The sequence below is a fragment of the Leucoraja erinacea genome, unplaced genomic scaffold, assembly GCF_028641065.1.
Source record: "Leucoraja erinacea ecotype New England unplaced genomic scaffold, Leri_hhj_1 Leri_254S, whole genome shotgun sequence".
Taxonomy (NCBI): domain Eukaryota; kingdom Metazoa; phylum Chordata; class Chondrichthyes; order Rajiformes; family Rajidae; genus Leucoraja; species Leucoraja erinaceus.
Window position 1 is genome coordinate 70,578 of NW_026576155.1, and position 103,542 is coordinate 174,119.

The 103,542-nt window shown below is 49.7% G+C and overlaps 2 protein-coding genes across 3 annotated transcripts; one reads left to right on the forward strand and one right to left on the reverse strand.

Annotated features, from left to right (window-relative positions):
* The first annotated feature begins 17,020 nt into the window (after positions 1 to 17,020).
* Positions 17,021 to 47,039, forward strand: uba5 (ubiquitin-like modifier activating enzyme 5). 2 transcript variants are annotated; one of them, XM_055630157.1, is made up of 12 exons: positions 17,021 to 17,175; positions 24,245 to 24,290; positions 24,788 to 24,877; positions 26,758 to 26,867; positions 29,836 to 29,922; positions 31,289 to 31,373; positions 33,148 to 33,252; positions 35,254 to 35,381; positions 38,972 to 39,107; positions 42,102 to 42,183; positions 44,201 to 44,307; positions 46,270 to 47,039. In XM_055630157.1, the coding sequence occupies exons 1-12, from the start codon at positions 17,030 to 17,032 to the stop codon at positions 46,351 to 46,353; spliced, it is 1,206 nt and encodes a 401-aa protein (XP_055486132.1). In that variant the 5' UTR covers positions 17,021 to 17,029; the 3' UTR covers positions 46,354 to 47,039. The 2 variants fall into 2 exon arrangements, with proteins under 2 accessions (XP_055486132.1, XP_055486133.1); XM_055630158.1 differs by having other exon boundaries at positions 46,273 to 47,039.
* Positions 47,040 to 52,099: 5,060 nt separating this feature from the next.
* LOC129693308 (nephrocystin-3-like) lies at positions 52,100 to 100,911 on the reverse strand (the record flags this gene model as incomplete). The annotated part of the gene is made up of 20 exons (XM_055630156.1): positions 52,100 to 53,370; positions 53,562 to 54,601; positions 58,115 to 58,230; positions 59,199 to 59,324; positions 60,370 to 60,610; positions 61,133 to 61,260; positions 62,887 to 62,962; positions 65,745 to 65,986; positions 68,319 to 68,508; positions 69,670 to 69,792; positions 70,788 to 70,888; positions 73,086 to 73,250; positions 74,258 to 74,396; positions 75,610 to 75,692; positions 78,347 to 78,449; positions 80,784 to 80,881; positions 83,173 to 83,316; positions 91,330 to 91,444; positions 95,487 to 95,590; positions 100,732 to 100,911. Coding segments are annotated over 19 exons (2,655 nt in total), but the record flags the coding sequence as incomplete, so codon positions are not given.
* Between the last annotated feature and the right edge of the window lie 2,631 nt (positions 100,912 to 103,542).

The following is a 103,542-nucleotide window of genomic DNA, read 5'->3' on the forward strand; positions in this document are numbered from 1 at the left end:
CCTTCGGCCCACACTGGCCAACACTTGCCCACACTGGCCAACATGCCTCAGTTACACTAGTCCCACTTGCCTGCGCTTGGTCCATATCCCTCCAAACCTGTCCTATCCATGTACCTGTCTAACTGTTTCTCAAACGTTGGGATAGTCCCAGCCTCAACTACCTCCTCTGGCAGCTTGTTCCAACATGTCCCATCTACACTAGTCCCACCTTCCAGCATTTGGTCCATATCCCTCCAAACCATTCCTATCCACCTGCTCCTGAAATGTTGGGATAGTCCCGGCCTTAACTACCTCATCTGGCAGCTCGTTCCATACACTCACCACCCTGTGTGTGAAAAAGTTACCCCTCAGATTCCTATTAAATATTTTCCCCTTCACCTTGAGCCGGAGTATGTCCTCTAGTCCTCGATTCCCCTACTCTGGGCAAGAGACTCTGTGCATCTACCCGATCAGTTCCTCTCGTGATTTTGTATACCTCTATAAGATCACTCCTCATCGTCCTGCGCTCCATGGAATAGAGACCCAGCCTACTCAACCTCTCCCTATAGCTCACACCCTCTAGTCCTGGCAACATCCTCGTAAATCTTTTCTGAACCCTTTCAAGCTTGACAATATCTTTCCTATTACATGGTGCCCAGAACTGAACGCAATATTCTAAATGCAGTCTCACCACCGTCTTATACCATATAACCATATAAACCATATAACAATTACAGCACGGGAACAGGCCATCTCGACCCTTCTAGTCCGTGCCGAACACACAATCTCCCCTAGTCCCATATACCTGTGCTCAGACCATAATCCTCCATTCCCTTCCCATCCATATAACTATCCAATTTATTTTTAAATAATAAAAACGAACCTGCCTCCACCACCTTCACTGGAAGCTCATTCCACACAGCTACCACTCTCTGAGTAAAGAAGTTCCCCCTCATGTTACCCCTAAACTTCAGTCCCTTAATTCTCAAGTCATGTCCCCTTGTTTGAATCTTCCCTACTCTCAGTGGGAAAAGCTTTTCCACGTCAACTCTGTCTATCCCTCTCATCATTTTAAAAACCTCTATCGTCCCCCCTTAACCTTCTGCACTCCAAAGAATAAAGCCCTAATTGCCAGGGGCAATTATACAACTGCAACATGACCTCCCAACTTCTATACTCAATACTCTGACTGACGAAGGCCAAAGTGCCAAAAGCCCCGTTGACCACCTTATCTACCTGCGACTCGACCTTCAAGGAACCATGCACCTGTACTCCTAGATCCCTCTGCTCTACAACACTACCCAGAGGTCTACCATTCACTGTGTAAGTCCTGCCCTTGTTCGACGTCCCAAAATGCAACACCTCACAGTTCTCTGTATTAAATTCCATCAACCATTTCTCCGCCCACATAGCCAATCGATCCAGATCCTGCTGCAATCGTTCACAACCATCTTCACTATCTGCAAAACCACTCACTTTTGTATCATCAGCAAACTTGCTAAACTTGCCCTGTATGTTCTCATCCAAATCATTGATGTAGATGACAAACAGTAACGGGCCCAGCACCAAACCCTGAGGCACACCACTAGTCACAGGCCTCCAGTCCGAGAAGCAACCTTCCACCATCGCCCTCTGCTTCCTTCCATGGAGCCAAGTTGCTATCCATTCAGCTATCTCTCCTTGGATCCCATGCGATCTAACCTTCCAGAGCAGCCCACCATGTCTTCTGAAGTCCATGTACACAACGTCTACAGCTCTGCCCTCATCTATCTTTTTGGTCACGTCTTCAAAAAAATCAATCAGATTTGTGAGACACGACCTCCCGTGTACAAAACCATGCTGACTATCCCTAATCAGCCCTTGCCCATCCAAATGCCTGTATATCCTATCCCTCAGAATACCCTCCAATAACTTACCAACTACAGATGTTAAGCTCACCGGCCTATAGTTCCCAGCATTTTCCCTGCAGCCCTTCTTGAAAAGAGGTACAACATTTGCCAACCTCCAGTCTTCCGGCACCTCTCCTATATTTAAGGACGACTCGTAAATTTCAACCAGTGCTCCTGCAAATTTCCTCTCTAGTTTCCCGCAATGTCCTTGGATATATCTGAATACCTGAATCTGAATGTTATCCCATTATCTCATCCACTCCCTACACAGCAAGGGCAATTTACAGAGGGGCCAAATAATCTATCAACCGTACCTCTTTGGGATCTGGGAGAAAACCCACAGCATGCTAACTCCACATAGAAAGCACCCAAGGTCAGCTTCAAACCCAGGTCCAGGGTTTATATAAAATCACCCCTTCATCTCCTGCATCCCAAGGAATAAATGCAGAAAACATATTGATCTAAATCTAGGAGTCCACAATCAGTATCCCGTTCCTGCCTTCTCCCCATATCCCTTGACTACGCTATCTTTAAGAGCCCTATCTAGCTCTCTCTTGAAAGTATCCAGAGAACCGGCCTCCACCTCTGAGGCAGAGAATTCCACAGACTCACAACTCCCTGTGTGAAAAAGTGTTTCCTCAGTTCCGTTCTAAATGACGTACCCCTTATTCGTAAACTGTGACCCCTGGTTCTGGACTCCCCAACATCGGGAACATGTTTCCTGCCTCTAGCGTGTCCAAACCCTTAATAATCAGATTCAGATTCAGATTCAATTTTAATTGTCATTGTCAGTGTACAGTACAGAGACAACGAAATGCATTAATCTTATATGTATGTTTCAATAAGATATCTTCTCATCCTTCTAAATACAAGCCCAGCCCCTCCATTCACTCAACATAGAAACATAGAAAATAGGTGCAGGAGTAGGCCATTCGGCCCTTCGAGCCTGCACCTGAATATGATCATGGCTGATCATCCAACTCAGTATCCGGTACCTGCCTTCTCTCCATACCCCCTGATCCCTTTAGCCACAAGGGCCACAAGGGCCACATCTAACTCCCTCTTAAATATAGCCAATGAACTGGCCTCAACTACCTTCTGTGGCAGAGAGTTCCAGAGATTCACCACAGTCCCGCTATCTCGGGAATTAATCTTGTAAACCTACGCTGCACTCCCTCAATAGCAAGATTGTCCTTCCTCAAATTAGGAGACTAAAGCTGCACACAATACTCCAAGTGTGGTCTCACTAGGGCCATATACAACTGCAGAAAGACCTCTTTGCTCCTTTACTCAAATCCTATTGTTATGAAGGCCAACATGCAATTTGCTTTCTTCACTGCCTGCTGTACCTGCATGCTTACTTTCATTGACTGATGGTCAAGGACCCCCCAGATCCCGTCGTACTTCCCCCTTTCCCAGCTCGACACCATTTAGATAATAGTAGGTAGTCAAAAATGCTGGAGAAACTCAGCGGGTGAGGCAGCATCTATGGAGCGAAGGAATGGGTGACGTTTCGGGTCGAGTCCCCTTTTTCAGACTGATGTGGGGGTGGCTGGGGGGGGGGGGGGGGGGGGGGCGGGAAGTGGAGACAGTGGGCGGTGGGAGAGCTGGGAAGGAGGGAGAAAGCAAGGACTACCATTTAGATAATAATCTGCCTTCCTGTTTTTGCCACCAAAGTGGATAACCTCACATTTATCCACATTAAACTGCATCTGCCATGCGTCTGCCCACTCACGCAACCTGTCCAAGTCACCCTGCATTCTCAAAGCATCCTCCTGACAGTTCACACGGCCACCCAACTTTGTGTCATCTGCAAATTTGCTAATGTTACTTTGCATACCTTCATACAAATCAACATATGTTGGTCATATCAACAAACTATAGGCAACAGAAGGTGCAGGAGTAGGTCATTCGACCCTTCGAGCCAGCACCGCCATTCAATGTGATCATGGCTGATCATCCCCAATCAGTAGCCCGTTCCTGCCTTCTCCCCATATCCCATGGCTCCGCTATCTTTAAGAGCCCTATCTAGCTCTCTCTTGAAAGTATGGAGAGACTAGAAGGGGTACAGAGGAAAGCAGCACACTTTTGCATCGGGAACTACAATAGAGGTAGCAGTGTCACCCAGATGCTGTCCGACTTGTAGTGGGAAACGCTGGAAACACGAAGGACAAGGAACAGACTAGCCATGTTGTACAAAATTCAAAAGGGGATCGTGGGCATAACTGCAGATAGATACATAACATGCTCAAGAGAAAGGAGAACAGGAAAGAGAAATGATATGCAAATAGAAACCCCATTTGCCAGGACAGATATTTATAAGAACTCATTCTTTGTAAGAACCTCAAGGGAATGGAATAAACCAGACAACGATATAGTCAAATCACCTTCACTGGACAGTTCTAGTGGGGCACTAACATCACGTCAGTATGCACAACACATCCAAGTTGGCGATATGCAGAGTACTGCCCAGCCGACTACAATTCAGAAGGTTCAGAAGAAATCATTGATGTATATTGTAAATAGCAGCGGTCCCAGCACCGAGCCTTGCGGGAAGTTGCGGTACCTCACTAGTCACCGCCTGCCATTCTGAGTTGTGGAACATTGAAGAGTGCAGGGCAGGGACTGATCCGGCCCACAAAATCTGTGTCGATTACCGCTTGTATTAACGATTAGGCTCACAAGATTGATTCCTGGAGGTTCACAAGATTGATCCCTGGGATGGCGGGACTGTCATATGAGGAAAGATTGAAAAGACTAGGCTGTATTCACTGGAGTTTAGAAGGATGAGGGGAGGGTCTTATAGAAACATATACAATTATAAAAGAACAGGACAAGCTAGATGCTGGAAAAATGTTCCCAATGTTGGGCGAGTCCAGAACCAGGGGCCATGCAGTCTTAGAATAAAGGGGAGGTCATTTAAGACTGAGGTGAGAAAAAACGTTTTCACCCAGAGAGTTGTGAATTTGTGGAATTCCCTGCCACAGAGGGCAGTGGAGGCCAAGTCACTGGATGGATTTAAGGGAGAGTTAGATAGAGCTCTAGGGGCTAGTAGATATGGGGAGAAGGCAGGCACGGGTTACTGATTGGGGAAGATTAGCCATGATCACAATGAATGGCGGTGCTGGCTCGGGGTCGAATGGCCTCCTCCTGCACCTATTTTCTATGTTTCTATGTTTCTATGATTCAGTCTGAAGCAGGGCCCCGACATGAAACGCCGTCTACCTGTTGCTTAAATGCTGCTTGATCCGTTGAGTTCAGAACCTTTTACAGAATGTCAAAGAGAGAGAAATGTGTGAGCAGAGATTAAACGGGGGGGTGGGGAGGGGTGGGGGGGGGTGGAAGATTTACTGGCAACCTGAGAGGCAACCTCTGTACACAAAAGGTGGTGGTGTGGCGCCACCTGGTGGTCAAGCCACTCATTGAGCGAACCCTCGTCACCAGAACTGGAACGGTCACGTGACTGATATGGTGGGAAGAGAACGACATCAGTCAAGGCAGGGGTCGGCAACCTTTGGCCCTCGGGCCGAATGCGGCCCGTAACCCGAAATCATCCAGCCAGCAGGCGTGTTTTGGTTTTTTCCCTAATCATCCGGCCCGCAGACTTCCTTCATCTCCGGTACCTCCCGAGGCCGAGGCGCCCAGGCGCGGTGACGCAAGGACACAGGGAGGCCAGCGCTGTCGGGATCAGGGTTGTCAATGGGCCGCGGGCAGGTGAGTGTGGGTATTTGAGCCTCCGTCTTCAGGACAGAGCCAAGGCAATGGTCCATAGGTACGCCATGTTGGTGAGCGCCCGTAACTAGGGCCCGGTGCTCCGGGTGGCATCCTCGAAGGGGCGGGATCCATGTAAACACGTGATTTGATGCCTGCCATCCAGGACGGTATCCATGTGTACACGTGATAGATGTGGCACGCCATCCGCTCACAGACATGTGTCCCGGCCCCTGTGCAGAACAAGGTTGCCCATCCCCGAGTTGTGGTCCTACAACAGAAACGTTTAGCTCGAGATCGGGAGTCAGCAACCTCACTCAGCAGCAACAATGACTTTATGTTAGAGTGCACCAAACTCGCACCTGTAGTGTCTTAATAAAAACAACGTTGGGACTCTATACAGTGGGTGTGTGGAACGAGCTGTTGGAGGAGGTAGTTGAGGTAAGTACTATCTTCTTCTTCCTGCGTATAAAAGGACTGGACAAGCTAGATGCAGGAATCCAATCCAATCCAACTTTATTTGTTAAGCACTTTAAAAAACAACCAAAGTTGACCAAAGTGCTGTACAGAAAAAAAAAAAGCAAGACATCATAAAACAGGCAGAATAACAGAACATACAGCTAACATGAGGCGCATAAATTACATACGAAATTCAACAATAAATTGTTCTAAGTCTGTGGCCCCATGTTCCCAATGTTGGGCGAGTCCAGAACATGGGGCCACAGACCTAGAATAAAGGGGAGGCCATTTAAGACTGAGGTGAGAAAAACTATTTCACCCAGAGAGTGTAAGAGTAGGCCATTCGGCCCTTCGAGCCAGCACCGCCAATTACTGTGATCATGGCAGATCATCCACAATCAGTACCCTGTTCCTGCCTTCTCCCCATATCCCCTGACTCCACTATTTTTACGAGCCCTATCTAGCTCTCTCTTGAAAGTTTCCAGAGAACCTGCTTTCACTGCCCTCTGCAGCAGAGAATTCCACAGACTCACCACTCTCTGTGAGAAAAAGTGTTTCCTTGTCACCGTTCTAAATGTCTTACCCCTTATTCTTAAACTGTGGCCCCTGGTTCTGGACTCTCCCAAACATCGGGAACATGTTTCCTGCCTCTAGCTTCGCCTGTTCCTTCTCTCCAGAGATGCTGCCTCACCCGCTGAGTTATTCCAGTATTTTGTGTCTATTTTTGACCTGTTTCCATGCCGTAGGACTCGGCAACTTCCTCAGTGATGGGAAGAGGAATGTGGAGGCTGGTGATGATTAGGAATGTTGTTTCAGTAACACCATTTTACACAGAGTCTCCAGAATTCAAGAACAACAAGGAACCACAAGTACTGAATGCCACCTGCTGCCCATTTGTGTTGTATGCAGCTTTGCATCAGACTCGGCGAGCATTTATTTTTTCTGTAATATAACGCAGGTCAACCAGAGAATTTCTGGCACCATTGGTTCCAGAGCCATGTATGATAAATGTCGCTGGACCAACGCAGATCACGGCTTCAGGGGGCCGAGATCACGGCCCGCAATGTCGGCTGCGGAAGTCGGCTGTGGGAACGGATCTGCCGGCTCCGGCCAGGCCGGAGTTCCAGAGCCCTGGCCGCAGGGGGCCAAATTCCGCCTGCCGATCGGCCGCGGAAGTCCTGATGAGGTCGAGATCAGCCGCCTCACCCAGCCTACGTGCTACATTTTCGAGGGGACTTCCAGGGAAATTTCAAGTGCGCTCTTGTCATTTTATTTTACAAAGCAGCAGTGAGACCACACCTGGAGTATTGTGTGCAGTTTTGGTCTCCAAATTTGGGGAAGTACATTCCTGCTATTGAGGGAGTGCAGCTTAGGTTTACAAGGTTAATTCCCGGGTTGGCGCGACTGTCATGTGCTGAGAGAATGTAGTGGCTGGGCTTGTACACACAAGTTTAGAACGATGAGAGGGGATCTTATAGAAACATATAAGATTATTAAGGGTTTGGAATAAGAATAAGGGGTAAGCCATTTAGAACGGAGACGAGGAAACACTTTTTCACACAGTGAGTTGTAAGTCTGTGGAATTCTCTGCCTCAGAGGGCGGTGGAGGCCGGTTCTCCGGATACTTTCAAGAGAGAGCTAGTTAGTAGGTATGTTGCAAAACTTACCTTCAGCGTCGCTGCAGGTCTGTCGCTGCCCGTGTGCGCGATTTTGGCGCCTTTGAGAGCTAGATAGGGCTCTTAAAAATAGCGGAGTCACGGGATATGGGTAGAAGGCAGGAACGGGGTACTTATTGGGGATGATCAGCCATGATCACATTGAATGGCGGTGCTGGCTCGAAGGGCCGAAAGGCCTACTCCTGCACCTATTATCTTTCATCTTTGACACCAACGCCTCTACTTCTTTAGAAGTCATAAGGGCCTGTCCCACTTAGGCGACCTTATTTGTGAGTTCACGAGACTCTATGCTCACCACATGTTCGTAGGTGGTCTCTGGTGAGTCCCCTTCATGGTCGAGAGGAGTTTCCGCAGGGTGGTAACTATTTGCCGATTCAGTATGGTCATGCAAAATTTTTCAACGTGTTGTAAAAATATTTGCGACAAAAAATTGGTGTGTGTGTGTGTGTTATTTCGACTATTTTTGTTTTTTTAAGTATGTCAAAAATGTTTGTTTTAGTGTCTGGGTGTGTCGTATGTGGGGTGTGGTGGTGGAGAAAAGGGGGAAACCGTTTTTCGGTCACTTCCTCAACGGAGAGGCGACTTTTTCCATGTCGCTTCCCTGCCTCCCCTCTAACAGGCCTTTCCAGGAGTCGGGCCCAGATCTTCAGCAGCGGGCGCAGCATGGACTTTTCCATCGCGGTGCAGGGGCAAACCCTTGCCAGGGATCGCTAGAGAGGAGTCCTCCAATCGCTGGCCTGGTGATGTTGGCATAGTGGGGCTGTGGTCTGCGCAGCCTCTAGCCACGGGCGTGGCGTGGACTTATCACCCGGAGCCTGGGGATTGAGGGGATCTATCGTAGTCGCTGACTCAAAAAGGCTGCCAGCTTCTTCAAGGACCCACACCATCTTGGCCCTTCACTCATCTCCCCGCTGCCTACAGGTAGAAGGTACAGGTGCCTGAAATCTGCAACATCCAGATTCAGGAATAGCTACTTCCCCACAGCTATCAGGCCATTCAACTCGACTCAAACACAACTCTGAATATTAATATTTAAAAAGGAACTGCAGATGCTGGAGAATCAAAGGTACACAAAAAAGCTGGAGAAACTCAGCGGGTGCAGCAGCATCTATGGAGCGAAGGAAATAGGCAACGTTTCGTCTGAAGAAGGGTTTCGGCACCGAAACGTTGCCTATTTCCTTCGCTCCATAGATGCTGCTGCACCCGCTGAGTTTCTCCAGCTTTTTTGTGTACCTTCTGAATATTAATAGTAAGATTAAACGAGAACTTACCAGTTTGAAGTTTGATCTTTATATTATGAGGAGTTACGATGAGGGATTACGTGAAGACCCCGCCAGCACACATGTGCGACATACTTCAAAGCAGCGGTGTGGAATCACAGAAACAACACAATAATTGAAATAAACATAGTACAGATAAGGAGAACTAAGATACAGATTGAGGGTGGGAGCGGAGGGCACATAATCCCTCATCGTAACCTCTTAAAATAAAGATCAAATTTCAAACTGGTAAGTTCTCGTTTAATCTTACTATTTTACTTCGGAGTCACATGAGTGACTACGTGAAGATTTAAAAGCTCTGTGATTTCAAACCATGTAACAGTCCATGTTTCACTCACTGCCGAAGTCATCCAAGGGAGGAAGTGTGTTATCGTAATCAACCATGAATCTGTTTATAAAACAATAATGGTGTTTATTTGAAACAATAACAAAGAAAATAGTGCTCCCCCGGGCTTAAATTATATATTTGCAGAGTCTAAAATTCACTCTGCAAATGAAACAGGTTGTGCTAATGGCTTGTTGTAGAATGTTTGAAAAGTTCTTTCCATGGACCACTCCGCTGTTGCCAGGATGTGGTCCAATGGCACATCCATTCTGTTAGCCGCCGACGTGGATGCTGCCCTGGTGGAGTGAGATGTGTAAATATCAGTATCCCAATACCTGTTTGAGCCATCTAGAGATGGTTTGACTCGGCACCCGACCATGAGGTTTTTTTATGGCTGACCCATAGTGCATTTTCTCTCCCTCGGGAATCTTTGGTTGTGTTGATATATAGTAGTAGGTGAGTCATGACACATAAAAGGGGGTCAGGTGGGTACGCCAGGAATTCCATAATGGGTCCTGAAATTCCTGGTCTGCCCTGTTTTACCAGCTCCTGAATGGTGAATGTTATTTGGTCTGATATTTTGACCATATTGTCCAGTCTGAGTAGATAAACGGACTGGACCCTTTGTGAATGGCCGTTTTCAGGGTTAGTTGTTCCAGCGTGAGGGATCTAGCTGGTGGCCATCCCCTTAGGCATGTCAGGACAACGCTGACATCCCAGATCTTGGTATACCTAGGTCTAGAGGGGTTTGAATTGAAGATCCCTCTCATTAATTTGGCCACCAGCGAATGAGACCCTATGGCCTGTTGTCCTGGTGCCTGCGTTAGATAGGCCGACAGTGTAATTTTAGCACAATTGATAGTGCTATAGCTCAGACCTTCATCGTGGTGAAGGCTGGCCAGGAACTCCAGTACATTTGTTATGGTGGTTGATCTGTAGGCTGTCCCTGTTCTCGAGCAGTATGTTTCCCATTTCCTGATACTGGAGAGATATTGTTTCTTGGTGGAAAGATGGTGAGATGCTGTCATCGTGTCCATGGTCCTATTTGACAACCCCAGGTGCAGCAAAGGTCTTTTTGGAATCTGCAACCCAGTAGGTTAATTCTGTCATGGCATGGGTGACTTTCGCCTGAGACATGGTGGATCAGTAGATCTGGTCCGCTGGAAATGGCCATGGGTGGTTCTATGACCCTGTCAAGGACCACTGGGAACCATGGCTGTGTAGGCCAGTCGGGTACTACCAAAATGCCTGAAGCAGAATCCATCTGTATTTTGCGTAGCACCCGACTGATGAGGCAGAAGGAGGGAAAGGCATAGAAAAGATAGTTACCCCAGTTCAGCAAGAATGCATCCATCGCCGCTGCCTCAGGGTCTGGTTCCAAAGCGACATACATCGGTACCTGGTGACTCAGTCGGGATGCAAAGAGATCGATATCTGATGATCCATATTGCTTTGTAATTTCAGCAAATACTTTAGGGTTTAAAATCCATTCGGTGTTATCATTGAACTTGCGTGACCTGGTGTCTGCCACTGTATTTAGCTTACCTGGTAGTTAAGTTGTTGATAGCCAAATATGTTTGGTGATACACCATTGCCAGATTGTGTTGACCAAATTATCACATGATATCGATTTTATTCCGCCCATATGGTTAATATAGGCCACCACTGTGGTAGTGTCAATTTGTAAACGAACATGCAAATGGTGCATATTTAAACAATATGCTTTTAAACCATAAAACACACCCAACATTTCCAAATAGTTTATGCCCAGTGACTGTAGTAGTGATGATTCTAGATTTGTCCATCTACCACCTGTACTGGATATGGTATTAGTTGCTCCCCAGCCTTGAGCACTGGCATCTGTTTGTATAGTTAACGTTGGGTTATTGATTATGATGGGACTGGAACTATGCCAAATGTTCTCTATCCACCATTGTAACTCTGATATTGCTTCGATAGGCAATTTCATGGTTCGGTCAAAGTGACCTGCATGTTGTTTTAACGCTTGCACCTTTGCTCTTTGTAAGTTTTGATAATGCAAAGGTCCAAATTGGGTAGCTGGAAATGCTGCTACTATTTTCCCAATTACTCTTGCCACTTGCCGAATGGTTGGTTGATTGTTAACCATTAATTTGTTACAGGTTTGTGCCAATTCTGCTGATTTTTCTTTTGGCAACGTTACAGACATGTGGACTGAGTTAATTGTGAATCCCAGATAGTCCATAGTTGTGGATGGTGTCAACTTAGATTTATCTGGATGTATGACAAAGCCCAAAGCTTCAAATAAATGTTTAGTGGCTAATACTGCTGAATTAGCTAATTCCAGGGTTTTGCCGTTTATCAAAATATCATCAAGATATGCCATGACAATATGTTTTTGTTTTCTTAATATTGCCAGGGCTGGTTTTAATATCTTGGTAAACACTCAGGGCTGATGTTAGGCCATTAGGCAACGATTTGTACTGCCATTTTGTCCCATCCAGGTAAATTTTAGGTATCTATGATGATCCTTATGAATGGGTATTGAATAGTATGCATCTTTTAAGTCGATGCTTACCATCAAGTATCCTTTGGAAATCAATTGTTTGGCAGTCGCAAATGTTTCCATTTTAAAGTGTATATACCTAACGAAAGTATTCAATGTGGTTAAGTCAATGATGATGCGACATCCACCATCTTTTTTGGTTGTAGTAAATATATTTGATACGAATTAGATTTCTCTATGACTCCCTTTGTATGTAACCTCACCAGTTCTGCTTGTCCCTCACGTTTTTCTTTTAGTGAGAGGGTAAAGCCCCTTTGGGGTGCATGCTGAACTGGTGGCATGTTTTTTTGAATAGATTCAATTTTATATCCTTGAATACTTTTTAGTATATAATTATCAAGTGAGATAGACTTCCATGCTTCCAAAAACAGGTGTAGTCTCCCCCCTGTTAGCACAATCCCTCCACCTTTTATGTACTGGTAGGAACCAGACCCACCTACCTCCATTGTTATTGGTGGGATGTTTACTTCTTTGGTTTCTGGTTCCTTGTTTGTTGGGGTGGTGCTGTTGGGGGGTGGCGCATTTTCCATGGGGCCCGCTCTGGGCCCTTTCCTAAAAAATACTTCAGGGGATGATATGCGGGCCCCGAGCTTTCACCAGTACCATGAAGTAGACGCCTACTGGTGGATGCGTGGGGGTACTGCCATCTGGGTTGCATGGTTTTGCTCGTTCCGGGCCCTGCCCTAATGATACCAAATGCCTTGGATTCATCATCCAGATCTTTGACTTCCTTTGGTAAGTCTTTGCCAAATAGCACGATCTGTGGTTCTGAGGTCGGCGTTCTACACAGTCCTGCGAATTTTGGGTTGAGGGCAGGTCTTATGGCCTCCTTCCGGAGTTTGTTGATCTCGTACTGTGTGTTGCACAGTAGAGCCAGGGTGTCCTGTTGGTTTGTTGTCATGTCAACCTCGTCCACGGAACGAGCATAGGGAGTGATAGCCGACGTCAGGATCTTCAATATTTTTTGCAATTTAAGTTCTTGGGTTCTAATACCCTGCCCAATGTAACCCCAGATTTGACTGTTAACGGCAGGCACATTGAGCGAAATGCAATTTTCGGGAGGCGTGTAAAGGCCCAACGCCTCATTGATTACCTGCTCTTGGAGTGGTTTAAAGGACAGGTAGTCAATGCTGGGCCGCCAGTTTAGACTGTAACGGCTGCCCCGCTCACGGTGTTGCCGCGTAGCGGTTCACCATTCCCAGCAGCTCTTCCTGATCCTGTACCCCCTACATACTCCAGGTTTCTTCAGCCAGTGACCCCTGTTCTTAACCAGCCCAGTCCTGGTCGCCAACGCTCCCATCTGCTGAGGGTGATGCAATGGCCAGTGCGTGATAGTGCACTGGAGCGGGAGTGCTTGCGCTCCCTTGGCGAGCTTGCCCCATCTCCTGGAGCAAGTCCTGCTGTAGCATTTGCTCCATGAGCCTTTCCATATGGCTCAAATGGCTACCTCTGCCGCTCTCGGGCGGTGAGTCTTCCGCGTCGGACTTGTCCGTTAAAAAAGGCGAGGCAAACAATTGGGCTGCAGACACCCGACAACCAAAATTCATTTTGTAAACACAAACTTTTTAAAAAGGGCGGCAGCCACTTTAAAGCCGCATTGAGGGGACTCACCGTGGAATAAACGTGCGTTCAGTTATTCGCAGCTCAGAGAGCCGTGACCTTCTCGCTTCCTGGTCTGGTAGAGACTGAGTGAGGCACGACACTTCCTGGTTTTATAGTCCCTCCCCCTGCCGCCAGTGGGGGCAGCAGAGAGAATGGGGAATTTTGTAAAAACATTAATTTCTCCCTCATTTTTCATCAACGGAAAAAATCCTCCGAACTCATACGGCGGAGGGGGGCTCTGAGCGAGGTGGCCAAAAATAACGGCCATAGGTGGCGGCGTTCTCTCAGAAATCACAACACTGTTGGCCAAAAGCGGTCAAGATCAGAGATTTAGTAACATAGATTGTGTGTTCTTTTTTCAATTGCATCGCTGCTGGCAAATTCATTTCGCTGCACCTTAGTTGGTGCATAATAATAATAATAATAATAATAATAATAATAATAATAATAATAATAATAATAATAATAATAATAATAATAATAATAATCTTATTTATATAGCACATTTTTAGTCAACTTGCATTGACCCCAAAGTGTTTCACATAATTACGTTACATTTACACACAGGCAAAGGTGGGTGAAGTGTCTTGCCCCAAGGGCACAACGACAGTATGCACTCCAAGCGGGATTCGAACCGGCTACCTTCCGGTCGCCAGCCAAACACTTAGCCCATTGTGCCATCTGCATGTGACGAATAAAATTGTATCGTGTATCTCCATCCAAGAACCTAAGAAACTGTGGAGAATTGTGAAAAAAAACCCAGTTAAGTCTGATCACAGATAGTCCAAGGGTCTCCAGTGAGATAGATAGTAGTTCAGGACCGCTCTCTGGTTGTGGTAGGATGATTCAGTTGCCTGATAACAGCTGGGAAGAAACTGTCCCTGAATCTGGAGCTGTGCGTTTTCACACTTCTGTACCTCTTGCCCGATGGGAGAGGAGAGAAGAGGGAGTGGCCAGGGTGCAACTGGTCCTTGATTATGCTACTGGCCTTGCTGAGGCAGCGTGAGGTGTCGATGGAAGGGAGGGAGATTGGTTTGTGCGATGGTCTGGGTTGCGTTCACAATTCCCATCAATTCCTCGCACTCTTGGATGGAGCTGTTCCCAAGCCAAAGCTGTGATGCATCCCGATAAAATGCTTTTCACGGCGCATCTGTAGAAGTTGGTGAGAGATGTTGGGGACATGCCGAACCTACTGAGCCTTCTAAGGAAGTTCCACAAGCTAAGCTACTCTGGAAGTTCACCATTAACTCCTTAGTCTTGTCGGTGTTGAGCTGCAGGTAATTCAGCCCACACCACTCAACAAAGTCGTTGGCTCCTCTGTGTTCAGCTCCCCTCCCCTCACCGATGCAGCCCACAATTGCAGAGTCATCTGAAAACTCCTGCAGGTGGCAGGAGACGGAGTCATATCTGAAGTCCGAGGTGCGGATGAGTTTGGATGGGATATAATGGTGTTAAAAGCAGAGCTGTAGTCTATGAAGAGGAGTCTGACGTAGGTGTCTCTGTTATCCTGGTGTTCCAGGATGAGTGCAGGCAGGCGAGGGCAATCTCATCTTCCGTGGACCTGTTGTTGTGGTTGGTGAACTGTAGTGGGTCAAGGCGGCTGGGTAGGCTCCATGGGCGGAAATCCTGCGGGGGGGGGGGGGGACAGGGGGACACGTTTCCACCCCCCCTGCTTTGAGATTTGGGGGACAATCCCCACCACCATGTTTTGTAATCCGGACTTCATCAGACGCTTTCTAAGGGCTGAATCAGCCCATTCGCGGGGCCTTTCAGCGCCCGCCGCAGCTTAAAATCAAACTGCTGCATCGAGGCGATCAAGGCTCCCGATGTTGAAGCCCCCGCCGGCCGATGAAAGGCCCCGAGAACGGGTCGATTCAAGCACCATGAAGCTGCTGTTGCTGGAGTTCGGAGTCGGCCACCAACCAGGCCAGCTTCCGATGTTACCGTCCACAGGGCCCACGGCATGTGCGCTTGTGTGTGTGCTCGTGCGCATGCGTGTCCGCCAAAACATTGTGGTCCCCCCCCCATGTTTTGCTAGCGATTTTCGTGCCTGGTAGGCAGGAGTTAATGTGTGTCAGACTCGGCCTCTAGAGGTATGATTGGGGAATCATGCCACAGGACAGATCAGATCACAGCCTCAGTGTGATCAACTCTCGGCTGTGTCACAGGTTCATGGCATCAAGCCCCACAGTGACAGGGGAAATAATTAACAGTAACCCGAGGGGAAGCTTTTCAACACAGAGGGTGGTGGGTATACGAAATGAGATGCCGAAGGGGGTATAGTTGCTGAGTTGAGATATAGTTATTGTACCTATTCAACAATCATTGGCATCATTAATATAAAGCCCATCGCAGACTCACTAGTGCACCAACTGTGTGTCTCAATAGACAATAGGTGCAGGAGTAGGCCATTTGGCACCACGCCAGCACCGCCATTCCATGTGATCATGGCTGATCATCCACAATCAGTACCCTGTTCCTGCCTTCTCCCCATAACCCCTGACTCCGCTATCTTTAAGAGCTCTTTCTAACTCTCTCTTTTTGTCTACCTAACCCCATTCTCCTGCCTTCTCCCCATAACCCCCTGACACCCGTACTAATCAAGAATCTATCCATCTCTGCCTTAAAAATATCCACTGACGGCCTCCACAGACATCTGTGGCAAATAATTCCACAGATTCACCACCTTCTGACTAAATAAATTCCTCCTCATCTCCTTCCTAAAGGCACGTTCATTAATTCTGAGGCTGTGACCTCTGGTCCTAGACTCTCCCACTAGTGGAGACATCCTCTCCACATCCACTCTCTCTAGGCCGTTCACACCCACAGGTCGGTCTCTCCCTCGCGGCGGGCGGATAGACAACGCGGGGCAGCCGAGTGGGCGGGAAAGCGGAAGCCAATGCCAGAGCTCAGGGTCGTCACTAGGGGCCGTCGCCAGGGAGTGTTGCTGGGGGTGTTGCCAGGGAGGCTGTTACTAGGGGCCATCGCTAGGGGGTGTTGGGTGTTGCTAGGGGGGCTGGTGCTAGGGGGCTGTTGCCAGGGGGGCTGTTGCCGGGGGGGCTGTTGCCGGGTAGGCTGTTGCTAGGGGGGCTGTTGCTAGGGGGGCTGTTGCTAGGGGGGCTGTTGCTGGGGGTGCTGTGGCCGGGGATGCTGTGGCCGGGGGGGCTGTTGCCAGGGGGGGGGCTGTTGCTAGGGGGGCCGTTGCTAGGGGGGGACCATTGCTAGCGGGAGTCGTCGCAAGGGAGCGTGTTGCCGTTAGCGTGTCTTTGGGAACGTTGCTAGGAGGGCCGTCGCTAGGGGCCGTTGTCAGGGACGTTGCTATGGGAGGGCGTTGCCGGGGGCGTCGACATTGACGCGGTTACGTCACGCGCGTAGCAATGAAGGGGCAGGGCTGCGGCTGACCGCTGACGTCACCCTGTCCTGGAAGGGGAGTGGCCGCAACTTGGGCCAATCAGATTCTGACTCGTCCCGTCCCTTCGGCCGCTGACGTCACCCGGCCCCCGCCACGTGGCGCTGCTGTAGCCCCGCCCTCTGGTGACGTGAGCGGTGTCCGCCGGCCGCCGATGCGCTGTGACAGCGGCACCGGGACGCCAGGGGGAGCGGCGGCGGCGGCACTGTGGCACCGGGACCGGGACGCGGTGATGGCGGCGGGCGGGGAGCGGCCCGCGGGCCGAATGAGCGCCGAGGTGACCGACTCCAACCCGTACAGGTGAGGGGAGCGGCCCGGTGGACAGACAGGGAGAGAGAGAGAGGTGCAGCTGGGACAATGTTGGCCGGTGCGGGCAAGTTGGGCCGAAGGGCCTGTTTCCACAATGTATATAAAATAGACAATAGGTGCAGGAGTAGGCCATTTGGCCCTTCGAGCCAGTGCCGCTATTCAATGTGATCATGGCTGATCATCCCCAATCAGTACCCTGTTCCTGCCTTCTCCCCATATCCCCTGACTCCGCTATTTTTAAGAGCCCTATCTCGCTGTCTCCTGAAAGTATCCAGAGAACCAGCCTCCACCGCCCTCTGAGGCAGAGAATTCCACAGACTCACAACTCTCTGTGAGAAAAATTGTTTCCTCATCTCCGTTCCAAATGGCTTACTCCTTATTCTTAAACTGTGGCCCCTGGTTCTGGACTCCCCCAACATCAGGAACATGTTTCCTGCCTCTAGCGTGTCTAAACCCTTAATAATCTTATATGTTTCAATAAGATCCCATCTCATCCTTTTAAACACCAGAGTGTACAAGCCCAGCCTCTCCATTCTCTCATCATATGACAGTCCCGCCATCCCGGGAATTAACCTTGTAAACCTACGCTGCACTCCCTCAATAGCAAGAATGTCCTTCCTCAAATTAGGGGACCAAAACTGCACACAATACTCCAGGTGTGGTCTCACTAGGGCCCTGTACAACTGCAGAAGGACCTCCTTGCTCCTATACGCAACTCCTCTTGTTATGAAGGCCAACAGGCCATTCGCTTTCTTCACTGCCTGCTGTACCTGCATCCTTACTTTCATTGCCTAATGAACAAGGACACCCAGATCCCGTTGTACTTCCCCTTTTCCCAACTTGACACCATTTAGATAATAATCTGCCTTGCTGTTTTTGTCACCAAAGTGGATAACCTAACATCATCCACATTAAACTGCATCTGCCATGCATCTGCCGACTCCCCCAACCTGTCCAAGCCACCCTGCATTCTCATAGCATCCTCCTCACAGTTCACACAGCCACCCAGCTTTGTGTCATCTGCAAATTTGCTAATGTTGCTTTGAATCCCTTCATCTAAATCATTAATGTATATTTTAATTAGCTGCAGTCCCAGCATCGAACCTTGCGGTACCCCACTAGTCACTGCCTGCCATTCTGAAAGGGACCCGTTAATACCTACTCTTTGTTTGCTGTCTGCCAACCAATTTTCTATCCATGTCAGCACTCTACCCCCAATACCATGTGCCCTCATTTTGCCCACTAAACTATGTGGGACCTTATCAAATGCTTTCTGAAAGTCCAGGTACACTACATCCACTGGATCTCCCTTGTCCATTTTCCTAGTTACATCCTCAAAAAACTCCAGAAGATTAGTCAAGCAGAATTTGCCCTTCGTAAATCCATGATGACTCGGGCCGATCCTGTTATTGCTATCCAAATGTGCCGCTATTTCATCTTTTATAATTGACTCCAGCATCTTCCTCACCACCGATGTCAGGCTAACTGGTCTATAATTTCCTGTTTTCTCTCTCCTAAAAAGTGGGGTAACATCAGCTATCCTCCAATCCCCAGGAACTGATCCAGAATCTATAGAACATTGGAAAATGATCACCAATGTGTCCACGATTTCTAGAGCCACTTCCTTAAGTACCCTGGGATGCAGACCATCAGGCCCTGGGGATTTATCAGCCTTCAGTCCCATCAGTCTACTCAACACCATTTCCTGCCTAATGTGAATTTCCTTCAGTACCTCCTTCACCCCAGAACCTTTGGCCACTAGTATATCAGGGACATTGTTTGTGTCTTCCTTCGTGAAGATGGATCCAAAGTACCTGTTCAACTCATCTGCCATTTCCTTGTTCCCCATAATAAATTTACCTTTTTCAGTCTTCAAGGGTCCAACTTTGGTCTTAACTATTTTTTTTCTTCTTCACATACCTAAAGAAGCTTTTACTATCCTCCTTTATATTCTTGGCTAGCTTACCTTCGTACCTCATCTTTTCTCCCCGTATTGCCTTTTTAGTTATCTTCTGTTGCTCTTTAAAAGTTGCCCAATCCTCTTGCTTCACGCTCATCTTTGCTACGTTGTACTTCTCTTTTATTTTTATACTGTCCCTGACGTCCCTTGTCAGCCACGGTCGCCCCTTACTCCCCTTAGAATCTTTCTTCCTCTTTGGAATGAACTGATCCTGCACCTTCTGTATTATTCCCAGAAATACCTGCCATTGTTGTTCTACCGTCATCCCTGCTAGTGTATCTTTCCAGTCAACTTTGGCCAGCTCCTCCCTCATGGCTCCAGAGTCCCCTTTATTCAACTGTAACACCGACACCTCTGATTTACTCTTCTCCCTCTCAAATTGTAAATTGAAACATATTATGGTCACTACCTTCTAATGGCTCCTTTACCTTGAGTTCCCTTATCAAATCTGGTTCATTACACAACACTACATCCAGAATTGCCTTCTCTCTGGTAGGCTCCAGCACAAGCTGCTCTAAGAATCCATCACGGAGGCACTCCACAAACGCCCTCAATGGCAACAATAAATTGCACACCATGCTCCAGGTGCGGTCTCACCAGGGCCCTGTACAACTGCAGTAGGACTTCCTTGCTTCTAAACTCAAAGCCTTTCGCAATGAAGGCCAACATGCCATTAGCTTTCTTCACTGCCTGCTGTACCTGCATGCTTACTTTCAGTGACTGATGTACAAGCGCACCCAGGTCTCGTTGCACCTAGGTAGGCGGCGCGACTCTGGTCAGCAGCGGCCTCTGCAGCACGTCCGCGTTTTTATTATTTTTTGTCTATGTTTATATGTAGTTTTTGTTATTTTTTGTTGGGGTGTGTGTGTGTGGGGGGGGGTGGGGGTGGGGTGGGAGGGGGGGGGGGGAAACTTTTCAATCTCTCCCTGCACTGGAGACCCGACCTTTTCTCGTCGGGTCTCAGTTGTCGTTGGGGCCGCAACGAGGAGCGGCCTCCAACAGAAGAAGCCGGGGACTCTGGTGCCGACTCACCTCACCGTCGCGGAGCTGGCCGAGACCGGAGCGGGAGCGGTGGAGGAGCGCTGCCGCTACCGCTGCTGCTGCTGCTGCTGCCGCTGCCGCTGCTGCTGCTGATGCAGAGGCTGCTACTGCGGGTCTGCGGACGGCGGCACCGGGAGCCCGCGGATCCCTGGAGGGAGACCGCTTTTCGGGGCTCCTGCAACGGTGACTTCACCCGCCCGAATTGCGGGGTCGAAGAGCTCCTGGAGCGGGGCCTAACACCACTGCCCCGCGCGGCTTGGAATGGCCGCGGGACTCTGCGAGCGCACGCCGGGGTCTCTAACACCAAGACCCGGTGTGTGACCTCGCACCACCCGGCGTGGCTTTAATGGCCGCGGGACAATCGCCATCGCCAGCCGGGGCTTTGACTTTGACTCTAACATCGGGGGGGTGGGGGGGGAGAGTGCAGTGGAGAGATAAGTTTTTTTGGCCTTCCATCACAGCTATGTGATGGATGTTTATGTAAAATGTAAATTATGTTGTGTCTGGGGTCTATTTATGTGTAATGTATGACTGCAGAAACGGCATTTCATTTGGACCTCCAGGGGTCCAAATGACAAATAAATAGACTATTGACTATTGACCTCCCCTTATCCTAATCTGACACCATTCAGATAATAATCTGCCTTCCTGTTCTTGCCACCAAAGTGAATAACCTCACATTTATCCACATTATGCTGCAACTGCCATGCATCTGCCCATTCGCCCAATTTATCCAAGTCTCCCTGCAGACTCATAGCATCCTCCTCGCAGCTCACACTGCCACTCAGCTTTGTGTCATCCGCAAACTTGGAGATGTTACATTTAATTCCTTTGTTAAAGTAATTGTGTTGGGTTATGGGGAGAAGGCAGGAGAATGGGGTTAGGAGGGAGAGATAGATCAGTCATGATTGAATGGCAGAGTAGACTCGATGGGCCGACTGGCTTAATTCTGCTCCTATCACTTATATCAGTTTAGTTTATTGTCACGTGTACCGAGGTACAGTGAAAAGCTTTTTTGTTGCGTGCTATCCAGTCAGCTGAAAGACAATACATGATTACAATCGAGCCGTCCACAGTGTACAGATACAGGATAAGGGATTAACGGACGTGTGAACCTATAGCTGGGCTGTGGAATAATAGGAGGGAGACACAAAATGCTGGAGTAACTCAGCGGGTGGGGCAGCATCTCTGGAGAGAAGGAATGTGCGACGTTTCGGGTCCAGAATAATGGGACTGTACTCTGGGTTGACTCAATGGCCCAAATGGTTTCCCTTTGATCCTGCCATTCTGTATCGCTGATCACAGCTGGCGTTAGGTGAAACAAAACCCTGGTTTCATTCACGACTGAGGAGAGAGAGCGGGGTCAACTCGTTGCGACTATGTTGGTGTTGTCAGTGTGCGCCCATGCATCCAAGGCTCTCTGTCTTGCACGGTTAACCGAGCTGCCAGCACTGGGTTGTTCAACTGATGTCATGGCCAGCACGATAACCTGGTTCTCAACACCAGCAAAACCAAGGAACTGATTGTGGACTTTGGAAGAGGTAGGATGGGAAACCACAATCCTGTTTATATCAACGGGACGATGGTGGAAAGGGTCAAGAACTTCAAATTCCTGGGCGTGCATATTTCCGACGATCTTTCCTGGTCCCAGCACACTGATGCAATTATAAAGAAAGCACATCAGCGCCTCTACTTCCCGAGAAGATTACGGAGAGTCGGTATATCAAGGAGGACTCTCTCTAACCTCTTACAGGTGCACAGTAGAGAGCATGCTGACCGACTGCATCGTGGCTTGGTTCGGCAACTTGAGCGTCCAGGAAAAGAATGCAGAAAGTTGTGACCACTGCCCAGTCCATCACCGGCTCTGACCTCCCCACCATCGAAGGGATCTATTGCAGTTGCTGCCTCAAAAAGGTAGCCAACATCATCAAGGACCCACAACATCCTGGCCACTCACTCATCTCTCTGCTGCCATCAGGTAGAAGGTACAGGAGCATGAAACCAGGTTCAGGAACAGCTACTTCCCCACAGCCATCAGGCTATTAAACACGACATCAAACAAACTCTGAACTATAACAGCCTATTGCACTTTATCTTTTTATTTATGTGTGTGTATATATGGTTTATGCTATATAGACACACTTAACTGTATTTTTGTTTACAATATTCTGTTGTGCTGCAGCAAGCAAGAATTTCATTGTCCATCTGGGGCACATGACAATAAACTCTCTTGACTTGACTTGCCTTGACAACACTGAGGTTTACCGTTATTTATTGTTACCTGTTATGGTGAACAACTTTATATTGCTTTGTTTTCGAACAAATCAGATAATACCTCGTCAAGTTCAAAAATAGGTACAGCAAAGAGGTCCCGCTGAGTTACTCCAGCATTTTGTGTCTATTTTCAGATCAAAGAGGAGTCTGAAGAAGGTGTCTGACCTCACATGTCACCTAATCTTTTTCTCCAGAGATGCAGTCTGAGCCGCTGAGTTACTCCAGCACTCTGTGAAACGCCACCTATCCATGTTCTCCATAGATGCTGCCTGAGCCACTGAGTTACTCCAGCACTCTGTGGCTATCTATACATTGTGCAGAGTATTGTTCTCAGCATTGTAGCACATCATGAGACTTTAACATTACTATTTTCCATAATGTAGTCATTTGGAATCAATAATTCCGATTGAAGGGGGACCTGATCGATGTGTATAACATTACGAGAAGCGTAGATAGGGTAGACAGTCCGAATCTTTTCCCTTGAGTGGAATTATCAAAATCTAAAGGACCTAGCATTAAGGTGAGAGGGGCAAAGTTTAAAGGAGATGTGCGGGGCAGGTTTTTTTACACAGAGGGAGGTGGGTGCCTGGAACGCGCTGCCAGGGATGATGGTGGAGGCAGATAGTGGTGTTTAAGAGGCTTTTGGATCGGCACATGGATATGCAGGGACATGGATCACATGCAGGCGGAGGAGATTACTTTAACGGCATCATGTTTGGCACAGACATTGTGGGCCGAAGGGCCTGTCCATGTGCTGCACTGTTCTATGTTTGTAGCGGGTTCTTCACTGTCTTTTGACAATACTTTGACAATACTGTACAAAATTACAGTGGTTGATAATCTTTGAGTTCTGGCCCGTCATTTGAGTGGGGAGGTCCTACTGCAGTTGCACAGGGCCCTGGTGGAATCACACCTGGAGTATTGGGTACATTTTTGGTCTCCTAATTGGAGGACATTCTTGCTATGGAGGGAGTGCAGCATAGGTTCACCAGGTTAATTCCCGGGATGGTGGGACTGGCATATGATGAAAGAATGGGTCGACTGGTCTTGTATTCACTGGAATTGAGAAGGATGAGAGGGGATCTTGTAGGAACATATAAAATTATTAAGAGATTTGACAGGCTAGATGCAATTCCCGATGTTGGGGGAGTCCAGAACCAGGGGTCACAGTTTAAGAATAAGGGGTAAGCCATTTAGGACTGAGATGAGGAAAAACATTTTCACCCAGAGAGTTGTGAATCTGTGGGACTCTGTGGGATTCTCTGGCACAGAAGGCCCACTGCCATGTGGATGATCAGCCATGATCATATTGAATGGCGGTGCTGGCTCGAAGGGCTGAATGGCATGCTCCTGCACCTATTTTCTTTGTTTCCATGTCAGTTATACGAGGAAACCTCGTAATAATATTATATTATACTTGGAACAGTGCCAGAGACCCGGGTTCGATCCTGACCACAGGTGCTTTCTATAGGGAGTTTGCACGTTCTCCCTGGGACCATGTAGGTTTTCTCCGGATGCTCTGGTTTCCTACCACACTCCAAAGACGTCGGTTAATTGGCTTTGGTGAAAAATATTGTAAATTGTTCATATTGTGTAGGATAGTGTTAGTGTACGGGGGGTGATCGCTGGTCGGTGCGGACTGGGTGGGTTGAAAGGCCTGTTTCCGCTCTGTATCTCGTCTCGGGTCTAAAATTTGTAAGTGTCCCTTTCAGAGTATTGTGAATGAATGTAGTTCGGTCTCTATCTCTATCTCACCCGGTTGCTTATTTTTTCTGTTTGGTTTAGCCGGCTGATGGCGCTGAAGCGGATGGGCATTGTGGAGGATTATGAGGTGAGCGGGGTTTGTGAGTCTCTCTGTGCTGTCTCTCTAAAGGACCTGCCCCACTTTCCTGAGTTATTCACAAATTCTCCCGAGTTATTCACGTACTCTCCTGAGTTTTCAAACTCGCAGAATGTTCGTAACGAGTCCGTAGGAGTCCATAGATATGTCGTAGCGGCTCGTAATGCCAGCCGTAGGTACGTGGGGCATCAGGTAAGTCGGGAGGTATTTTCAGCATGATGAAAAATGTCCACGAGTAAACAATTAGCCCCTTGTACCTACGGCTGGCATAACGAGCCTCCACGATATATACCCACAGACTCCTACGGACTTGTTACGAACATTCTGCGAGTTTGAAAACTGAGAAGAATTGGTGAATAACTCATGAGGATTCGTGAATAACTCGTGAAAGTGGGACAGACCCTGTAGAGAGGATGGTGTGATGTCTGACTGTCCTTCTGATGTTCTATGTGTGATGTCTGACTGTTCTTCTCCTGATTTGAACACAGAGGATCCGGCAGTTTGCCGTGGCCGTGGTGGGCGTTGGCGGAGTGGGCAGCGTGGCGGCGGAAATGCTGACAAGGTGCGGCATCGGTAAGGTAATGCAAGCTGCCTCCTTTCCCTCCTCACCTTCCTCCAGCAGAGACCATTCACGAGGGAGTTGAGAGTGTTTTATTGTCTTAGTTTAGTATAGAGATACAGCGCGGAAACAGGCCCTTCAGCCCACCAAGTCCACGTCCACCAGCGATCCCCCACGCTTAACACTATCCTTCACATTTACCAAGCCAATTAACCTACAAACCTGTGTGTCTTCGGAGTGTGGGAGGGAACGGAGGATCTCGGAGAAAACCCACACGGGTCACGGGGAGAACGTACAAACTCCGTACACACACACACACACACACACACACACACACACACACACACACACACACACACACACACACTACTACTCTCTCTCCTCTCTTTCTCCTCTCTCTCTTTCTCTTTATCTTTCTCTTTATCTTTCTCTCTCTCTTCTCTCACTCTCTTTCTCTCACTGTCTCTTTCGCTCTCTTTCTCCCTCTCTATCTCTCTCTCTCTTTCTCTCCCTTTCACTCTCTCACACACACACACTCTCTCTCACACACACTCTCTCACACGCACTCTCTCACACGCACTCTCTCACACGCACTCTCTCACACGCACTCTCTCACACACTCTCACACACACATTCTCTCACACTCACACTCTCACACACTCACCCATGCTCTCTCACACTCACTCAATCTCTCACACTTTCCTACACACACACACACACTCTGTCACACTCAAACTCTCACTCACACTCTCACACTCTCTTACATTCTCTCACTCTCCCACACACTCTCTCTCACTCTGACTCCGTCACCCTCCACTCCCTCTACATACTTCTATCACGTTTGCCTCAACCTCCGACATCTAGACCAAACCAAGTTGGCTTCTCTCCTCTCCGAACCCCCTGTGTAAAGTACCACAAATGCTCTGCCTCCACCCCCACCCCAGGCAGCTCAGTTCAGGCACTCACCACCTCCAATAAAACCCATACAAATCCCATTTGGGATTTAACCAGCTGCTTGAAGATTTAGACTCCATGGGCCAAATGGCCTAATTCTGCTCCTATTATTTAAGTTTGGAGATACAGCGAGGAAACAGGCCCTTCGGCCCACTGAGTCCATGGCAACCAGCGATCCCCGCACATTAACACCACCCTACACACACTTGGGATAATTTACATTTATACTGAAGCCAATTAACCTACAAACCTGTGCGTCTTTGGTGTGTGGGAGGAAACCGGAGCACCCGGAGAAAGCCCACATGGTCACGGGTGGAACGTACAAACTCCATACAGACAGCGCCCGATGTCAGGATGGAACCCGTGTCTCTGGCGCTGTGAGGCAGCAACTCTACCGCTGCGCCACCGTGCCGCCCTTATGACATGAACACTCACCATCCTCGATGTAAGATAAGCTCACCCCGCTCATCCCCACGATGTAGGCACGATGCGCCCAATGGCCTAATTCTGTTCCTTATGACCTTTTAGAAACATTTAAAATGCTTAACGGATTGGACAGGGTGGATGCAGGAAACATGTTCCCGATGTTGGGGGGAGTCCAGAATCAGGGGCCACAGTTTAAAAATAAGGGGTAGGCCATTTAGAACGGAGATGAGGAAACACTTTTACACCCAGAGAGTTGTGAATCTGTGGTATTCTCTGCTGCAGAAGGCAGTGGAGGCCAATTCACTGGATGTTTTCGAGAGAGAGTTAGATAGAGCTCTTCGGGCTAACGGAATCAAGGGATATGGGAGAAAAAGCCGGAACGGGATACCGATTGTGGATGATCAGCCGTGATCACATTGAATGGCGGTGCTGGCTATAAGGGCCGAATGGCTTACTCCGGCACCTAATGTCTATTGTTTCTATGACCTGACAAGGCTGTTTCCCCATTGTAACTTGCAGCTGCTGCTGTTTGATTACGACAGAGTGGAGCTGGCCAACATGAACCGCCTCTTCTTCCAGCCGCACCAGGCCGGGCTCAGCAAGGTGGAGGCAGCCAAGGGCACGCTGAGGTAAAACGCCCGGACGGTTAACGCAAGCGCTCCGCAGCTCAGCGCATCTCAGCAGAGCCACCTACCCACCCAGAGCAGAGCAGTGTCTCGTCGTACAGGGCACTGATGCTAGAACCCGCTGTCGCGTGCTATCCCTTCAGCGGCAAGACTACATGAGTACAATCGAAGGTAGATAAAGGTAGATGCGTTTAGAAGGATGAGGGGGATCTCATTGAAACATATAAGATTATTAAGGGCTTGGACACACTAGAGGCAGGAAACGTGTTCCCGATGTTGGGGGGAGTCCAGAACCAGGGGCCACAGTTTAAGAATAAGGGGTAGGCCATTTAGAACGGAGATGAGGAAACACTTTTTCACACAGAGAGTTGTGAGCCTGTGGAATTCTCTGCCTCAGAGGGTGGTGGAGGCCAGTTCTCTGGATACTTTCATGAGAGAGCTAGATAGGGCCCTTAAAGATAGCAGAGTCAGGGGATAAGGGGAGAAGGCAGGAACGGGGTACTGATTGGGGATGATCAGCCATGATCACATTGAATGGCGGTGCTGGCTCGAAGGGCCAAAAAGCCTCCTCCTGCGTCTATTGTCTATTGTCTATTCTATTGTAAAATGCTGGAGAAACTCAGGCCGAAACGTTGCCTATTTCCTTCGCTCCATAGATGCTGCCGCACCCGCTGAGTTTCTCCGGCATTTTTATCTACTTTCGATTTTCCAGCATCTGCAGTTCCTTCTTAAACATGAGTACAATCGAGCTGCCCACAGTGTGTACAGACGCAGTTTAGTTTAGAGATACGGCACGGAAACAGGCCCTTACGGCCCACCGAGCTCGCACTGACCAGTAATCCCTGCACACTAACACTATCCTACACACACCGGGGACATTTCACATTTATACCAAGCCAATTAACCTGCAATCCTGCACGTCTTTGGAGTGTGGGAACAAACCGGAGCACCCGGAGAAAACCCACGCAGGTCACGGGGAAAACGTGCAAGCACCGTACAGACAGCACCCGTAGTCAGGATGGAACCCGGGTCTCTGGAGCTGTGAGGCAGCAGCTCTACTGCTGCCACACCGTGCTATCCAGCCAGCAAAAAGACTATACATGATTACAATCGAGCCGTCCGCAGAGTACAGATACAGGATAAAGGGGATAACGTGAATGACCTTTAGTGCAACGTAAAGCCAGTAAAGTCCAATTAAAGATAGTCCGAGGGTCTCCAATGAGGAAAGTAGGAGGCCAGGACCGCCCTCTAGTTGGTGAGAGGACGTTTCAGTTGCCTGTTTACAGCCGGGAAGAAACTGCCCCTGAATGTGGAGGTGTGTGTTGTCACACTTCTGTACCTCTTGCCTGTTGGGGGAGGGGTGATGAGGGAGAGGACGGGGGTGAGACTGGTCCTTGATTATGCTGCTTAGTTTCAGTCAGTCTGACGCGTCCTGAAACCTCACTGATCCATGTTCTCCAGGACCTGAGGGCCTGAGCTAAAGGGAGATCCCTCGTCCTCCTGCGCTCCATGGACTAGTCCCAGCTTACTCAACCTCTCCCTGTGGCTCACACCCTCTTGTCCCGGACAACATACTCGTAAATCTTCTCGGCACACTTTCTAGCTTAACGACATCTTTCCTGTTACCTATGATGCCCAAAGCTGTAAATTCCATCAACCATTCCTCAGCCCACCTGGCCAACCGATCGAAATCTTGCTGCAATATTTGAGATCTTATAGAGGTGTATAAAATCATGAGAGGAATAGATCAGGTAGATGCACAGAGTCTCTCGCCCAGAGTTGGGGAATCGAGCACCAGAGGACATAGGTTCAAGGTGAAGGGGAAAATAGGATAGGAATCCAAGGGGTAACTTTTTCACACAAGGGGTGGTGGGTGTATGGAACGAGCTGCCAGAGGAGGTAGTTGAGGCTGGGACTACCCCATCGTACAAGAAACAGTTGGACAGGTACATGGATAGGACAGGTTTGGAGGGATATGGACCAAGCGTAGGCAGGTGGGACTAGTGCAGCTAGGACATTGTTGGCTGGTGTGGGCGAGTTGGGCCGAAGGGCCTGTTTCCACACCGTATCACTCTATGACTAACCATCTTCATGATCCACAATACCACCCACTTTTACATTTAAGAAAGAACTGCAGATGCTGTAAAAATTTGGTAGACAAAAATGCTGGAGAAACTCAGCGGGTGAGGCAGTGACCTGAAACGTCACCTATTCCTTCGCTCCATAGATGCTGCCTCACCCGCTGAGTTTCTCCAGCATTTTTGTCTACCCACTTTTATATCATCTGCAAACCTGATAATCATGCCATGTGCATTCTCATCCACATCATCTCTATCCATTGTGCTTGCAACAAGGTGGCTAATGTATTTTTGCAACACTCGCAACGGGCATATTATGTGCAGTTTTGGTCCCCTAATATGATGAAGGACATTCTTGCTATTGAGGGAGTGCAGCATAGGTTCACAAAGTAAATTCCCGGGATGGCGGGACTGTTATATGCTGAGAGAATGGAGCAGCTGGGCTTGGACACTCTGTAGTTTAGAAGGATGAGAGGGAATGTCATTGAAACACGTAAGATTGTTAAGGGCTTGGACACGCTAGAGGCAGGAAACATGTTGCCAATGTTGGGGGAGTCCAGAACCAGGGGCCACAGTTTAAGAATAAGGAGTAAGCCATTCAGAACGGAGATGAGGAAACATTTTTTCTCACAGAGAGTGGTGAGTCTGTGGAATTCTCTGCCTCAGAGGGCAGTGGAGGCAGGTTCTCTGGATGCTTTCAAGAGAGAGCTAGATAGGGCTCTTAAAGATAGCGGAGGCAGGGGATATGGGGAGAAGGCAGGAACGGGGTACTGATTGGGGATGATCAGCCATGATCACATTGAATGGCGGTGCTGGCTCGAAGGGCCAAATGGCCTACTCCTGCACCTATTGTCTATTGGCTGATGAAAGATTTACTGTCATTGGATCTGCAGGAACATTAACCCTGATGTGGAGTTTGAAGTTCACAACTACAATATCACGACACTGGACAACTTCCAGCACTTCATGGACCGAATCAGGTCAGATACGTGGCTCATATCACCCATTGTGTTTCTCTCTCTCTGTAGATGCTGCTTGACCTGTCCACCTTCCTTAAGGGCCTGTCCCACTTGGGGGTCATTTACGCGACATCCTAAAAATTGGTTGGCGCGTTGTGACGCGCGCATGGCACGTGGTGAGGTGCAGTGGCGTATGGGATAACGCGCGGTGCCCCAGGATTTTGGAATGTTCAAATCCTCGCGCGCCACCTGCGTGACGTATCCCTTGCGCACGCCGAAGTACTGACGGCGACCGTGTAGTGCGTGGTTACGCACTGTGACGCACGAACGTTGCCAATGCTAATTTATTATTCGTCACTGTGCGTCAACGTCTGGAACCTTGCGCCACTGGCGCGCCATTTGAGCGCCGCACCATGTGACCACCCGGGTATAAAATGCGCATAGTTTTAAAAATTTTCACTGGGAAAATCCATGCCACGGAGATCGGACTAAGTACAAACGATATCGCAAATGGCTCCCAAGAAGCAGGGCCCTCTAGAGCACTTGGCGAGCGGCTGTCATACTGCTAGAGGATTTTCACGCGACAGTAAGTACTGGCCTGTCGCGTAAATTACGCCCAAGTGGGACAGGCCCTTAAATCCTCTGTCCTTATAGAGTGGATCCCGCCTCCTTCGAGGACTCCGCTCATACTCACTCGTCCCCGGCCTATTGACAACCCCGATCCCGACCAAAGATCATCGAGCGGATCTTTGATCCCGACAGTGAAGCCCAGACACAGAAGGTGCACGGCCGTGCCGGCGGCTTTGCGCAGGATGCGGTACGGCCAGAGCTCGGCACTCGTCCGCGCTCAGCGGCTCTGCCATTGCGGCCGCCAGCGCAGGCATCCTTGCATCGCCGTAGTCTCGGGCCCGGGAGGCACCAAAGATGACGGAATTCTGCGGGCTGGATAATTTCGGGTTACAGGTCGCATTCAGCCTGGGGGCCGTAGCGTGCCGACCCCTGCTTTATACTTTAGAGATACAGCGCATAAACAGGCCCTTCGGCCCACCGAGTCCGCATGGACTAGCGATCCCCCCCCCCCCGTACACTAGCACTATCCTACACACACAATTTACACAAGCCAATTAACCTACAAACCTGCACGTCTTTGGAGTGCGGGAGGAAACCGGAGAACCCAGAGAAAACCCACGCAGGTCACGTGGAGAACGTGCAAACTCCGTACAGACAGCACCCGCAGTCGGGATTGAATCCGGGTCTCTGGCGCTGTGAGGCAGCAACCGTGCTGGCGCGTGATGCCGCGGCAAAGAGTTTGCCATCGTGCCTGTACATCGCCGCGCCGGCTCTGACAAGGGGCACTAACTCCGTACTGTGTCTGTATTCCAACTAGGGGCGGTGGGTTAATCGAGGGGAAGGCCGTGGACCTCGTGCTCAGCTGCGTGGACAACTTCGAAGCACGGATGGCCATTAACGTGGTGAGTGGCCGTTATATGGAACTGGTGTGGCACGGTGGCGTAGTGGGTAGAGCTGCTGCCTCACTGTAGAGTCGGCATGGTGGCCTCTTTGTTCTCAGCGGTTACACCAATATTCAATGCCGATTGATGGATCATTTGCCGCAAGGTTATAGAATCATAGCGTGATACATTTGAAACAGGCCCACGCCGGCCAACATGTCCCATCTACACTAGTCCCACCTTGCTCACACCGACCAACATGCCCCATCTACACTAGTCCCACCTTGCCCACACCGACCAACATGCCCCATCTACACTAGTCCCATCCCACACACCGACCAACATGCCCCATCTACACTAGTCCCACCTTCCCACACCGACCAACATGCCCCATCTACACTAGTCCCACCTTGCCCACACCGACCAACATGCCCCATCTACACTAGCCCCACCACTCTAGTCCCACCCCGACCAACATGTCCCATCTACACTAGTCCCACTAGTCCCACATGCCCGACCAACATGTCCCATCTACACCAGCCACCCCTAGCCCCATCTACACTAGTCCCCCGACCAACATGCCCCATCTACACTAGTCCCATCTGCCCCACCGACCAACATGCCCCATCTACACTAGTCCCACCCCGACCAACATGTCCCATCTACACTAGTCCCACACCGACCAACATGCCCCATCTACACTAGCCCCACCCCGACCAACCCCCACTACGACCAACATGCCCCATCTACACTAGCCCCATCACCTTAGTCCCACACCGACCAACATGCCCCATCTACACTAGCCCCACCTTGCCCAAACCGACCAACATGCCCCATCTACACTAGCCCCACCTTGCCCACACAGACCAACATGCCCCATCTACAGTAGCCCCACCTGCCAGCATTTGGTCCATGTCCCTCTAAACCTGTCCTATCCACCTGTTCCTTAAACGTTGGGATAGTCGCAGCCTCAACTACCTCCTCTGGCAGCTCGTTCCATACACCCACCACCCTTTCTGTGAAAACATTACACCTCAGATTCCTATTAAATCTTTTCCCCTTCACCTTGAACCTATGCCCTCTGGTCCTCGATTCCCTTACTCTGGGCAAGAGACTCTGTGCATCTACCTGATCTATTCCTCTAATGATTTTGTATCTCTACAAGATCTCCCCTCATCCTCCTACTCTCTATGGAATAGAGACCCAGCCTACTCAACCTCTCCCTATAGCTCACACCCTCTAGTCCTGGCAACATCTTCTCTGAGCCCTTTCAAGCTTGACAACATCTTTCCTATAACATGGTGCCCAGAACTGAACACAATACTCTAAATGCGGCCTCACCAACGATGTCTTATACAACTGCAACATGACCTCCCAATTTCTTTGTTAGACAAAAGTGCTGGAGAAACTCAGCGGGTGCAGCAGCATCTATGGAGCGAAGGAAATAGTCTGAAGAAGGGTTTCGGCCCGAAACGTTGATTATTTCCTTCGCTCCATAGATGCTGCTGCACCCGCTGAGTTTCTCCAGCACTTTTGTCCACCTTCGATTTTCCAGCATCTGCAGTTCCTTCTTAAACTCCCAATTTCTATACTCAATATTCTGACTGATGAAGGCCAAAGTGCCAAAAGCCTTTTTGACCACCTTATCTACCTGCAATTCGACCTTCAGGGATCCTCCTGTGCTCCTGGGAATAGAGTCCCAGCCTGCCCCCAACCTTTCTCCCCGTATCCCAGTCCCTCTAGTCCTGGCGGCATGGTGGTAAATGTTGTGTTTGAAGTTCTCTCTGTTCTCCAGGCCTGCAATGAGCTTCCCCAGGTGTGGATGGAGTCCGGAGTGAGTGAGAACGCCGTCTCAGGACATATCCAGCTCATTATTCCCGGAGAAACTGCCTGCTTCGCGGTACGTGCCTGCATTTTCCATCACTTCATCATCGCTCTTCCACAGGCTAAACTGGATTGATGGATCCATAATAATCACATGTACTTCGAAACATAGAGAATAGGTGCAGGAGCTGGCCATTTAGCCCTTCAATATAATCATGGCTGATCATCCACAATCAGTACCCCGTTCCTGCCTTCTCTCCATATCCCCTGACTCCGCTATCTTTAAGAGCATTATTTAGCTCTCTCTTGAAAGTATCCAGAGAACCGGCCTCCACCGCCCTCTGAGGCAGAGAATTCCACAGACTCACAACACTCTGTGTGAAAAAGTGTTTCCTCGTCTCCGTTCTAAATGGCTTCCCACTTAACGGCCTGTCCCACTGTAGGAGCTAATTCAAGAGTTCTCACGAGTTTCCCCTGATTCGAACTCGGAGAATTACGGTAATAGCCGCTTGTAGGTACTCGGGGCTCTCGTGGACATTTTTCATCATGTTGAAAAAAACTTCACGAGCTTACTGCGTTTCCCGAGTACCTGCCGTTAGCGTTACGAGCCACTAAGAGTCGTCCCGAGCTCCGACGTACCCGCTACGTACATTCTACGTGCTTACCACTAGTAACTCGGGAGAGCTCTTGGGTAAACTCGTATAGTGGGACAGGCCCTTTATTCTTAAACTGTGGCCCCTGGCTCTGGACTCCCCCAACATCGGGAACATGTTTCCTGCCTCCAGCGTGTCCAAACTCTTAATAATCTTATATGTTTCAATAAAATCCCTCCAAACTCCAGAGTATACAAGCCCAGCCGCTCCCATTCTCTCAGCATATGACAGTCCCGCTATCCCGGGAATTAACCTGGGGAACTAATTGCAACATTTTCCAGGAGTGTATATGAAAAACAAAGATTTTTACAAATGATCCCAGGAATGAGTGGGATAACATACGATGAGTGTTTGTCGGCACTGGGCCTGTACCCGCTGCAGTTTGGAAGGATGAGGGGGTAACCTCATTGAAACTTCCAGAACAGTGAGAGGCCTGGATAGAGTGGATGTGGAGAGGATGTTTCTACTAGTGGGAGAGTCTAGGACTAGAGGTCACAGCCTCAGAATTAAAAGATGTTCTTTTAGGAAGGGATGAGGAGACATTTTTTAGGCAAGAGGGCGGTGAATCTGTTTAACTCTTTGACAATAGACAATAGGTGCAGGAGTAGGCCATTCGGCCCTTCGAGCCAGCACCGCCATTCAATGTGATCATGGTTGATCATCCCCAATCAGTATCCCGTTCCTGCCTTCTCCCCATATCCCCTGACTCCTCTATCTTTAAGAACGCTATCTAGCTCTCTCTTGAAAGTATCCAGAGAACCGGCCTCCACCGCCCTCTGAGGCAGAGAATTCCACAGACTCACCACTCTCTGTGAGTAAAAGTGTTTCCTCGTCTCCGTTCTAAATGGCTTACCCCTTATTCTTAAACTGTATGGCCCCTGTTTCTGCACTCCCCCAATTTCGGGAACATGTTTCCTGCGTCTAGCGTGTCCAAACCTTTAATAATCTTATATGTTTCAATAAGATCTCCTCTCATCCTTCTAAACTCCAGAGTGTACAAGCCCAGCTGCTCCATTCTCTCAGCATATGACAGTCCCGCCATCCCGGGAATTAACCTTGGTTGCCTGATAACAGCTGGGCACACACTGTCCATGAATCTGGAGGTGTGCAGATACAGGATAAAGGGAATAACGTAAGGTCAAGATACAGTCTGATTAAAGATGGTACAGGAATGAACTGCAGATACTGGTTTAAACCGAAGATAGACACAAAAAACTGGAGTAACTCAACGGGACAGGCAGCATCTCTGGAGAGAAGGAATGGGTGACGTTTCGGGTCCGAAGAAGGTTGTCGATCTGAAACTTCTTCCATTCCTTCTCTCCAGAGACACTGCCAGTCCCGTTGAGTTACTCCAGCACTCTGTGTGTATGTTTAATGTAACAACTGTTGCAAGGTTTGTTCAATGGCCTTTGTTGCCGTTGCAGTGTGCACCCCCCCTGGTGGTGGCGGCCAACATTGATGAGAGGACCTTGAAGCGAGAGGGGGTGTGCGCTGCCAGCCTGCCCACGACCATGGCCATCGTGGCCGGCCTCCTGGTACAGAACGTCCTCAAGTAAGTGCAAACCAGAACACTGCCCTTTCCGTTCGTTCGTTCTGGGCCTCGTCCGCTGTCAGATAGTGAGGCCCAGTGCAAATTGCAGGAGCAGCACCGCATATTTCGCTTGTGGGCAGCTTACACCCCCAGCGGTATGAACACTGACTTTCAAGATGCTTTCACCCAGAGAGTTGTGAATTTGTGGAATTCCCTGCCACAGAGGTCAGTGGAGGCCAAATCACTGGACGGATTTAAGAGAGAGTTAGATAGAGCTCTAGGGGCTAGTGGAATCAAGGGATATGGGGAGAAGGCAGGCACGGGTTATTGATTGTGGACAATCAGCTATGATCCCAATGAATGGCGGTGCTGGCTCGAAGAGCCGAATGGCCTCCTCCTGCACCTATTTTCTTTGCTTCTATGTACGAGAGAGCTAGATAGGGCTCTTAAAAATAGCGGAGTCGGGGGATATGGGGAGAAGGCAGGAACGGGGTTGTGATTGGGGATGATCAGCCATGATCACATTGAATGGCGGTGCTGGCTCAAAGGGCAGAATGGCCTACTCCTGCACCTATTGTCTATTGACCTCTCATTTCAAACATTCCCATCTTTAAACCAGCGCCGCTTCAAACCAAGTCTGGTGTCGTTAAGAGTCACGGGTTCACACCGCTCGGAAACAGGCCCTTCGGCCCAACTTGCCCACGCCGACCAACACGTCCCGTCTACACTAGTCCAAACTGCCTGCGTTTGGCCCATATCCCTTCAAACCTGCCCTATCCATGAGTATGAAGAAGGGTCTCGATCCCGAAACATCAGTCTGAAGAAGGGTCTCGACCCGAAACGTCACCCATTCCTTCTCATCAGTGATGCTGCCTGTCCCACTGAGTTACTCCAGCAGTTTGTGTCTACTATCCATGTACCTGTCTAATTGTCTCTGAAACATCGTTATAATACTAACTCCAACTACCTCAATGGTCCAGTGGCACTTTAGTGTCACCAGTGACTCGTATGTGGAAAAACATACTTTGCTAATAAAGTATGATTATGATTACAGTGAAATTCATTTTTTTGCAGACAGTCCAGTAAAGGTCTTAAGGCCCTGTCCCACTTTCCCGAGTTACTCACGAACTCTTCCGAGTTTTCCCCTTGATTCGAACTCGGGGAATGTCGGTAACGAGCTCGTAGGAGTCCGTAGATGTTTGGTAGCGGCTTGTAATTCCAGCCGTGGGAACTCGGGGCATCAGGTAAGTAGGGACGTTGAAAAATGTCCACGAGTTAAAAAAAAATAGCCCGAGTACCTTCTAAACTCCAGAGTGTACAAGCCCAGCCACTCCATTCTCTCAGCATATGACAGTCCCGCCATCCCGGGAATTAACCTGGTGAACCTACGCTGCACTCCCTCAATAGCAAGAATGCTGGGATCTTGCGTAAAACACAAAGTGCTTGAGGAACTCAGAGGTCACAGGCGCACAGCCGTACAGCAGGGAATCGGGCCCTTCGACCCAGCTTGCCCATGCCGACCCAGGACCCATCCGTTAGTCTCAAGAACTGCCCATGTTTTCATGCTTGTTTAATCCAATTAATTGGCGATAATCTATGTGGTGCAGTAGTGCAGGTGTTCAAACACACAGATGCTGCCTGACCCGCTGAGTTACTCCAGCACTCTGTGAAACGTCACCTATCCATGTTCTCCACAGATGCTGCCTGACCCGCTGAGTTACTCCAGCATTTTGTATCTTCACAAGAAACTTCCATATGGGTGTGTACTATTTCTCAGCATTAGTTGAAAATCTAAATAGTGTAGAGTGGCTTAGAGATGCAATGATGCAGAGGAGCAGCTTTTGTAGAACGGTCGGAGGGGAGGAGATGGTCTGGGGGTGTAAGCTGCCCAAGCGAAATATGAGGTGCTGTTCCTCCAATTGGCGCTGGCTCTCACTCTGACAATGGAGGAGGCCCAGGACAGAAAGGTCAGATTGGGAATGGGAGGGGGAGTTAAATTGCTGAGCCACCGATAGATCAGGTAGGTTAAGGCGGACTGAGCGGAGGTGTTCAGCGAAATGATCGCCGAGCCTGCGCTTTGTCTCGCTGTTGTACAGAAGTTGACACCTGGAACAGCGGATGCAGTAGATGAGGTTGGAGGAGGTGCAGGTGAACCTCTGCCTCACCTGGAAAGGACTGGGTGGAGGCAAAGGTGGGGAAGTAAAGGAACAGGTGTTGCATCTCCTGCAGTTGCAGGGGAGGGGGTGGTTTGGATGGGAGATGGTCTGACAGCTTGTCCCACGGTGGCGCAGCGGTAGAGTCGCTGCCTTAAGGGCCTGTCCCACTGTACGAGCTAATTCAAGAGTTCTACCGCGTTTCCCCTGATTCGAACTCGGGAGAATTACGGTAATGGCCGCTCGTAGGTACTCTGGGCTCTCATGGACATTTTTCAACGTTTCAAATCTTCACAAGTTTTACCGCTTACCGCTTTTACCGAGTACCTGCTGTTAGCGTTATGAGCCGCTAAGAGACGACCCCGAGCTCCGACGTACCCGCTACGTACATTCTACGTGCTTACCGCGAGTTTGATTTTTTTTTTAACTTGGGAGAGCTCTTGAATTCCCTTGTACAGTTGGACAGACCTATTACAGCGCTTGCAGCACCGCAGACCCGGGTTCGATCCCGACTGCGGGTGCTGTCTGTACGGAGTTTGTACGTTCTCCCCGTGATGGGAGAGTCCAGAACCAGGGGCCACAGTTTAAGAATAAGGAGTAAGCCATTTAGAACGGAGACAAGGAAACACTTTTTCTCACAGAGAGTGGCGAGTCTGTGGAATTCTCTGCCTGCGAGGGCGGTGGAGGCCGGTTCTCTGGATGTTTTCAAGACGGAGCTAGATAGGGCTTTAAAAATAGCGGAGTCAGTGGATATGGGGAGAAGGCAGGAGCGGGGTACTGATTGTGGATGATCAGCCACGATCACATTGAATGGCGGTGCTGGCTCGAATGGCCGACTCCTGCACCTATTGTCTATTATGACCTGCGCGGGTTTGCTCCGAGATCTTTGGTTTTCTTCCCATGCTACAGGTTTGTAGGTTAATTGGCTTTGTGTATGTGTAAAGGGTGCAGGATTGTGTTAAAGGGCTGTCGCACTAAACGCGAGTTTAGGAGAGTTTGAAAAAAATGTCATGTTGAAGACCTCCTTCTACTATGTTGAAGACTATCTACGACTACCTTCGACTACCCTCGATTACCTACGACTAACACGCCAAACTACTTCGACTAAACCTACGAGTAAAAAAATATCGATTTTTTTCCATGGTGATCTTTTTTACTCGTGGAATTTTTCAACATGTTGAAGAAAAACGCCGCGACCTAGCTGAGGCCTCGAGTACGCGGGGACTACTCTCGAGCATAAAGGAAAGTTACAAAGACCTCGTGTCGACCATTCTGCGAGTACGAGTCGAGGGCAAACTCGCCAAAACTCGCGGATTAGGTCGCCCAAGTGGGACAGCCCTTTTAGTGTGCGGGAATAGCTGGTCAGCACGGACTGGATGGGACGAAGGGCCTGTTTCCGTTTGTGTGTGTGTGTGTCAGTGAGTAACTCGGCCCTTTGTTTCCTTTCTGCTCTGCAAGGTATCTGTTGGGCTTTGGCTCGGTGAGTTACTACCTGGGGTACAACGCCATGCAGGACTTCTTCCCCACCATGAGGCTGAAGCCAAACCCGCAATGTGATGACAGGAGCTGCTGTCTCCAGCAAGAGCAGTACAAGGTGGGACGGGCCGAGCGGCCAGACACACCACCCCATTACTATCCAATGTTCATAAGTGATAGGAGCAGAATAAGGCCATCTGGTCCACTCCGCCATTCGATCATGGCTGATCTATCTTCCCCCTCTCAATCCCTGGCGGTTCTGCTGCCCTGTCCAACTGCAGTAGGACCTCCTTGCTCCTAAACCCAAATCCTCTTGCAATCAAAGCCAACATGCCATTAGCTTTCTTCACTGCCTGCGGTACCTGCATGCCTACTTTCAGTGACTGATGTACAAGCACACCCAGGTCTCGTTCCACCTTCTCTTCTAACCTGACACCATTCAGATAATAATCTGTCATCCTGTTCTTGCCACCAAAGTGGATAACCTCACATCTATCCACATTATACTGCATCTGCCATGCATCTGCCCACTCACCCAACCTGTCCAAGTCACCCTGCAGCCTCATAGCATCCTCATCGCAGCTCACACTGCTACCCAGCTTTGTGTCATCCACAAACTTAGAGAAGTCGCATTTAATTCCTTTGTCGAAATCGTTAATATATATTGTAAACAACTGGGGTCCCAGCACTGAGCCTTACGGCATCCCACTAGTCACTGCCTGCCATTCTGAAAAGGACCCGTTAATTCCTACTCTTTGCTTCCTGTCTGCCAACCAGTAGACTGCAGACCATCAGGACTTGGAGATGTACCTGCCTTCAGTCCCAACAGTTTACCTAACACCATGGACCCCCAGGACCAGAGGGTACAGCCTCAGAATTAGAATTAGGGGCAGCACAGTGGTACAGTGCCAGAGACCCGGGTTTGATCCTGACTACGGGTACTGTCTGCACGGAGTTTGTACCTTCTCCCCCTGACCTGCGTGGGTTTTCTCTGGGTGCTCCTGTTCCATAGGTGATAGGAGCAGAAATTGGCCATTCGGCCCATCAAGTCTCCTCCGCCATTCAATCGTGTCTGATCTATCTCCCCCTCCTAACCCCATTCTCCTGCCTTTTCCCCATAAACCCCGACACCACCACTCATCAAGAATCCATCAATCTCCGCCTTAAAAATACCCATTGACATGGCCTCCACACCCGTCTGTGGCAATGAATTCCACAGATTCACCGCCCTCTGACTAAAGAAATTCCTCCTCTTATTCCTATAGGAACATCCTTTTATTCTGAGGCTGTGACCTCAAGTCCTACACTCTCTTACTAGTGGAAACATCCTCTCCACATCCACTCTATCCAGGCCTTTCACTATTCGGTAAGTTTCAATGAGGTCCCCCTCCCCTCATCCTTCTAAACTCCAGCGAGTACAGGCCCAGTGTCGTCAAACGCTCATCGTACGTTATTCTCACAAGGGTGCCACTGATTCCTGGGATCACATTGGTTTGCATTCCCTGTGATATCCTCTGGTACCATAGATACATAGAAAATAGGTGCAGGAGTAGGTCATTTGGCGCTTCGAGTCTGCACCGCCATTCAATATGATCATGGCTGATCATCCAACTCAATATCCCGTACCTGCCTTCTCTCCATACCCCCTGATCCCTTTAGCCACAAGGGCCACATCTATCTCCCTCTTAAATATAGCCAATGAACTGGCCTCAACTACCTTCTGTGGCAGAGAGTTCCAGAGATTCACCACTCTCTGTGTGAAAAATGTTTTTCTCATCTCGGTCTTAAAGAATTTCCCCTCTATCCTTAAGCTGTGACCCCTTGTCCTGGACTTCCCCAACATCGGGAACAATCTTCCTGCATCTAGCCTGTCCAACCCCTTAAGAATTTTGTAAGTTTCTATAAGATCCCCCCTCAATCTCCTAAATTCTAGTGAGTACAAGCCGAGTCTATCCAGCCTTTCTTCATATGACAGTCCTGACATCCCAGGAATCAGTCTGGTGAACCTTCTTTGTACTCCCTCTATGGCAATAATGTCCTTCCTCAGATTTGGAGACCAAAACTGTACGCAATACTCCAGGTGTGGTCTCACCAAGATCCTGCAGCAGAACCTCCCTGCTCCTATACTCGAATCCTTTTGCTGTGAGTGCTAACATACCATTCGCTTTCTTCACTGCCTGCTGCACCTGCATGCCTGAGGACCTTGGGAAACCCATGATGAACGTTAGGTTTCTCCGAAAAGGAGCTGTGGCTTTGTACAGTGGGACGCATTTGGATGGGAGGCGAGGAGGAATTTCTTTAGAGGGTGGTGAATCTGTGGCTGTGGAGGCCTCGTCAGTGGGTATTTTTAAGGCGCGTTCCTCTGGATGCTCTGGTTTTCCTTCCACATCCGTGGAAATAAGACGTGCAGGTTTGAAGGTTAATTGGCTTCTGTAAATCACCCCTGGTTTGTAGGTAATGGGTGGGAAATTGGGATAACATGGAACTAGTGAGAACCGATGGTCGGCAGGGACTCGGTGGGCCGAAGGGCCTGTCTCCACACTGTCTCTGAACTAAACTAAAGGTGGAGGGTTTACAAGGACGTGGCCGGAGAGGTTTAGTTTGGAGATACAGCGCAGAAACTGGCCCTTCGGCCCACCGGGTCCATGCCGACCAGCATCCCCCGCACACTAACACTATCCTACACACACACTAGGGACAAGTTTTACATTTATACCAAGCCAAATAGCCTACAAACCCGTACGTCTTTGGAGTGTGGGAGGAAAGTGGAGATCTCGGAGAAAACCCACACAGGTCATGGGGAGAACGTGCAGACTCTGTACAGACAGCGCCCATAGTCGGGATCGAACCCGGGTCTCCAGCGCTGCATTCACTGTACAGGCAGCAACTCTACCGCTGCGCCACCGTGACCACTTGGACAGGCGAAGACTTTATTCCTTGGAGCGCAGGAGGACGAGGGGTGATTGTGTAGAGGCGTACAGGGTGAGGTTGTCAGAGCTGTAAAAGAACACTGGCTCCCCAGTTCACAACGTCATGTTCGGAGCCGAGCGCCAGAGGGGAATGGGCACGCTAACTGTGATTTCTTGCAATTTCTCATCCCCATCTCTTACAGAAAAGAGAAGCGGAACGACCAAAGACAGAAACAGTGGAGGATAAGGAGGAGGAAGACATGAAACATGAAGACAATGACTGGGGTGAGTGCAGATTGTGCTGTGGCCGATGCCAGGCCCAGTGGAGTTTAACCTCACCTGTCAGATACAGGTGTACACGGGTACACTGACAGACCACAGTTTAAGAATAAGGAGTAAGCCATTTAGAACGGAGACGAAGAAACACTTTTTCTCAGAGTGGTGAGTCTGTGGAATTCTCTGCCTCAGAGAGGAGGCAGGTTCTCTGGATGCTTTCAAGAGAGAGCTAGATAGGGCTCTTATAAATAGTGGAGTCAAGGGATATGGGGAGAAGGCAGGAACGGGGTACTGATTGGGGATGATCAGCCATGATCACATTGAATGGCGGTGCTGGCTCGAAGGGGCCGAATGACCTACTCCTGTTGCCTATTTCCTTCGCTCCATAGGCGCTCCATAGTTTCTCCAGCACTTTTGTCTACCTTCGAAGAGATATCTTAAGTGCTTGTGTATGCAAAAATTGAATTTCACTACAGGTGCACAACCTTTTATCCGAAAGCCTTGGGACCAGACACTTGTCGGATTTCGGACATTTTCGGATTTCAGAATGGAAGATTTTTAGCGTAGATTAGGTAGGTAGCGCGGGCGGCTTGAAAAGTCTGGAGCAGCTGCCTCCTCCCCGGAGACCGGGGAATCATTGCATAAATGTTAGTCAGTTAGTTTGGAGGGATTTTATGTGGTGGTGGTGGTGGTGGAGTAGGGGTGAAGGGGGAAACTTTAATTCTTAGTCCCCTACCTGGTCGGCGACTCCCAACCTCGCGGAGCTGGGGGCTCCGTCCGGCCGCGGGCGGCGCCGGTTGTAGCTCCGACCCCGGCAACTCTACCCCTGGCTGCGAGGCGCTCCAAATCCAGCGCGGCCCGCGGCCGGACATCCCAGCTCCGGGAATGTCGGGAGTCGGCGGCGTCGCAGCGCTGGGATACCAGCGGGGAGCGGGCAATGCCTTACCGGGTCGCCGTGCGGCAAGCTCCGGAGCGCTGTGGCCGCCGACACACAACATCGCGGAGCGTCGCTGGATTTGGAGCCGCGGAGCTGGGGGCTCCGTCCGGCCGCGGGCGGCGCCGGTTGGAGCTCCGACCCCGGCAACTCTACCCCTGGCTGCGCGGCTCCAAATCTAGCGACGCTCCGCGATGTTGTGTGTCGGCGGCCACAGCGCTCCGGAGCTTGCCGCACGGCGACCCGGTAAGGCATTGCCCGCTCCCTGCTGGTATCCCAGCACTGCGACGCCGCCGACTCCCGACATTCGCGGAGCTGGGCGTCCGGCCGCGGGCCGCGCTGGATTTGGAGCGGCTCGCAGCCAGGGGTAGAGTTGCCGGGGTCGGAGCTACAACCGGCGCTTCCCGCAGCCCCACCGGCCACAGCGCTGCGGAGCTTACTACACGGCGACCCGGTAAGGCATTGACCGCTCCCCGCCTCTCCGACCAGGTAGGGGACTAAGAATTAAAGTTTACCCCTTCACCCCCCTTCACATAAAAGCCCTCCAAACTAACTGACTAACATTTAAGCAATGATTTACAGATGTTTAAGCGTCTCCCGGTCTCCAGGGAGGAGGCAGCCGCTACAGTAGTACAGACCTGGGTTGACCGTGGGTCGTTTTGGGTCAAGTTTGGCGCCAAACGCGAGCTTTGGTGCGCAGACGACATCTGGAAAAAATGGCCGGTTTTCGGAGCTTTTCGGTTTCTGGAACACCAGATAAAAGGTTGTGCACCTAAGCTGTGGTGTGCAGGCGTGGGCTAATGGGCCAGGAATGAAGGGTTTAGTTTATTGTACCGGCGTATTATTTAGTTTATTATACCGAGGTACAGTGAAAAGCTTTTTGGTGCGTGCTAACCAGTCAGCGGAAAAACAATACGTAATTACAATCGAGCCATTTACAGTGTACAGATACAGGATAAGTGAATAATGTGAACAACGTTTAGTGCCAGATAAAGCTAGTAAAGTCCGATCAAAGATATTCCGAGGCTCATCGATGCCAGGGATGATGCGTCAAAGTTGCTATACAAATGCACAACCTGTCTTTCTTTCCAGGTATTGAGCTGGTCTCGGAGATCTCTGAAGAGGAATTGAAGGCGGCTTCGGGAAGTGTCCCGGATTTACCGCAGGGAATTACCGTGGCTTACACCGTGCCCGATCAAGTACGTTCAGTTATCAATACTAGACAACACTGGGCCTGTACTCGCTGGAGTTTAGAAGAGTGAGGGGGGGCGGGAGCCACATTGACACATACAGAATAGTGAAAGACCCGGATAGAGTGGATGTGGAGAGGATGTTTCCAGTAGTGGGAGAGTCTATGACGGGTCAGGCAACCTTGTTCTGCATAGGGGCCGGGACGCATGTCTGTGAGCGGATGGCGGGCCACAACTATCATGTGTTCACGTAGATCCCGCCCCTTTCGAGGACGCCACCCGGAGCACTGGCCCCTAGTTACTGGGCGCTCACCAACATGGCGCATCTACGGACCATCGCCTTGGTTCTGTCCTGAAGGCGGAGGCTCAAATACTCACGCTCACCCGCCCCCGGCTGATTGACAACCCTGATCCCGACAGTGAAGCCCAGACACAGAAGGTGCGCGGCCGTGCCGGCGGCTTTGCGCAGGATGCGGTACAGCCAGAACTCGCCGCTGCTCGCCAGCTCCACCATTGCGGCCGCCAGCGCAGGCCTCCTTGCGTCACCACGCCTGGTCGCCGCGGCCTCGGGCCCGGGAGGTACCGGAGATGACGGAAGTCTGGGGGCCGGATAAGTACGTGGAAAACAAAACCGCCTGCGGGCCGTAGGTTGCCGACCCCTGGTCTAGGACTAGAGGTCACAGCCTCAGAATTAAAGGACATTCTTTTAGGAAGGAGATTTAGGAAGGAGGAATTTATTTAGTCAGAGGGTGGTGATCCTGTGGAATTCATTCCCACAGACGGCTGACGGAGGCCAAGTCAGGGGATATCTTTAACATTCTTGATTAGTGCGGGTGTCAGGGGAGATGGGGGAGAAGGCAGGAGAATGGGGCTAGGAGGGAGAGATAGATCAGCCGTGATTGAATGGCAGAGTAGACGATGGGCCGAATGGTCTAATTCTATTATCAATTATGACCGTATGAACTCTTCTTGCACTCTCAGTGGGTGACTGCAGGAATTACTTTCAAAAGAATTAAAAAAATGGGTTTATGAGAATAATCCCAGGAATGATTGTTCAGTTCAGTTCAGCGCGGAAACAGGCCCTTCAGCCCACCAAGTCCACACCGACCAGCGATCCCCGCACATTAACACTATCCTCCACACACACACACCAAGGACAATTTTACATTTATATACCAAGCCAATTAACCTACACACCAGTATGTCATTGCAGTGTGGGGTGGGGGGGGGGGGGGGGGGGGGGGAAACCGAAGATTTTGGAGAAAACCCACGCAGATCACGAGTTCAGACTCGGTACAGACAGCACCCGTCGTCAGGATCGAACCCGCTGCAACTCTGGATGGAAGGATGATGGGTGACGTTTCGTGTCGAGGCCCTTCTTCAGACTGAGAGTCGGAGGGAGAAGGTGGCACACAGATATGGAAGGGGGAGGTGTGAAAAGGAGAGATCAAAGAAGACAAAGTTCAAGGAAAATATAGAACGGATCAATGTTAGCGAGGGGAAGGTGACAGTGAGGCGTACAATGCAATTAATCAGACTGGTGGGAGAACTGTGGGATTATTAAGGGTTTGGACACGCTAGAGGTAGGAAACATGTTCTTGATGTTGGGGGAGTCCAGAACCAGGGGCCCCAGTTTAAAAATAAGGAGTAAGCCATTTAGAACGGAGACGAGGAAAAATCTTTTCACACAGAGTTGTGAATCAGTGGAATTCTCTACCTCAGAGGGCGGTGGAGGCCGGTTCTCTGGATACTTTCAAGAGAGAGTTGGATAGAGCTGTTGGGGATAGTGGAGTTAAGGAATATGGAGAGAAGGCAGGAATGAGGTACTGATAGGGGATGATCAGCCATGATCACATTGAATGGCGGTGCTGGCTCGAAGGGCCGAATGGCCTCCTTCTGCACCTATTGTCTATTGTCTATTGACTGTGGGGCGTGCCTGCCACTAACTGCCCGTCCTGCCTGTGTTCTCAGCAGACCGCGCCGGACAATGCCGAAGTTGTTGGAGACACGGGGCAGAGTCTGGAGGAGCTCATGGCCGCCATGAAGAGTCTATGACCATCGACCGCCCACCACAGCCGCCACCCTGGGTTAGATGCGGTGACCCCCCCAGACCCTGGAGTGGTGCCTCTGGGCTCTGGCATGGACAGCCAGCCACGCGGGGCAGTGGCATCTAAACCCTGCTAACTCTCTCTCTCCTCCCCCCCCCCCCCCCCCCCCCCGCTCTGTGTCCATCCCCTTTATGGTCAGAGTTGCCTGAACATCTTCTTTGCATTCCCCGAGCGGCCGCTACGATTGTAAACGCCACCGCTCTGCGCAATTAAACCGTGCTAACTTAAATCCAGCCACTTCTCTTCTCACCCCATCATTGAGAAACTTGGTATTAATGTTTAGTTTTTTTAGTTTAGAGATACAGCAAGGAAACATGCCTCTTCGGACCACCGGGTCCAACACTGTCCAGCACACACTCGGGACAATCTTACATATTTACCAAGCCAATTAACCTACAAACCTGCACGTCTTTTGTGGTGTGGGAGGAAACCGAAGATCTCGGAGAAAAGCCACGCAGGTGGGAACATGCAAACTCAGAATCAGTATCAGACTTTATTCGCCAAGTATGTTTTGCAACATACGAGGAATTTCACTGGCCAGGTCAGTTATACAATTAAAAGCAACAGATCACTCAAAAACACATTTTAACATGAACATCCACAGTGACTCCTACCCATTCCTCACTGTGGTGGAAGGTGAAATAAAATTCAAGTCCTTTCCATTAGTTCTTCCTCGGTCGTGGACCTCGAGCCCCTGTTGACGGGATGATCTTGACTCCCGTAGCCGGTGGCGTTCAGACCCTCCGTGTCGAGGCGATCCGCTCCCGCATCGGGGGGATGTCTGCTCCACCGCGCCGGGCGATCGAACCTCGTGTCGGGGCTGGTCGAACCTTCAGCGACGTTGGGGCTCCCGACTCGCCTCTCCCTAGACTGCGAGCCCTTGTTGGTAAGTCAGCAGGCCGCGGTGGGAGCGATCCCAGGCAAGGGATCCGCTCCGATGTTAAGTCCATGCCCCGCGGTGGGGCTGACAACAGTCCGAGGAGGCCTCCAGCTCCAGCGATGTTAGGCTGCAGAGCCCGGAGAATGTGATCCGAAAATTGATCACACCTCCAGGAAGGTAAGAACTTGAAAAAAAAATTCCCTTAACCTCCCCCCACATAAAACAAACTGAAGAACATTATAACAAACGTTTAACGAACTAAAACATAACAAAAAGAAAGAAAAAACGAGCAGACTGCCGGCAGAGCGGCCATCTCTCCAACGCCCCTGTATAATCTTAAATTGTGGAGTACAGAGGCAAATATATAAATGATGGGTCTTTGTCCCAAACATTATGGAGGGCACTAAATTAGATTAAATTAAAATTAACCTTTATAAAAAAGAATAGTTTAGTGGTACATTATTGACATTCATCAGGTACAGTGAATGTATTTTGCATACAATACAGTAAAATCATTGCACACATAATATGGAATGAGCTGCTGGAGGAGGTAGTCACTGAGTGATACAGCGTGGAAACAGGCCCTTCGGCCCAACCTGCCTGCACTGGCCAACATGCCCCAGCTACACTAGTCCCACCTTCTTGCGTTTGGCCCATATCACTCCAAACCTGTCCGATCCATGTACCTGTCTAAATAATGTTTCTCAAACATTGTGATGGTCCCCGCCTCATCTACCTCCTCCAGCAGCTCTTTCCATCCACCCACCACCCTCTGTGTGGAAAAAGTTGCCCCTCAGGTTCCTATTTAATCCAGCGAGTTCTGGTATCGTGCAGTAATTATGTTCTTGAGAAACATAGAAATTAGGTGCACTTAGAAACCTTGCAACATATTATTGAAATTAACCTTTACAAAAGGAATAGTTCAGTGGGGTGCCATTGACATTCATCTAGGTACAGTGAAATTATTTTGCATACAATACAGAAAAATCATTCTGTACATAATATGGAACGAGCTGCCAGAGGAGGTCGTTGAGGCTGGGACTATCTCAACGTTTAAGCACCAATTAGACAGGTACATGGATAGGACAGGTTTGGAGGGATATGGGCCAAGCGCAGGCAGGTGGGACTAGTGTAGCTGGGACATTGTTGGGCAGTGTGGGTGTCGGGCCTAAGGGCCTGTTTCTAACCTGTATCGCTCTATGACTCTAAACACAATCATAAGTACAAGCATGTAATGATTGTCGGGTGAGGATAAAGAAGATGGCATACACAGAGTAAATGCACACTCTTCCCCTACTTGCCCAGAGTAGGGGAATCGAGGACCAGAGGACATAGGTTTAAGGTGAGAGGGGAAAAGATTTAATAGGAACCAAAGGGGCAACCTTTTAACATAAAGAGTGGTGGGTGTATGGAACGAGCTGGCTGAGGCTGGGACTATCACAGTGTTTAAAACATATCTGGACAGGTACCGTGATAGGACAGGTTTGGAGGGATATGGGGCAAAGGGGGGGCATGTGGGACATTTTGGTTGACATGGATAAGTTGGGCTGAAGGGCCTGTTTCCCCATTGTGAGGCAGTACACGTTTCACCACAGTTCTGACCCTGACTTGTTTGCAAAATTCTTAAAACTTTAGTCTTAACTTGGCCATAAGGCCCGTTGTCATGGAGACGGCGATTTCCTCCGTCAGTTTCGCCACCTCCAACGTGACCCCACCACTCTCCACATCTTTCCATCTCCCCCCGTCTGCTTTCCGCCGAGACCGCTCCCTCTGTAACTCTCTGGTCAATTCTTCCCTTCCCAACCGCACCACCTCCTCCCCGGGCACTTTCCCTTGCAACCGCAAGAGATGCGACACGTGTTTACCTCCCCCCACGACTCCATTCAAGGACCCAAGCAGTCGTTCCAGGTGCAACAGAGATTTACCTGCATCTCCAACCTCATCTATTGCATCCGCTGCTCTAGATGTCAGCAGATCTACATCGGTGAGACTAAGCGTAGGTTTGGCGATCGTTTCGCCGAACACCGCCGCTTGGTCCGCATTAACCAACCTGATCTCCCAGTGGCTCAGCACTTCAACTCCCCCTCCCATTCCGAATCCGACCTTTCTGTCCTGGGCCTCCACCATGGCCAGAGTGAGGACCACCGTAAATTGGAGGAGCAGCACCTCGTATTCCGCTTGGGCAGTCTGCACCCTAGCGGCATAAACATTGACCTCCAATTTCCGGTAGCCCTTGCTGTCTCCTCTCCTTCTCAACTCTCCCTCAGCCCTCGGGCTTCTCCTCTTCCTTTTTCTCTTCTCCCTGCCCCCCATCCCTCCTCCCCACCATCCCACATCAGTCTGAAGAAGGGTTTCGGCCCGAAACGTTGCCTATTTCCTTCGCTCCATAGATGCTGCTGCACCCGCTGAGTTTCTCCAGCACGTTTGTCAACCCTATATGGAGACGGCACTGGGTGGGAGTTGCAGGGGTCAGCCTGGCCAGGCGATGTTGTCCGAGTCTCCACTGCTCCGTGTTGCCGCATCCGTGTCCCATCCACACGCCCAGCCTCATGGAATACTGCCGGTCTAATGGAGCCACAGGCTGCTGCAGGGCCACCAGCAGTCCTCTCCCCTCCACCCACACCTTGACCTGTGGACGGCCAGCGGAATAGCCGGGACATCCCGTATATTGGGCTAAATTGGTTTGTCCCGTATGGGACCGCCCTTGTCCCATATTTGACCGCTACTACTCGGGTCGAGGGGACTGTCGGGTCGGAGCACCGCGTCCAGCCCCGCCTCACCCGTCCCGATGTAGTGCAGCCCATGGAGTGCAGCAGCAGCAGCAGCGCCTCGCCCGTGGCACCGTCGGTCGGCAGCCTGGCCAGCTGTCCGACCTTTGGACATTCACTTACCGCCGACACCACCACCACCCCTCCTTCTCATGGCCGATCATTAGTTCATGAGTTGGATGGGGCTCTGGACTTTGCAAATGACTTCGCGCGGCCCCCGGGCCAAAACTCCTCAGCTGGCCCCGCCGGCTGGGCTTTGTGTGCAGTCCAGCACCCGGGGCCAACTTGCCATTCACCCAGACACGGCCGAGTCGGTCGACGAATTGCTGTCGGGAATTTGTCCCGTATTTTGACCTTTTGTCCCTTATTTGAGAAAGTCGGCGACCCTACTCACAGCTGGCCGCTGAACCCCCAGACATCACTGTGGGCGCGGGACATGAGACCAGCACCCACCCTCTCCTCCATCCACCACCATCTTGCAACTCCACCACTGCGGGCTCTCTCCGGGTTTCCTCCCACGAACATTTCATGAGGAGAGGCGGGAGATTGGAAAGTTGGCAGGAGAGTGGAGAGAAAGCAGTGTTTCAAGTTTGATTGCCTGAGGAACAGCCACAGCAGCCAATATACAGCATGGAAGGATTAGCAGAGATGTCTATTAGACTTCAGAGATACTGCGCAGAAACAGGCCCTTCGGCTCACTGAGTCCGCACCAATCAGCGATCACCCAGCGCACTAACACTATCCTGCACACACTGGGGACAATTTAACCAAAGCCAATTAACCTGCAAACTTGGGTTGTAGTAGAACGTGGAATTCTTTGCCACAGACGGCTGTGGAGGCCAAGTCAGTGGATATTTTTACGGCAGAGATGGGTAAATTCTTGATTAGTACGGGTGTCAGGGGTTACGGAGAGAAGGCAGGATAATGGGGTTAGGAGGGAGAGATAGATCAGCCATGATTAAATTGTGGAGTAGACTTGATGGGCAGAATGGCCTATTCCTACTCCTTTCACTTATGAACTCATGACAAACCTGCACGTCTTTGGAGTGTGGGACGAAATCGGAGCACCTGGAGAAAACCCACGCAGGTCACGGGGAGAACGTGCAAACTCCATACAGACAGCACACCAAGTCAGGATGGAACCCGGGTCCCTGGCGCTGTGAGGCAGCAACTCTACCGCTGCGCAACCGTGCCACTACATTGGAAAAACTGAACCTTGAATTGAGACTAATGAGGAAAGAGGGTGGTACAGATAACACCAGAGAGGTCACAAAGATATATTTAATGTTCTGACATACAGATTATACTGCTCAAAGTAACAGGACTTTCTCTTCCAGTTGATACATAACATTGATTATCAACAATAAAGAACTCTTTCCTAAGGCAGTCATGGAACACAGCACAGGAGCAGGCCCTTCGGCCCACAATGTCCATGCTGACCATCATTCAAGACCAACTCCCCTCTGCCTGCACGTGATCCATGTCCCTCCATTCCCTGCATATCCATGTGCCGATCCAAAAGCCTCTTCAACACCACTATCGTATCTGCCTCCACCACCACCCCTGGCAGCGCGTTCCAGGCACCCACCACCCTCTGTGTAAAAAAAGAACCTGCCCCGCACATCTCCTTTAAACTTTGCCCCTCTCACCTTAAACCTGCGCCCTCTACTCTTTGACATTCCCTTCCTGAGAAAAAGTTTGTGAATAAACCCATGAGCCATCCTATCCCAATCCTCCCAGTCATGGGAACATCCCAGGAACAGGTCTTCAGACATTGCATTGTTGGATTCACGGGAGGTTGGTTTTGGAGGGGGGGGATGCTCCTCAAACTGCAGAGCATCCTGGACAATACTAGCTCACCCTCCCCCTCCGTGACACACTGGTCAACCTGAGGAGCACCTTCAGCAACAGACTGGTCCCACCAAGATGCAGCACAGAACGCCACAGGAGATCCTTCTTCCCTGTAGCTATCAAACTGTACAACACCTTCCCCTCCTTCTGTCTTGGGATAGACTGAGACTGACTCCCCTCTCCCCTCACCCCCCTCCCCCAATCTTTGCACATCCCCGATCCTTTCCACTCGTCACTTTAACTTCATGTTTCACGTATCTTCTTGTGTTTTTAAGATCAATTTCCTTCCTGGGATAAAGTTCTAACGTATCGTATCATTGGATGTAGGTGCCAATCGTAGCTCTACACATGAGGAACACATTTATACTCAATGTAATGTCAGTACAGGTTTGGGCATCAGAAGCTATGTGTAAACACACCTTTCTCATGGGAAGTGGCGGTGCCTTGTGGCAACGGCTACCGGCAGTCCGTCTGTCTTTTTTCTTTCTTTTTGTCTTGTTTTTGTTTTATCATTAGTTGTGTATATGCAGGGGGTGTGGGGAAAACTTTTTAATCTCTTCCCTGAACGGGGAACGGGACTTGTCCCTTGTCGTGTCTCCGTTGTCGTTGGGGCCTAACATTGTGGAGCTGGCGTCCTCCAACCGGAATCGACCTGAGGGCTCCAGTAGTAGAGCCTGCGAACTCACCATCGTGGAGCTGGCCGACTTCGGAGCTGTGGTGGCGCTGTGGCTGCGGCTATGACCCGACCGCGGGCCCTGTGGACGGTGGAGTCGGGAGCTTGCAGGTCCCTGGTGGGAGACCGATTTTCGGGGAGATCCCGCAACGGCAAACTTCGCCCGCCCGAATCGAGGGGTTTGAATCGGCAGGGGCTTAAATCGACCGGCGCAGCTTAAATGGCTGCGGGACTTACCATCGCCCGCTGGGGGCTTTAACATCGGGAACCCTGGTCGCCTCGACGTTGTAGTTTGGCTGCCTGACCGCGGGAGAAGAACAAAGGACAGGGAATCTCCTAACACCTCTTTCCATCACAGTGAGGGGGTGTTTGGAGATTCACTGTGATAGATGTTTGTGTGAAACTGTTAATTGTGTGTTTTGGTTTATTTTTTTGCTGTTATGACTGCAGGAACGACATTTTGTCCAAAACTTGCATGTTTGAATGACAATAAAGGGCAATTAAATTGAATTGAAGTAGAAGTCTGATGCAGCAAGGAACTGCTCATTTGCAAGTGTAAGCTACTCATTCCAAACCAGCTCATCCAACTGAGGGACCCTTTCTGTCCCGACCCCTGCCAGGTACATTAGTGTTTGATCGCTGTTCATCCCCACCCCCACCCCTAAAACATTTCTTGACAGTTTAGTTTATTGTGTATATATAGTGGAAAAACTAAATGCTGAACAGTACAAAAAATTACCGGAAATCTTCACTGGAACCTTTCAATTAAATCCGTTCCGTTTAAGAAAGGAACTGCAGATGCTGGAAAAATCGATGGTGGACAAAAATGCTGGAGAAACTCAGCGGATGAGGCAGCATCGATGGAGCGAAGGAATAGGTGACTTTTCGGGTCCATAGATGCTGCCCCATCCGCTGAGTTTCTTCAGCATTTTTTGTCTACCTTCGATTTTTCCAGCATCTGCAGTTCCTTCTTAAACATGAACATGTCTTAAATGTTTCTTAAACATTGCGAGAGTCCCTGCCTCGAGTGTCTCCTCTGGCAGCTTGTTCCATACACCCACCACTCTCTGTGTCGAAAAAGGTACCCCTCAGGTTCCTATTAAATCTTTGCCCCCTTCACCTTAGAGGCTTTGTTGGATGTTTCAACTGTGAAAAGGCACCTGTGACAGTGCAGGTCTTGCATGGCCCGAGTGCTGTTGCTGGCTCTCCACACACAAAATACCATCGAGACCCTTCTTCGGACTGATGTGCGTGTGGGGGAAGAAGAGATCCGTTCTGGTTCGGACGCTCTTCAAAGCAGCTTTGAAAATACCAAGTGGAGAAACAATGTGTATCGGGCAGCGCCCGCGGAGGGGGATGGGTTGACGGTGTTTTGTGTCGGGACCTTTCCCCCTGAACATCGCTCCAGAAACATATAAGATTATTCAGGGTCTGGACACTCTAGGGGCAGGAAACATGTTTCCGATGTTGGGGGAGTCCAGAACCAGGTGCCTCAGTTTAAGAATAAAGAGTAAGCCATTTAGAATGGAGATGAGGAAACACTTTTTCTCACAGATCATGGTGAGTCTTTGGAATTCTCTGCCTCAGAGGGCTGTGGAGGCCGGTTCTCTGGATGCTTTCAAGAGAGAGAGCTAAATAGGGCTCTTAAAGATAGCGGAGTCAGGGGATAAGGGGAGAAGGCAGGAACGGGGTACTGATTGGGGATGAGCAGCCATGATCACATTGAATGGCGGTGCTGGCTCGAAGGGCCGAATGGCCTACTCCTGCACCTATTGTCTATTGTCTATAGCAGGTCGGCAGCCTCCAAGCAGAGGGATGATGCCATGGGCGTGTGGGTTGCAGTCACCTGAAGGCCAGCTCCAGACTGGGATTGACGGCCGCCGTGTTCTTCAAACTCAGCGCATCCCCGCTGGACGAGTGGCGCGAGAGAGCTTTGCCGCCAGTCCCCGACACCTCCGCCTCCTTGATGTCCATCGCCCTTTTGTACAATTCTGCTGCCTTCTCAAAATTGGCCTCTTCGTAGCTATAGTCAATCAACAAAGACGTCAATACTTTAGACCAGGGGTCGGGCAACCTTGTTGTGCATAGGGGGCGGGACGCACATCTGTGAGCGGATGGTGGGGGCCACGTCTATCACGTGTACACATGGATCCCACCCCCATCCCGCCCCGGATGGCAGGCATCAAATCACGTGTTCACAGAAGGTGGGACAAAAATGCTGGAGAAACTCAGCGGGTGAGGCAGCCTCACGCAACCCTCGCATGTCTCCACCCGCTGAGTTTCTCCGGCATTTTCTGTCCACCTTCGATTTTTCCAGCATCCACAGTTCTTTCTTAAACGTGTTCACAGAAGGTGCGCGGCCGTGCTGGCGGCTTTGCGCAGGATGCCGTACAGACAGAGCTCAGCGCTCGGCGGGCCGGATGATTTCGGGTTGAGGGCCGCATTCGGCCCCGGGGGCCGTGGGTTGCCGACCCCTGGTTTAGAGATACACAGAGTGCTGGAGTAGCTCAGCGGGTCAGGCAGCATCTGTGGAGAACATGGATAGGTGATGTTTCGGGTCAGACTGAAAGGAGAGGATGTGGGGGTGAAGAAGTGGAGGGAAAAGAAGACCACGACCAATCAGTGCCACAACAGGTGAGCTCAGGCAGTGGTGCTTCATTGACTGGTCCAAGCAGAATATCAGGTGCTGTTACTCCAGTTTGCGTGTGGCCTCATTATAACCATATAACAATTACAGCACGGAAACAGGCCATCTCGACCCTTCTAGTCCGTGCCGAACACGTATTCTCCCCTAGTCCCATATACCTGCGCTCAGACCATAACCCTCCATTCCTTTCCCGTCCATATAACTATCCAATTTATTTTTAAATGATAAAAACGAACCTGCCTCCACCACCTTCACTGGAAGCTCATTCCACACAGCCACCACTCTCTGAGTAAAGAAGTTCCCCCTCATGTTACCCCTAAACTTCAGTCCCTTAATTCTCATGTCATGTCCCCTTGTTTGAATCTTCCCTACTCTCAGTGGGAAAAGCTTTTCCACGTCAACTCTGTCTATCCCTCTCATCATTTTAAAAACCTCTATCAAGTCCCCCCTTAACCTTCTGCGCTCCAAAGAATAAAGCCCTAACTTGTTCAACCTTTCTCTGTAACTTAGTTGCTGAAACCCAGGCAACATTCTAGTAAATCTCCTCTGTACTCTCTCTATTTTGTTGACGTACTTCCTATAATTAGGCGACCAAAATTGTACACCATACTCCAGAATTGGCCTCACCAATGCCTTGTACAATTTTAACATTACATCCTAACTTCTATACTCAATGCTCTGATTTATATAGGCCAGCACACCAAAAGCTTTCTTTACCACCCTATCTACATGAGATTCCACTTTCAGGGAACTGTGCACAGTTATTCCCAGATCCCTCTGTTCACCTGCATTCTTCAATTCCCTACCATTTACCATGTACGTCCTATTTTGATTTGTCCTGCCAAGATGTAGCACCTCACACTTATCAGCATTAAACTCCACCTGCCATCTTTCAGCCCACTCTTCCAACTGGCATAAATCTCTCTGTAGACTTTGAAAATCTATTTCATTATCCACAACCCCACCTATCTTAGTATCATCTGCATACGTACTAATCCAATTTACCACACCATCATCCAGATCATTGATGTACATGACAAACAACAGTGGACCCAACACAGATCCCTGTGGCACCCCACTAGTCACTGGCCTCCAACCTGACAAACAACCATCCACCATTACTCTCTGGCATCTCCCATTCAGCCACTGTTGAATCCATCTTGCTACTCCACCATTAATACCCAACAATTGATCCTTCTTAACCAACCTTCCATGAAGAACCTTGTCAAAGGCCATACTGAAGTCCATATATACAACATCCACTGCTTTACCCTCATCAATTTCCCGAATAACCTCTTCAAAAAATTCAAGAAGATTAGTCAAGCACGACCTTCCAGGCACAAATCCATGTTGACTGTTCCTAATCAGACCCTGTTTATCCAGATTCTGACAGTGGAGGAGGCCCAGGACAGAAAGGTCAGAGTGGGAACAGGCCCTTCAGCCCACAATGTCCGTGCTGTACACAATGCCAAGACCAACTCCCCTCTGCCTGCATGTGATCCATGTCCCTCCATCTCCTGCATATCCATGTGCCGATCCAAAAGCCTCTTCAACACCACTATCGTATCTGCCTCCACCACCACCCCTGGCAGCGCGTTCCAGGCACCCACCCCCCTCTGTGTAAAAAAAACCTGCCCCGCACATCTCCTTTAAACTTTGCCCCTCTCACCTTAAAGCTGCGCCCTCCAGTATTTGATATTTACGCAGAGGGTGGTGGGTGCCTGGAACGCGCTGCCAAGGGTGGTGGTGGAGGCAGATACGAGGAATTGAACGGGTAGATGGGCAGAGTCTCTTGCCCAGAGTAGGGGAATCAAGAACCAGAGGGCATAGGTTTAGGGTGAGGGGGGAAAGATTTAATAGGAACCCGAGGGGTAACTCTTTCACACAGAGGGCGGTGGGTTATGGAACGAGCTGCCAGAGGAGGTAGTTGAGGGAGGTACTACGCAACATTTAAGAGACATTTAGACAGGGACATGGACAGGACAGGTTTAGAGGGATATGTTCCCAGGTGTAGCTGGGACATGTTGGTCGACAAGTCTGAAGAAGGATCTCGACCTGAAACGTCACCCATCCCTTCTCTCCGCAGGTGCTGCCTGCCCTGCTGAGTTACTCCAGCATTTTGTGTCTATCTTTGGTGTCTAACCAGCATCCGCAGTTCCTCCGCCACACAAATGTCTTTCGAATTCTGTCTGATTTTGAAGTCTGAAGAGGGTCTGGACCTGAAACGTCGCCCATCCTTCTCTCCAGAGATGGTGCCTGACCCACTGAGTTACTCCAGCATTTTGATGTCTATTTTTGATTGGCATTGAGTGCCCACCGAGGGACTGTGTGACTCTATGAGCAGATCACTGGGGGAAAGTAGATCACTGAGTGTGGATCTAAACTCCCAATTAATTCCCGGATGGCGGGACTGTCATATGCTGAGAGAATGGAGCGGCTGGGCTTGTACACTCTGGAGTTTAGAAGGATGAGCGGCAGGTCTTATTGATACATTAAGGGTTTGGACACGCTAGAGGCAGGAAACATGTTCCCGATGTTGGGGGAGTCCAGAACCAGGGGCCACAGTTTAAGAATAAGGGGGAAGCCATTTAGAACGGAGACGAGGAAACACTTTTTCACACAGAGAGTTGTGAGTCTGTGGAATTCTCTGCCTCAGGGCGCGGTGGAGACCAGTTTTGTGGACACTTTCAAGAGATAGTTAGATAGGGCTCTTAAAAATAGCGGAGTCAGGGGATATGGGGAGAAGCAGGAACGGGGTACTGATTTGGGATGATCAGCCATGATCACATTGAATGGCGGTGCTGGCTCAAAGGGCTGAATGGCCTACTCCTGCACCTATTGTCTATTGTCTATCACTGTGGGAGTGTGGATCACACTGGCGCTCCTTACCTGAGCAGGGCGAGGTTCTTCAGTGTCTCTCCCACCCGCGGGTGACAGCGGCCCAGGCTGTCCTCGTAGATCTTCAGTGCACGCTCATAGAGCGGCAGTGCTTTCGTGTGCTTCTTCTGCGGAAGAGAGAAGGTGGAGCTGTGAGAATTATTGCCAGAAGGTTTAAAGACAGCAATATATTTACTGTAGAGCCACACAGCGTTGAAACAGGCCCTTCGGCCCAACTTGCCCACACCGACCAACATGCCCCATCTACTCTACCAGCCCACCTGCCCGCGTTTGGTCCATATCCCTGTAAAGCCGTCCTATCCATGTACCTGTCCAAATGTCTCGTGAACGCTGCCATTGTCCCTGCCTCATCCACTTTATTATTGGAAAAGTAATTTCCATTTCCTCAATACATGCAAACCAGAAATAAAAACACTTTGCCAACCCCTGTCAGTACACGCCACACTCAAACACTCAGTCTGATGAAGGGTCCCGACCCAAACCGTCACCTCTCCATGTTCTCCACAGACGCTGCCTGACCCGCTGAGTTACTCCAGCACTCTGTGAAACGTCACCTATCCATGTTCTCCACAGATGCTGTCTGACCTGCTGAGTTACTCCAGCACTCTGTGAAACGTCACCTACCCATGTTCTCCGGAGATGCAGCACGGACACAGGCCCTTTGGCCCACCGAGTCCGTGCCAACCAGCGATCACCTCGCACACTAACACTGTCCTACACACACACACACGAGGGACAATTTTCCAATTTTTACAGAAGCCAATTGACCTACAAACCTGCACGTCTTTGGAGTGTGGGAGGAAACCGGAGCACCCGGGGAAAACCCACGGGGAGAAGGTACAAACTCCTTACGGACGGCACCAGTGGTCAGGATGGAATCCGTGTCTCTGGCGCTGTGAGGCAGCAACTCGGACCGCTCCGTCTCCGTGCCGCATTCCTATCGCGTCTCTCCCCATCCTCCGACGTTCCGGAGAAACTAATCCTCGTGTGTCCAATCTCCCCCCTCCCCCCTGTAGCGGATAACTATCCGGGAACGGTGAGCGTTTGTTTATCGAGGCGTGCGATTGGGACGTACCAGCTGGCAGTACAGCACGGCCAGGTTGACCAAGGCCGTGGCTACGCTCGGGTGCTTTGGCCCAAAGGACTTCTGTCGTATCTCCACCGCCAACTGACACAGAGCAGCCGCCTGCTCCAGCTTCCCCTAACAGCGCAAAAAAAAACAAGGATTAGTTACGGCAGGAGGAACACAGGCGTGGCCACTGTGGCAACAGGGTGGAGGGTTATATCAGTGAACTCTAAAGTAGCCGATATATTAATCTGATCAGGGGTGGAAATCGTTATCGAAACATGGGGGGGACACACTTTGTTGGTGGCGCGCACACACGCATGCGCGCGAGGCTCCGGACGTGGGCCCTGTGGACGTTAACATCAGGAGCTGACCTGGTTGGAGACAGACTCTGAACTCCAGCCACAGCAGCTTCGCCCGCCCCGAATCGTGGGGCTACAATCGGCCCGTTCGCGGGGCCTTTCATCGCCCGGCGCGGCTTCAAACCGGCCGCGGGATCTTCCATCGCCCGGCCAGGGCCTCAACATCGGGAGGCTCGATCGCCTCAACGCAGCAATTTGACCGCACCGGTTTTAAGTCGATTTTAAGCCGCGCCAGGCGATGAAAGGCCCCGCAAACGGGTCGATTCAAGCTCCACTCTATGATCTTTGCTCCACCAGGACGTCTCCCTCCTCCAATCACTGCGCTCGGTCCCACCCCTCTACGTGCGCCTCTGACTGACAACTGACTCCTCCAATCATCGCGCTGAATCATCATGTCTCCCCCCCCCCCCCCCCCTCACTGCCTGCTGACCGACGTCTCTCTCGCCCTATCGGCGACCTCGATCATCAGTCCGGCCCCCACTGTCTCGCAGAACGCGAATATTTTTAATCGTTTTTTTTCCACAAAATTTAAAAATCCAGATTACAAAACATTGGGGGCATTTTCCCCCACCTCTCAAAACATGGATGGTACGTGACCCCCCCCCCCCCCCCGTATTTCCGCCCATGATTCCGTTGACCCCTTGTTTGTAAACTGCCTTTCATCGTGTTAATATTTATCTGTTTTTGTTTTCTGAATAAAAGTCTTTGCAAAATTTAGTTCAAAGTGTCGTGTACTGAGCTGAATACCGGAGTGTGTGGCGCCGTTTTGGAGGCAGGGACGGGACAGTGCGTTCGCTGATGGCGGCGGCTCCACTCACTCGCTTCTTGTAGAGCAGGGCCAGGTGTTTGACGGTGTAGGCCACGGAGGGGTGGTCGGGTGCCAGGGCTCGGCAGCGGATCTCCAGCGCCCGCTCGTACAGCTCCTCCGCCTTCTCCTGCTCCCCCCTCTCGTTGTGCAGGGCCGCCAGGTTGTTGAGGGACTGCGCGCAGTCCGGGTGCTCACGCCCGACGGTGCGCTCCCTCATCTCCAGCGAACGCCTCAGGAACATCTCAGCGGTTCTGCGGCCACAGCGGGCAACAACATCCAGATCAATACAATAGACAATAGGTGCAGGAGTAGGCCATTCGGCCCTTCAAGCCAGCACCGCCATTCAATGTGATCATGGCTGATCATCCCCAATCAGTACCCCGTTCCTGCCTTCTCCTGCCTTCTCCCCATATCCCCGACTCCGCTATTTTCAAGAGCCCTATTTTCCCACCATCCCGGGAATTAACCTTGTAAACCTACGCTGCACTCCCTCAATAGCAAGAATGTCCTTTCTCAAATTAGGGGACCAAATCTGCACACCATACTCCAGGTGTGGTCTCGCTAGGGCTCTGTACAACTGCAGAACTTTGAGTGTACAAGCCCAGCTGCTCCATTCTCTCAGCATATGACAATTGTAAATTGTCCCCCAAGTGTGTGTAGAATAACGCTAGTGTAGGGGCAGGGGGGGGGGGGTCGCTGGTGGGCGAGGACTCGGTGGGCTGAAGGGGCCTGTTTCCGCGCTGCATCTCTAAACTAAAACAGGGTGTACTCACTCCAGGTTGTTCTGCAGGTAGTACAGCACTCCCAGCTCGTTGAGAGTGTGGGCGGTGTCTGCAGACTCGGCGCGCAGGCTCAGCTCCTCCAACTGCAGCACCCTGCGACGCAGGATGGCAAAGCCGTGCTGTAGACAGAAAGCAGCACCGTCAGTGACGTTCTCCACAGATGCAGCCTGACCCGCTGAGTTAAATGCCCCTGTCCCACTTAGGAAACCTGAACGGAAACCTCTGGAGACTTTGCGCCCCACCCAAGGTTTCCGTGCGGTTCCCGGAGGTTTTTTTGTCAGTCTCCCTACCTGCTTCCACTACCTGCAACCTCCGGCAACCACCTGCAACCTCCGGGAACCACACGAAAACCTTGGGTGGGGCGCAAAGTCTCCAGAGGTTTCCGTTCAGGTTTCCTAAGTGGAACAGGGGCATTACTCCAGCACTCTGTGAAACGTTATCTATCCATGATCTCCACAGATGCTGCCTGACCCACTGAGTTACTCCAGCACTCTGTGAAACGTCACCTATCCATGTTCTCCACAGATGCTGCCTGACCCGCTGAGTTACTCCAGCACTCTGTGAAACGTTACCTATCCATGTTCTCCACAGATGCTGCCTGACCCGCTGAGTTACTCCAGCACTCTGTGAAACGTCACCTATCCATGTTCCCCACAGATGCTGCCTGACCCGCTGAGTTACTCCAGCATTGTCAGTCACCTGTCTTTGGTAGGAGAGGGGAGTGGGGTCCTACCGTCCGCACCCTGTCGGTGGGCTGCGGGAGGTGACTCCAGGGCACAAGGTCAGACTGGGAGAGGGATGTCGGTTGTTGGAGGCCCTGCAGAAGCCTGGGGCTCGCCTGGATCGGGCCCCGCTCCAGAACAACCAGCACCTGGACAGGGCACTGCAAATGTCGCCTGATATTTGGTCTCAAACAACGATTTTCACTGTGATTTGTACACATGATATTAAATATTGACACATTTAGTGCAGGGTAAAGTACAGCAAGGTTGTATTTGAGCAGTTAATTGTATAATTGTATTAATTGTATTAACTTCAGACAGCCTTCGCTCTCCCTCTCTCTCCATCCCCTTCCCCTTCCCAGTTCTCCCACCCGTCTAAAGGCCCTGTCCCACTTATGTGTCAAATTACGCAACCTCGTCGTCGCGTTGAGGCGTACAGGCATCGTGTGGCCGCGCGGGGCCGGTTCCACTGAGAAGCACGGAGGGTTATGTAGTTGTGTGTGACATCGCGCGGCGCTCCAAAATTTTGTAGCGAACAAGATCTTCGGGCGCCACCGGCCTGTCACGTACCTGACGGCCAATGTGGGACAGGCCCAAGACCCTGGCGCGATGCAACGTCTCACCTCCAACAGCAGCAGAAGCAGGCAAACGATCACCGAGCTCGGCCTGGGGCTCACGGCCGTTGTGGATCCGGATCCGCCCCCACTTCTACTCCCAGAGCAAGGCCAAGAAAATTGTAGATAGACACAAAATGCTGGAGCAGCTCAGCGGGACCGGCAGCATCTATGGAGAGAAGGAATGGATGACGTTTCGGATCAAGACCCTTCTTTCAGACTGAAGTAGAGTCTCGACCCGAAACATCACCCATTGCATCTCTCCAGAGATGCTGCCTGTCCCGCTGAGTTACTCCAGCATTGTGTGTCCACCTTGTATTGGAGATGGTGTGTGTGGCTAACATACTTGGGGCGGAGTGAGAGTGAATCCTCACGGTGCAGTTATACCAGATACGTCTTCACCACTCACCATGCTCCCTTTTTGCTTGGACATCTTCTGCCTGATCTTCATCGATCGCTTCCTCAATGATTCCACTTGCTCGTACCTCAAAACACAAAACACAAGCTCAGCAGAGAACCAACATTAACATCTCAGTCAGAGGGTGATTAAGCGTGGAAACAGGCCAACTTGCCCACACCCTCCAACTTGCCCCGTCTACACTAGTCCCACCTGCCCGCGCTTGGTCCGTATCCCTCCAAACCTGTCCTATCCATGTACCCGTCTAATTGTTTCTTAAACGTTGGGATAGTCCCAGCCTCAACTACTCCCTCTGGAAGCTCGTTCCATACACCCACCACCCTTTGTGTGAAAAAGTTCCTATTAAATCTTTTCCCCTTCACCTTGGACCTATGTCCATTGGTCCTCGATTCCCCTACTCTGGGCAAGAGACTATGCGTCTCCCCAATCTATTCATCTCATGATTTTATCCACCTCAATAAGATCTCCCCTCATCCTCCTGCGCTCCAAGGAATAGAGTCCCAGCATGCTCAACCTCTCCTTATAGCTCACACCCTCCAGTCCTGGCAACATCTTCATAAATCTTCTCAGCACCCTCTCCAGCTTGACAACATCTTTTATAACACGGTGCCCACAACTGAACACAATGTCGGAAACTAAATATAATATAAACCATATAAACCATATAACAATTACAGCACGGAAACAGGCCATCTCGACCCTTCTAGTCCGTGCCGAACACGTATTCTCCCCTAGTCCCATACACCTGCACTCAGACCATAATCCTCCATTCCCTTCCCATCCATATAACTATCCAATTTATTTTTAAATGATAAAAACGAACCTGCCTCCACCACCTTCACTGGAAGCTCATTCCACACAGCTACCACTCTCTGAGTAAAGAAGTTCCCCCTCATGTTACCCCTAAACTTCAGTCCCTTAATTCTCAAGTCATGTCCCCTTGTTTGAATCTTCCCTACTCTCAGTGGGAAAAGCTTGTCCATGTCAACTCTGTCTATCCCTCTCATCATTTTAAAAACCTCTATCAAGTCCCCCCTTAACCTTCTGCACTCCAAAGAATAAAGCCTTAACTTGTTCAACCTTTTTCTGTAACTTAGTTGCTGAAACCCAGGCAACATTCATTAAATGTCAGCACCGTGTTTCTAATCTTGGTTCAGTTGAGTTTATTGTCACGTGTACCGAGGTACAGTGAAAAGCTTTTGTTGCGTGCTAACCAGTTAGCGGAAAGACAACACATGATTACAATCGACCCGTTCACAGTGTACAGATACAGGATAAGGGAATAACGTTTAGTGCAAGGTGAAGCCAGAAAAGTTCAATCAAGGACAGTCCGAGGGTCACCAAAGAGGTAGATAGTAGTTCTGGACCGCTGTCTGGTTGTGGTACGATGGTTCAGTTGTCTGATAACAGCTGGGAAAAAACTGTCCCCGAACCTGGAGGTGTGCGTTCGTTTTCACACTTCTGTACCTCTTGCCCGATGGGAGAGAGGAGAAGAGGGAGTGGCCTGGGGTGCGACTGGTCCTTGATGATGCTGCTGGCCTTGCCGAGGCAGCGTGAGGTGTAGATGGAGTCAATAGAAGGGAGGTTGGTTTGTGTGATGGTCTGGGTTGCGTCCATAATTCTCTGCAATTTCTTGCGGTCTTGGATAGAGCTGTTCCCAAACCGTGCTGTGATGCATCCCGATAAAATGCTTTCTACTGTAATGCTACTGAATGCTGCATCTCTAAAGTCTAACGACCCGCTGAGTTACTCCAGCACTTTGTGTCGTTTCTAGCTTTAACCTTGGTTGGCATGGATGGGTTGGGCCAAAGGGCCTGTTTCCACGCTGCATCGATAAAGTCTAATGATCTGCAAGGTTACTTCAGCATTTTGTGGATGAGTTACCGTGCTGGGTGACTCTGTGACTTACTTATTCTGTTTCTGGTACAACATGGCCAGGTCGTCGAGCAGCTTGGTTAGCATGGACAGGTTGGGCTGAAGGGCCTGTTTCCCTCTTGGGTAATTTACTTGGTCTGTTTCTGGTACAGCATGGCCAGTGTGTAGACAATAGACAATAGGTGTTGGTGTAGGCCATTCGGCCCTTCGAGCCAGCACCACCATTCAATGTGATCATGGCTGATCATCCCCAATCAGTACCCCGTTCCTGCCTTCTCCCCATATCCCCTGACTCTGCTATCTTTAAGAGCCCTATCTAGCTCTCTCATGAAAGTATCCAGAGAACTGGCCTCCACCACCCTCTGAGGCAGAGAATTCCACAGACTCACAACTCTCTGTGTGAAAAAGTGTTTCCTCATCTCCGTTCTAAATGGCTTACTCCTTATTCTTAAACTGTGGCCCCTGGTTCTGTACTCCCCCGCAACATCGGGAACATGTTTCCTGCCTCTAGCGTGTCCAAACCTTTAACAATCTTATATGTTTCAATGAGATCCCCCTCATCCTTCCAAACTCCAGAGTGTACAAGGTCAGCTGCTCCATTCTCTCAACATGTGACAGTCCCGCCATCCCGGGAATTAACCTTGTAAACCTACGCTGCACTCCCTCAATAGCAAGAATGTCCTTCCTCAAATTAGGGGACCAAAACTGCACACAATACTCCAGGTGTGGTCTCACATCGGGTACACGTTTCCTGCCTCTGGTGTGTCCAAACCCTTAATAATGTTTCAATAAGATATCCTCTCATCCTTCTAAACTACAGAGTATACAAGCCCAGCCGCTTGATCGAGCTGCTTGATTAGCATGGACGGGGTGACGGTGGGACTTACTTGTTCTGTTTCTGGTACAGCATGGGCAAGGCGTTGAGTAGCTGGGTTAGCATGGTCAGGTAGGGCTGAAGGGCCTGTGGGACTTACTTGTTCTGTTTCTGGTACAGCATGGCCAGGGCATCGAGCTGCTGAGCCACCCGTGGGTGTACGGGGCCATGGGCATTCTCGCTGATCTCCAGCGCCTGCTTGTACAGCTGCTCGGCGTTGCCGAACTTCTTCCACTGCACGTACACGCTGGCGAGCTGGTGCAAGGACTGCGCCACGTTGGGGTGGTCCGGGTCCAACGCACTCTCCCGGATCTCCAGAGAACGCTGCAGTGGGGCCACCGCCTGTGGGCACAGTCACAAACCCTGCGCTTCAGTTTATCGTCACATGTATCGAGGTACAATGAAAAGCTTCTGTTGCGTGCTAACCAGTCAGCGGACAGACAATACATGATTACAATCAAGCCGTCCACAGTGTACAGATACAGGATAAAGGGAATAACGTTTAGTCCGATCAAGTATAGTCCAAGAGTCACCAATGAGGTAGGTAGTAGTTCAGGACTGCTCTCTGGTTGTGGTAGGATGGTTCAGTTGCCTGATAACAGCTGGGAAGAAACTGTGTCTGAATCTGGAGGTGTGTGTTTTCACACTTCTGTGCCTTTTGCCCGATGGGGAGAAGAGGGAGTGACCGGGGTGCGAGTCGTCCTTGATTTGGTGGCCTTGCCGAGGCAGCGTAAGGTGTAGATGGAGTCAATGGAAGGGAGGTAGACACAAAATGCTGGAGTAACTCAGCAGGACAGGCAGCATCTCTGGAGGGAAGGAATGGGTGACGTTTCGGTTCGAGACCCTTCTTCAGATTCAACGGAAGGAAGGTTGGTTTGTGTGACGGTCTGGGCAGCGTCCACAATTCTCTGCAATTTCTTGGATGGAGCCGTTCCCCAAACTGAGCTGTGACACATCCCAATAAAATGCTTTCTACGGCGCATCTGTAGAAGTTGGTGAAAGTTGTAGGGGACGTGTTGGACTTTAGGGCCTGTCCCACAAGCATGCGACCTGCATGCAGCAAGCGCGACCAAACCGGATGCGGGGGCTGCGCGGAGGTCGAGTGTTCCCCGTACAGGGCCTGTGCCACGAGCATGCGCCCGCATGCGGTGAGTGCGACCAAACCGGAAGCGTTGGCCGCGCAGAGGTCGAGTGAGTGACGTGAAGTTCGAGCGAAGTCCGTGGGAAGTTTGCGCGTGACGTATAGCGTCAAGACGCTGCGTACTACGTCGAGACGCTGCGCACGCCTGTTGAGGCGGCTGCGGGCCGGCAAGCCGTTGCCGCACAGAATTTTTGAACACGGTCAGTTTTTCGGAGCCCCGCGCGATGTCGGGACCAACTCCGACGATCGAAGTGGGACCGGCCCAGCGAGGCCGTACGGCTCAAGCGACCACGTTAGGTCGCGCTTGCCGCATGGAGTCGCATGCTCGTGGGACAGGCCCTTTTGTCTTTGTGCGGCACAGTGGCGCAGCGGGTAGAGTTGCTGCCTCACAGCGCCAGAGACCCGGGCTCGATCCTGACTGTGGGTGCTGTCTGTACAGAGTTTGTCCGTTCTCCCTGTGATCACGGTGGTATTCTCCGGGTGCTCCGGTTTCCCCCACCCCACACTCCAAAAACGTGTAGGTTTGCAGGTTAATTGCCCTCATTAATTCATCCTCAGTGTGTAGGATAATGCTTGTGTATGGGGTGATCGCTGGTTGGCGGGGACTTGGTGGGCCGAAGGGCCTGTTTCAATTTACAGTGGCCTACCAATTGCACATCTGTGGGATGTGGGGAGGAAACCAGAGCACCTGGAGGAAACCCACGCGGTCACAGGGAGAAGAATGTGCAAACTCCACAGAGACAGCACCAAGGTCAGGATTGAACCCGGCTCTCTGGCGTTGTGTGGCAGCAGCAGCAGTATTGCCATGGGTACCAATGGTACGGAGAAGAGCGTTTTTGTTGCGTGCTATCCTGTCCATGGTCCATAGCTGGTAGCTTTACTGATGAGACCATGTTCCCCATGTTGGGGGAGTCCTGAAATGTTCCCCATGTTGGGAGTGGTCCAGAAATGGTTGCAATATTAGGGGTGTCAAGAACCAGGAGACAATAGATAATAGACAATAGGTGCAGGAGTAGACCATTCGGCCCTTCGAGCCAGCACCGCTATTCACTGTGATCATGGCTGATCATCCCCAATCAGTACCCCGTTCCTGCCTTCTCCCCATATCCCCTGACTCCGCTATCTTTAAGAGCCCTATCTAGCTCTCTCTTGAAAGCATCCAGAGAACCTGCCTCCACCGCTCTGAGGCAGAGAGGGTCACACAGTTTAAGAATAAGGGGTAGGCCATTTAGGACTGAGATGAGGCAAAACATTTTCGTCCAGAGAGTTGTGAATCTGTGGAATTCTCTGCCAACAGAAGGCAGTGGAGGCCGATTCACTGGATGTTTTCAAGAGAGATTTAGATTTAGTTCTTCGGGCTAACGGAATCAAGGGATATGGGGAGAAGGCAGGAACGGGGTACTGATTGTGAATGATCAGCCATGATCATATTGGATGGCGATGCTGGCTGGAAGGGCTAAATGGCCTACTCCTGCACCTGTTTCTATGAGACGGTGAGCTTTTCCCCGCGCTGACACCGTGGAGCACACCCACCTGGCTCAGCAGGCCCAAGTCTTTCAAAAAGCGGCCTAGCGTCTCGTAGAGATCTGCCAAGCGCACGATCATGTCCTCCCCTTCACAGCTCCTCTCATACTGCTTCAATGACTCAAAGTAAGCAGCAGCCATGGAATTCTTATCCATCCCCACGTATTGCCAATAGGATAGCAGCTCTGCAAAATGGCCTCTGTAAAAGAACGCACACACACACGCAGTGTTTAGTTTAGTAAACTATAATTGCTGTTTCTTTTTCCTTTTTCTTTCCTCCCACAATATTTAATATGTAAAAGAATATGTGATTCTGTTCCATTCTGTTTGTAGTTTGTTTGTTTTTTGTACAAAGTCCGCGAGCATTGCCACTTTTACGTTTCACTGCACATCTCGTATGTGTATGTAACGAAAAAAACTTGACTTGACTTGAGTGTAGAGATCCAGCGTGGATACAGGCCCTTCGGCCCACCGAGTCCGCGCTGACCAGCGATCACCCGCACATTAGCACAGGCCTACACACACACACTAGGGACAATTTACACTTATACCAAGTATACAAACCCAAGCCAATTAACCTACAAACCTGCACGTCTTTGGAGTGTGGGAGGAAACCCGAAGTACTCGGAGAAAACCCGCGCAGGTCACGGGGAAAGGTACAAACCCCGCACAGACAGCACCCGTAGTCGGGATCGAACCCGGGTCTCTGGCGCTGCAGACATCAACTCTGAGTTGTAAGGCAGCAACTCGACCGCTGCGCCATCGTGCCATCCCGTCTTTAGACTTGAGAGATAGTCAAGAGTCAGGAGTGTTGTATTGTCATGTGTCCCGGATAGAACAATGACATTCTTACTTGCAGCAGCACAACACAATATGGGAACATAGTACACTGTAAACAATATAATAAATAAGGGAAAAAAAGTCCACTGTGCTCAGACGCGCGCATATGATACAGGCCCTTCAGCCCAGCCCATCCATGCCAACCAAGGTCTAAGCTAGAAAGGATGTCACCAGCAGTCTGTCTGTCCTTTCTTCTTTTTTGTTATTTTAAGCACGTGTTAAAAAGTATGTTTTATTCTTCCTTGGTTTGTTTTATGTGGGGGGGGGGTGGAGTTGATGGAGACTATTTTTCAAATTCTTGCCTCGACGGAGATGCGATTTGTTTCCATATCCGCACTGTCCGACGGAATTGCGGCCTGACATTGTGGAGTTGGTCGACCGTACTATCGTCGAGTGATCTATTTTGCTCGCTATAGGATCTCTGGACTCGATAGTGCTGAGATGGCACCTGTGTGCTTCCCCCTCCCCCACCCTCGGGTACTTGTAACTTGGTTGGTTGTTGAGCAGTCCAGCGGCCTACCTCTTGTACAGGTTCTGAGACACAAAAAGGTTGAGCAGACAGCCGTGCAGCTTGGTCTTGTCCCCCTGCTGCAGGAAGAGCCAGGGCAACTCATCCACTCCCCGCCACGTCACTCTGCCCTGACTGCAGAAACACACATCGTTAATCACTCACCAACCGGAATAAACCCACCTGATAAACCAAACAAATGGCATGCAAACAAAACAAGGCTAATGTAGAACAGGCAGGAGCTATCGTAACGTTTAAGACATATTTGCAAAGATGCATGGACAGGACAGGTCTATGAAATTCTCTGCCTCAGTGGGTGGTGGAGGCAGGTTCTCTGGATGCTTTCAAGAGAGAGCTAGATTAGCCTCTTATGGGGAGAAGGCAGGAACGGGGTACTGATTGGGGATGATCAGCTATGATCACATTGAATGACGGTGCTGGCTCGAAGGGCCGAATGGCCTACTCCTGCACCTATTGTCTATTAACAGGTTTGGAGGGATATGGGCTAAAGGCAGCCATGTGGGACTAGTGCAGAAGGGGCATGTTGGTCGGTGTTGGCAGGTTGGGCCGAAGGGCCTGTTTCCACACTGTTTCACTCTATGACTAGTGGAACGAGCTGCCAGAGGAGGTCGTAGTAGGTACTGGAGCAACATTTAAAAGACAACTAAACCATCCAATCCCCAACTAGAGCGGGTCAGGCAGCATTTGTGGAGAACATGGATAGGCGACGTTTCACAGAGTGCTGGAGTAACTCAGCGGGTCAGGCAGCATCGCTGGAGAACATGGATAGGTGATGTTTCACAGAGTGCTGGAGTAACTCAGCGGGTCAGGCAGCATCGCTGGAGAACGGATAGGTAATGTTTCGGGACGGGACGGTTCTTCAGACTTGGGGGGGGGTGGGGGGGGGGGGGGGGGGGGGGGGGGGGAGGGAGAAGAAAGCTGGGACAGAACAAAGCGTGGCAGGTAATAGGTATTCACAGGTGAGAGGTTTTTTTTTTGACAGGCAGGTGTTTGGGACAAAGTGCAGAGATTAGGAGAATGAGTCTAATTTATATGGATAAGAACCAAATTTCAATGAATGACCTGAGTTAGCAGAATAAGTTTAACAAAGAAAACAGGACCATAGATACCTCATTTGATGCGAAAAATACTGCACTAGTTTTTCTCTGTAAACTGTAACAGAATCCTGTCCTTTTTTCTCCATATATTCCAATCGCACTGCGTCCAAAGCCTGCAACTCAATAAGATTGTAAATGCTCAACAACGATGATCGTGGCATTTAATATACGATAGAGGAGATAAGACAGTGGCAGATACAACAGTGGCAGATACAACAGTGGCAGATACAACAGTGGCAGATACAACAGTGGCAGATACAACAGAGGCAGATACAACAGTGGCAGATACAACAGTGGCAGATACAACAGTGGCAGATACAACAGTGGCAGATACAACAGAGGCAGATACAACAGAGGCAGATACAACAGAGGCAGATACAACAGTGGCAGATACAACAGTGGCAGATACAACAGTGGCAGATACTTCTGCTGTTCTACAGGGCCCTGGTGAGACCGCACCTGGAGTATTGTATGCAATTTTGGTCTAATTTGAGGAAGGACATTCTTGCTATTGAGGGAGTGCAGCGTAGGCTCACCAGGTTAATTCCCGGGATGGCGGGACTGTCATATGGCCTTGTATTCACTGGAATTTAGAAAGGTGAGAGGGGATCTTATAGAAACAGATACATTTCTTAGGGGATTGGACAGGCAAGAGGCTGGAAAAATGTTCCCCACGGGGGAGTTCAGAAGCAGGGCTCGAAGTTTAAGCATAAGGGGAAGGTGAGATGAAGAAAAAATGTTTTCACCCAGAGAGTTGTGAATCTGTGGAATTCCCTGCCACAGAAGGTAGTGATTTAGCTCTTGGGGCTAACAGACTCAAGGGATATGGGGAAAAAGCAGGAACAGGGTACAGATTCTGGATAATTAAGGAGAGCCAGTGGATGTAGTGTACCTGGACTTTCAGAAAGCCTTTGATAAGGTCCCACATAGGAGATTAGTGGGCAAAATTGGGGGTAGGGTATTGGGGGTAGAGTATTGACATGGATAGAAAATTGGTCGGCAGACAGGAAACAAAGAGGAGGGATTAACGGGTCCCTTTCAGAATCGCAGGCAGTGACTAGTGAGGTGCTGCAAGGCTCGGTGCTGGGACCGCAGCTATTTACAATATACATTAATGATTTAGATGAAGGAATTAAAAGTAACATTAGCAAATTTGCAGATGACACAAAGCTGGGTGGCAGTGTGAACTGTGAAGAGAATGCTAAGCTTGCAGGGTGACTTGGATAGGTTGGGGGAGTGGGCAAATGCATGGCAGATGCAGTTCAATATGGATAAATGTGAGGTTATCCACTTTGGTGGCAAGAACAGAAAGGCAGATTATTATTTAAATGGTCAGGTTAGGAAAAGGAGAGGTTAGGTACAACAAACCTGGGTGTCCTTGTACAGCAGTCACGAAAGTAAGCATGCAGGTACAGCAGGCAGTGAAGAAAGCGAATGGCATGTTGGCCTTCATAACGAGAGTAGTTGAGTATAGGAGAAAAGAGGTCCTTCTGCAGTTGTATAGGGCCCTAGTGAGGCCACACCTGGTCTAATGTGTGCAGTTTTGGTCTCCAAATTTGAGGAAGGACATTATTGCTATTGTAGCATCGTAGGTTCTCGAAGTTATTTCCCGGTATGGCGGGACTGTCATATGATGAAAGAATGGAGCGACTGGGATTGTATTCACTGGAATTTAGGATGAGAGGGGATCATATAGAAAACATAGAAAATTATTAAGGGATTGGACACACTCGATGGAGGAAACATGTTCCCGATCTTGGGGGAGTCCAGAACCAGGGGCCACAGTTTAAGAATAAGAGGTAGGCCATTTAGAACTGAGATGAAGAAAAACTTTTTCACACATAATTCTGAATTCATAATTGTGGAATTCTTTGCCACAGAAGGCAGTGGAGGCCAATTCACTGGATGCATTAAACATAGAAACATAGAAAATAGGTGCAGGAGTAGGCCATTCGGCCCTTCGAGCTTGCACCGCCATTTAATATGATCTTGGCTGATCATCCAACTCAGTATCCTGTACCTGCCTTCTCTCCATACCCCCTGATCCCTTTAGCCATAAGGGCCACATTTAACTCCCCCTTAGTTAGATAAGGCTCTGAAAGTTAGTGGAGTCAGGGGATATGGGGAGAAGGCAGGAACGGGGTACTGATTGGGGATGATCAGCCATGATCACATGGGCCGAACGGCCTACTCCTGCACCTACTGTCTATGTTTCTGTGCATGCAAAGTGCCGGAGAGACAGCAGGTCAGGCAGCATCTCTGGAAGACATGGGCATAAATTAAACGCAACTGTAAAGCAGGTGTTCTCACCTGCAGGTGCTGGAAGTTGAGGAGGCCACAGCTCTGTGCCAGCACGCACGTGCTCTGCAAGCTGCGGAGAAGCGAGGACAAGGTGGGCCAGAGAAGCTCAGGGTATATCTGCAGCAGCTCACCTTCACTCACACCGTTGTGGCTCACGTAGATCAGGCACAGCATCTGCAAACGGGAAACACATGTGGAAATACTTACTACTCCCTACTCACCATTGAAAAGCACATACCTTCCAAAGACAGACCTTAAGCCTAGGGAAGGTACAACCTCGGTTTAGAAGGATGAGAGGTAATCTCATTGAAACTTATAAGGTTGTTAAGGGTTTGGACACGCTAGACACAGGAAACATGTTCCCGATGTTGGGGGAGTCCAGAACCAGGGGCCACACACAGTTTAAGAATAAGGAGTAAGCCATTTAGAACGGAGACAAAGAAACACTTTTTCTCACAGAGAGTTGTGAGTCTGTGGAATTCTCTGCCTCAGAGGACGGTGGAGGCCGGTTCTCTGGATACTTTCACGAGAGCTAGATAGGGCTCTTAAAGATAGCGGAGTCAGGGGATTTGGGGGGAAGGCAGGAACGGGGTAGATTGTGGTTGATCAGCCATGATCACATTGAATTGTGGTGCTGGCTCGAAGAGCTGAATAGCCTACTCCTGCACCTATTGTCTATTTTTACACTCTTTATCCTGTATCTGTAAACTGAGGATGGCTCGATTGTGCTGGGCTCCCCCCCACCCCCTCCCCCCCACCCCCCCCCCCACTTGCTTGTATATGACCGATATCCCACAAAACTCTTCATGCCCAGATGCACAGAGTCTCTTGCCTAGAGTAGGAGAATTGAGGACCAGAGGACATGGGTTCAAGGCGAAGGGGAAAAGATTTAATAGGAATCTGAGGGCTAACTTTTTCACACAGGTGGGTGTATGGAACAAACTGCCAGAGACTATGCCAATGCTTAAGAAACAGGTAGACAGGTCATAGAGTCACAGTGATACAGCATGGAAACAGGCCCTTCGGCCCAACTCACCCCTTTGGTCCCTATGAATTGGGACAATGTGCAACACTGTTCTTTCTTTGTTACCATATAACTAAGGACATTAGGTCGGCACGGCGCCAGACCCGGGTTCCATCCGTACAGATATCTCCGAGTTCACAGCAACACTTGTCCTCACCTCCTGCATTAGTTGTTTGGCCCCGTCAGTGTGCAGGGCCTGCTGTACAGACTGCAGCACCAGCCTGTATAAGGAGACGGTGTCCTGACATTCAAAACACTGCTGGACAATAACGTCGACATCTCCAAGGCCTTTGACACTAAACAGAGACAACCATCATCACATTAGCATCCAGGCATTTTAATATACTAAGCTGGTGGTAACTTTTAATCAAATGAAACATGTACAACAGTGATAGGAGGAGAATTAGGCCATTCGGCTCATCGATTCAATCATGGCTGATCTATCTCTCACTCCTAACCCCATTCTCCTGCCTTCTCCCCATAACCCCTGACACCCGTACTGATCAAGAATCTATCTATCTCTGCCTTAAATATAACCACTGACTTGACCTCCACAGCCGTCTGTGGCAATGAATTCCACAGATTCACCACCCTCTGACTAAAGAAATTCCTCCTCATCTTCCTAATGGAAAATGCTTTAATTCTGAGGCTGTGCCCTTTGGTCCTAGACGCTCCCACTAGTGGAAACATCCTCTCCACATCCACCCTATCCAGGCCTTTCACTATTCTGTAAATTTCAAGGAGGTCCCCCGCCTCATCCTTCTTACACCAGCGAGTACAGGCCCAGTGCCGACAAATGCTCATCATATGGGAACCCACTCATTGCTGGGATAATTGTCGTGACCCTCCTGTACAGGAACCCTCTCAAGAGCCAGCACATCATGTGTATGTGTGTGTGAAACATAGAAACTTAGAAAATAGGTGCAGGAGGAGGCCATTCAGCCCATCGATCCAGCACTGCCATTCGTCGTGATCATGGCTGATCATCCCCAATCAATAACCCGTGCCTGCCTTCTCCCCATATCCCTTTATTCCACTAGCCCCTAGAGCTCTATCCAACACTCTCTTAAACCCATCCAGTGATTTGGCCTCCACTGCCCTCCGTGGCAGGGAATTCCACAAATTCACAACTCTCTGGATGAAAAAAAACAAACTCACCTCAGTCTTAAATGACCTCCCCTTTATTCTAAGACTGTGGCCCCTGGTTCTGGACTCGCCCAACATTGGGAACATTTTTCCTGCATCTAGCTTGTCCAGTCCTTTTATAATTTTATATGTTTCTATAAGACCCCCCCCCCCCTCATCCTTCTAAACTCCATTGAATACAAGCCCAGTCTTTTCAATCTTTCCGCATATGACAGTCCCACCATCCCAGGGATCAATCTCGTGAACCTACGCTGCACTGCCTCAATCACAAAGATGTCCTTCCTCAAATTAGGAGACCAAAACTGTACACAATACTACAGATGTGGTTTTACCAGGGCCCCGTACAAACTGCGTGGCACTCACCATGTGAGCATCTTGGCCAGGAGAGTAACGTAGAGCGCGTTGCACGTTGTTGCAGATCGGCAATGTTTCTCCAGCCGCTTCACCTGCATACAATAGACAATAGACAATAGACAATAGGTGCAGGAGTAGGCTATTCGGCCCTTCGAGCCAGCACCGCCATTCAATGTCATCATGGCTGATCATCCCCAATCAGTACCCCGTTCCTGCCTTCTCCCCATATCCCCTGACTACGCTATTTTAAGAGCCCTATCTAGCTCTCTCTTGAAAGCACCCAGAGAACCTGCCTCCACCGCCCTCTGAGGCAGAGAATTCCACAGACTCACCACTCTCTGTGAGAAAAAGTGTTTCCTCGTCTCCGTTCTAAATGGCTTACTCCTTATTCTTAAACTGTGGCCGACTGATTCTGGACTTCCCCAACATCGAGAACATGTGTCCTGCCTCTAGTGTGTCCAAGCCCTTAACAATCTTATATGTTTCAATGAGATCTCCTCTCATCCTTCTAAACTCCAGAGTGTACAAGCCCAGCCGCTCCATTCTCTCAGCACATGACAGTCCCACCATCCCGGGAATTAACCTTATACAGGCATACAAACAGCAAAGATCATTTCCATAACAATGTCGTCTCCCCCCTCAAAGATCAAGTCAGGTCAAGAGAGTTTATTGTCAGATGTTCCAGATAGCACAATGAAATTCTTGCTTGCTGCTGCAGCACGACAGAATATTTTAGGCATAAATGCAGAACAGATCACATCAGTGTGACCAAATACCATAGAATATATATATATGCATACATAGAGTTAGATAGAGCTCTAGGGGCTAGTGGAATCAAGGGATATGGGGAGAAGGCAGGCACGGGTTATTGATTGGGGACGATCAGCCATGATCACAATGAATGGCGGTGCTGGCTCTAAGGGCAGAATGGCCTCCTCCTGCACTATTTTCTATGTTTCTAATAACAGTGGCCTCACATCAGGTCAGGTTATATAGAGTTTATTAAGAACCAGCAATACAACTTCTCACTTGAGAGTTCACTTTAAGACTAACGGAATGCAGCAGACCGCGACGCTAACAGGCTCGTGGGCGTAACTACAAATGCATGACTCATACCATGAGCCACTAGTCTACAGTCATGGAGAGAACTTGCAAACCCCGTACAGACAGCACCCGGAGTCAGGATGGAACCCAGGTCTCTGGCGCCATGAGGCAGCAACTCTACCGCTGCACCTCCGTGCCGACCTCATTGACCTCAGGCCAACCTGAGGAGTACCTTTAGCAACAGACTGGTTCCCACCAAGATGCAGCATGGACCGCCACAGGAGTTCCTTCTTCCCTGTGGCTATCAAACTGTACAACTCCTCTGTTGTGGGGTAGACCGAGTCTGACCCCCCCCCACCCCCCCCCCCCCCCCCCCCCCCCCCCCCCCCCCCCCCCCCCCCCCCCCCCCCCATCCATCTCAATCTTAGCACATCCCCAAGCCTTTCCACTCGTCACTTTCATTTCATGTTCCATGTATTCTGTGTTTTTATGACTGTTGGTGGATCAATAACCCTCCTGGGATAATTATTCCATTGCATCAGATCGTATCAATGCTGTATTATCCCTCTTAATCGTTCACTTACCCACATACATAGAAACATAGAAAAATAGGTGCAGGAGTAGGCCATTCGGCCCTTCGAGCCTGCACCGCCATTCAATATGATCATGGCTGATCATCCACAATCAGTACCCCGTTCCTGCCTTCTCCCCATATCCCTTGACTCCGTTAGCTCAAAGAGCCAAATCTAACTCCCTCTTGAAAACATCCAGTGAATTGGCCTCCACTGCCTTCTGTGGCAGAGATTTCCTCAGATTCACAACTCTCCGGGTGAAAAAGTTTTTCCCACATCTCACTCCTAAATAGCCTACCCCTTAATTCTTAAACTGCGACCCCTCGTTCTGGAATCCCCCCAACATCGGGAATACGTTTCCTGCATCTAGCCTGTCCAATCCCTTAAGAGTTTTATATAGAAACATAGAAAATAGGTGCAGGAGGAGGCCATTCAGCCCTTCGATCCAGCACTGCCATTCATAGTGATCATGGCTGATCGTCCCCAATCAAGAACCCGTGCCTGCCTTCTCCCCATATCCCTTGATTCCACTAGCCCCTGGAGCTCTATCTAACTCTCTCTTGAATCCATCTAGTGATTTGGCCTCCACTGACCTCTGTGGCAGGGAATGCCACAAATTCACAACTCTCTGGGTGAAAACGTTTTTTCTCAGCTCAGTCTTAAATGACCTCCCCTTTATTCTAAGACTGTGGCCCCGGGTTCTGGACTCGCCCAACATTGGGAACAGTTTCCCTGCTTCTAGCTCGTCCAGTCCTTTTATAATTTTATATGTTTCTATGAGATCCCCCCTCATCCTTCTAAACTCAGGCGAATACAAGCCTAGTCTTTTCAATCTTTCCTCTTATGACAGTCCCAGGGATCAATCTCATGAACCTATGCTGCACTGCCTCAATCACAAGGATGTCCTTCCTCGTTTCAATTAGATCCCCCTCCTCTCATCCTTCTAAATTCCAGCGAATACAGGCCCAGTCCACCCGTTCTTTCATCGTACTGAGTTTCAGACTCGCCATCCCGGTAATTAACCTGGTGAACCTACGCTGCGCTCCTTCAATGGCAAGAATGTCCTCGCTGTTTGCATTGGGTGAAACCGTCAAATGTACAGATGGTTTTGTCGACGGCTGAGTACAAACCTGCTCTCGGGTGAGCTTGACGTCCGCGTGGTGGCACTCTGCGGTGATCAGAGCTATGACGTCCTTCGGGCTCAGCGGGTCAAGGTGAAGGGTCGGCCACAACCTGGTTGTAACATACATTTCATTTCATTTATTTATTTATTGTCATTCGATAAAAAACATGCTTCCACATGAATCATGAATGAAATTTGTACTCAGGTCCGAGCAGCGTAATAGTGCAGGAAGACATGTACCTTTCATTAACAATAAGGAGTAACCCATTTTAGAACGGAGACGAGGAAACACTTTTTCTCACAGAGGGTGGTTAGTCTGTGGAATTCTGTGGCAGTGGAGGACGGTTCTCTGGATGCTTTCAAGAGAGAGCAAGATAGGGCTCTTAAAAATAGCGGAGTCAGGGGATATGGGGAGAAGGCAGGAGCGGGGTACTGATTGTGGATGATCAGCCATGATCACATTGAATGGCGGTGCTGGCTCAAAGGGCCGAATGGCCTACTCCTGCACCTATTGTCTATTGTCAATTGACATCAATAAAGTGCAGTAAAGACATCATTAAATTCTAACATATAAAAACCTTCCACAATAAAATCTAAATAATAATGAGCCTATGGATAAATAGTAAAAAGTAAAAAAGCAGCATGGTTAAAAGACGGCAGCATAATAATGTCCATAGCAGCATCAGTAGCAGCAGACAGTTCACTGAGGTGGTGAGGGTTCAGTCAATGAGGTTAAAAGTCTCACGGCCTCGGGAAAGAAACTGGCTTTAAGCCTTGTAACTCAGCCAGTCAGAGATCTGGGTTCCATCCTGACAGCGGGGTGCTGTCTGCACGGAGTTTGCAAGTTCTCCCCGTGACCTGCGTGGGGTTTTCTCCGGGTGCTCCGGTTTCCTCCCGCACTCCAAGGACGCGCAGTGACACAAATCATAGCGGCACCAAATATCACCTTAACCACACTATTGAACTAATGATGAATGAATGAATGAACGCTTTATTGTCACAGGTGACAAGTCGCAGTGAAATCCTTTCCTTCCATACCCAAGGTGTTCAAATAGTCGGCATATAAAGGGCGCTGACAAGTGGACATCTTTGCCATAGAAGGCTGTGCAGATCAAGTCAATGGATATTTTTAAGGCAGAGATAGATAGATTCTTGATTGGTGCGGTTGTCAGTTTTGTTTGTCGGCATTGGGCCTCTATTTGCTGGAGTTTAGAAGAATGAGGGGCGACCTCATGGAAATGTACAGAATAATGAAAGGCTTGGATAGAGTGGACGTGGAGAGGATGTTTCCACTAGTGGGAGAGTCCAGGACTAGCTGACCCGCTGAATTACTCCAGCACTCTGTGACACTTCACCTATCCATGTTCTCCACAGATGCTGCCTGACCCGCTGAGTTACTCCAGCACTCTGTGAAACGTCACCTATCCATGTTCTCTATCCTCTTGTACTCGAGTATGATTGTACCCATGTAGAGCAAGGTTTTCTTTGCCCGAGACTGCTGCGAAGGCCAAGTTTTTAAAGTGGAGATTGACAGGTTCTTGATTAGTACGGGTGGCTGGTGTTACTGGGAGAGGGCAGGAGAATGGGGTTAGGAGGGAGAAATAGATCAACCATGATAGAATTGCGGAGTCGACGTAATGGACCGAATGGCCTAATTCTGCTCTTATGAGGCAAAACATTTCATAGCGAAATAATCCAAGTGGAAAGAGCCACTATTATTGACAGGCTAACGTTGCTACTATCACGTATGAACATGAACTTAGACTCGAAGATAGACACAAAATGCTGGAGTCACTCAGCGGGACAGGCAGCATCTCTGGAGAGAAGGAATGGGTGATGTTTCGGGTCAAGACCCTTCTTCAGACTGGTTAGGGAAAAGGGAAACAAGAGATACAGACGGTGGTGTAGAGAGATAAAGAACAATGAATGAATGATATGCAAACAAGTAACGATGATAAAGGAAACAGGCCGTTGTCAACTGTTTGTTGGGTGAGAACGAGAAGCTGGTGCGACTTGGGTGGGGGAGGGATGGAGAGCGAGGGAATGCCGCGGTTACTTGAAGTTAGAGAAATCAATGTTACAAGGTTTTTACTGAAAAGGAATTTCGCTTTGTCTAGGTACATGCAACAACAAAATACAATTGAACAATAATTGCCAAAGGCACATTTAAAATGTTGGTAGACAAAAGTGCTGGAGAAACTCAGCGGGTGAGGCAGCATCTATGGAGCGAAGGAAATAGGCGACGTTTCGGGCTGAAACCCTTCTTCAGTGGGACAGGGCCTTTAAGCTCAACATAAAAAGATTGTCAAAAAGCATTTTTTGAATGCTCTGAAGAAGGGTCTCGACCCGAAAGGTCACCTATTCCTTCGCTCCATGGATGCTGCCCCACCCGCTGAGTTTCTGAAGCATTTTTGTCTACCGTCAAAAAGCATTTGGTTACCGACCTCCATGCTTGCGGGCAGGTCTCCACGTTGACAGAAACGATCACTCTGACGTTTACAGGGAGTGGGTCGATTAACCACTTCATGTGACGCTCAGCTTGCTGAAAGCAAATAAACACTCTGTGTACAACCGAGGCACTGCTTCATCGCGCGCGCACACACACACACACACACACACACACACACACACAGCCACACACACACACACACACGCGCACATACACACACACACACACACACACACACACGCACGCACACGCACACACACACACACACACACACACACGTGTTCAAAATCACCAGAGGAATAGATCGGGTAGACTCACAGTCTCTGTACGGGATGGTCACAGTTGCAGCGATAGACAATAGATAATAGGTACAGGAGTAGGCATTTTTGGCCCTTCGAGCCAACACCGCCATTCAATGTGATCATGGCTGCTCCTCCCCAATCAGAAACCCGTTCCTGCCTTCTCCCCATATCCCCTGACTCCGCTATTTTTTAAGAGCCCTATCTAGCTCTCTCTTGAAAGCACCCAGTGAACCTGCCTCCGCCGCCCTCTGAGGCAGAGAATTCCACAGACTCACCAGTTCTTGGTGCTAGTGGAATCAAGGGATATGGGGAGAAGGCAGGAACGGGTTATTGATTGGGAACGATCAGCCATGATCACGATGAATGGCGGTGCTGGCTCGAAGGGCCGAATGACCTCCTCCTGCACCTATTTTCTATGTTTTTCTCTTTCAAACTGAGACGTGTCTGAAGAAGGGTCGCGACCCGAAACATCACCCATTCCTTCGCTCCATAGATGCTGCCTCACCCGCTCTTTTCTCCAGCATTTTTGTCTAACTTCGATTTTTCCAGCATCTGCAGTTCTTTCTTAGATACGTGGCTAATGAAGTAAGTATGAGTATGAAAACAGATGCTCTGGAAACAGATGCAGGGGTGAGGAAGCCAGGAGACGTTTATTGCATGCAGTCTTTAACATTTATCACTATATAAACAGGGCTTTCTTATGGTGTTAATTATGAGAGTAGACATTCCACAGAACGTTTGGTGGGCAATAAATGAGCCAATTTCACAGCTCAGAAAATCATTGGATGGTTAATTGTGAAATGGCCCTGAACAGGAAGCTCTGAATGCTGTGCGCTAGACCTCCTCCTCTGTGCCAGAGGGTTCTGATGAATGTGTCAAGCTATTAACTTCTTTAGCTGTTGAGATATCATATTCCTTAATAAAAACACCCACACCATTAAATTAATTAATAAATTACATTGCCAAAACTAAGTGTTACGAAAAGTCTAAGACTAAGGGGTTGGCCATTTACGTCTGAGATGAGGAAAAAAACGTTTTCACTTTTTTAGAGAATTGTGAATCTGTGGGATTCTCTGCCACAGAAGGCAGCGGAGGCCAATTCACTGGATGTTTTCAAAATAGTTCTAAAGCCCTGTCCCATTGTTCACCCAAGAGCTCTCCCAAGTAAAGAAAAAAATCAAACTCATGGTAAGCACGTAGAATGTACGTAGCGAGTACGACAGAGCTCGGGGACATCTCTTAGCGGCTCGTAACGCTAACGGCGTGTACTCGGGAAACACGGCAAACTCGTGAAGACTCGTGAAGATTTTTCAACATGTTGTAAAATGTCCACGAGAGCCCCGAGTACCGTCATTTTTGCATACCTTTCATTCATTTGTTCTATATCTCAGTATATCACCTATATGTCTCATTTCCCTTTCCCCATTACTGTCTGGAGAAGGGTCTCGACGCGAAACGTAACCTATTCCTTCTTTCCAGAGATGCTGCCTGTCCCGCTGAGTTACTACGGCATTTTGCATCTGTCTAAAACGTTAACAGTTGCTCTTTTCATAATGAGCTAATCCAACATTTCCAGCATTATGATCCTTTTTTTAATTTACTGTTTAAATGGTCTTTTGTCACTAGACAATAGGTGCAGGAGTAGGCCATTCAGCCCTTCGAACCAACACCGCCATTCAATGTGATCATGGCTGATCATCCACAATCAGTACCCCGTTCCTGCTTTTTCCCCATATCCCCCAACTCTGTTATTTTTAAGAGCCCTATCTAGCTCTCTCTTGAAAATATCCAGAGAACCTGCCTCCATCACCCTCTGAGGCAGAGAATTCCACAGACTCACAACTCTCTGTGAGAAAAAGTGTTTCCTCGTCTCCGTTCTAAATGGCTTACTCCTTATTCTTAAACTGTGGCCCCTGGTTCTGGACTCCCCCAACATCGGGAACATGTTTCCTGCCTCTAGCGTGTCCAAACCCTTAATAATCTTATATGTTTCAATGAGATCTCCTCTCATCCTTCTAAACTCCATTCAAGCCCAGTCATTCCATTCTCTCAGCATATGACAGTACCTTGTCGTGTTCCTACCTCGATCTGGTCGATGGAGTCGATGATGATGATGATACTGCCCTGATGGCGTGCAGATAATTTCTCCAGCCATCGAGGGAACTCTTCCAGTAACTTACTCGGATCCAGTGTAAGAGCTGACATGGACCAGGAATGTTGCAACAGCTGCAAGTGAACAAGACCATCCATTATAGTATGTTGGAGAATATGGAAAAGTGACGTTTCACAGAGTGCTGGAGTAACTCAGCGGGTCAGGCAGCATCTGTGGAGAATATTAATAGGTGACGTTTCACAGAGAGCTGGAGTAACTCAGCGGGTCAGGCAGCATCTGTGGAGAACATGGATGGGTGACGTTTCACAGTGCTGGAGTAACTCAGCGGGTCAGGCAGCATCTGTGGAGAATATTAATAGGTGACGTTTCACAGAGAGCTGGAGTAACTCAGCGGGTCAGGCAGCATCTGTGGAGAACATGGATGGGTGACGTTTCACAGTGCTGGAGTAACTCAGCGGGTCAGTCAGCATCTCTGGACAGATGGAATGGGTGACGTTTCGGGTCGAGACCCATCTTCAGACAATCCATTATGTGGAACAAATTTAGCAGCACTGACACAGCTTGGAGAATGTACATTCAGCACATCATGGAGTCACAGAATGATACATAGTGGAAACAGGCCCTTTGGCCCAGCTTGCCCACACCGCCAAACAGCGATCCCCGCACATTAACACTATCCTACACACACTAAAGACAGATTTTCCATTTACCAAGCCAATTAGCCTATATACCTGCACGTCCTTGGAGTGAGGGAGGAAACCAAAGATAGAAACATAGAAAATAGGTGCAGGAGTAGGCCATTTGGCCCTTCGAGCTTGCACCGCCATTCAATATGATCATGGCTGATCATCCAGGTATCCTGTACCTGCCTTCTCTCCATACCCCCTTATCCCTTTAGCCACAAGGGCCACATCTAACTCCCTCTTAAATATAGCCAATGAACTGGCCTCAACTACTTTGTGGCAGAGAATTCCACAGACTCACCACTCTCTGTGTGAAAAAAAACTTGGTCCTAAAAGTCATCCCCCTTATCCTTAAACTGTGACCGAACTTCCCCAACATCGGGAACAATCTTCCTGCATCTAGCCTATCCAACCCCTTAAGAATTTTGTACGTTTCTATAAGACCCCCTCTCAATCTTCTAAATTCTAGCGAGTACAAGCCGAGTCTATCCAGTCTTTCTTCATATCAAAATACCTGCCATCCCAGGAATCAGTCTGGTGAACCTTCTCTGTACTCCCTCAATGGCAAGAATGTCCTTCCTCAGATTAGGAGACCAAAACTGTACGCAATACTCCAGGTGTGGTCTCACCAAGACCCTGTACAATTGCAGTAGAACCTCCCTGCTCCTATACTCAAGTCCTTTTGCTATGAATGCTAACATACCATTCGCTTTCTTCACTGGCTGCTGAACCTGCATGCCTACTTTCAATGACTGGTGTACCATAACATCCAGGTCTCGTTGCATCTCCCCTTTTCCTAATCGGCCACCATTTAGATAATAGTATACTTTCCTGTTCTTGCCACCAAAGTGGATAACCTCACATTTATCCACATTATACTGCATCTGCCATGCATTTGCACTCTCACCAAACCTATCCAAGTCACCTTGCAGCCTCCTAGCATCCTCCACACAGCTAACACTGCCCCCCAGCTTCGTGTCATCCGCAAACTTGGAGATGTTGCATTCAATTTCCTCGTCCAAAACATGAATCTATATATTACTAAAATCCTGTTCTTGACCGGTTTTGGCAATCTGTGCTGCGATATCCGAGAGAACGCCGCCACCTACGGCCGTCATTTTTGGCCACCTTGCTCAGAACCCCCTCCGCCGTATGTATGCCAAGGATTTTTCCCGTCGATGAAAAATGACAGAGATATTAATGATTTTACAAAATTCCCCATTCTCTCTACTGCCCTCGCTGGAGGCAGGGGGGAGGGACTATAAAACCAGGAAGTGGTGTGCCCCAATCAGTCTCTACAACATGGAGGTCTGAGCTCTGAATGACTGAACAAATGTCTACACAGCTGTGAATAAGTACCCTTAATTTGGTTTGAAAATGAAAATATGGTTATGGTTAGTTTGAGGAAAAACGCACTGCCTGCAAATGGTTGTTTGGGGGGTTTGGGTTGAGTAAAAAGGCATTCTCTCTCTCTCTCTCCCTATCCCTCTTTCTTTCTCTCTTTCTCTCTTTCCCTCTTCCCCTGTCTCTCTCCCTTTCTCTCTCTCTCTCTCTCCCTCCCTCTCTTCACCCCCTCTCCCGCTCTCTCTCTCTCACACACACTCCCCTCTCTCTCTTTTTCTCTCCCCAATTTCTCTCTCTCTTCCTCCTTTTTCTTTCTATATTTCTCTCCCCCCTCTCCCTCTCCCCCCTCTCTCCCCTCTCCTCCCCCCTGTCCTCCCCCCTGTCCTCTCTCCCCCCCCTCTCCTCTCCCCCCCACTCCTCCTCTCTCTCCCCTCTTTTTCTTCCCCTCTTCCCCTCCATCCCCTCCCCCACCGTCCCTCCCCCTAACCCCCCTTCCCTCCACCCTCCCTCCCCCTCCCTTTTCCCCCCCTCTCTCCCCCCCCTCTCTCCCCCCCTCACCCTTCCCCCCTCATTCTCTCCCCCCCTCTCTCTTCTCCCCCCTCTCTCTCTTCCCCCCTCTCTCTCTCTCTCCCCCCTGCTCCCCTCCATCCCCTCCCCCACCCTCCCTCCCCTAAACCCCCTTCCCTCCTCCACACCCCCTACCTTCTTCCCTCCACCCTCCCCCTCCCTGCTCCCTACCTCACCCCCCTCTCAGCACCCCCTCTCTCTCTCCCCCTCACTCTCCCCACCCCTCCCTCCCTCCCCCGCTCTCTCTCCTCCCCTCTCTCTCTCCTCCCCTCTCTCTCTCTCTCTCTCTCTCTCTCTGTCCCCTTCTCTATCTCTACCCTCACTCTCTACCCTCAACCCCCCCTCCCCCTCTAGATGTGACTGCAAGTTGGGGGCTATGTGTCAGTAGATAGGGTGGTTATGGAGTAAAAGGAGCAAATTAATAATACTAATATTATATCAAGGGGGGGTAATTAGCGTGTGTGCGGGGGGGGGGATAGTTAGTGTGTGTGACGCTGCATGCCGCTCCCCCCCCCCCCCCCCCCCCGCAATCACACGTTGGGGGAACAGACCCAACGGGTCTGCACTTGGTCTAGTATATATTGTAATTAGCTGGGGTCCCAGCACTGAGCCTTGCGGTACCCCACTAGACACTGCCTGCCATTCTAAAAAGGTCCTGTTTACTCCTACTCTTTGCTTCCCGTCTGCCAGCCAGTTCTCTATCCACAACAATACTGAACCCCCAATACCGTGTGCTTTAAGTTTGCATACTAATCTCTTATGTGGGACCCTGTCAAAATCCTTCTGAAAGTCCAGATATAACACATCCCCTTATCCACTCTACTAGTTACATCCTCGAAAAATATAAGATTCGTCAGACATGATTTACCTTTCATAAATCCATGCTGACTTTGTCCAATGATTTCACCACTTTCCAAATGTGCTGCTATCCCATCTTTAATAACTGACTCCAGAATTTTCCCCACTGCCGATGTTAGACTAACTGGTCTGTAATTCCCTGTTTTCTCTCTCCCTCCCTTTTTAAAAAGTGGGGTTACATTAGCTACCCTCCAATCCTCAGGAACTACTCCAGAATCTAAAGAGTTTTGGAAAAATTATCACTAATGCATCCACTATTTCTGGGGCTACTTCCTTAAGCACTCTGGGATGCAGCCTATCTGGCCCTGGGGATTTATCTGCCTTTAATCCATTCAATTTACCTAACACCACTTCCCGACTAACCTGGATTTCACTCAGTTCCTCCATCTCATTTGACCCCTGGTCCCCTGCTATTTCCGGCAGATTAATTATGTCTTCCTTAGTGAAGACAGAACCAAAGTAGTTATTCAATTGGTCTGCCATGTCCTTGTTCCCCATAATCAATTCACCTGTTTCTGGCTGCAAGGAACATTTGTTTTAACTAATCTTTTTCTCTTCACATATCTATAAAAGCGTTTGCAGTCAGTCTTTATGTTTCCTGCCAGTTTTCTTTCATAATATATTTTCTCTTTCCTAATTAAGCCCTTTGTCCTCCTCTGCTTGACTCTGAATTTCTCCCAGTCCTCTGGTAGGCTGCCTTTTCTGGCTAATTTGTATGCTTCATCTTTTGTTTTGATACTATCCCTGATTTCCCTTGTAGGGTGGGGGGGGGGGGGGAGGAGAAAAAAAAAGGAAGAGGAGAAGCCAGAGGGCTGAGGGAGAGCTGAGAAGGGGAGGAGACAGCAAGGGCTACCGGAAATTGGAGAATTCGACGTTCAAGGCGCTGGGGAGCAGACTGCCCAAGCGGAATATGAGGTGCTGCTCCTCCATTTTCCGGTGGTGCTCACTCTGACCATGGCCTCTCTCCCTCAGCCCTCCGGCTCCTCCTCTTCCTTTCCTCTTCCCACTCCCCCACCCCACCCTGCATCAGCCTGAAACGTTGCCTATTTCCTTCGCTCCATAGATGCTGCCGCACCCACAGGTACTTACGTCCCCACCATCGCAGGCATCTACAGAGGGGTGGTGAACACTGCCCAGTCCATCACAGGTATTGATCTCCACCACCATCGCAGCCATCTGCAGGAGGCGCTGCCTCAAAAAGGCAGCCAGCATCATCAGAGACCCACACTACCCTGGCCACGCTCTCATCTCGCTGCGACCATCGGAAAGAAGGTGCAGGAGCCTGAAAACCGTGACCTCCAGGTTCAAGAACAGCTTAGCCCCCAACAACCAGCGAACTGTTGAACACTGCACAAGACAAGGCCCAACTTCAGCAACTATGATCTACTCAGGATTACGTTTTGGTTGCACGACTGACTTTCAGTTTGCACTGACAATTATTACTGACTATTACTTATTTCTATTATTGATTCCAGTCGTACAGTGTGGAAACAGGCCCCTCGGCCTAACCCGTCCACGCCGACCAAGATGCCTGCCCCATCTGCACTAGTCCCACCATGCCCGCGTTTGGCTAAAATCATTCTAAGCCTTTCCTGTCCATGTACTCAGCAAGAAGGTGAGCCGGGGTAATGCCTCCAGCGCCTTCAAGGTCAGTTACAGGAGGCGCTCCCTCCCCCGGGATACAGAGACAGCCGGGAACGGAGAGGAGAGGAGAGGGATGTCGGTCCGCAGGAACTGCTCCTGTACATCGAGCGAGCGGGCCGACCGGACTTTTGGAGGCTGAATAATGCCGGCAAAAAATGGCGGCGCCCGCAAGTGTCATATTTACAAAACAAATTTCACTTTGCAGTTACTCATGTGACAATGTGACAAATACATCACTATAATACATCACTATAACACATCACTATAATACAGGTCAGGCTGTTTACGTGGGAAGAGAGACAGAACTAAAACTGTTCGTGCGTGAGATCTGTTAAGTATTTCCAGTGTTTATAATTAACGAATGCTGCCTTCCATTCCTTCAATACCTTTAAGATAGCGGAGTCAGGGGATATGTCACCCATTCCTTCTCTCCAGAGATGCTGCCTGACCCGCTGAGTTACCCCAGCATAAGGGGTCGGCCATTTTGAACGGAGACGAGGAAACACTTTTTCTCACAGAGTTGTGAGTCTGTGGATTTCTCTGCCTCAGAGGGTGGTGGAGGCCGGTTCTCTGGATACTTTGAAGAGAGCAGGGCCGGCCCTAGGCCGATTGGACCGATTTTTCCAAATTGGGCCCCGCGTCCAATGAGGGCCCCGCGTTAATTTTCCGTATTTCATATGGAAATACAAATTCGCTATGTTAAATAAAGATTTTTTTTTAATTCGCCATATGGTTTTTTTTACTAAACGAACATGGATAACAAACGATGTGTTAACTGCTGCTGTAACACTTGTAAACAGGCAGTAGTTAGCAAGTAGTCAAACAATCCATTCCTCAGTAAATGCGTTATATTGTGTCACTCGCTGCCTCTGGAGCAGACCCGGGGGGGCGGGAGTCTACAGGGCAGCAAGCCCCAGCACCGCAGCGAACTCAGCCGTGAGTATTCAACGCTAAACGCCGGAAGCGGGCAGGCGGGCCGTGTGTGAGTGGGTGGGGGGGGGGGGGGGGGGGGGTGTTAAACTCGTTCGGGACCGTACAACAGCAGACCTGGTTGGAGGTTTGAGTCTCTGTTAACATTGGTGTCTGTCTGTCTGTCTGTGTATCTCTGTGTCTGTCTCTGTGTTTCTGTGTGTGTGTGTGTGTCTCTGTGGCTGTGTGTGTGTCTCTGTGGCTGTGTGTCTCTCACTATCTGCGTGTGTGTCTGCGTGTGTTTGTCTGTGTGTGTGTGGGGGGGGCGTGGAGAGATAGAGGGGGGATTTTCAGTTTGCAAACCACTCGTTTTCAGTTAAGAGGTGGACACGATTACTGTCAATACGAGCAGCTCACGGAGCAGAATCAGAATGAGAAACACAGCTCAGCTCTCACACACACACTCGTGGAGTGAACTGTCGATATAAACGTGGCTGGGGGGAAGAGGGAGAGAGAGAGAATTGGAGAGAGAAGAGAGAGGAAGGGAGGAGAGAGAGATAGGGGGGGAGAGAGAGGGGGATATTGGAGAGAGAGAGAGGAAGGAGGGAGAGTTGGAGAGAGGGAGCGAGAGAGAGGGGGCAGAGAGAGGGGGAAGGGGGGTGCAGAGAGAGAGGTGGTGCCGAGAAGGGGGCAGGAGAGGGAGAGAGATAGAGTTCTCCCTTCTGCTTCACCACCACTGTTGGCTGCCCTTTGTGAGGTGATTGGAGACCAAAACCAGTTACCCTTTAGATCTCCCTCTCCCTACCTCTCATTACCTCCCTCCCCCTCCCCTTGCCTCCTTCTTTAGAGAGGGGGGGGGGGAGGATGAGGGAAGGAAGGGGGGAGAAGGCGGAGGGGAGAGAGGAATGTACCTTGCTTGGTGGAGAAGAGGGATGTGGGAACGCTGTACGCAGGTGGTGACTTACTCTCACAGTGGGATCCCCCCTGTCTTTGCGCAGTCTATCTGACTCCCTGCATCCCCCCCTCCCCTCTATGGAGCGAAGGAAATATGTAACGTTTCGGATTCTTCTTTAGACCCGGCCCGAAACGTTGGCTATTTCCTTTGCTCCATAGATGCTGCCTCACCCGCTCCCGCTGAGTTTGTCCAGCATTTTTGTCTACCTTCTATTTTCCAGCATCCAGTTAATTCTTAGATGTTTAGCGGTGATGGCTGCATCTGCGGTTCCTTTCTGTTAGGGAGGAGGGGGGGGGGGGGGGGGGGGGGGGAAAGACCCCCGTGTCTACCTTCAACTCCCTGTCTGTGACGGCTCAGCGGGACGGGCAGGGGCTCTGGGGAGAGGGTTGCGTTTCTGGTCGAGACCCTTCTTCAGACAATCACAAATACTCTCACCGACGAGAGTTCAGTTCAGTCTAAAGAAGGGCCTTTTCTCCAGAGTCGCTGCTTGTAACCTCAATTGATCTCTTGTTCGCAGGACTAAGCTCCACCGCTCGCTGTGATGTTATCTATCACCTGCTGACCCACTCCGCTCTATGATCTTTGCTCTTGAGCTGGTTCCCTCACTGTTCAGACGGAGAGCACTGCCAGAGGTGAGCGAGCCGGCAGAAGGCGTTGAGATGGCAGTCGGTTCCACTGTCCGGTGATGGAGGCCGCTCGTAGCCACGCGAGCTGCTTCCCTCCCCAGCCACAATGCGGTGGCGTCCGAAACGCCGCAGCAGCGCTGAGTGAGTGAGTGAGTGTTACTGGCATGAACCCGACCCTCTCCTTCTCAACGCTCCCTCCCTCCTTGCAACTTTACCCCTGGCTAGATTCCCCACACGCTGTGAAAGGAACTCTCCCCCGAATTGTCATGTTACTAACGACACGTGACTCAATCATGATTATTTATTTATATATTTCTACGAAATGTTTTTCCCAATTGGGCCCCACACTTCCTAAGGCCGGCCCTGGAAGAGAGAGCTAGATAGGGCTCTTAAAATTAGCGGAATCAGGGGATATGGGAAGAAGGCAGGAATGGGGTACTGATTGGGGATGATCAGCCATGATCACATTATAGGTGGTGTTGGCTCGAAGGGATGAATGACCTACTCTTGCACCTATTGTCTATTGATGCAAGTCCCTACCTTGACGGTGAGTCGTTTAATTATGAGCGCTGGCTCGGAGCTGGTGGACAAAGGCCTTCCTGCAAAGTGATACAACAGTAAAGTACTCGGTGAAGCCTTGTGTTGATGCTCAATCCTTTAAAAGACAAGAAAAACAAGTTAATACCAAAAGCAAATCGCGGATCAACATGATCAGGAATAGGAGGAGAATTAGGCCAGTCGGCCCATCATGTCTACTCCGCCATTTAATCATGGCTGATCGATCTCTCCCTCCTGACCCCATTCTCCTGCCTTCCCCCCATAACCCCTGACACACGCACACAGAAATCAAAACACAGCACAGGAATAATTCCATCTGAGTTTACTTTTGAGATACAGCACGGAAACAGGCCCTTCAGCCCATCGAATCCTGGCCGACTCGCAATCACCCTGTACACTAGCACTATCCTACACACTAGGGACAATTTACATTTTTACCAAAGCCTATTAACCTACTGACCCATACGTCGTTGGGATGTGGGAGGAAGCCGGAGAAAATAAACACCAGTCACGGAGAGTAGGTGCAAACTCCGTAAAGACAGCACCCGTGGTCAGGATGGAACCCGGGTCTCTGGCGCTGTGAGGCAGCAACTCCACCGTGCCGCCCCTATTTAAACCGTTATTAAAAATGTAAGAAAGAACTGCAGATGCCGGCCTAAATTGAAGGTAGACACAAAGTGCTGGAGTAACTCAGCGGGTGAGGCAGCATCTCTGGAGAGAAGGAATGGGCGACGTTTTGGGTCGAAACCTTTCTTCAGACTTGATGTCAGAAGACTGATGAATCCTGATATAAATTAGCTAAAGCATCGCGTCAGTGAGTGAGGAAGAGCTTGCTCAAGTGGCCCGAGTGCTCTCTTTTACTGAACTTCACCCCCATATAAACAATAACAATCAAACCAAGCAGCAACAGCTGGAAACAGCCAGCGTCGAGTCACAGAGAAACAGGCCCTTCAGCAGAACTTGCCCACACATACCAACATGCCCCATCTACACTAGTCCCACACGCCCGCGTTTGGCCCATATCCCGCTAAACCTGTCCAATCCAAGTATCTTTTAAATTATGTGATAGTCCCTGCCTCCTCTGGCAGCTTGTTCCTTACACCTATCACCCTCTGAGAAAAAACTGCCCCTCAGGTTCCCAAACGTATGCAGCTCTTAGTATTCTTTTGTGTCTTAACTAGCATCTGCAGTTCCTTGTTTCCACATTTATTGAACATTTTTTCCCCGTTATATACAATGTTTACATATTCACATATTCTGTTGTGCTGCAGCAAGTAAGAATTTCATTGTCCTGTCCGGGACATGTGACAATAAAACACTCTTGACTCTTGACATTCTGTTGACACAATGGGACACGAGGAGAAGGAAATAAAAGAGAGACACAAACTGCTGGAGTAACTCAGCGGGACAGGCAGCATCTCTGGAGAGAAGGAATGGGTGACATTTCTTCAGTGACTAGTCGAGTGCCGCAAGGCTCGGTGCTGAGGCTGCAGCTATTTACAATATACATCAATGATTTAGATGAAGGGATTCAAAGTAACATTAGCAAATTTGCAGATGACACAAAGCTGGGTGGCAGTGTGAACTGTGAAGAGAATGCTATGAGGATGCAGGGTGACTTGGACAGGTTGGGCAGATGCATGGCAGATGCAGTTTAATGTGGATAAATGTGAGGTTATCCACTTTGGTGGCAAGAATAGAAAAGCAGATTATTATCCAAATGGTGTCAAGTTGGGAAAAGGGGAAGTACAACGGGGTCTGGGGGTCCTCGTACATCAGTCACTGCAGGTACAGCAGGCAGTCTTCATAACAAGAGGAGTTGAGTATAGGAGCAAAGAGGTCCTTCTGAGGTTGTACAGGGCCCTAGTGAGACCACATCTGGAGTATTGTGTGCAGTTTTGGTCTCCAAATTTAAGGAAGGGCATTCTTGCTATTGAGGGAGTGCAGCGTAGGTTCACAAGGTTAATTCCCGGGATGGCAGGACAGTCATATGTTGATAAAATTGAGCGGCTGGGCTTGTATACTCTGAAGGATGAGAGGGCATCTTATTGAAACATGTAAGATTATTAGGGGTTTGGACATGTTAGAGACAGGAAATACGTTCCCGATGTTGGGCGGGTCCAGAACCAGGGGCCACAGTTTAAGAATAAGGAGTAAGCCATTCAGAATGGAGATGAGGAAAAACTTTTTCACCCAGAGAGTTGTAAATCTGTGGAATTCTCTGCCCCAGAGGGCAGTGGAGGCCAATTCTCTGGATGATTTCAAGAGAGAGTTAGATAGGGCTCTTAAAGATAGAGGAGTCAGGGGATATGGCAGGGCTGCCAACTCTCACGCATTGAGCGTGAGACTAACACATTTGAGGAAATTCTCACGCTCTCACGCTGATGACAGAAGTTTTCACGCTCAAAAAAATATTTAAACAAATATATGAATAAATAAATAAATAAATAAATAAAGTCACACTCCTCCACACTCACCAGTGAGAATAGTTTTTTGTCGGCGGGTTCCCCATATAGAACAAGCAATTTAATCGGCTTAAGCCCATCGCACGCTATTTAAAATGGCAATGTAGACCAAAGTGCGGGAGAAACTCAGCGGGTGAGGCAGCATCTATGTAGAGTTTGACCCTTCTTCAGACTCAAGCACTTCTCCAGCATTTTTGTCTACCGCTCTATAGATGCTGCCTCACCCGCCATTCACATTCCCTTGCAGATGGTGTGATAGGTGAGACACGGCGGCTGGGCCCTGCACCGACCCCCCCCCTCACCCCACCCCGAGGCACCGCTCACACCTCCCACCCTCACCTCCGACGGCTCTGTGTCCGGCGACCGTTCTGTCCACACCGCATGGAGTTTTAACCCTCGCCCGGAGCCAGGAGCGGACCGGGTGAGTGGGGGCGTCGGTGCCGCCTCCAGAGCCGCGGGGATGAATCTCGGGCTAAGGCGCCGCTCCGATGCCCAACCCCCGGGTCACTGTCCCTCACCTCCCTTGGACCCCCGGGTCACTGACCCATTCCCGGGGAGGGGGGTGGGGGGGGGAGAGAGGGAAATGCTCCCCGGACATCGCCAAGTCTCCGCTCACTCCGGGTATTGGCGCCGCTTCACTGACCCCACACTCACACACACAAGCTAACACACACCCTTACACACACACTGGCACACACACAAGGTTTAAAGGGATTTGGGCCAAATGCGGATAAATGGGACTAGTTTAGATGGGGCATCTTGATCTGCATGAACAAGTTCGGATGAAGGGCCTGTTTGCATGCTATAAGACTATGACACTGTAGAAAGGGTGCAATTGCTCTGGAGATGATCGGAGCCTGGCTCTACTGTGGAATGTAATTAAACCTAACCGTATTCACACCTAATCCAATTTGAAGCATAAATGTTGCATCAAGTGTAAGTTAAAAGAATGCACCAGATTCCACAATTTCAAACTGAAAAATGCAAAAGCTTCCTACCGTGGGAGGGAGGACACTCCCCCACGACACACCCTACCCCCCCCCCCCCCCCCCACCCCACTCGTTTGGTGCAATCCCTCGCAATTTCTCACTCTCACCTCACACCCAATGTTGGACGCCCTGATATGGGGAGAAAGCAGGAACGGGATACTGATTGTGGATGATCAGCCATGATCATATAGAATGGAGGTACTGGCTCAAAGGGCCGAATGGCCTACTCCTGCACCTATTGTCTATTGTCTAAGTCAATCGATATTTTTAAGGCAGAGATAGATAGATTCTTGATTAGTATGGGTGTCAGGGGTTATGGGGAGAAGACAGGAGAATGGTGTAGGAGGGAGAGATATATCAGCCATGATTGAATGGTGGAGTGGACTTGATGGGCCAAATTGCCTAATTCTGCTCCTATCACCTTATGACCTAATCTGGAGGTGTGCGTTTTCAAACTTCTATACCATTTGCCCGATGGGAGAGGGGGGAAGAGGGAGCTATTGTCTATTGTCTATTGTCAGTCTGAAGAAGGGTCTCGACCTGAAACGTCACCCATTCCTTCTCTCTAGAGATGCTGCCTGTCTCGCTGAGTTACTCCAGCTTTTTGTGTCTGTCCTCGGTTTAAACCGGCATCTGCAGTTCCTTCCTACATCAGGTAATACAAAAGAAGTGAATAGCATCATACCATTTGGAGAGCAGCAGGGATTTCCCCGAGCCTGGCCCTCCTGACACAAGCAGTGGAGGTATGGGTGCAGGGGCAGACACCAGATCATTCAGCCGCTCGTAATACTAGAATCAGAGGCAGGTGTAAGAGGTTAGAGCACATCGCGAGAACTGTCCGTTTCTGCATAGAGTCACACAGCAGGGAAACAGGCCCTTCGGCACAACTCATTCATGCCGACCAAGATGCTAACCATGCAGGCCAGCCTACGTTTGGCCCCTATCGTATAGGTAGGTCAGGTCAGTTCCCCCTGTCACGGATACCATGTAATCCCGTGTTACCTGCTCCATGGTCGGATAGTCGGCGACTAAACCGTCTCCCCCACCTGGTTTACCAGGTGCGGATGGGGCTGTGGACCCCCAGCAGGACCAAAAACGAGACCTGTCAAAGGGCAGATGAGCTCCTAGCGAGCCAACGGCCATCCACACTTCAGTAGAAGTTGCGATCACAGTTGTACATAGCGTTGTGAGGAGTGATGATAAAGCACACGCATGCACCAAAATCCTGTACTTCCAGCGGCGGAAGTCCGCAGGAACTGGAGGACGGAGATGTGCAGTGCTTCCGTCACCGTTCCCGTCGGAAATTAGCGCCACTGCGTCGCTAATGTTTTCATCGATGATGAATGAATGGATGAGTATAGGCACAGTAGTCTCCAAACCGTGACCACCACACCCAAGAACACCTTTGTCCCAACAACCATCAGGGTCTTGAACACCACACACAACACTGCCCTCAACTAGCTTAGATGTGTAGCGTGGAAACGAGCCCTTTGGCCAACCAGCGGCTGTGGAAAGCATCTTGTCCGGAAATATCACGATTTGGTTTGGGAACTGCTCTGCCCAGGACAAGAAGGCTCTGCAGAGAGTAGTGCGTTCGGCCGAACGCACTATGGGAACTTCACTCGCCCCCCCCACCCCCCTGCAGGAACTATACATCAGAAGGTGCAACTCCAGAGCCAACAAGATCATGGGAGACCCCTTCCACCCCAACAACGGACTGTTCCAACTGCTACGGTCAGGCAAACGCCTCCGTTGCCATGCTGTGAAAACGGAGAGGATGAGAAGGAGTTTCTTCCCAGAGGCCATCAGGATGGTAAACTCCTATCACACCAGGGACTAACTTTACTGTACCACTCTACTGTTGTGTGGTGTCTTTTTAAAATTGCTGTTTTTTTCCTTTTTCTTTCCTCCCACAAATATGTAATATGTGAATATGTGATTCTGTTCCATTCTGTTTTGTAGTTTGTTTGTTTGTTTTTTTGCACAAAGTCCGCGAGCATTGCCACTTTTCATTTCACTGCACATCTCGTATGTGTATGTGACGAATAAACTTGACTTGACTTGACTTGACACTAGGGACAATTTACCGAATTTGCTGATTAACCTACAAACCTGCACGTCTTCGGAGTGTGGGAGGAAAAACCAGTGCACCTGGAGAAAACCCACGCCGGTCAACGGGGAGAAGGTGCCATTTCCACACAGACAGCACCCGTAGTCAAGATTGAGGCAGCAACTCCACCGTTGCTCCCCAACAATGACCCACAGACCATCTTTGGTTGCACAAAGGACATCGATGTATTGGGGTTATTCATTTATAGAAACATAGAAATTAGGTGCAGGAGTAGGCCATTCTGCCCTTCGAGCCTGCACCACCATTCAATATGATCATGGCTGATCATCCAACTCGGTATCCCGTACCTGCCTTCTCTCCATACCCCCTGATCCCCTTAGCCACAAGGGCCACATCTAACTCCCTCTTAAATATAGCCAATGAACTGGCCTCGACTACCCTCTGTGGCAGAGAGTTCCCGAGATTCACCACTCTCTGTGAAAAAAGTTCTTCTCATCTCGGTTTTAAAGGATTTCCCCCTTTATCCTTAAGCTGTGACCCCTTGTCCTGGACTTCCCCAACATCGGGAGCAATCTTCCTGCATCTAGCCTGTCCAACCCCTTAAGAATTTTGTAATTTTCTATAAGATCCCCTCTCAATCTCCTAAATTCTAGAGAGTATAAACCAAGTCTATCCAGTCTTTCTTCATAAGACAGTCCTGACATCCCAGGAATCAGTCTGGTAAACCTTCTCTGCACTCCCTCTATGGCAATAATGTCCTTCCTCAGATTTGGAGACCAAAACTGTACGCAATACTCCAGGTGTGGTCTCACCAAGACCCTGTACAGCTGCAGTAGAACCTCCCTGCTCCTATACTCAATTCCTTTTGCTATGAAAGCTAACGTACCATTCGCTTTCTTCACTGCCTGCTGCACCTGCATGCCTAATTTAAATGACTGGTGTACCATGACACCCAGGTCTCGCTGCATCTCCCCTTTTCCTAGTCGGCCACCATTTAGATAATAGTCTGCTTTCCTGTTTTTGCCACAAAAATGGATAACCTCACATTTATCCACATTATACTGCAAGTCACCAAGTCACCTTGCAGTCTCCTAGCATCCTCCTCACAGCTAACACTGCCCCCCAGCTTAGTGTCATCCGCAAACTTGGGAGATATTGCCTTCAATTCCCTCATCCGGATCATTAATATATATTGTAAATAGCTGGGGTCCCAGCACTGAGCCTTGCGGTACCCCACTAGTCACTGCCTGCCATTGTGAAAAGGACCCGTTTACACCTACTCTTTGCTTCCTGTTTGCCAGCCAGTTCTCTATCCACATCAATACTGAATCCCCAATGCCGTGTACTTTAAGTTTGTATACTAATCTCATCTGTGGGACCTTGTCGAAAGCCTTCTGGAAGTCCAGATACACCACATCCACTGGTTCTCCCCTATCCACGCTACTAGTTACATCCGCGAAAAATTCTATAAGATTCGTCAGACATGATTTACCTTTCGTAAATCCATGCTGACTTTGTCCAATGATTTCACCACTTTCCAAATGTGCTGCTATCCCATCTTTAATAACTGACTCTAGCAGTTTCCCCACTACTGATGTTAGACTAACTGGTCTGTAATTCCCCGTTTTCTCTCTCCCTCCCTTCTTAAAAAGTGGGGTTACGTTTGCTACCCGCCAATCTTCAGGAACTACTCCAGAATCTAAAGAGTTTTGAAAGATTATTAAAGATTGGCTTTTCTTGTTTACATGTTATTTTTGTGTATTGCATTTTGCACGCCTGTTATGCTGCTGCAAGTGAAGGGTATGTCCCACTTGCATGCGATTGCGTGCGTTTGGCGCAACCAGCCGGAGGTCGTGCAAAGTTCGCGCTAAGTTTGCGCGTGACGTCGTTAACGCATATAAAGGGGGGTTGCTGGCTGCCATTCCATGATCATCATGGAAGAGATGCAGACTGCATGGCTGCAACAGCAACAGAGACTTCTATTAGCAGCAGCCCTCATGCTGCTACAAATCAGCTGGGCAGGAGGCGGGCCGACTGAATTTGGGTGTTGCACGGCGTTGGGCGGTGACGTCATCACACGACGCCACGCGCTAGGCATACGCCGTCAAGACACTGCCTACGATGTCAAGACGCTGCATACGACCGCAATGCGCCTGCGTGCGTGTGCGTATGCGGGCCGATAGGCCGTTGGCGTGTGAAGATGTCGGTCAGGAATTTTGGAGCCCCACGCGATGTCGGGACCAGCCCCCGCACAACTCCATACCCCTCCGCGCTTTTAAGTGGGACCGGCCCCGCACGGCCATACGGTGCCCGTACGCCTCAAACGACCACGAGGTCGCGTAATTTGTGAGCCAAGGTCGCGTAAGTGGGACAAGCCCTTGAGAATTCCTTCGTCCCAACCGATTCCTGTTATAATTGATCACTTGACTCTCTGGACTCTTGTGCTTCATGGTGCACACGAGCGGCTCAACATAGAAACATGGACACTAGGTGCAGGAGGGAGGCCATTTGACCCTTCGAGCCATCTCTCCACCTCTCAGGATCTCAGGACCACACAAGCTTCTCCATCACGACAAGGTGTCAATCGACGGAGAAGCTCGGTACACGTGACAATAAACTACACATTTACTAAATCTAATGATAATTCTGATGAGAGAGTTGTGAATCTGTGGAATTCTCTGCCACAGAAGGCAGTGGAGGCCAATTTAATGGCTGTTTTCAAAAGAGAGTTAGATTTAGCTCTTAGGGCTAATGGAATCAAGGGATATGGGGAGAAAGCAGGAACGGGTACTGATTTTGGATGATCAGCGATGATCAAATTGAATTGAATTGAATTGAATACATTTTATTAGTCAAGTATGTATACGTACAAGGAATTTGCCTTAGTGCTTTGCTCGCAAGGATAACAACACGATAAACAGTAGACAATTAAAAATAAAACATTATAATTTAAACATGTGAAGAATGAAATAAAATACCAGAGCACAAGGAGCCTGCAGACATTTTGGTTATTGAAACTGCTTGTTGGAAACAGCTGTTTTTATGTCTGGCTGTGGCAGCTTTGACAGTCAGGAGTCGCCTTCCAGAGGGAAGTGATTCAAAGTGTTTGTGGCCAGGGTGAGAGGGGTCACCCTGGCCTAAAGTAGGTGTATTGAGCGGCGGTGCTGGCTTGAAGGGCTGAATGGTCTACCCCAGCACCTATTTTCTGGTTTTTTATGATGTATGGTAAAATTGTCATTTTTCTTACCAGCTGTCATTAGGTAAATGAACTGCCCTCTCACCAACCACAGTGCGGCCCTGGACTATCACCTACACTCTATATATATATATATATATAGACTATCTATCTATACTATTACTAAAACCCTCATCTTGTCCTCTTCCGGTGTGCCCTATATCGCTAGGATTTTTTGTCCACCTGACTCACCGTTCTCCACTGCTCGACCACCCCCCAAACCCCCGCCCCACAACCGTCCCTCCCCCACACACTCCCACCCCACAACCCCCTCACGCCACACCGCCCCACCCCACCCCACGCCCAGTCTCTCCCACCCCCCCCTCACCCCACACCCCCACAACCATCCCCCCCACACCACTCGCCCCACACAACCCCTCCCCCCATAGCCCCCCTCCCCCACACCCCACTCACACCACACAACCCCTCCCCCACACAACCCCTCCCCCACACCCGCCCTTCCCACACACCCCCCTCCCCCCACACAACCCCCCTCCCCCACCCCCCCCCCCCCCCCCCCCCCCCCCCCCCCCCCCCTCCCTCACACACCCCTCCCTCTCCCGTGTGACTGGGACCCAACTGGTCCCACTTAGTCTAGTAATATAAGTGTAAGTGAAGATGTACCTTGTCAAATCCCAATTCGGAGGTGTTCCCACAAGCAGCTTGAAACGCTTCCAACTGCCCCTGCTCTTCGTGCATATCCCAGATGGTATCTCCAAAGTCCTCCTCTTCCCAGTTCGTGGAATCATCCTTCAATCCGGAATCCTTGTTTTCAAGGTTTGCGCTTTCCCAGCCCAGCAATTCCTGAACCAAAGATCAAAAGGTTTTAAGACACAAAAAAGCTGGAGTAGCTCAGCGGGGCAGGCAGGCAAGCATCGCTGGAGAGAAGGAATGGGTGACGTTTCTTCAGGCTGAAGAAGGGTCTAGACCAGAAACGTCACCCATTCCTTCTCTCCGGAGATGCTGACTGCCCCGCTGAGCTACTCCAACATTTTTGTGTCTATCTTCAGTTCAAACCAGCATCTGCAGTTCCTTCATACACACCAAAGGTTTTTTAACTGGTGCTTGATATCATGACATCAAAATGATTATACATGCACTTAAATAGACAAGGGCTGATTAGGGATAGTCAGCATGGTTTTGTATGTGGGAGGTCATGTCTCACAAATCTGATTGAGATTCTTGAGGGTGTGACCAAAAAGGTTGATGAGGGCAGAGCTGTAGATGATGTGTACATGGACTTCAGTAAGATTCAAGATTCAAGATTCAAGACGTTCCGCATGGTGGGCTGCTCTAGGTTACATCGCATGGGATCCAAGGAGAGAAAGCTGAATGGACAGCAAATTAACTCCATGGAAGGAAGCAGTGGGTGATGGTGGAACATTGCTTCTCGGACTGGAGGCCTGTGACTAGTGGTGTGCCTCAGGGTTTGGTGCTGGGCCCGTTACTGTTTGTCATCTACATCAATGATTCGGATGAGAACATACAGGGCAAGATTAGCAAGTTTTTTTTGCTGGATGATATTAAGTAGGTGACATTTACAAAGAGTGAAGATGGCTGTGAAAGATTGCAGCAGGATCTGGATCGATTGGCCAGGTGGGCTGAGGAATGGTTGATGGAATTTAGTACAGAGAAGTGTGAGGCATTGCATTTTGGGAAGTCTAACTAGGGCAGGACCTATACAGAGAATAGTAGGGCTCTGGGTAGTGCAGAGCAGAGGGATCTAGGAGAGCTGGTAAATAGTTCATTGAAAGTGGCATCACACTTTCAGGTTGGTTAAGAAGGCTTCTGAAACATGGCCTTCATCAGTTAGTGTATCGAGTATAGAAGTTAGGAGGTCATATTGCAGTTTAATTTAAAGATTCAGCCTAGAAACAGGCCCTTCAGCTCACCTAGTCCACACTGTCCAGCAATCCCTGCACATTAACACTACCCTACGCACACTCGGGACAATTTACATTTATGCCATGCCAATTAACCTACAAACCTGCAGGTCTTTGGAGTGACAATAGACAATAGACAATAGGTGCAGGAGTAGGCCATACGGCCCTTCGAGCCCACACTGCCAATTCAATGTGATCATGGCTGATCATCCCCAATCAGTACCCCGTTCCTGCCTTCTCCCCATATCCCCTGACTCCACTATCTTTAAGAGCCCTATCTTGCTCTCTCTTGAAAGCATCCAGAGAACCTGCCACCACCGCCCTCTCAGGCAGAGAATTCCACAGACTCACCACTCTCTGTGAGAAAAAAGTGGCTCCTCGTCTCCATTCTAAATGGCTTACTCCTTATTCTTACCACACCAGGGCTGGGCTAGGATTTATTCCTCGAAGCGCAGGAGGATGATGGGTGACCTTACAGTGGTGTACAAAATCATAAGAGGAATCGGTCAGTTAAATGCACAGTATTATGCTCAGAGTAGGATGAATCGAGAATCAGAGGACAGAGGTTGAAGGTCAGGGGGGGGAAAGATTTAAGAGGAAACCTGAGGGGTAACCCTTTTTGAGAAAGTGTGATGGGTGTATGGAACTGGCTGGAGGATGTCCCGAGAACACTGATGTAATCATAAAGAAAGCACATCAGCGCCTCTACTTCCTGAGAAGATTACAGAGAGTCGGGATGTCAAGGAGGACTCTCTCTAACTTCTACAGGTGCACAGTAGAGAGCATGCTGACCGGTTGCATCGTGGCTTGGTTCGGAAACTTGAGCCCCTTGGAGCGAAAAAGACTACAAAAAGTAGTAAACACTGCCCAGTCCATCATCGGCTCTGACCTCCCTTCCATCGAGGGGATCTATCACAGTCGCTGCCTCAAAAAGGCTGGCAGCATCATCAAGGACCCACACCATCCTGGCCACTCACTCATCTCCCCACTACCTTCAGTTAGAAGGTACAGGAGCCTGAAGACTGCAACGACCAGGTTCAGGAATAGCTGCTTCCCCACAGCCTTCAGGCTATTAAACTCGGCTTGGACAAAACTCTGAACATTAATAGCCCATAATCTGTTTATTTGAACTTTATCTGTGTATTTATTCATGTGTGTATATATTTATATCATGGTATATGGACACACTGATCTGTTTTGTAGTCAATGCCTACTATGTTCTGTTGTGCTGAAGCAAAGCAAGAATTTCATTGTCCTATCAGGGACACATGACAATAAACTTCTCTCTTGAACTCTCTCTCTATTTGATGAATGAATGAATGAATAAATTTATTAGCCAAGTTTTCACATACAAGGAATTTGGCCTTGGTGCTCCACCCACAAGTGACAACATGACATAAGTGACAGTTAAGAATGACACCATCAAACATTAATAATTGACGCAGGGACTATCATAATATTGACAGGTACATGGATAGTAACTTTTAGAGGATTGGGCCATAGGAGGCAGGTAGGACAGTGTAGATGGGACAGTTGTTGGCCAGTGTGGTCT

Bases quoted from the DNA above. Each gene is read 5' to 3' on its own strand.
- uba5 (XM_055630157.1), top strand. From the start codon at position 17,030: ATGCGCTGTGACAGCGGCACCGGGACGCCAGGGGGAGCGGCGGCGGCG. The intron at 17,176-24,244 runs GTGAGGGGAGCG...TGTTTGGTTTAG, and splicing joins ACCGACTCCAACCCGTACAG to CCGGCTGATGGCGCTGAAGC. The intron at 29,923-31,288 runs GTCAGATACGTG...TATTCCAACTAG, and splicing joins CACTTCATGGACCGAATCAG to GGGCGGTGGGTTAATCGAGG.